The 139198-nt window shown below is 52.9% G+C and overlaps 5 protein-coding genes and 1 long non-coding RNA gene across 15 annotated transcripts; 5 read left to right on the forward strand and 1 right to left on the reverse strand.

The window, feature by feature from the left end:
• The first annotated feature begins 858 nt into the window (after nt 1-858).
• SLC27A4 (solute carrier family 27 member 4) lies at nt 859-15433 on the forward strand. Of its 2 annotated transcripts, XM_081103725.1 has the most exons (13): nt 908-1040; nt 2339-2505; nt 4257-4651; nt 5859-6017; nt 8065-8134; nt 8240-8331; nt 9410-9519; nt 9766-9975; nt 11037-11163; nt 11779-11916; nt 12109-12273; nt 12372-12518; nt 14408-15247. In XM_081103725.1, the coding sequence occupies exons 2-13, from the start codon at nt 2345-2347 to the stop codon at nt 14563-14565; spliced, it is 1932 nt and encodes a 643-aa protein (XP_080959851.1). In that variant the 5' UTR covers nt 908-1040; nt 2339-2344; the 3' UTR covers nt 14566-15247. The 2 variants fall into 2 exon arrangements, with proteins under 2 accessions (XP_080959852.1, XP_080959851.1); XM_081103726.1 differs by lacking the exon at nt 12109-12273 and having other exon boundaries at nt 859-1040; nt 14408-15433.
• A 6086-nt stretch (nt 15434-21519) lies between these two features.
• On the reverse strand, nt 21520-23139 carry LOC308528251. Its single transcript, XR_013996684.1, has 3 exons — nt 23009-23139; nt 22714-22894; nt 21520-21929 (listed from the first exon to the last, which is right to left on the reverse strand). It is a non-coding gene; the product is annotated as an uncharacterized lncRNA (long non-coding RNA).
• Nucleotides 23140-23231: 92 nt separating this feature from the next.
• On the forward strand, nt 23232-41249 carry URM1 (ubiquitin related modifier 1). 2 transcript variants are annotated; one of them, XM_081104178.1, is made up of 5 exons: nt 23232-23328; nt 27608-27678; nt 37802-37883; nt 39305-39353; nt 39719-41249. In XM_081104178.1, exons 1-5 carry the CDS (start codon nt 23294-23296, stop codon nt 39785-39787), a joined length of 306 nt encoding a protein of 101 aa, XP_080960304.1. In that variant the 5' UTR covers nt 23232-23293; the 3' UTR covers nt 39788-41249. The 2 variants fall into 2 exon arrangements, with proteins under 2 accessions (XP_080960304.1, XP_080960303.1); XM_081104177.1 differs by lacking the exon at nt 39305-39353.
• Nucleotides 41250-61181: 19932 nt separating this feature from the next.
• CERCAM (cerebral endothelial cell adhesion molecule) lies at nt 61182-70673 on the forward strand (the record flags this gene model as incomplete). Of its 2 annotated transcripts, none has more annotated exons than XM_081104176.1 (13): nt 61182-61375; nt 62732-62842; nt 63012-63129; nt 64006-64140; nt 64297-64501; nt 65832-65951; nt 66275-66351; nt 66468-66574; nt 67342-67474; nt 68754-68881; nt 69049-69252; nt 69596-69848; nt 70196-70673. In XM_081104176.1, 12 exons carry the CDS (start codon nt 61182-61184, stop codon nt 69846-69848), a joined length of 1785 nt encoding a protein of 594 aa, XP_080960302.1. In that variant the 3' UTR covers nt 70196-70673. The 2 variants fall into 2 exon arrangements, with proteins under 2 accessions (XP_080960302.1, XP_080960301.1); XM_081104175.1 differs by lacking the exon at nt 61182-61375 and adding an exon at nt 62232-62504.
• An 8065-nt stretch (nt 70674-78738) lies between these two features.
• On the forward strand, nt 78739-115100 carry ODF2 (outer dense fiber of sperm tails 2; the record flags this gene model as incomplete). 7 transcript variants are annotated; one of them, XM_081104129.1, is made up of 21 exons in its annotated part: nt 79270-79433; nt 82231-82321; nt 83195-83311; nt 83596-83721; nt 89925-90095; nt 90901-91061; nt 91643-91772; nt 92330-92461; nt 98349-98420; nt 100886-100957; nt 101076-101192; nt 101843-102028; nt 102528-102637; nt 104776-104911; nt 108584-108694; nt 108853-108957; nt 109832-109990; nt 111277-111377; nt 112773-112935; nt 113368-113493; nt 113937-115100. In XM_081104129.1, the coding sequence occupies 21 exons, from the start codon at nt 79270-79272 to the stop codon at nt 114123-114125; spliced, it is 2739 nt and encodes a 912-aa protein (XP_080960255.1). In that variant the 3' UTR covers nt 114126-115100. The 7 variants fall into 7 exon arrangements, with proteins under 7 accessions (XP_080960260.1, XP_080960255.1, XP_080960256.1 ...); XM_081104130.1 differs by having other exon boundaries at nt 83596-83664; XM_081104132.1 differs by lacking the exon at nt 79270-79433 and adding an exon at nt 80618-80649.
• A 2083-nt stretch (nt 115101-117183) lies between these two features.
• GLE1 (GLE1 RNA export mediator) lies at nt 117184-137280 on the forward strand. Its single transcript, XM_081103865.1, has 16 exons — nt 117184-117374; nt 118549-118779; nt 121511-121621; nt 122194-122342; nt 122464-122524; nt 122765-123016; nt 125445-125661; nt 126151-126263; nt 126409-126478; nt 129583-129725; nt 129822-130012; nt 130533-130662; nt 132523-132627; nt 133888-133970; nt 135186-135249; nt 136189-137280. The coding sequence occupies exons 1-16, from the start codon at nt 117276-117278 to the stop codon at nt 136255-136257; spliced, it is 2088 nt and encodes a 695-aa protein (XP_080959991.1). The 5' UTR covers nt 117184-117275; the 3' UTR covers nt 136258-137280.
• The last annotated feature ends 1918 nt before the right edge of the window (nt 137281-139198 follow it).

Consider the following 139198-nt stretch of genomic DNA (forward strand, 5'->3'; position numbering starts at 1 on the left):
AAAGGATTCCTACTCAGTAATCCGGGCACCAAGTTTACTGCCCCAGAAGCGGAGGTGAGAGGTGCTCAAATCTGCAGGTCTTCTGAACCTTCTAAAGGTACTATGTTCATAAAAAATATACCCAGGGAGAGATCAACCAAAGGACTTGTATGCATGCATATAAGCATAACCAATGGACACAGACACTAGGGGGCTGAGGGCACGAGGTGGGGGAGGGGGGGTAAGGGGGGGGATAAGGACACATATGTAATACCTTAATCAATAAAGAAAAAATAATTATAGAACATAAAAAAATGGAATTGAGGGAGGACCTCGAACCCAAAACTTTAGAATAACCATGCCAAATTCCAATAAAAGTCCAATGCGCTAGCCATTTTGCCACAGAACCAGTTACTGAACTTAATCCTTGCTAACCTTTCTGTCTGAAACCACACTTCTAGCTCTCTCCTAGGGTGTGGTGCTGGGCCTTTGCCGAATGGTGCCGGGTCTAAAGGCGGACTCCGATTCTCCGCCAATGTGGCAGGTGGGGGGTGCTCTCCCATAGAACCGAATGCCGGAGGATTGGGAGTTCGGGGCCCCGGCAGAGCCCGCCAGTCTCTTACCGGTCCTGGGGGCGGGGGTGGGGTTGGGGGGGGGGTTGGAGAGAGAAGACAGCACGGGTCTCTGCGGCACGGACTACAACTCCCAGAATGCCACGGGAGGCGTCACTTCGGACCGTCGCGCGCGCAGGGCGGGCTGGGCCAGGTGGCGTGGAGCGCGCTGGGACTGCCCTGCGCCTCTCGCTCTGCGGCTCGCGTTGTTGCCGGCCGGCGCAGCCGGTTTGGGCTGCTGGAGGCAGGACGGGGGAGGAGCGCCGCGGGCGGGCGGTGCTGAGCGGCGGGAGGGACTGTCCGGGCCATGCAGGGCGCAGAGCTGGCGAAGGGATCTTGAGACCCGGCTCTGCGCGCTCAGGGGCGGCTGACGCCCCCCCGCGCTCCCCACTCCGCTGCCGCTGCCGGGCCGCATCTGGACGGGGCGCCGCGCGGCGGGGCCGACGCTGGGTGAGCATAGACCAGGCGAGTGGGTCCCTGGGCGGGGGAATGTGCCCTGCCCGTCGGAGGCAGGTGTGACGGTGCCGGCCTCGGGTGAGGGGCGCGCCCTGCTGCTGTCTCCTTGCCGGCCGCTCTGCTGCTACCCTGGCTTTTAAGGGCCAGGGCTGTATGCAGTGACCGACCTGGGATAGGGGCCCGAGGCACTGGGCATCCCCTTCTCTCCACATTCCATCTCCAGCCTTCCGGGACGGGCTCCTACCCTTGGCTCCGGCGGCTCTGGAAGGCCAGAGTCTGAGGACCTTGGAGATAGATCCTGGCTTTGGAGTTGGGGTCGCTAGTTCGGTACTACCGGCTTTTTCTTTCCGCGTGAAGGAGCGGGAGGTGGTCTGTAAGAGCTCCCTGTGGTCCAGACCATGTCCTCATTCCGGCTCGGAGGCTCTCCGGCTACATTACAGCCTTGACCTTCACCCCCTCCCCAGGAATAGGACCTGAAGGAAAACTCAGCCCTACCTGCCGCGCTCTTGAGCAGATCCGTGAAGAGCCAGGAATAGAACCCCAGCGCGCTAATCTCAGCCCAGCCAGGTTTCCCCCTTCCCCTGAGCCCAGTCCCGCAGTATTCATCCGAGTGGCTTGCTGAGTGTGTGTGTGTGGCGGTGCCTTCAAGGCCCTCTTCCTCTCAATCATCTTTTCCTTTTGGGCGATCACCTCTCAGGCACCTCCGGACTCTACCCCGTTTGCTCTGTCGCCCCCTATGGGCCAGCAGAGGCAAGGCGCTGCCTGAGCCTCTGGGCAGGGACGGGGCTAGGGCCCCTTCCCAGGAAGCTGCCCCTCTGGGTGTCGTGGCTTGGCCTGGTCATCCACACACCTGCCCAGGTCTTTGGGTATGGAGTCGAGCCAGAGGTGTTTACGTTAGTACCCCTCTCCAAGCCATTTTGGTTAGGGACCCTAGGTGGAGAGTGGACTGTCCTATTTTGGCGGGAAAGGTTTTTGAGGGCAGGTCCCACTACACCCATTGCACAGAGGGGGAAACTAAGTCCTAAAGTAGGAAAGGGACTTGCCCAAGGTCTCTCGGAGAATTATGGGCAGAGATGGGACAAGGGCGCTAGCACCTGGCCTCCTGCCTGTCTCTTCTGGAACGCCTCACCTCTCCTCCAGTGCCTCTAGCCTGCCCCTTCCAGGCAGCCCTCTCACTCGGTATTGCCAAGACACACTACAGGTTGACCCACGGGATCATAGTGGCCTGGCTGACCGGGCCAGGAGGTGGAGAACTTGGACATTTGAATCCACTGACTACCCTGTGCTCACAGGCCACAATGCTGCTCGGGGCGTCTCTCCTGGGAGTGTTGCTATTCTCCAAGCTGGTGCTGAAGCTGCCCTGGACGCAGGTGGCGTTTTCCCTGCTGCTCCTCTATCTGGGGTCTGGCGGCTGGCGCTTCGTCCGGATCTTCATCAAGACCATCAGGCGCGATGTTTTGTGAGTACCCGGTTTAGCCCTTCCTGGAGTCTCCCACGCCTCTCTGGGCTCCTCGTCCACAAAATTTCCGCAGAACAGACCCGGAGCCTCTACCAGCACAGGGTAGCTGGGCCCCAAAGCAGCAGCCTCTTCTCCACACTCTTTCCCTGGCACTAGTACCTCCATCTCCAAGGTCACAGTCTCCTCCTGGGGCATCTCCATAACTTGGTGCTCCTTAGCCTGGGGCCACCTTGGGGGCCCGGGGCATAGCATGGAACACTGTTAGGGAGAGGTGTTGAGGAGACGTCTGAAAGGGGTCTGTCGTTTGTAACAGGAACCCGGTGGGAAAGGTCCTGTCCTTGGGTTGGCATGAGTCTGAGAGGGCCCCGCGTCAGATATCGGGGAAAACCTGCCCCCCTGAGAATGTCCTCCATAGGGATGGACTCCATAGGGATGTCCTGGCCCAGAAACACCTGCTGTTGCCTCCTCTGTGCCAGGTGCGAGGCTCTGGAGCCCAGAGAGGAGCAAGGCAGACCCAGTCCCGGGCCACGCTTGGACTGATCTGAGAGAGAGGGGACACAGTAAATCCCTAAGCTGGCAGAGACCCTGGCAGTCTTGCTCACAGTAGTGTCCCAGTGCCCAACACAGTGACTCACACCCAGAACAGGCAGCTCAGCATTTGTCAGTCTGAGTTGATTTCAAAAGGAAATATAGAGTGGCCACTGCAGCAAGGGTGGTAGCAATGGAGAGCTGTGGGAGCCGGGCCGAGAGAGATGGCTTAGGCCAGGGCTCAGGGAATCAGAGAAGGCCTTCCGGAGGCAAAGTAGTTCTTTCCTTTTTGGAAAAATTTATTTTTACTGATTTCAGAGAGGCAGGGAGAGGAAGAGGGAGATAGAAACATCAATGAGGAAAGAGAATCATTGATTGACTGCTTCCAGCATGCCCCCCACTGGGAATCCAGGCATGTACCCTTGACCGGAATCAAACCTGGGACCCTTCAGTCCGCAGGCTGATGCTCTATCCACTGAGCCAAACTGGCTAGGGCCAAAGTAGTTGTTCTTGAGAGATACCTTAAGGTGGTGGGATCAAGGGATTCCAGCCAGAGGGTAGAGCATCAGCAAGGGCATAGAGGCTGGGAAGCTGGGACAGATCAGGGGCAGAGGTGGCAGGGCCAGGGCAGGAGAGTGGGGTGTGGCCAGTGATTCCACAAACACCTGCTGAACATCTCTGTGTAGGGCCCTGAGCAGGACCCAGGGGACAAGGTGGTGACTAGGCTGGAGCCCTCCCCTTGCTGGGCTCACAGAGAGGAAGACTGGACAGATCGCAAACTCATCCTATATTGGGCAATGTGGGGGGAGGTAGGGTATGGCCTTGTGGGAAGCCCCGAAAGAGATCTTCGCTTGGGCCCTGGAGCCCAGAATGCGCTGACGGAGCAGCAGACTCAGAGTAGACGGGGATGGCAGTAGGGGCTGAACTCTGTAGCCAGAGAGACTGGGCTTCAAATCTCCACCTCTGAAGCCAGGGCCAGCCATCTGCTGGCAGAGCCTCAGTTCCCCCTCCGTACAGGGGCGGGAGTAATTGCCCTGGTCCCTGTACGACATAAGCAGGCTGGTGTGTGTAACGGTGCCCAGCATACAGGGGCTGGACAAGGGGAGTGTGGCAAGTGATGGGGCTCAGGAGCCTTGGGCCCATGGGGCAGCACGCTGGGGCGGGGGGCAGGGACCCCCACTCCCAGCTCAGCAGTCACAGCTCCCTCGCTGGCTCCCACACAGTGGCGGCCTGGTGCTGCTGAAGGTGAAGGCGAAGGTGCGGCGGTACCTGCGGCAGCGGCGGACAGTGCCCATCTTGTTTGCCTCTACGGTGCAGCGCCACCCTGACAAGACAGCCCTGATCTTTGAGGGCACAGACACACACTGGACCTTCCGCCAGCTGGATGACTACTCGAGCAGTGTGGCCAACTTCCTGCAAGCCCGGGGCCTGGCCTCCGGCGACGTGGCTGCCCTCTTCATGGAGAACCGCAATGAGTTCGTGGGCCTGTGGCTGGGCATGGCCAAGCTGGGCGTGGAGGCCGCCCTGATCAACACCAACCTGCGGCGGGACGCCCTGCGCCACTGCCTGACCACCTCCCGGGCCCGGGCCCTCATCTTTGGCAGCGAGATGGCCCCAGGTGAGCCCCAAAGAGGCAGGGACAGGCAGGGAGTCTCATGGGACTTGCACAGACCTCTTCCAGCCCTGGGGGAAGCTGTGTAGCTCAGAGGTTAAGAGCATGAGCCTTAGAATCAGACGGCCTGGGCTCTGCCCCTGGTAAGCTGGTGATCCTGAGTAAGAGACCAGAATTCTCTGTGCCTCCGTTTCCTCACTGTAGTACCTACTCATACTGTTTTCAAGGTAATACTTCACCTGAAGCACTAACAAAGTGATTGGTGGTAGGTGAGTCCTCAGATTTAATTGGTAACCATTCTTGTGACTAATTAGGCCTCATTTCTTCATCTGTAAAATGGGAACAAGAGTCCATTCTCTGCTGTCCGGCAGAGCTTACCTGGTATGTTCACTGGGTGCTGAGCATGGCACTGTATAAGAGCAGCTCTAATCTTCACAAAGCCTGCTGAGGAAGGGACTGCATCAGCTTGGTAGATGAGGAGGCTGAGGTTCATAGTGGTGTGAGGAACTCATGCAGCTGGTAAGTGGTGGGACCCAGATTTGGTCTGGGCTTGGCCACACTGTTCCTGTTCTTCCCCCCACGCTGCTGTGGTTTGTGGAGTAATGGACAGGGAAGGTTACTGAGAAGTTGAAAGGGGAAGAGGACACATTCAGCAGGGAGAGTGGAGATGTTTGGACAAAAAAAGAGGAAGCCAGAGGAAATGGGGCCAAGTGGGCCAGACCTGATCCATGCCTAGGGCGGGTGGACATCTGTAATGCCTGGGGGAGCCTGAGAGAAGGCTGTCTGAGAGGCTGGAGGGCTACTAGCCTCTGAGCCCCACTCCTCCCTTCTAACCAGACCCCCACGGACTAGTAAACCTTCATGTGAGATAGAACTGGCTTCGATTCCCAGCTTCAGCATATTCTAGCTGTGAGCAAGTCCCTCATTCTCAGAGCCTCAATTTCCTCATCTATAAAATGGGCTGATATTGGTACCTATGTCCTAGGTTGTCTGAGCAGGAGAATGCATACAAAGAGCCCACTGTGTACTTAGCCAGCAGCTAGTAGGAGCTGTTGCTCCTATCAGCATCTCTCTTATTATGAGGTCCTGGGTGCTTCTCTCTCCGCCTACCCAGCCAGCCTCCCTGGACAACATGCCCAGCCCTGACATGAGCACAGTTCCTGGGAACACGGTTTCCTGGCCAGCCTGCTGATCTGCCCTGTCTCCTCCACAGCTGTCTTTGAGATCCATGCCAGCTTGGACCCTTCCGTCAGCCTCTTCTGCTCTGGTCCGTGGGATCCCAGCCTAGTGCCTGCCAGCACGGAGCACCTGGACCCCTTGCTGGAAGATGCCCCCAAGCACCTGCCCAGTCGCCCTGACAAGGGCTTCACAGGTGAGTCCCCCACTCCCCACAGAGGGACCCTAAGGTGGCCAAGGACAGATCGCTGGCCTCATGGTCAGAGCCTGTGTTCTGCATACTTGCTGTGTGACCTGGAGTGAGTGTGTCACCTCCCTTTTCCGTCTGGGAAAATGGGCACAGTAACTCGGGTTACTGTGCAGGTTCAGTGAGCTGGTATGTAGGAAAGTGCTAGGCGTGGTGTTGAGTACACAGGAGCTCACAAAATCTGATTCTGATTTGTCGAACAAGCCTTCTTGGATGCCTAACATGTGCAGAGTCATGCGGAGCCCAGGATCCTGCTGTTTCTGAGTTTTGTTTGGAGTTGGGCCCGGGGCCCTTTAAATATTCATCCAGCACCTGTTCAGTGCAGGCCCCTGTTGAGCTGTGATCCTCCCCTGTACTGGGCTGCCTGTCTCTACCTCCCCTCCGCCAGGTAGCCCCCCAGACCCTCTTGCCTCTCTTCTTCTAGACTGCCTTGTGGAGCCCAGAGCTTGCTGTATCTCCTGGTGGCTCAGAGCTTGGACTAGTTCATATTCTGGCTCTGTTGCTTCCCTTGTGTGACCCTGAACACCTGAGCTGCCCTCTGAGCCTTGGGTTCCTACAGCCATAAAATTGGGGGCGGTAACAGCATCTATTTTGTGTAGTGACTAAGGATTGACAGAGATGCACTGGGAGGCTAGGGTGTGACAGGAAGGGCTCAGTAACAGGTCATTGTCCTCATTATAGTCATGTAAGCTGCCGTACACAGATCTTATCTCCTGGTGCTTTTGTAAGCCACTTGAAGGCAGGGACTCAGACTGGTTGGGCCTGTTGCCCTCATACAGCAATTGGCTGGCACTCAGCAGGCACACACGAGCAGGAGATGGTCAACAAGGAACAGGCAGTCACCCCCTGTTGTTCCAGACCTGGAGCCTCCAGCCTGGGGGGCTGAGCCTCATACAGAAACCGTAATGTGGCAGTCCCTGGACTGGGCTGCAGGGTGGGAGAAAGAAATGGCCAGTGGTGCAGGAGCGACCTCAGCACCCTGCTTCCTGCAGCTCATGCCTCCCCGCGCCCTAAGACCTCCCCGCGCCCTAAGACCTCCCCGCGCCCTAAGACCTCCCCGCGCCCTCAGACCTCCCCGCGCCCTAAGACCTCCCCGCGCCCTAAGACCTCCCCGCGCCCTAAGACCTCCCCGCGCCCTCAGACCTCCCCGCGCCCTCAGACCTCCCCGCGCCCTCAGACCTCCCCGCGCCCTCAGACCTCCCCGCGCCCTCAGACCTCCCCGCGCTCTCAGACCTCCCCGCGCCCTAAGACCTCCCCGCGCCCTCAGACCTCCCCGCGCCCTAAGACCTCCCCGCGCCCTAAGACCTCCCCGCGCTCTCAGACCTCCCCGCGCCCTAAGACCTCCCCGCGCTCTCAGACCTCCCCGCGCTCTCAGACCTCCCCGCGCCCTCAGACCTCCCCGCGCCCTAAGACCTCCCCGCGCCCTCAGACCTCCCCGCGCCCTCAGACCTCCCCGCGCCCTAAGACCTCCCCGCGCCCTCAGACCTCCCCGCGCCCTCAGACCTCCCCGCGCCCTAAGACCTCCCCGCGCCCTAAGACCTCCCCGCGCTCTCAGACCTCCCCACGCTCTGAGGTGGGCATCACCTCCTTTGGGAAGCCCTCCCTGTTGCCACCTCCCCTCCCTGAAGCCTGGGTCAGGTGCTGCCACTGGGCTTCGACAGGCCCTGTGCTTCCCTTTGTGCTCAGTGTTGGAATGCCTGTCTGCACCTGCCTGTCTCACATGGCTGCAACCTCCACCAGGGCAGAGCCCGTACTCTTCTTGGTCACTGCTGTCTCCCTGGGCCTGGCACAGAATGAGGGCCCAGAAAACGTTTGTCGATGGAACAGATGCAGGCATTAGAGCAGAGAGTGGTGCCTGGGGTCATCAGAGCCGCCTTCTGGAGGAGGTGTGATGGGAGCGGGCACTGAATGATCACACACACGGGTGTCCGTCTGACTCCGCACTCAGCCCTGTGCTACCTCCTCTTACAGATGCTTATGTGTCTGTTTTCTTCAGATAAGCTCTTCTACATCTACACATCGGGCACCACGGGGCTGCCCAAAGCTGCCATCGTGGTGCACAGCAGGTAAGGGGCAGGTGCCTGGGGGGAGAGCCGGGGTGACGGGGCCCAGGAGTCTCCCCTTCTGCCTTCCCAGGGGCCCACTGAGCTCTCCGCCCTCTGCCCTCCCAGGTATTACCGCATGGCTGCCCTAGTGTACTACGGATTTCGCATGCGGCCCGATGACATTGTCTACGACTGCCTCCCACTCTACCACTCCGCAGGTAACGTGGGCCTCTCCCCCGTCCCAGAACCCCTAGGGCAGTGATGGCCAACCTTTTGAGCTCGGCGTGTCAGCATTTTGAAAAACCCTAACTTAACTCTGGTGCCGTGTCACATATAGAAATTTTTTTATATTTGCAACCATAGTAAAACAAAGACTTATATTTTTGATATTTATTTCATATATTTAAATGCCATTTAACAAAGAAAAATCAAAATCAACCAAAAAAATGAGTTCGCGTGTCACCTCTAACACGCGTGTCATAGGTTCACCATCACTGCCCTAGGGCCTCAGGAACACTCCCTCTCGGCAGGCAGCATGTTGCAGTTGAAACACATGAGCTTTCAAGTGAAATCAGGGTTCAAATCCAGGTGTGGCCATCGACTGGAGCTCTGAACAAGGATGGCCAAAAACGAAAATAAAAAACAGCAACAATAACAAAAACGAGATGGCCACACCAGTCTGATTGCTTGTATGGCCTTGTCCGCAGGGCACCTGGGCTGATCTGACTGTTCAGTTTGTTGCCGTGGATATACATGGCCTTGCTGCTTGGTCTTAAGAGCTTAAGGGAAGGCAGAGATGGGATAAATATAGTTCCTGTCCTCAAGGTGCTTAGAGTTGGGTGTGTGTTTGGGGCAGGATGAATGATGGGAGCACACCTTCTATGATACAAGAAATAGCGTGGTGAGTACGGGAGGGCCAGGGAACAGGAGCTCAGCTCAAGGGAAGAGCTTGGTCTGGCCAGGAAGGCTTCTTGGAAGAGGTGTACTCAATGCAGGCAGATGTGAGGTGCAGAAGCCAGGCGGGCTAGCTTGGCCCCCCACCCCCACCCCCAGTTGAAGGGCATCATTACGGTTATAGGAACGGGAACTTAGGGCCAGCTCTGCAGGCTCTGGGGGATGTGTAATTGACCCAGTAGGCACAGGGAAGCCATGGAAGATGTCTGACTAGGGGAGTGATTGTCATTAGTGTTGGAGGGAGAGGACAGGAAAGAGAGAGACCAAAGGTCTGGGTAAGACGAGGCTCTGGAGGGAAGGGTGTCCCCCCTCACTGACCTCCAGGGCTCACTCTGCCTTCAGGAAACATCGTGGGAATCGGGCAGTGCCTGCTCCATGGCATGACAGTGGTTATCCGGAAGAAATTCTCAGCCTCTCGGTTCTGGGATGATTGTATCAAGTACAACTGCACAGTGAGTGAGAGGGAAGGAGATGAGCCATCCCCGTCCCCTCGTGACCCTCCCACCAGCCCCACTCGGGGACCCCTGTCTCACAGCTGAGGCAGCCAGTTGTCCGTTGGCAGATGCAGAGATTGAGGCCCAGAGGGGAAGGATTGCCGGGGGGAGGGACAGAGCTAGTGGGGTAGGGGCCTGAGGGGCTGGGAGGCGGGGAGTGAGAGCAACCTCAGAGACCCAGACTCACCCCAAGTCCACCTCCAGATTGTGCAGTACATCGGCGAGCTGTGCCGCTACCTCCTGAACCAGCCGCCGCGGGAGGTGGAGAAGCCGCACCAGGTGCGCATGGCGCTGGGCAACGGCCTCCGACAGTCCATATGGACCGAATTTTCTGGTCGCTTCAACATCCCCCAGGTGGCCGAGTTCTACGGGGCCACTGAGTGCAACTGCAGCCTGGGCAACTTCGACAGCCAGGTACCCCTCAGGCTGGGGGCGCGGGCAACTTCGACAGCCAGGTACCCCTCAGGCTGGGGGCGTGGGCAACTTCGACAGCCAGGTACCCCTCAGGCTGGGGGCGTGGGCAACTTCGACAGCCAGGTACCCCTCAGGCTGGGGCGTGGGCAACTTCGACAGCCAGGTACCCCTCAGGCTGGGGGCGCGGGCAACTTCGACAGCCAGGTACCCCTCAGGCTGGGGCGTGGGCAACTTCGACAGCCAGGTACCCCTCAGGCTGGGGGCGCGGGCAACTTCGACAGCCAGGTACCCCTCAGGCTGGGGCGTGGGCAACTTCGACAGCCAGGTACCCCTCAGGCTGGGGCGTGGGTGGGTCACCGAGGCACCAGGTACCCCTCAGGCTGGGGGCGTGGGCAACTTCGACAGCCAGGTACCCCTCAGGCTGGGGGCGTGGGCAACTTCGACAGCCAGGTACCCCTCAGGCTGGGGCGTGGGTGGGTCACCGAGGCACCAGGTACCCCTCAGGCTGGGGGCGTGGGCAACTTCAACAGCCAGGTACCCCTCAGGCTGGGGGCGTGGGCAACTTCGACAGCCAGGTACCCCTCAGGCTGGGGGCGCGGGCAACTTCGACAGCCAGGTACCCCTCAGGCTGGGGGCGTGGGCAACTTCGACAGCCAGGTACCCCTCAGGCTGGGGGCGTGGGCAACTTCGACAGCCAGGTACCCCTCAGGCTGGGGCGTGGGCAACTTCGACAGCCAGGTACCCCTCAGGCTGGGGCATGGGCAACTTCGACAGCCAGGTACCCCTCAGGCTGGGGGCGCGGGCAACTTCCACAGCCAGGTACCCCTCAGGCTGGGGGCGTGGGCAACTTCGACAGCCAGGTACCCCTCAGGCTGGGGGCGTGGGCAACTTCGACAGCCAGGTACCCCTCAGGCTGGGGGCGTGGGTGGATCACGGAGGCACTGGCAGCAGAAGGGAGGGCGGAGTTCCAGCGAGGGAGTGGGTGCTGGAGTGTCCCACACCCACATGGCCCAGTTTTGGGCGCATGGGGAGAGCCCAGGCCCAAGTCTTGGCCTTTGCAGGTGGGAGCCTGTGGCTTCAACAGCCGCATCCTGTCCTTCGTGTACCCCATCCGGCTGGTACGTGTCAACGAGGACACCATGGAGCTGATCCGGGGGCCCAATGGTGTCTGCCTTCCCTGCCAGCCAGGTCTGCCCTGGGGTTGGAATTGGGGGTCCGAGGGGAGGGATTGGCCCAGGAGGAAGACAGGACAGGTGGGTGGGCGGTAACCCTGTTCTGACCAGTGGCCGTCAGTCAGTTCTCTTAGTCGTTTATTCCCTCAGTTCATCTGTTCTCTTTAGTGTTGAGGACCCTGGGTCCAGGCCGCCTGGAATGATCCTAGCTCAGCCCCTTAGCTCTGGGCCCGAGTCCCCCCACCTTGGAATGGGCCTGATGGCAGCACTGCCTCATGGGGTGGCCTGGAGGATCGTGTGGTGCAGAACATGCAGCTCTTTGAGCTGAGCCAGGAGCCCAGGGAAGGCTGCTTTGGCCAGACTGTCTGTGTAGGGTTCAGCCACCCTTTCATCTTTTGTTCATGTTTCCATTGGCTCAGGTGACCAGACATCACCGAGTGCCTACATGTGTCAGGCCTGCCAAGAGAAGCTCCCTGCCCTGGGGGGATAGACTGGGGGGGGTGGGGGGATGGAATTTCTTTGGGAAGCAGTGTGACCAGAGGTCAGATCAGCATGTAGGGTGCATTTGGGGGTGGGGGAGCCCAGTGGAAGAGGCCACCATGGCAAATCTGGCCCCGCCTTCCCGCCCCAGGTGAGCCAGGCCAGCTGGTGGGCCGCATCATCCAGCAGGACCCCCTGCGGCGCTTCGATGGCTACCTCAACCAGGGTGCCAACAATAAGAAGATCGCCAAAGATGTCTTCAGCAAGGGGGACCAGGCTTACCTCACCGGTGAGTGGCCCCTCTCCCTAGCCCTTCACAGCCCCATCAGAGGGTAGGGATGGAGAGAGATGAAGGGGTCTTTCCCACCTTCAGAGGACACCTCCCCAGGACTCCCCCAATCCCATCCCCTACAGCCAAGCAAATCCTTGGGATCCAGCGAGGACTCCCTGGCCTAAGCCCTATCTCACACCCCCTTCCTAGGTGATGTACTGGTGATGGATGAGCTGGGCTACCTGTATTTCCGAGACCGCACGGGGGACACGTTCCGCTGGAAAGGCGAGAATGTGTCCACCACGGAGGTGGAGGGCACACTTAGCCGCCTGCTAGACATGGCCGATGTGGCAGTATATGGGGTCGAGGTGCCAGGTATCTTTGTATGGGCTGGTGGGAGATACCAGGTATGTGTGGGGAGGTGCCACCAGGGGGCACTGCCAGCCGCTCACGGTTGACTCCACTACCCCCAGGAACCGAGGGCCGAGCCGGAATGGCTGCTGTGGCTAACCCCACTGGCAGCTGCGACCTGGAGCACTTTGCACAGCTGCTGGAGAAAGAGCTGCCCCTCTATGCCCGTCCCATCTTCCTGCGCCTCATGCCCGAGCTTCACAAAACAGGTCTGTCTCCTCCCCTGTCCGACGTGCAGTTAGCAGGCCTGGGCTCCTTCTGGTTCCTTCTTGAGAGACCTGGGTGGCTGTCACTTGAACTTCACCCATAGCTTAGCCAGGTAGTTGATAAACTGACCTCCCTGTGTACAGGTGAGCAGATGGAGTCTTCAGAGAGAGAAGGTTCATTCATTCACTAATGGAAGAAATGTTAATTGAGCACCAACTATGTGCCAGGCACTGTGCTAGGCCTTGGGGGGATAGGTAGTGATTTCTGACAGGACCTGTGCCTTCTTGGAGCTTCTAGGGCAGCCGTGGGCAAACTACGGCCCGCGGGCTGGATCCGGCCCTGTTTGAAATGAATAAAACTAAAAAAAAAAAAAAAAGACCGTACCCTTATATGTAATGATGTTTACTTTGAATTTATATTAGTTCACACAAACACTCCATCCATGCTTTTGTTCCGGCCCTCCGGTCCAGTTTAAGAACCCATTGTGGCCCTCGAGTCTAAAAGTTTGCCCACCCCTGTTCTAGGGCAATAACGGAGACAGCCTTAGGATGAGGAATTCCAAGATTAAGAATGGAATTCAGATCAAACTGACAGAAAAGTGAATGAAGGGGTTTCGGAGGACTAGGAAGCTTCCCTGAGGAGGCGACGTTTAAGCTGAGACCTGATTGAGTGAGAGGACTGTATGAGTGTGGGAGGCATTCTGGGCTCTGGGAACAGCAAGTGTGAAGCCTGAGGCAGGAAGACCTTGGACACTAGCGGAGTAAAAGGAGGCCCCCAAAGTTGGAGTCAGTGAGAGGGGTGGGCAGTGGCATGAGGCGGGGAAGAGAGGCTAGCAGGGCTGGGGTGGGGGTAGGAGGGAGCCACAGAATTGGTTGAGCAGGGTAGTAGCTGGTCAGATTCGTGTTCTTCAAAGCCCTCTTGCTGCTGCATGGAGAGTGGGAGGGTAGCAGGCAGCCAGGGTGGGGCGTGGGGAAATGAGTGCATGGTCATCATCCAGGGAAGAGATGAGTGTGGGTCTACCATCACGTGACAAGGTGGTGCCATTCTTCTGTCGTTGGTACCCTGACGACTCAGGAGTTACCTGGTGGGCAGGAAGTCCATGGCCAGACCCCCACCCTGCTCTCCTCGGTCCCTGCTGCCCTGACTCTCCCCACTTCTCGGCCCTTCCCTGGCTGCTCAGCCTCCGGTCTCACTTGCCTGGTCACCTCCCACGTAATCATCATGTCAACCCTGCTTGATACTCGTAAAAAGGCTGCTGCCACTTCCACTATTTCAGAGATGTTACAATCTGAAACGTGCATCTTAGAATCCACAGACTTCGGATGGACACTCGGGTTGATGAGCAGATTAAATGCCATTGCACTGTACCTGGGAGGTGCTCAGCTCAAAGGAGCCATCACAGAGACCCAAGTTCTGCTCCCTCTCCGTCACTCAGTATGTGGCTGTAGACAGATAGCTTCCCTATTTGGGTCTCAGTTTCCCCTTTTGTAAAAAGGGGGTGGGTGATGCAGGGCTGCTCTGAGAAACGGAGTGGATGGAGCCTTCTCTGCAAACTCTGGCCTGGGTATAACTCCAGCGATGGGGCCAAGGGCATTGCTGACTCCGTAGCCCCAGTAAGACTGCTCCGGGGAGCTTTCCTGAACTCTGCTAGAGCTGGTTAGGCAACCCTGCTCTGCCTGGGCAGGGCCTGCAAACCCCTGGGGAAACGCACCCCAGGAAAAGGGAACCGAATGAGCAAAGGTCTCGAGGTGGGACCCTTTCCTATGTGCCCTTTCCTATGTCTCCGGTCTTCCTCTGTGCATCTTCAACTCTGGTGGGTGGGTTCCCGGGAGCTCAGCCCCTGCCTGCACCCCTTCATCTGACTCTCCTTCCCCGTCATCTGCTCCCTCAGGGACGTTTAAGTTACAGAAGACGGAGCTGCGGAAGGAGGGCTTTGACCCTGCCACCGTGAAAGACCCGCTGTTCTACCTGGATGCCCGGAAGGGCCGCTACCTACCGCTGGACCAAGAGGCCTACACCCGAATCCAGGCTGGCGTGGAGAAGCTGTGATTTGCCCTGAGTCCCTCTCAGGGCCAGCAGATACTGGATCCAGAGCCCCAGCTCACACCCCAGAGGGGTCCTGGGTTACGCCAGACCAAAGCAAGCAGGGCCCAGCACCTCAACTGTGAGGTGCTGGCCGCCTCCCCCTTCAAACTGCCAAGTGACTCACTGCCGCCTCCCCCTCCCCCAGGCTTTCTGTGAAAGCCTCATGCCCCTGTATGTCTTCGAGGCCGGGCAGGGCTCCAGGCTGAGACTGACGGCCCCTCAGGATGATGTCTTGGTCAGGTCAGGGGGAGGGGAGGGTCGCCAAGTGCTCCTCAGAGAGCCAGGGAGTTTGTCAGTGGGACCAGGGCATAAGCCCCCCAGACTCAGGAAGCCAGTAGAGTGGGCAGAGGCAGAAGTGCCCGTCGATCAGCTGGTTGCAGAGGATCCTGCCCCGCTGCGGCTCTAGTGTGAGACTCCGCTCTGCCTGTGCCTCCAGGAGGACGGGAGAGGACCCCAACCTGCAGCAGGCCGCCCGACTGCACATCCTCCCTCCCACCCTCTCCCTGGTGGGTGGCTGCCTGGCTGTCCCTCAGGCAGCGCCTTTCTGTCTGGGTCTGTCCATGTCACCTCCATCTCAGTCCGGACCGGCTTTGAGAGGAGGGATGGGGGCGCTCAAGGGCCAATAAACTCTGCCTTGACTCCCCCCAGCCTGTGTGCATGCCACCTGAGCTCACCCCAGCCTACTCAGGCCCCACCTGCTGCCCCTCTGGCCCCTTCTCTCACTCACCCATCTATTCACGCATTTGGACTTAGGGCAGGTGAGATGCTACAGCCCCACATTTCAGGGCCCACCTGAGTCTTGGGCAAGTGACTCAGTCTTATCAGTGAAATGGAAAAAGGAGGATTCAGAGAACTGAAGGTACCCATTATGAGGCAACGGCTGCTCAGAGCCTTGGAAAGAGAAACCCTGACCCAGAGCAGGGTCCCACCTCCAGGCCTTTGCTCATTCTGTTCCCTTTTCCTGGGGTGCGTTTCCCCAGGGGTTTGCAGGCCCTGCCCAGGCAGAGCAGGGTTGCCTAACCAGCTCTAGCAGAGTTCAGGAAAGCTCCCCGGAGCAGTCTTACTGGGGCTAGGAGTCAGCAATGCCCTTGGCCCCATCGCTGGAGTTACACCCAGGCTAGAAACGCAAGGCCTGATGGGAAAGAAGTCCGACCCAGCCCAGGGCATTAGGCACCGCATCCCTGGTTTTTGTCTTCACTGTGTCACTTGGCTGAGGTCACATAGCCAGTAGTGGGGGCTGGAATGTAAACCACAGGCCAGGGGGCCCTTCCCACTGCTCCACCCACCTCCGGGTGCAGAAGACAACAGGGAAGCCAGAGCACTCCCATTCCACACATGCCTGCGGAGCCGGCTGTGGGCCACACCCTCGGCCAGCAGCTGACAGTGCAGGGGAGGGGGCCAGGAGAATATGGGTTGCCTCCTGAGGAAGTGACCTTTGAAGAGGAGTCTGGTGCTTCTCTTGGGGGCAAATGTTGGGGGCCGTGTGGCAGTTGGCCCCTTGGAAAGCGATGCTAAGTGGTGTTGGGCAGGGGGAGGGGGCGTGCGGGCTGTGGCAGGCATGGCTGCAGTGCCCTAGTGTGACCAGCAGGGGGCGTGCAGAGACTGCAGAATCCCTCCAGGCCCTCAGCCCAGACAAGTAGGAAGCAGGGATTGAGTCCTCTCCTCATCCCACCCCCCAACCCAACCCCCCCCCCCCCATCCCGGCAAGTACCCATCCCAGAAGCCCCTGCGGTGGGCTTTTGAGGCTTCTAAGGGGCTGGGCTTGCCTGAGAGCACGGCCTTGTATCTTCTTTTCATATATATGTATATTTATTTATTTTTTTAATATATATTTTATTGATTTTTTATAGAGAGGAAGGGAAAGGGAGAGGGATAGAGTGTTTGAAACATCATTGAGAGGAACATCAATCAGCTGCCTTTTGCACATCCCCCACTGGGGATGTGCCGCAACCAAGGTACATGACATGCCCTTGACCAGAATCGAACCTGGGACCCTTCAGTCCCCAGGTTGACGCTCTATCCACTGAGCCAAACCGGTTAGGGCTGTATATTTATTTTTTTTATTGATGTGAGAGAAACATCCATTGGTTGCCTCTCATACGTACCCCAATCGGGTCAAACCCACAACCTGGTATATGCCCTGATGGGGAATCGAACCCAAAACCTTTCAGTGTACAGGACTATATGGCCTTGTAGCTTTAACCCTCAGCAATGCGTGCTCTCCAGTGGGAAGGAGCTTAAGCCTTTCTCCAGATTGAACACAGCCACCAAAGGCAGCTCCAGCTCGGAGGTCAGACAGGCCTACGTTCAAGTCCAGTCCGTTAGTCAGGCTCAGCCTGTTTCCTCTCCTGTAGGAATCTACATTGCTGTCTTTGTGAACATGCACGGAAATCTCTTAGCACGGGGTCTGGTGCTGATAGCTGCTCAGTATATGACAGTTACAAAGGGATATACACTGAGTGGCCAGATTATTATGACCACCTGACATTTGCAGGTAAATTAGCTATAATTTTGTGCTGAAGTTGCTAGAGGGCCAGACCATTATAAATAGGGAAGCAGGTTGTTTACCACGATAGTAGAAGTGATTTTTTTCTGAATATATGGGTAAATAACGTGATTTAACAGCCTTTGAATGTAGGATATATATATATCCCCATCAGCACTTTGTTGGGCCACCTTTTTCCTTCAACACTGCGGCGATTCTTCTTAGCGTTGACTCCATGAGATGTTGAAAGGTGATGCGAGGAATCTGACACCATGCCTGATGAATAGCACTGTCCGGTTCTGTGAGATTTGATGGTTGTGGAACCAGCTGCCTGATGGCTCTTTTAACTTCGTCCCACAAGTGCTCCATTGGATTGAGATCTGGTGACTGTGGGGGCCACCTAAGCAAGGTAAAGTCTCCCTCGTGTTCTTGAACCCACTCCTGCACAATACAGCACCGTGGCATGGCGCATTGTCTTGTTGGAAGAAGCCGTCTCCATTGGGATACGCCATCAACATGATAGGATGAACTTGATCAGCAACAATACTCAGGTATGTTGTGCTATTCAGAGGTTGTTCCACACGAATTAAAGGGCCCAAATCATGCCAGGAAAACATGCCCCAAACCATAACACTGCCCCCACCAGCTTGAAGGGTTGTACTCATGCATGTGAGGTGCATGCTTTCATGCTGTTTCTGCCAAATTCTCACTCTGCCATGTGCATGATGCAACTGGAAACGTGATTCATCGGACCACATTCATCGCTCGACTGTCCAATCCTTGTGTTCCTGTGCGAATTGGAGACGTTTTATCTTGGTAACTGCAGACAGCAAAGGTGTTCGAACAGGCCTTCGGCTTCCGTATCCCATACGATGCAGTGTACGACTAATTTGCCTACAAACGTCAGGTGGTCACAATAATCTGGCCACTCAGTGTGTATGTATATATATATCTATATATCTATATATACCTATATATATAGATATATAGATATATAGATATATATATACCCCACATTCAAAGGCTATTAAGTCACATGGTTTACCCATATCTTCAGAAAAAAATCACTTCTGTTGTGGCCAACAACCTGCTTCCCTATTTATAATGGTCTGGCCCTCTAGCAATTTCAGCGCGAAATTATAGCTAATTTGCCTACAAACGTCAGGTGGTCATAATAATCTGGCCACTTAGTGTATGATCAGGTGTTAAGACCCCAGACTAGGCCTAAATTTCCCACTTCCATATCAGCCCCTCCATGAAGGGGTGGGACTGGTGGGCCTCTGGGCCTTGCAGCCTCATGCACACCTGGCTGTGTGAGATGTCTCTGTGCACACAGTATGTGCTTGTGAAGTTAATGATAGTGTCTATTGGGCATTTCCTGACATTTATATAGTGCTTCACAGTTTACAGAGCACCAAGTAATTTCATCTATGGAGCAGATTCTAAAGGAGTTTGTGCAGAGGGTGGGGTGGGGGTGAGGGAGCCCAGGGTGAGCAAGATAAGAGACCCAGGCCCAGGCAAGGCAGAGGAGGCTGGCAGTAAAGCAGCAAAGGGTATGTGCTTAGCTGGGGGGGGGGGGGGGGGGGGTAGGCGGGGGCGTGTTTCCAGGTCAGGGAGAGTTTTCAAAAAAGAGCTCCATGCCGTAACCGGTTTGGCTCAGTGGATAGAGCGTCAGCCTGTGGACTGAAAGGTCCCAGGTTCGATTCCGGTCAAGGGCATGTACCTGGGTTGCGGGCACATCCCCAGTAGGAGATGTGCAGGAGGCAGCTGATCGATGTTTCTCTCTCATCGATGTTTCTAACTCCCTATCCCTCTCCCTTCCTCTCTGTAAAAAATCAATAAAATATATTAAAAAAAAAAAAAAGAGCTCCAAGAATCAGAGGGGAAGTGTGTTCTGAACAGAAGGAGCAGCAAAATGTAAAGGCCTGGAGTGAAGTGCAGTTTGGCTACGGGGGATGAAGGGGGTAAAGTTGAGGCAAGATCTGAAAATGAGTGCCTTGTGGGCACGAGTAATGGCACACCTCCAGCGCCTGGGAGCCCGCGGGAGGTGCTGGCAGCAGTCAAACCCCTTCCTTAGGCTGATAGCCACCGCATGGGGAACTCTCCCTGTGTGCCAGGGATTGTGCAAAGCGCTCCCTGCGCGTTACTTCATGAAACCCATTACAAAGCAGCTGCTATTTTGATGCTCAGAGACTCCAAGTCTCTCCATTAACTACGGAGCCTGTGAAGGGTGGCGCCGGGAGGCAAGGCCCCATTCTGGGGGGCTTCAGTGTCCCCATCTGCAGCCTGCGCCCGGGAGGCCTGCCTCCAGCGACCCCGGAGGTCCTACCGCCCTCGGGACAGGCAAGTGGCCGCCCAAGCCAGTGCGTGGCCTCTCACTTTCAATCCCTGGGAAGAAGGTTAAATACCTCCGAGGGGCCCATTGAAGCGGCGGCAAAGGAGGGGCGACCGAGTGACTCTCAAAGGGATCTGAATGAGCGGCCGGCCCTCACCCCGGGGAGGGGCCCTGCTTCCTCCCCGACTAATGATATTCTGGGCTCAGCCCGGGTCTTTGGCGGCAGTTTAACCCGAGCCGGGGTGGATTTCTTTCTCACTGATCTCAGCTTGACACCCAATTAGCACAAGAATGGGAGGAGGAAGCCGGCGAGAGGCGCCTCCCAGCCTCCGCGGTCGCACGAGGGGAGCAGGCGGAAAGACAAAGGGCAGCGGGCAGGGGGGCACCCGCGCCCTCGCCTCCCCCGCAGACCCCGCCATTGTCTCCCTAGCAGCTTCTGAAGGGATGGAGGCCGACGCCCGGGCTGGCCGGCTTGCTGGAGAGGCCTGGGGATGGGGCCCTGGGGGAGCTGGGCCCCACCAGAGAGAGGTTCAGGGAGGAGGGGCAGGGATCCTGAAGCACAGCAGCCTGGGGTGAGGCCTGACATTTAGGGGTCCCAGGGGCAAGCCACTGGTTCTGAGCCTCAGCTTTTCTCATTTGAAAAAGGGGGATTGCCCTGGCCAGACAGCTCAGTTAGAGCATCGTCCGGACACGCCAGGGGTTTGGGTTTGATCTCCCATCAGGGCACATGCAGGAATCAAACTAACGAAGGCATCAGTAAGTGGAACAACAAATCAGCGTTTGTTTCCTCCTTCCTCTCTTTAAAATCAATACTTTTTTTTTTTCCAGAAAATGGGGGTAATAGTCCCTGTGAGGAATCAACCTGGTAATTCATGCCCCTGGCAGGTGCAAAGGGCACAGAGTGGAGTCCGCTCAGGAGCAGAGTGAGTCCCAGGCGTTCACAGAATGGCTGCTTTACCCAGAAGGTGGCTCCCAGTCTCTCTGCGAGGAGAAACTGGTGGACCCCTGCCTCCTGCGGGGGCGGGGGGGGGGGGGGGGGAAGGATTCCCACTCCTCCAGGAGGGAGGGAATGCCTCTGGCTTTCCCATGCACCTTCTCCCTCCCCACCCCCAACCCCACCTCCCACAACTCCTTTGGATTTGGGTTTAGAAGTGACCTCCAGGGCTGGATTAGGGGCCTCCTCCTGCTCCTACAGTGTCCCCCCTACCTCGTGTTTCCCCTTCATAACACTGATTGCACTGTGTGGTCCATTTCTGGTTTTTAAAAATATATTTTTATTGACTTCAGAGAGGAAGGGAAAGGAGAGAGAAATAGAAACATCAATGATGAGAATCATTGATCAACTGCCTCCTGTATGTCCCCCACTGGGAATCGAGCCTGCAACCCAGGCATGTTCCCCAATGACCAGAATCGAACCGTGACCTCCTGGTTCATAGGTTGATGCTCAACCACTGAGTCTGATTTTTTTTTTTTTTTAAATCCTCACCTGAGGATATTTTTTCCATTGATTTTGAATCTAGATAGAGTGGAAGGGAGGGAGGAGTGGGAGAAAGAGAAACATCGAAGTGAGAGTGACAAATCAATTGGTTGCCTCCTGCACATGTCCATACGGGGGCTGGGGAACCTGTAACTGAAGTACATGTCCTTGACCCTTTGGTCCCTGGGCCGGTGCTCTAACCACTGAGCAACCAGCCAGGGCCGTTTTATATGTTTTTCCATCCGTGTCTCCTAGAACAGTGGTTGCCAACCTTTCAGACCTCACGAACCATGAGTAGTCTGCGGACCACTGATTGGCAACCACTGTCCTAGAACATCAGCCCTTGAAGGCAGGGACCCCATTGGTTTTGTTCACCATTGTATTCCCAGCACCAGCACTGGGCCTGGCACTTAATAGGTGCTCAGTGAATATTTGTGAAATGGATGAAGCTCTTCAAATGCTCCTCAGCTCTCCGGTGCAGGAGGTGGGAGTTCCCAGGGTCAGAGGATATTCAAGTCAGAGGTAGGCTGGGATCAGAGGGCTCTTGAATGATTTCTGGGAAGGCCCTTGTCTTGTTAGTAAAGAGAAGCCCATTAAATGATTTTGAGCAGGGGAGTGATATGTGTTCATTCATTCATTTATTCATTCAGCAAGCACTTACCAGACCCCAACAATGCGCAGTATCAATACCATGAGCTAGGGATCAAAGATAAATCAGGCAAGGTTTGTACCCTGGGGCAGCTGGATCCAGTGAAATAATCTTAGAAGAATATTTTTGTTGAAGGGACCTTAAGATCCTTTGGCCCTAAACCTTTTTTACAGATTAGGGAAACTGAGTTCCAGAGAGGAGAAGTGACCTATCCAGCATGATGAATGTGGGGCCTCTCCATTTACCACAGGATTCCTTTGCACTGTTTGAGAACCAGGGCTGTGTCTCATTTGTCCAGATTTGGTGACTGGGTGTAGGAGAGGATTAAGAACAATGTCCAAGGTTTCTTGTTTGAGTGTTTCAGTGGGTCGCAGTGGTATACCTGAGATGGGGAACACAAGCGAGAGCCTTTTTAGGGAAAGAGGCACTGTGCCAAAAACTCGTTTAGTCCTCACTAAAGCCCTATGAAGAAGGGGCTCTTATTATCTCCATTTTACAGACTAGGAAACTGAGGCACAAAGATGTGTAGGGACTTTCCCAGAGATACAGCTAGGAAGTGGTGGGACCTAGATAGTAAGCTGGTAGTTGAACTCAACCTTTTAACCATTACATCATTCTGCCCTTAACCAGCAGACTACGCCATCCTACTCTACCAGTGCTGAGTAGACATCCCCTTCACTCCATTTGTGCCCGGAGCTGTTGTAACAGGCTCCAGTGGTCTCCTATCTTCTTCCTTGTTCCTCTCCAAACCACTCCACACTGCAGCCAGAAAGGATATTTTGAAACAGTTCTAATAATGTCGCCCCCTCCTAAAACTCTTCAAAGGCCGCCCATTGTTCTTAGAATAGAGACTGAAATTCCTACCTGGCTGACAAGGCATGATTTGGTCCCTGCCCATTTTTCTAGCCCCATCTCTTATCAGGTTCTCTGTTCCCCAATTTGCACCTTCCTGTCCTGCTGATCCAGCATGCTCTCCCACCCACAGCCTTTGCACCTTCTGATCACACTGGAATGTTCCCGGAGCTTTCTCTCCCCTGACATCCACCTCGATAATTCTCCCCAGGCTTTAAAGCTCAGCTCAAACTCTGAGTCACTTCTTTGAGGTTTTACATTTACTAGGAAGGCTGATGTGTTTATATGATCAGCGTTAGTTTCCCCCACTCAACTGTGAGTGCCCCATTGCAGGCATCTTGTCCAGCCGGTTCACCACGGCGCCCACAGCACCCACCAAGATGCCTGGTCCACAGAGGACGTGCAGTAAATATCTGTAGAATGGGTAAAATCCAACTCGACAGCGAAGGGGGTGGTTGGATGGCGAGCGGAGAGCTCAGGAGGGAGATTTCTGGGCTGTAAATAAAGATTGGAGGGGTCACTTATTCAGAAGGGTGGACGGGCTCGCACAAGCGGTGTGCGGACAAGATATTTGTAACTAATCCCAAGATAAACAGTAACGTGGCTCACAGTCGCTGCGCCAAGAAGCGGCGGGCTCTCCTCCGCCTGGGTGTGGCTTACAGGTCGCTGTCCACCTTGGGGTCTGAGCTTCTTCCCTAAAAGACAGTGAGGGACCAACTCAAAGGACCACCCCCTGCCCCGGCCCCCGTGACCTTCCCCGCCCACTCCGGGCCTTTGTCCAATAGCTGAGGACAACGGCTCCCTGGGCACCGCCTCTTCCGTCCGCGGAGACCGGAAGTGGGGCGGGAGCGCCGGAAGTTGAAGGGAGTTTCCTGCGACCTCGGCTTCCTCAACATGGCAGCGCCCTTATCAGTGGAGGTGGAGTTCGGGTGAGTCGCAGAGTTGGGGGCGCCGTGGGGATGGATTGAAGTCTTCAGGCCCAGAACTCCTCTACCTCTGCTTTGGGGCCTGTCATGACAGAATCTCCGAGGCCTCTGGCGCGTTCTTTGAGCTACGCCATCCGCCTCGGAGGGTCTGAAAGGCTCGGTCTCCTTTGGCGACGAGGCCGTAAGTCCGGGAATAGAGGCGCACGGCCGGGCGGGGAGGTGCGCTCCGGACACTCTTCAGTGCCCTCTACCCTGCCGGACTCAAACGGCGTGATGGTTGGCAGGCGGGCTCCCCGCCTTCTTTGCCGATCCCGTTTTGGACCAAGCCCATGTGTCTGGCACCTGATCTAGAGCCCAGAAGGGCTCCCGTATACTCCTGCATGCTTTTTTCCTGGCAGCAAGTCCACTTACAGGGTTCTTGAAGGCTTGATTCTCGTGGGATGTGTGGCCAAGACGAGACTCCTTTCTTCTCTTTCTCAGGTTAAACATACCGGAGCCCCTTTTAGGACGTTCAGTACATTGACTGAGCCTGTCTGCAGGCAGGTGGAGATAGAGGGATAAGGTAGCGCAGTGGGGAAGACTAACCCTGACAGTACAGTGTGCACAGATGAAAAGTACAGGAATCGGAGTATGCATAACAGTAGCTGAAGAAACACTGATCAGGGAGGGTGTCTCCTCAAACCACTACTTTCTGTCCTCTATATATGATTTCAGAGCTGAGAGAAACTGCTGAGCGTAGAAGGCAAAGGAACTGACACCCTAAGTCTTAGGGCCTAAGAGATGGGTGGTGTAATTTCCAGTCATATGGAAGCTTGAGTGTGTGTGTGGGGGGGGGCGGGGGGGGGGAAGGGAAACAAGCCAAGGCTTATGTGAAAGGGAAAGTCTGAAAATATAAAACCTCTGTCCCCAAATGCCTTTTCTTATATTGGATGCCCCCTGTTTCTTTCATGCTTTCCCTTCATTGGGTAGTTTATTCACTAGTCATTTATTGAGTGCCTACCATGTGCCAGGCAGTGAGCCAGACACGGAGGATACAAAGATAAATGGAACTCTGTGCATGTTCTCCAGTGTTCAGCATTTCTGTCCCTTAGGGGGAGGTAGCCTCATGAATGTTAAATGCGTTTTAATTGATGATATTGTCTAGCTCCTTGGATCCAGTTAGAACCATACTGGTTTGGACTCCTGACTGTTTTTGCTTCACTGACCCTTGGCCCAGCCATGGCCCCCATAGCGTAGAGGTTCCAGGAGATCCCTGCTGCTTTGACAGGCCTTAGCAGAGCTGAAAATGGGGAAGCTGCCGACTACCAGTGTTAAGGTTTATCTACAGCCAACCTCACCTTTCAGTCTCACTGAGTCAGACATGGTATTTGTTGATCAAAAATATCTTCTGTCTGTCAGCAATAGGGAATTCCTGTGAAGAAGATATGGTCCTTGCCTCCAGAGCTTATAGACCAGCTTAATTACCCCTTTTCTGGCCAGACTGTCTAGCCTCAGCCTCCCTTATCCCCAAGAGCAACAGTGAGCCCCAACAGGGCAGGACAGCATTTCTGCACCCATTTACCCACCTCCTAACACCTCCATCCACCACAGTGTCCCATGAGAATCACAGCTCCTCAGGAAAGCATGAATGCCCAAGGTGCGTACCAAACCCAGAAACCTTCTCTCTTTGTTCTTTTCTCAGTGCCTGGTTTTGTCCCTGGCCTTCCGTTAATTTCCTACATTTCTTAGCAGACTCCCTTCACCCTTCACTCTGAACCGTAGCAGATTTGCATAGAAGTGGCCACTGTGGTCCTTGAAGAGTCTGGGTGAGGACTTGGCCTCTCCCCCTTGAGCAGATGTCCTCCCAGCCCCTCCCAGAGGACCACTCAGACCTTTCTCACTCTTATCAGTTCTGCTCTCCTTCCCCTCCTGAACTGCCCTTAGCACACCATTTTCTTAGGTCACACAGGATTCAAATCTGTAGTATAGGTGTGTTTTGTTCCTGTGGTGCAGATATGAGAGTCCCTCCTCCTCTTCTCTTTTCCTTCTTCCTGAGCCTGGAGGTATTGACAAAGGGAGGTAATAAGTTAGAGAAGTGGGAGAAATGGGCATTTGCACTCGTGGCAAACTGAGTGCCTGCTATGTGTCAGTCCTTGTTTTAGGCAGAGCTTGCCTTCCAACCGGTAGAGGGGAAATAAACAAAAATTAAAAAATATATAAGATAAGCCCAGCTGGTGTGGCTCAGTAGTTGAGCATCAGCCTATGAACCAAGAGGTCACGGTTCGGTTACGGTTCGATTCCTGGTCAGGGCACATGCCCAGGTTGCGGGCTCAATCCCTAGTAGGGGGGTGCAGGAAGCAGCCGATCAATAATTCTCATTGATGTTTCTATCTCTCTCCCTCTCCCTTCCTCTCTGAAATCAAAAAAATATATTTTATATACGTATGTTTGTGTGTGTGTGTGTGTGTGTGTGTGTGTGTGAGAGAGAGAGAGAGAGAGAGAGAGATAGATAAGAAGATGATAAGCTAGAAAAAGTGAAGGCAATTTTGGGAATGTCTATACCGGTCACTGGTACCAAGAAACACTCCCACCAAGAATTGGGGACTGGAAGAAAGATGAAGTATCTTAAGATACAATTCCTTAATTGACCTTGAAGAGCAAACTATGCCGACATAAAAGAGTCTGGCTTTGGTTCTCCAATGGGGCCAAAACAGGACCCTGGCCTGCCTCCCTGTATCACTCGAGAGTCTGGGCAGACACCTCATCCCCCTCCAGGTGTGCTGACAGCGCACACCCCTCTCGGTGAGCTAGTGAACCCAGCGGTGACAGGTCACTCTCTGAGCGAGGTCACTCCCTGGCTCTCTCTTCATCTGCTCGCAAAGGGAAAAACAGACTCGGCCTCTGAGCCTGGCACCACCAGGTTTGGCCATTCTTGGTTGTTTGCCTGGGTCCCAATGTCTCCAGCTCCCACCCCTTTTCTCTGACCCCCCAATTTCTGAGCTCCTTGCCTGTGGCCCTCCCCCACCCCAGCTGCTGCATGTGCCAGCCCCCACCCAGGAGAGAACGAGGCTCTTGGAAGGGGATAAATGGAGGCTCTGTGCAGGCTTGCAGCTGAAATGGCCCTGTGCGCGGCCACAGATGGGCCTCCTCTCCCCCTCCACATTTCTGCATCAACAAAGCATAACCTTGTTTGGATGACAGTCGCCCCATGTTTCCCCCATGACAATGCTTGCCTTGCCTTTGCCTCCCAGTGGCATGTCTCAGGACATCTCTGTCCTCTGAAATTGGGAAAGAGTGGTAGGGTGGGAGACCTCGCATCTTGTCAAAGGCCTTTTAAGGCCTTCTCAGTTAAGATCCACATGAAGTCTGCAATGGGATCAGGAGACCCAGGGGTGAAGCAGTGTGGGGCCCCGAAAGAGTCCTGGTGTCCACATCATAAGCCCAGGCTTCTGGAGTTGTCTCTGAGCATCTCTGCTGAACCGGCCTTCCCTTGCTGGTGTTGGCACACAGAAGTGAACCAGAGTCTACCCTCAAGGGGCTTTCTGACCTTTGGGGGGGGGGGGGGTCTTGTTTTTTTTTTCTGCTAAGGCTGCCAGGGCTGCAGAAACCAGTTAGACTTCAAAGCCTAGTTCAGCCACTGCCTCTGTGACTTTAGACAAGTCACTTCACTTCTTCAGGCTCTGCTTCTCCATTGGATAGCGTTAATAACGTCTGCCTCCCTTCTTCCTTCCCTGGGATGCCCTGAGGATGAAATGAGATGAAGAATGGTCTTGTAAATTGCTAAGCCTGGTGAAATCTCTTACCCTCCGGCACTGTGGTGTGCCACCAGGCCAGCAGTGGTTGGCACAGCAGGGACATTTCAAACCCTCACCTGGCCAGAGGAAACCCCTCAACACATACAGGGTCTGCAGTGTGACTCATGGTGGCTTCTCAACATTTTTGTAGATGGAAAGGCTAAGGCTTGAGAACATGGAGTCACATGCCCGGGGTCCCGGTGTCAGGCAGGGGTGGAGGCTGGTCTCCATCTCGAGGCGGAAAGCACCCAACCTGAACCTGTGTGCTAAGCTGCCTCTCGAGAAAGCAGAGGAGTGAAAACAAGAGTCTGCAAATTGAATTCTTGGTTATTGGTAAAAATGATTTCTCCTATTGACCACATCAGGAGTCAGTCACTGGCACCCAAGGTGTTCCTGAACCTTGGATCTCGGCATCTCGTGTGCTCTGGTGCCAGCCCCCTCGCAGATTTCATTCTCAGCGAGGTGTGTGCAGGACTGACCGGGCTGTCTTTCTCTGCCTTCCTTTGCAGAGGTGGCGCGGAGCTCCTGTTCGACGGTGTGAAAAAACATCAGGTCACCTTGCCTGGACAGGAGGAGCCCTGTGAGTATGGGCGTCTGAGCCCCTCTCTGGGTACACTGGGCGGGAGTCTACAGGGTCATTCAACCCCGTTCAAGTGGGAATAGGTCAGATTTCCTGGCCAGAGGGAAGGAGGAAGAGAGATCGCCATCCTCTCTCAGACCAGCCAGCTTTGCAGGAGGGTGGTGGCGTGGGTTATGAATGTGGGTTAAGTGTGCACCCCCTTAGGCCCTTAGGCCAGTGCCCTCGCCTCTCTTAGATTGAGTGTTCTTATCTGTGAAGTAGGCATGGTAATCTCCAGCTCTCAGGGTTGCTAAAGGGAGCATCTCTATTAATTTAATTTTTAAAATATTTTCCTTTATTGATTTTAGAGAGAAAGGAAGGAAGGGAGAAACATCAATTTGTTGTTCCACTTATTTATGCATTCATTTGTTGCTTCTTGTATGTGCCCCGACCGGGAATTAAACCCGCAATCTTGGTGTATCAGGATAATGCTTTAACCAGCCAAGCTACTTGGCCAGGGCTAAGGGAGCATCTTTATTATTATTATATGGCAGCAGAGAGATGGTTTCACGAAGGTGGGTAATCCTCACCGCGGATGGGAAAAGGCAGATGGGCTCACATTATGGTAAGAGGATTCAGATGAGAAGAAGATACCCAGCCAGAAAGGAGGCTGGAGGAGGGAGGATGACTGAGAGAGACAATGGGCTTTTTTCATTTGTCCATTTAAATACTGGTTCATCTTTCTTTAACAAACATATACTGAGCACTTCCTGTGTGGCAGACCATGTACCAGGCACTGGGGAGACAGCCATGAATGAGAGCCAGTCCCTGCCTTCTAACTCTGGAGGGGCAGGGGGTGGGAAGCCCATTTTAGGGCCTCCTTTGTGCCAGGCATAGAACTAGTGACTGGGGATTTGGTGCTAGTGAAACAGATACGGTTCTTGCCCTAATGGGGTTGAAGAGGTCCAGCTGGGTAAATATCAGTGTAGCCTAGAGGCAGGGGTGGCATCACTGTGGAGCTGCACCACAGTCCTAGCAGTGGGTCCTCGTCAGAGAAGAATGCTCAGGACCCTCAGGACTGAGAGCCATTTTCCCTAGGGCCCAGACACTTCAGGGGAGAAGAGGAATCAGTCGTTAGGAGGCAGGGGAATGAGGTTCCTGGAGGCAGGCAGAAGAAAAGGTCAGGGCGGTTTGACAGGGTTCTTTCTGGAACTGGACACTCATCTGCCAGGAATCAAACAATTATTCCCCAAATTCACTGGCTGCCAAGGTTATCTCTGCTCCTCCTCCGGGTCTGAGAGCAGTGGCACAAGGTAGGTCTACGTGCCACATTCAGAGGTTGGGGGACACTCACCAAGGACCAGGGCACTGCCCCCTTTCAGCTGGTGGTGGGTATGAGGCTGGGGTTAAATGTCAGGGTTGTGGGATTGTGTGTGTCCTCGGGAGGGAAGGAGCCAGGGTGATGCAGGTGACTGTTTCTTAGTTTGACTGATGGCCATGCGACTTTGGGAGGGAACAAGAGGCTCTCAGAAGAAGCCTTAAAGACCTGGCTGGGCAGTGATTAAAATACCACAAATTAGGATTGATTTTCCCTTGCATTTGCATGGCACGAATGTCCCCACGTTTCATAATTCCAACCCTTTTATTCATTCATTGGCCAAATGCTCACTGAATACTAGTACTTTATTCTTTTTTTTTCTTCTCATTATTACAGTAGTTATGTTTAACTTAGCTTTTTTTTTTTCTTCTAAATTATATGCAGTTCATTCCAATTAGTACTTTATTCTTTCCTGTAGTTGGAATATATTAATTTGAGCGCCTCCTTTTTGCCAGGCATAGTACTAGTTACTGGGTATTCAGTGCTAGTGAAACAGATATGGTTCTTTTCTTTTTTTTTTTAATATATTTTATTGATTTTTTACAGAGAGGAAGGGAGAGGGATAGAGAGTTAGAAACATCGATGAGAGAGAAACATCGATCAGCTGCCTCCCTGCACACTCCCTACTGGAGATGTGCCCGCAACCAAGGTACATGCCCTTGACCGGAATTGAACCTGGAACCTTTCAGTCCACAGGCCGACGCTCTATCTGCTGAGCCAAACTGGTTATGGCCAGATATGGTTCTTGCCCTAATAATGGAGCTTACGGAAGTGGTGCCAGGCAATAGATAAGTAGATACATACATGTATAACTGTACAAGTGGTTGTCACGGGCATGAGAGCAAAGGGGTGCTTTCAATTAGACAACAGGTGGTCAGGGAAGGCCTCTTTGAAGAGGTGACCTGGAGGCTAAGTCAGCCCGGTAAATGGGAAGGACAGCAGAGGGTGTGGGGCCTGCTTCAAGCAAAGCAGGTAGCCCTTGGGAAGACCCCCTGGTGAAAGGCCTCAGAATGTCAGGGCACTGAAAGAAGTCCAGTGTCATGAGAGGCACGTGCTGAGTTTGGCGTGGTTGGCAAAGCCCCAATTGGTTGTGCAAATAATTGTCACAGATTCCTAGGCGGTAGCTATCATTCCATTTTTATTTTATTTTATTTTTGTTTATTTATTTTTAAATATATATTTTATTGATTTTTTACAGAGAAGAAGGGAGAGGAATAGAGAGTTAGAAACATCGATGAGAGAGAAACATTGATCAGCTGCCTCCTGCACACCTCCTACTGGGGATGTGCCCGCAACCAAGGTACATGCCCTTGACCAGAATCGAACCTGGTACCTTTCAGTCCACAGGCCGATGCTCTATCCACTGAGCCAAACCGGTTAGGGCATGTCATTCCATTTTTAAAAGTGGCCACCCAAACTCGGGTGTCATGTGTCTTACTCCAGTCATACAGTTGTTTACATGGCAGAGCTGGAATTCAGAACCAGATTTCAGGGTCTAACCCAGGGGTGGGCAAACTTTTTGACTCGAGAGCCACAATGGGTTCTTAAACTGGACTGGAGGGCCGGAACAAAAGCATGGATGGAGTGTTTGTGTGAACTAATATAAATTCAAAGTAAACATCATTACATAAAAGGGTACGGTCTTTTTTTTTTTTAGTTTTATTCATTTCAAATGGGCCGGATCCGGCCCGCAGGCCGTAGTTTGCCCACGGCTGGTCTAACCCATCATCATTTACCCTAAGGGGCTCCCTGAGTCACATAACATCTTACACCTGCAGTGTACTTGCCAGTTTTTACACTTTCATTTATATTCATGCTTTCAACAGCTACTTATTTTTATTCTCATAATGACTCCAGCAAATATTATCTATCATCAAGGAAACCAAACCAAGAGAAAGGAGACTGTCCAGAGTTACTCAGGAAGGTGGGCTAACCAGGTTTGCGATCCCTCCTCCTCCATTTGCTGCTTACAGGGCAGGTGGGGCCTAGCCTCCCCTCTCTGGAATGAAAGAAAAGGAGACGAGAAGGAAGCGGAAATGGTCCCTTTGCTCAGTCTTGGGCCCTTGGCTGTTACTCTGCTTCTGGTTCCCATTTTTGCCCTGCTGTGCCCAGAGGCTTGGGTCACATCGCAGCCGCAGAGCTGGTTGGCAGCTGCCAGGCCTTACCCTGGCACATGGGAGCCCAACAGTTGCCACTGGGAGAGTCTTACTCTTCTCCCCGGCCCGTGCCCGGATCTGTTGTCTGGCAGCCTTCCCAGCCCAGGGACTGCCACTTGGCCAAGTAGGTCCTGGAGACTCCAGCAGAGAAAATAGCAGCCATAAGTTTATGGGTTGTGACAAGTCTCACAAACAAGGAAACTCCAGGGCCCTGGGTCTTGGGCCAGGGGACAGCTTCCAACCCGGCCAATTTGGGAGAAGAGGATGGGCAAAGCCTAAGTGGGTGAAACTGCAAGCAAGGAGCCTGGCTTTGCACAATAGCGAGTCACTTCTTTCTGTGAGCCTGTTCTCCCATCTGTACAATGGGAGGTTGGGCTAGATTTCATCTTCACTGATTTGGTTATCTATTTGACATCTACATTTTTGGAAACATTGCTTTCAAAGCAAGTATGCAATTTTGGGAAGCAGGGATGGGGAACATCTGGCTTGTGGGCCATATAAGGTCCAGGAAATCATTTAGTCTGGCCCTGCCAAGGCATTGGAGTGAGTTAATTAAATGTTTGACCAAATATAGTAGACTAATTTTTATTTTATTTTTTAAAAATATATTTTATTAATTTTTTACAGAGAGGAAGGGAGAGGGATAGAGAGAAACATCGATGAGAGAGAAACATCGATCAGCTGCCTCCTGCACATCCCGTATTGGGGATGTGCCCACAACCAAGGTACATGCCCTTGACCAGAATCGAACCTGGGACCCTTCAGTCTGCAGGCCAACGCTCTATCCACTGAGCCAAACCGGTTAGGGCATAGGCTAATTTTTAAGTTGATAAATTTGTATGGCCCACAAATAATGTAAATATACAAATGGCCTTTGGCCAAAAAAAAAAAAAAGGTTCTCCACCATGTTGTAGGGGGACATCTTAATAGCCATTTCCATGAAACAGGTCATCTGGGCACCCACCAGCTTTGGGCATTGTGGCTGCTGGGGGCTGGCTTTTTGCTTCAAGGATCCCTTTAACTCAAGGCTTGCAACCTTTGCATGGTGGTCAGTGGCCTGGAGCAAACCCAAAACATCGGTAGACAGACTGCCCCACCAGGGGCATTACCTGCCCTGACCCCCAGGAGGAGACGTGTTGGCCTCACCTTTCCCTGCCCCTCTTCCTCTGTCCTGCCATTGAGTTAAAGGGTGGCTGACTAGGGAGGGTAGGAGCTGGAGAGAGCTCCCGCGTGCTTTAAACTGCTTATTATGCATTTCACAGCCTCTCTGGGGCCAGCTGTTCTTTTCTTTGCTCTCGGCCTGTTTGCAGATCCCCTCCCCACTGCCATCCTCTCCCCTACAACCCCCCACCCCCACCCCAGTCCCTGTGCAAAATTGCTTTTGAAAAGATCCACTTTCTGCTTAATTAAACAATGAGGAGCGTCCCTTTGCACATCTGTAAACCTCCTTCTGAGGCCAGTTTAGCCCACAAACTGCTCCTTTCTTACCCCCATTCACTTGTAAATGGACCCTCTGATGTTCTCTCTACCCTCTCTTCTCTTTTATTCCCCCCATCTCAGCTCATTCTTTGCCCTTTTCAACTAAGGCCTGGGGTGGGCTCCCAGAAGAGCCTTGCTTGGAGCCTAGTAGACTTGGTGGGGACAGGAGTGGTTTAACCTACGGAAGAGAAGACTCGGGGGAGCCAGGATCCATCTCTCCCAAATCTGCAAGGCAGGCATGGGGATGAGGGGACACATTTGCTGGCATGGTCCCCAGGGACCAGCCAGGCTCAGTGGAGTGACAGGAAGATAGATTTCTGGTTGGGGGAAAACTCTCCCTGAAGCGTCAGAGAGAGGCTGGATGAGGGTCTGTTGCAGCCAGGATTCAATATCTGATAAGACCTTGAGGTTGTTCTCTTTCAGTCTGAGAATCTAGGCTTGACACTATGGGGTGTGTCGTGGGGGGGGGGGGGGGAGGGTGTCACAGTGGGTGGCCAGTGTTCCCAGGCAAGGACAAGTCCACCAGGGTGAGGGATTCTGGTGGGAGCCTTTTTAGATGCTCTCTAAGGGGCATCATGGTGCCCTATTGCCAGCAGCTTTTTTTAAAAGAAAAAAATATACAGTATTGATTTTTCACGGAGAGGAAGGGAGAGGGATGGAAAGTTAGAAACATCGATGAGAGAGAAACATCGATCAGCTGCCTCCTGCACATCTCCTACTGGGGATGTGCCCGCAACCAAGGTACATGCCCTTAGCCCCGTGGTCGGCAAACCGCGGCTCGCAAGCCACATGCGGCTCTTTGGCCCCTTCAGTGTGGCTCTTCCACAAAATACCACGTGTGGGGGCGCACGTACAGTGCGATTGAAACTTCGTGGCCCATGCGCAGAAGTCGGTATTTTGTGGAAGAGCCACACTGAAGGGGCCAAAGAGCCGCATGTGGCTCGCGAGCCGCAGTTTGCCGACCACTGCCTTAGCCGAATTGAACCTGAGACCTTTCAGTCCTCAGGCCAACGCTGTATCCACTGAGCCAAACCGGTTAGGGCTTGCCAGCAGCTTTTAGGAGGTTCTGGTAGCCCGTAGGGTAAAGACTCCTAACTCACTGGGCAAATGTACATTTGTCCTGTGTGTGTGATGCTGTGTTGGCCTGCTGCTAGCCTTATGCCTGAATCCTCACGGCAACTCTTTGGTGGTTGGATTATTGTCCCAAATTGTCAGAGGATGCCATTGAGACTTAGAGAGGTAAAGTGACTTCCTATCAAGGCCATCTGGCACACACGTCCCGGCTCCAGAACCCAAATCCTTAACCATTCTGCCACAGGCAGCAAGCAGCCCCCATCGCTTATCACTGACTTTTCCCCAATGGGCAGGCCGGGTCCCAGGCCTCCTGCACTGGAAACCTTGTGTTTGGGTGCTCCTCTCCTTCTGGGGCGGCGTGCCTAGGGGCAGTCTGGCCTCTAGCACCCAGGGCCTCGGGATGTGGTTCCTTCTAGCTGGGTTGTCCTGGCAGCATCTTTGGGATCTGAACATCTAAAACAGAGAGAAGGCCAGTGTCTGGGGCTCCGTCACCACTCTCCAAGTTAGTGAATCTCCCGGACGGGGGTGAGGGGTTCAGTTGGTTGGAGTATTGTCCCATACACCAACAGGTTGTGGGTTCGATTCCTGGTCAGGGCACATACCTAGGTTGCACATACCAGTGGAGGCATGTACGGTAGGCAACCAACTGATGTTTCTCTTTCCCTTCCTCTCTCTCTAAAATCAATAAAAGCATATCCTTGGGTGAGGATTGAAAAAAATAAAGAGAGTGAATCCCACACAAAAAATCCCAGCTAGTCCCAGCACTGTCTGATTAATGGTTGGCTGACTGTACTCCACTCTCCAAAGTGGTCTGAACATATCCCCAGGATCCTAGACCCCCGGGCAGAGTATGGAAGCCCAGGGCATCAAGAGAGGGCAAAAGGTACTGGTTCTTCTGAATCGTAGAAGAATTACAGCATTGATATGCCAGGCACAGGGCCAAGAGCTTTATATGAATCATCTCATTCGATCCTCACAACAGCCCTATGAGACTCTTACATTCCCATTTTTGCAAAGAAGGAAGCTGAGGCTCATGAAATCTTTACCCAAGGTCACACAACTAGGAAGTGATGGAGTCCAGGGCTGTGTGCAAGGTTCTGTGCTGTGTGCTATGGCCAGTGCTGCGTCCTCAGAACACTCTAGTACTGGTGACTGTACATTTGAGCTGAATCTTGATACGTGTGTCAAGGCAGAGAAACACAGAGCACAGTTCCAGGCAGGGTGGGTTCTGTGCCCTCGGAGCACAGATTTGGTGAATAACCCTGGGCTTCACAGGGAGAGTGAAGTCTCTTCCAGATCTGGCCCCTAAAACTGCTCATGCCAACCTTCTTGCCTTCTCCGTTCTGTTACCTTGAACCTGCCAATTCCCTTCTGCCTCAGGTCTTCCCATATGTTCTTCCTTCTGCTCCCCCATCCTACCCTATTCATTCTCCAGGCCTCAGCTTCAATGTTAACATCCTCAGAAAAGTTTTTCCCAACCCTACACAAAGGAGCATTTATCATAACTCATTAAATAAGTAATGTCTGGCTTCCCTGCTGGCCTGTCAGCTCCATGAGGGTAGGCCGTATCTGTCTTGCTCACCGCCATCTCCCTAGCACCTGGCACTACTAGTTGCTCAGTAAATATTTATCTTGAGAATGATTGCATGGGATCCCAGCAGGAAAAACACCCTCTGTAGAAGTGGGAAGGCAGCAGGACTCAGCAGGAAGGTAAAAGTGAGATTCCCCAGAGCCATCCTCAAGCCACCAGCCCCTGACTCTGCTTAACCCTTCCTCCTCCCCTGGGTGCCTTTGGAAGCCGACCATCTGGCTTGGAGGCCATTTGCATATTGTCTGGGCCTCAGCAAGCCTAGCAAGATGTCCCTGGGGGGCGGGGGGGGGGGGGGGTGTGTTTGAGGCCAGGCCTAGTGGCCCTTGCAGCCTGCTCTGAGTCCCATCTCTCCCCACCCCCAAATCCAGGCATGGGGGAACAATAAGAATGGTGATGTGGTGGCCTCACCATGGTAACAGGTTATCAAGAATGTGGGCAGGCCTGAGGGGTGCAGTGGAGGGAGGGAATGACCTCAGCAAAGAGGAGCATCATGATAAATGAGCCGGCACCGGCAGCAGACTCACCCCGAGCCCACCCCTCTGGGACTCCAGGATGGTGCTATCACTCTGATGACCCCGACATGACTACTAGCCACCACCACCCCCCACACCCCCAGCATCTCCAGAGTGAAATAGAAGCCTCTTCCTTTTACACAGCTGGGTCTGTTTCTATACAGGATGGCCAGGTTGTGGAGGTGCAGCTGGTGGCCCTCAGGCCAGGCACTGCCCAGTCCCTCTCAGTGCCTCTGCACACACAGGCAGAACCCTGCCGCCAGGGCTGGCTGATGGATGTGTCAGACTCTGGCGGTTCTATCGAGCGGCCACAAGATGTATGGGCTGGCGGCCCACCAGACAGTGCCAAGATGGAGGCCAAGGGGAAACCTCTGAAGCTCAGGCCTCAGGGGAGCACAGCCAGGCGGCCAAATGGACTGCAGCTCGTTGGAGGCAACGCTCCCCGTCCCCTGCCCACTCCAGGGACCATGAGGACTCCTGTCTGCTTTGTTTAAAAGGAATTTTTAAGGTGGCAGTCTCAGTCCGTGGACGCTTTGCCCATGGTCCCGTGCTCTTCTGACATATGATCCAGGGAAGTTGGCATGGAGCAGTGAGCCAGCCGGACCAGTGTGTAGCCTGCCTGCCTCCAGGGAGGGTGGTATGCAGGCCATTGAGAGTGTCTTACAACCCCGAGCAGCGCTGGTCCTGTGTGTGTGTGACATGCTGCTGGACCTGCCTTGCCCCAGCAGCCTTTCCCTCACCAACGTGCCAGGACTGGCTCTAGGCGCAGAAACCAAGGCATTGCCTAGGCCAGGGGTGGGCAAACTTTTTGACTTGAGGGCCACAATGGGTTCTTAAACTGGACCGGAGGGCCAGAACAAAAGCATGGATGGAGTGTTTGTGTGAACTAATATAAATTCAAAGTAAACATCATTACATAAAAGGGTACGGTCTTTTTTTTCAATAGTTTTATTCATTTCAAACGGGCCGGATCCGGCCCGCGGGCCGTAGTTTGCCCACGGCTGGCCTAGGCCCTTCTCCAGCTTGGCCTGAGACATGGACTCAGGGTGGGGGTGACTAGCTAGCCCCAAGCCCTCCACTGGCTTCTCCAACACTAGGTGTCTCTGGGAGAGAAGGAACTTCTGCAGCCTCGGGAGACAGACTGTTGAGGAGTGGTAGCTGAGAGCCATGGCATCAGAGGAGCTTAGAGAGCCAGGTGTCCCTGTGCCTAGGAAAGGAGAGGTGACCCTGGGGACAGTGGCCCCGAGCCTCCGCATAATGTGCAAAGAGCTAGGTGGCCGTCCCACAGCAACACAGCGGCAGGTGTCAGCGTCCAGAGGAGCAGGAGAGGCCCATTCGGCCCTGAATCTCTTGCCTCTTCAGGGTGCTGCCCAAGCCCAGGGAGGGGGGCGCTCTGTGAAGGGGAGCTGGGGCGCAGTGATTTGTCAGCTCTCTGCTGGTGAAGGATCCTTCTCTCCTTCTGCTGGAGGAAATTAACTGATGGTATCAGCTCAGCAATTGTTTTTCTCCCCTCACAAAGGGAAATATATGCAGACCCCTCCAGGAGCAAAGCGGAATCCTCCCCCCTGGGACTGGCTGGGCAGAGGAAGGTGGAGGGGGCTCTTCAGGGCCCTCGCAGAAGCCGGTCTGTGGCAGCTTCAGACCAGTTTCCCGGACTCGTGGATGGGGGCCTGTCTCCCAACCCTGCAGCTGTGACAGTTCCTCCTGCTGCCTGCCTTGAGTCCCCCTTGCCTCTTCAAGCCTTCAATAAGCGAGGTGACCCTTTCTCTGCAGACTTCCAGGCAGGTCACTGCCTCTGCTAACCCACTTCCTCCCCTTGGGAATCCACGAGTTCAGGGGCATGACAGCCTGCTCTAAAAAAGCCCGCGTTCCCTTCCTTCTGGTGCAGGCAAGGCACTGGGCAGCAGGAATCATTTGGGTTTGACAGTAGTTTGTTCTGTGCCTTCCTCTCCAGGGGACATCCGGAACCTCCTTGTCTGGATCAAGAAGAATTTGCTAAAAGAGCGGCCAGAGCTGTTCATCCAGGGAGACAGTGTGTGAGTCCCTTTCTCCCTTCCCTGAGGAGGGCGGGCAGAGGGAAGGAGGTCTGAGCCCCTCGCTGCGTGTCCAGCCACCGCCTTCTCCATTCCTGTTGTCTCCTTTGCCATCCCCTGACCCTCTGAGGAAAGCGCCTGCATGGTTACCACACGATCATTGGGGACTTTTTAACACCCAGGTCAGGAGACTGGTCAACTTCTCCCGGTCACCACAGACCTCCTTCTGGTTGCCACAAACTTGCTGTGGAACCTTAGGCAAGTTACTTCACTGCTCTAGGCCTTGGCTACGCTCTCTGTTCAAAAGTACTGAGGAAAAGAAGCTGCCCAGGGTCCCTTTCCTTCCTTGACAGTCTAGAACTTTCTGTGATGATGGACATGTTCTGTATCTGTGCTGTCCAGTGTGGTAGCTGCTGGGCACGTGAGCCTATTGAGCCCTGGAAATGTGGCTAGTGTGACTGAGGAACTAAATATTCATTTATTTCATGGTCATTTAAATTTGAACGTGGCTGATAGGAACCATATTGGACGGCAGAGGCCTAGGATTCTAGGGGGTCACTCAGTGCATGCGCGCGCATACACACACACGCACACACACACACACACACGCACACACACACACACTTGTGCCCACTGAAGACACCCCTGCTCTCAGCCCACAGCCCCTCTACCTGTGCCAGGCCCCGCTCAGCCTCCTAGGCAAGGAGCCAGGTTCCAAGTGCACAGAAGTCTCTTCTGCAACAGGCCAGCCTCGGGTGGAAGCGGTGGGACTCGTTCATCTGCCCTGAAGCAGAGGTCACCAGCAGGTCCTGGGGCGTCCGGCCCCTGGCTCAGATCATGGGTCGGGAGTCATGGAGGCCACCCCCAAGGCCAGCAGTACTCCTTGGGCCACTGCCAGCAGGAGCCAGGCAAGGTACCTGTTCAAGCATCAGCCTACCCTGCCTTACACCAGGCAGGGCTGCCGTAGGCTTTCGGGTGCCCGGAGCACTGTTGGCCTCCCTGGCTTGGAAGACTGAGACAGACCCTTGGAAAAACATGCAGCTGCCAGTGGGCACCACCCCAGACGCAGGCGAGAAGCACCTCACACATCACCCCTGTCCATCCTCGCACAGGCCTCGTGGGGGAGGCACTGTAATTTGCCCCACGTTCCGCAGAGGAAACGGACACTCCGAGAAACAGTGACCTGCTGAGACCTGGGCGGCGGTGCTGGGATTTCCATGTGGCCCCAAGGCTGTGACCGTCTGACCCTGTTTCCATTAGATTCAGACTGTCACCTCTACTTCCTGGGAGATGTTTAACAGGAACATCAGGAGGAAAGGCTCCCACCACACTCTCCTCAGCCCCAGCGTCTAAGCCTCTCTGTCCTTGCTACTGACTGCCCCCTGCCCTTCCCTCCCTGCTATTCACCACCATCTTTCCCACAGGCGGCCAGGGATTCTGGTGCTGATTAACGATGCAGATTGGGAACTGCTGGTCAGTACCTCGGGGACATCCCTCCCCCACCCCTTCCCCTCACTGCTTTAGTGGGCAAGCTGAGGGCCTTTCATGAGGCCCAAATAGGGTGATTGAAGAATCCTCTGTCCCATTCTGGCCTCCAAACTGAGGCTACTCCAGTCTCCCACCCCGAGAGAGGAAGAAAAGGGTAGCTGGGGGAAGTGGTGAGCTGTCCTCCATCCTGGACATTTGCAAGTTAAAGTACAGGGTACCTGGTTTTCTGGTACATTCTCTTTCCCAAAACAACCAGGTGCACACACATCCCCTCCCCCTGGCCCTCCCGACACCTGGGGAGAAACTGGGAAAGTGGCCCTGATGGTCTCCTCATTTCTCTCCTGGACCAGGGTGAGCTGGACTACCAGCTTCAGGACCAGGACAGCGTCCTCTTCATATCCACTCTGCACGGTGGCTAAGGACCCCTCTCTCTGCCTGGGCCCCGGAGTGGGGAGAAGAGAACAATCAGACATGCCCTTGGACCCTGCTTCCAGATCTCCCTGTCCCTCTTCGTTGCTTTCTTCCCTGATCTGTCCCCTGGGTTTCCTCCATGCAGGGAAAAGAGGCCAGGTGCTAAAATGAGCCTTTCGCAGGCAGGCACGTGAGCAGGGGCAGGCAGGCAGGCAGGTGCCTGAGCCCAGCACTCCCTCTCCCAGCAGCTGAGGTGGGGGAGGGTGCCCCTCTGGTTTGACAAGAGTAGAGCGGGGCTCTGGGGCCAGGTGACCCAGCCACCTTCCACTCCTATGTCTCAGTCTAAACACCGAGTGACCACTGACAAGGCACTCCAGCTCCAGGTCACAGTGTCTTCATGGGGAAGATGAATGGCCTTGAATAGCTGATGGGAGGCCCCTCCCTTCTCAAACATTGAAGGAGTCCCCGCCTCAGTTTCCCCATCTGGACAGCAGAGGGCTCTGCCTGTCCCCCACCGATATCATTATGGGACCCCAGCTGGGGTCCCCTATTCAGAGCTAACCCTCCTCCCCCCACCCAGCAGCTGCTCTTCCAACCACACCCCTCCTTCTGCTCCCCCCCATCCACAGCCCTTGACCCTGGCTGGCCTTCCCCCCCCTCCTCACAGGCCACCAGATGGGCTCCTGAGACCCTCCCCCAGCAAAAGGCTGCCTGCAACTCATTCTGGGGAGGAGGGAGTAGGCTTAACCTTGGACTAGCAAATAGAGGCCTGAAAGGGTCAGCGTGCCTCAGTTTCCTCCTCAACAACAACTGAATAATTACAGTATCAGAAAACAGGGCTGATACTGATGCCACAAATGTAGACTTTATCTCCCTTCCCACCGCCTGCAAGAAGCAGGATGGGGGCAGGCAGCACCTGGTAGGCAGGGTGGCTCACCCCTCCTCCCTCCATCCCTCTGGAAGTCTTGGGGCCTCGGTGCCTGCAACAGCTGGCCTTGGGCAAATAAAAGACTAAGTTGTTTACTAGCCTTGCCTGGAGCTTTATCCGTAGAAACCAATGGCACCCCACAACCACTCAGCCATAGTCTCTGGTCCAACCTCTCTGCCCCCACCCAGGGCTTTCAGAACTGCCCTTCACCCGAAAAGGGGGCAGGGGTTAAAACCCAGACTACCCAGCCTGTCTTGCAGGGGGCGACCTGACAGGCCATCTGGAGAAGGGGTGGCAGAGCCAGTCCATGCTGACCAGTCTGGGCCCCAGGAAACACGCTTCCTCACATGTCTGTCTGAGGCCAGGCTTTGTCCCACCAGCTGCAGCCAGCAGCCCCAGAACCCAGAATGGGGGGTGGCACAGATAAGACTGCTGAGCCCCTCCTTCACAAGACCTGGAGAAAAGCTTTGGTTGCTGGAGGGAGATCTTAAATAAATAAATAAATATTAGAGCAGTAACATCATCCTGCCCAAAACATTAAATGCAATGATTTATGGTGAACTTTCTTTCACTCTATGGGGATGAAGTGCCAATTGGTTGTCCCAGCAGTGTGCTGGAATTGTGGGGGATGTGCTTGCATCATTCTCAAGGCATAAGGGACCCACGCCCCCCTCCACTCTGCAGGTGGGGGGCCTCTGGACCTGTGTGGGTGGAGGCAGCCATATTGGGGTTATTGGTAGGAGCTGGTCTGGGTGCACATGAAGGCCAGTGTTGGGGTCCAAAGTGCTGTCTAGAGAGGCTGTTCGACAGCCCACACTAGGTGCTGATGTCAGGGTCTCCATGGTAGGGAACAGGGCAAGGGACTTGAAATGGCCCCTCACAGCCTCAACTTTAGAGGATCAGCCTGCCCCCTGACCCCTGTAACCTGGACGTCTTTCCCTGCCTCCAGCCCCACTGGAGTGGCCGTTGTCCCACCCAAGATTCCAAGTCCTGGAAGCTGGGTGAGGATTCCTCTCACCTTTATTGGCTGAGGGGGGTCGATATGGGATATCCCTTCCTCCACTGCACCCCAGTGAGTGGTGAGGAAGAGGAGTAAGGCAGAAGGACCCCTCGGAGGGAGGCAGGGAGGGATGCCAGCTCCGAGCCAGGGTCCACAGCATTTTGGGTCATTTTCAGCCCTGCCTCTGAGGGGTCAGGTTACCTGACCTCAGCCCCAGCCGTGCCCAACTGCCCCTTTCCCCAGGCGTCTCCTGACTCCCACTTGTGAGGAAATAAACGAATAAGCCCCACTATCTCCGAAGATTTGTCTTTAATGAAAAGGATTCGTTTACCCAAGTTCCGTTTCCAAAGCCCAGGCAATTGCCCGGCTGGGACGCGTCACTCCCCACACTTCACTCCGCAGCGGCTGGAGGAGCTCAGCCCACCGGTCCCTCTGGAGGGCCTGGCGGGAGGGGTCGGTTTATTGGGGATTTAGGGATCGGTTGAGACTTTTTTGTATTGGGGTATTGGTGGGGGGTAGGTGAGAACCAGTTCAAAACGAGTTATCGCATTCTGCCGGCATCAGCATCTTCTTTCGCTCCGACTTCCTGCGGCCGGCCCGCCAACAGCGGGCTCCCGGGACCACATTCGTCCCACTGCCGCGTGCCAGCTTCATTCCGGCCGGAATTTGAAAAAGGGGAAACGACGCGATCGGTTGGAGGACCCCCTCAGCCAGGACTGGTCACCCGCAGAGGAGAAGGAGGACGACAAGGATGAGGATGGCGGCGCCGGCGGCAGGGACCGGCATCCCTCCTGGGCGGCGGGGTGGCCGCGATCCCGGCGCTGGGGCCAGCCAGCCGCCGCTCGAGCGAGGGTCTCGCCCTCTCGAGCTCGATCCCTGCGGCTCCCGCCCCTGTTGCGCCCGGAGCTCAGCCACAGATGTCCAGCCACAATTCTCGGTTGGCCGCAGACTCGTACAAGAATTGCGTTTGGACAATCAGTGGCGAAGCCCCTGAGTTCAGGGCCCGCGTCCCCGGCGGGGCTCCGCTTCGCTCCTTAACAAGGAACAGACCAGGAGGTCTCCGCGCTGCGCATCCGGCCACCTCGCAGACGCCGGCGGTCTCGGCCCACGCCGCGGTAAGGTGGACAGCAGACACGCGGATCCCGGCCCTGCGTGGGGAATCCCCTTCGCCCCGGGCGTGTGTCTCCTTCGATCGCGGCCCGGGGTCCCTAGAGTGGCCCTTGTTGGGTCTCGGCGCTGCCCCAGGTTGGGGGAATCTCCTCCGTCAGGCCCGGGGAACCCCGACTCCCCTCTCCCCGCCCCCAGCCTGGGCTTCCCGGGATCGCCAGGAATCCGGAGAGCGGGAGCGGGGGCCGAGGCCGGGTGGCGTTTCCGAGCCGGGGTCGGACTGCTGGACTCGTGGGGCCCCCGCCCCCGCCATCCCCGCGCACGCACCGGCTTGGGTGCTCTCCGCTTCCCTGTGGCTGAGTCGCGGCCGGGGCGCCGGTGGCGGTGGCGGTGGCCGGGGCGGCAGGGAGCGCTGGAATGCGCCGCCGGGTCACCTGTCTTGCCCGGTGAGCCGGGCCGGGAGCCGGCGGGCTGGCGAGGCGCAGGGCTGAGCCCGAGCGGGCGCCTCTGGCGGCTCGGGGCCGGGGCGGGCTTTTAGTGGGCCGCTCCAACAATACGGCCTGGCGCGGAGAAAGGGGCTCGGCTGCAATTGGTACTGGATTTGAATAACGCCACGGGGCCATCAATGGTCATTGTGTCGGCGGGTAATGAATCTCCGCTGTCTCTCGGGCTGGCCAGGCAGCTGCAACCTGCGCTCAGGCAGCTCTTAAAGACATAGCGTGCCCCTCCCCGGGGCGCCCCCCCTGCGCTGGCCGGACCCCTCGCCCTCCCACCCCCACCCTGTGTCCTAGACTCTCAGTGCCCCGCCTGCTCCCTCCGCTGAACCCTTTGCCCACCCCCCTCCCTCCTCCTGGCTAGGCACCCGCATCTCTGCCCTGCGCTCCCATGGACCTGACAAGGCTCCTGGCCTTGACTGAGCCTGCCTCACGGGCCCAGGGGGCTCTAGAGTCTTTCAAGGCCCAGCCAACCCTGGCCTCCTCTCTGCATCTACACTGAGGCCTCCGGAGCCCTCCTTCTTAAACTCCTGCCCCAAGGGCTTCTAGCTGGAGGGTGAGGGGGAACAGTCTGGAGGTCAGAGGGTCACCCCTTGAAAGGCTCTGCTGAAGCTTAAGGGAGGGGACGCAGCCCTGACCCCCAGGCTGAAGGTGCCGGCTCCAGTGACCACACCCCCCCCTAAGAATCGCAGACTGCAGGGACCCAGGCTTGATTCCCAAGACACCTCCCGCAGGCACCTAGGTACCTCAGCTCTCAGAGGGGCTGGGGGTGGAGCAGGGGAGGAAGAGGGGCGTGGAATCTAGCATTGCTGTCCTGTCTCTTCCACTGGACATCCCACCCGTCCAGGAGGGCAGGGGCTGTGTCTGGCTCGGAGGCGCTCTCCACCCCATCTCTGCCAGGAGACGGTTCTCGGTCTCCAGGGGATACATACCCAGTTTGTGTTCCGCAGAGCTCAGCCTCGCTTTCCCAGGGAATTCACGCCCAGGAGGGGAGTGTGTGGCCATCCTTCCCATAGCTCCTGCCCTCCATCCACCCCAGGGTTCCCCAAGACCCCAAAGCACCCCTGTCCTACAATCCTCTTTCCTCACAGTCTGTGGGCTGCCTGAACACGTGCCCTCGCTGAATTGTCATTATCGGTGTGTCTGTTCTCACTCAGACAGGAAATGGGTCCTACTGATCCTTGTGTCCCCAGAGCCCAGTATGGTGCCCTCCCTTCGATCAATCATTGAATATCCATTGGTAACTTAAAAATGAACTATGTGAACCTCTGGAAGTTTATTACAAAAGTGGAAGAAATATGACTTCTGGGGAGTAACACTTACAGTGAGGACTTTTAGAGAGGGCGCACTGCTAGCTGGGTCCTCACCTTGGGAACGATCCGTATGCTGATAACAACAATACCCACAATGCTTTATGCAGGGTGCTTGGAAGGTATGGCAGCCTGCTGAGTCCCACAACTCTGGGAAGTGGGTGCTATTATCAGCCCAGCTTTGCAGCTGAAGAAACGGAGATTGGTGGCAGTTACGTTCCTAGTCCGTGCAACTGGCAGGTGATGATGGAGCCAGAGTTGGAACCCGGGGCTCTGGAACCTGCTGCCCACTACAGTTTGCCAGCCTTTACTCCACAGTTACGGAGGGGACTGATGTGAATTCATACTCAAAACTCCAGAACCGATCCCACCCTCCCCCCCAAAAGAGAAAAGAAAAACAGAAGGGGGGGGGGTGCAGAGCTCCAGACCCAGGAGAACACCCAGGGTCTCCTTATAAATTAGTCTTGCCCTGGCCTGGCAGCAGCACACCTTGTCAGAGTGGCTAGGGTGGTCTCTGCACAACCTGGGAACCCTCAGACCCCATTGGTCAGCTTCATCTCAGAAGGAGGGCTCCTCAGCCTCCGGGGAATGTCAGGGCTCTTTAAAGCCATCAGTCCTGGGCAGAAAAGGGCTCATTCACCTCACTCTCACCCTCGGAAACTGAGGAGACAAAAGGGGTCCTATTGCTAGTCATTGAACAAATATGTATAGAATACCTACTGTGTGCTAGTAGTGAGGGACTCAGCAGAGGTCCCCAAAGGAGATGCACGGGGGAAGCAGGACACGTGGTGGAGGGAGCCACCCTGAGCGGTGGGGAGTTAGGTGAAGGGGGGCGGGGCGCTGGCACTGGTACTGTTGTAGGCAGAGGGAACAGCCCGCTAAAAGCTAATGAGCAAAAAGAACTTGGTGAGTTCTGAGAAAGAAAAATCTGGTGGGCCTAGGGCACAGAGAGGAAGGGAAGTTTCAGATAAAGTGACCCTGCTGACCTTATAGGACACTGGGAGGCTTTGTGATTTTATCCTAACCCAGTGGGGATCCTAAAAGGTCTGGCACGTTCAGATTTACATTTTTTAAAAATATGTTTTTATTGATTTCAGAGAGGGGAAGGGAGAGGGAGAGAGAGAAATATCGATCAGCTGCCTCCTGCAAGCCCCCTCCTGGGGATCGAGCCCACAACCCAGGCATGTGCCCTGACCAGGGATCGAACTGTGATCTCCTGGTTCATAAGTTGCCACTCAGCCACTGAGCCACGCTGGTGGGACCAGATTTACATTTTTAAAGGTTTGCTAGGGATAATGTATAAAGGATTGGCGAGGGGGGTTGGGCAAGCTGGACTATAGGAGTCCTAAAAATGGGGACTACTGGTTTGCAGGTGAGAGCTGATGGTGGCCTGGGTTTAGGTGATGGCAGAGCAGGGTTCAAAGCTGTTCTTTTGTTAATCTTCACCTGAGGATATTTTCCCATTGATTTTTAGAGAGAGTGGATGGGAGGGGGAGAGACAGAGAGAGAAACATCGATATGAGAGAGACACATCAATTGGTTGCCTCCTGCACATGTCCTGACCCAGGCCAGGGATCAAGCCTGCAACCACGGTACATGCCCTTGACTGGAATCAAACCCAGGACTCTTCAGTCCACAGGCCAACACTCTTATCCACTGAGCCAAACCAGCTAGGGCCAAAACTGCTCTAAACAGTCCTGGTGGCCTTAGGCAGGCCACTTGGCAATGAGTAACATTTAGTGAGCAGCTGAGATGCACTGTGTGTATGTTGGAGGCTGAGGGGAGAGGGAGGGGGAAGGAAAGATGAACAGAGTCTGATATTGCCTCTCTAGAAGTATCCACCCAGTGGGCAAGCAGACACACAAATACACAGCCAGCGCCAGTGAAAGAAGCAGAGCCACCGGAAAACACTAACTGAAGTACTAGCGGCGTCCTCTGGGATTGCAGGAGTCAGTGATCTGTCCCAACAGGCGCACTGTGGGAAACCTTCTGGAAGAGGCAGCATTCATTGCCTGGGCTTCCAGGGCAGGTGAACTCCAATAGACTGAGCCTTAGTTACTGCCTCTGTGAAATGGGGTCATTATGCCCATCCTGCCTCCCTAGAGATGGCTGTGGTATTAGGAGGATCCAAACACACCTTGCATTGGCTTGCAGTAAAGTTGTGTCATTATCTTCACGCCCATGCAGATACATGTTCAGACTCATGCATGCGCTCAGCATTCCTAGCCTCTGCTCTCCATTATCCCTTTTTTAAAAAAAATGTATTTTATTGATTTTTTACAGAGAGGAAGGGAGAGGGATAGAGAGTTAGAAACATCAATGAGAGAGAAACATCGATCAGCTGCCTCCTGCACACCCCCTACTGGGGATGTGCCCGCAACCAAGGTACATGCCCTTGACCGGAACCGAACCTGGGACCCTTCAGACCCCAGGCCAACGCTCTATCCAGTGAGCCAAACCAGCCAGGGCTCCATTATCCCTTCTGAACACCAAGTCTCAGGAAGAAGGTAGCAAAGTTGTCCACGCTGCCCGTTAAGCATGTTCTTCCTCCCAGAACTGGCTTTTTAAAAAAATTATTGTTGAAGGTATTACAGATGTCCCCCGTTGCCCTCTCTGTGCCTCCCTCCACCCAGCCCCCTGGAGCTGGCATTTGACCAAACACGGTGCCCAGCACAAAGGACATGATCAGTAAACATTTGTTGAATGAATGAATGAATGAATGCCTTATTGGAGTAGTAACTAAGTGAGTGGGTGGATGGACAGACAGATAGATGGTTGAAAAAACAGACGTAGAGAAACTTGAGTGAAAGATGAATGAATAAAGAATTGACTGGGTACATGAGTGCAGCCAGTCAGCTGAGGTTCTAGGTGTGGAACTAGAGCAGTGGTTCTCAACCTTCCTAACGCCGCGACCCTTTAATACAGCTCCTCATGTTGTGGTGACCCCCAATTTCATTGTTACAAATTGAACATAATTAAAGCATAGTGATTAATCACAAAAACAATATGTAATTATATATGTGTTTTCCGATGGTTTTAGGTGACCCCTGTGAAAGGGTCGTTCGCCCCCAAAGGGGTCGCGACCCACAGGTTGAGAACCGCTGGACTAGAGGCATTGCTATGGGTGGGATCATTGAAGGGGCGAAAAAGGGAGCTTCCTTCTTGCTGTGGCTTCAATTCTGTGCTTCAAAGGCAGGCCCAAGGCCCAAAGCATGGCAGACAGGTGCCCAGGGAGCAGCTGTGGCCACCGGTCGGTCAGGTTGTGCCAGATGTTTCCAACCTCGGAGTCCTGTCCCAAATGTTCCCATCAATCCAGGTTCTCTGAAGCTTTCAGTAAAGTTGTATCATGATCTACACACCCACAGCTGTGGTAGCAGAAAGACTCTGCCACCACTCAGTATGCCCCAGGCCAGGCCTTCCCTGCTCCGGCCTCCAATCGCCCAATTGTACTAAGTTCCCTAAGAGTAGCCACTGCTCTTACATGGTGACCAGCTGCATGGCCTCCCTTCAGAGGTGAATGGACAATCTGACACGTCCCCAGTCTCAGAAGATGACAAAGCCAGGCCATTGTCTTCACGCAGAGGAGATCCTACTAGTAAAACCCTCTGCCCTGCATAACGTGTTTCAGTTTATAAAAGATGGTCCTCTCCATGAGATAGGGGAGGCAGGGGCGGGCAGCTTCCAAACCACAGCAGCCACCTCCACCCACCTGGGCGGCTTCATCCCTTGATGCTGTGCTATGGTCTCCACTGCACGCATCAGTCCTCGAAAGCTTCTGACCGCCTGTCGTACTTGTCTCTCCATCAGAATGTCAGCCCTGCATGGCCAGGGATCTCGTCCTGTCCATTGCTGTATCCCCAGCACCAAGAGCAATGCCTGACCCTTAGAAAGGGGCTAACTTTTACCAAGTGCCTGGGCGAAGCGACAAGCAGACAGGCAGCTACGTGGAGCACTGTGACCCGGTTAACAATACCGCCCAGGCCCTGGGCACTGGCTAGCACTTGCGTGGATCACTACAGCTTTGTGAGAAATGCCTTCACCTCCTGATCCTGCAGACCAGGGACCTGAGGCTCAGGGAGAGAACAGAGCTACTGAGTGACAGCCAGGGTTAGGCAGCAAAGCCCTCGTCCTTAACCAGGCCACCGGCTGACACCTCACTAGGTTACCCAGCACCCAGTGAGGCCGGCGCCATGGGAAGTTAGGAGTTGGGACTCAGACATATTGTCAGGTTCCATTTGTAGCAATATCCAGAAGAGGAAAATCTATAGAGACGGGAAAGCAGATTAGTGGTTGCCAGGGGCCGGAGGGAGGGGAAGTGGGAGAAATGAGTGAAGGCGAATGAGTACAGGCTTTCTTCGGGGGGTGATGAAAATGTCCTAAAACTGATTATGGCGATGGTCGCACAACTCTGTGAATGCACTAAAAACCATTAGATTGTCCATTTTATTTTTAAATGTCTTATTTTAGCTCCACTTTTTTTGTTGTTGTTATTAATCCTTACCTGACGATATTTTTTCATTGATTTTTAGAGAGAGTGTTAAGGGAGGGAGGGAAACAGAGAGAGAGAAACAGTGATGTGAGAGGGACACATCAATTCCTGACCCCAGGCTGGGGATCGAGCCTGCAACCAATGTACATGCCCTTGACTGGAATCGAACCCAGGACCCTTCAGTCCATGGGCTGACACTCTATCCGCTAAGGCAAACCAGCTAGGGCTTAAATTGTCCATTTTAAGTGGGCAAATTGTATGGTATGTGAGTTACATTTCAGTAAAGCTGATATTAAAAAAGTTCTTGCCAAACCGGTTTGGCTCAGTGGACAGAGCATCGGCCTGTGAACTGGGGGGGTCCTGGGTTCGATTCCAGTCAGGGGCACATGCCCAGAGTGCGGGCTCAATCCCTAGTGGGGTACGTGCAGGAGGCAGCCAATCAATGATCCTTTCTCATCGTTGATGTTTCTCTCTCTCCCTCTCTCTCCCTTCCTCTCTGAACTCAATAAAAATACATTAAAAAAAAGAGTTCAGGTTCAAGGCTCTCTCTGCCACTTCCCTGCTAGACGCATTACTTCACATCTCCCAGACTCAGCTTTCTAACCAGCTTTGAAATGGGAAAAATAAATGCCTCCTGGGGTTCATGTGAACATTAAATGAGATAATACATGCCATGCTCCCCATTTTATCAAGCAGGAAACTTGGGCCCAGAGGAGGGAAGTGACTTGGCCCAGAATGCACAGCAGGTGGGTGACAGGTGAGGGCCTGGAGCCTGGTCTCTGGGCACTGCTTCTCCTTTTAGCATTAGGTGGATGGTCAGTGTCTGTGCACCTCCCCTCCCATCACCATCACCACTCTGCCCCATCTCCTGCCTTCCCTGGGGCTCTGAGGCCCTGTCTTCCCACTGCCCATGCCCGGGCACACTGAGGTATCAGGTTCCCCCAGAGCACAAGATGCCCTGTCCCCCAGCCCCCACCCTGCTCTCCTCCTGGGGCCATGATGCTGTCTTGCTTTTGCTTGTAATAAAGAAAATATTTCAGCTACCCTTCCACAGTTGCTTGGCAACCCCAAAGGAGGGTGGGGGGAGCAAAGGGGAGGAGGGAAGGGGGAGGACTCTGGAGCCAATCTGGAGACAAAGAGTAGGATTTGGGTGACATGGAGCCTGTTCTTAGTGCTAACCTGGCCTGGCTGGGATGGTGGGTGGGGGCGGGGGCTTCCTTCCACCCCAGTGTCTCACACCAATAAATATGGATTAGGGAAATGGGCAGAGTTTTTCCCACGGGCCTGAAAGGCCGCATCTGACCTTTCTACCCCCTTTATGTACCAACCTGACAGTCAGAGAGAGCAAAGAGCAGGACCCCTTGAGATGCCTCCCCCATGGCCTTCTGACTTGGGGAAACTTTTCACCCGCCTCCTCCCCCTGGCCCCAGCCCAGGTCACAGCCCTGCCTGGACCCTGTGAGGGGCGAGGAGGAGGAGGCTGGTTCTCAGATGGGAGTCAGTAGCCCCAGCCTCAGGGTCCACCTCAGGCCCTGCCTGCTTTGATGGCACAGAACCAGGCTGGGGCCCCGGGTCAGCCTGGAAAGGCGCTCCCTGCCTCCTGTGCCCGCCTCTGTGCCCGGCTGCCCTGCCCACCCTCTACCTGGAGCCTCCTCCATTAGGAGGCCTGTCTCCACCAGCCCCTTCTACATCCTGTGTCTCCTTGCCCCTCACTTCATGTTCCTCTTCCCCCACCACCCTCTTCTCCATTTGGTCTCCCTCTTTCTCCTCCTCTGGGGTGGGCCCCCCGCTGCCCCAGTCCTCCTACTTCTGTGTACCCCCCCAGAACACACACACACACACCAACTAGGAAGCCCTTGAAGCTAATAGGAGGGGTTGTGAAGGGGGAGGGTGGGGGTGGTGATCTCTCTCCCTGGTGCCCTGGCTCACTGGCTACCGGCTGGGGGTGGAGAAAGGCTGCTCTGAATGGAGTCAGTGTAGAGACAGGAAAAGCAAACACCGCAGCCTGGGCCACGCTGGCCTTTTGGGGCGGGGTGGGGGTTGGGGGGACAGGATGGGGCAGAGGCCTGGCTCATCTCAGCCTCCCTGGATCACCCCTCTCCTGGGCCCTGAGGGCTCATGGCTTCCTGGACTTGTGCCCCACAGAGTCCAGAAAGGGAGTGGGTTCAAGGGCTGGGGGCAAGTTCTAAGAGACACCTTCACCCGTTCCCTGCCCCACTGCCCCACCCCCAGCCTTCTTGCCCACCAGATGCCAGGAAAGTCTGTGCCCAGGAAGGGCTGTCTGGCACCTGAGGGCCTGCCTGACAGCCCTTCTTAGCAGCAGGAACTAGGTGGGGAAGTCACCTTGTGCCAGAGACGGGTCCAGCAGTGCCATCCGCCTCCCCGGGACAAGGGGGACCCCAAGGTGCTCTGCCCAGGTGAGTGCTATACTGGCCCCACAGGCAGGCAGGGAGGGAGGGCGAGGCTGTCCTTATTGGGGCTCCCAGGGACCCCCGCACCCTCTTTGAGTCCCAGAGAATCTGGGACATTTTCCACCGGACTGTCTTGCCGTCTGTCTGGGGTACACGTGACTCTTGCAGTTTGATGAGGGAGCCAAAGAGATGGCTCGAGAAACTGGAGGTAAAGTCGGGATGAGGGGAGGCAGGAGGGACTGGAGTGTGGGGAGCAGGACTCCTGGATTCCAAGCCAACCTTTATTTATTTATTTTTTTTAAAAATATATTTTATTGATTTTTTACAGAGAGGAAGGGAGAGAGATAGAGAGTTAGAAACATCGATGGGAGAGAAACATCGATCAGCCGCCTCCTGCACATCCCCCACTGGGGATGTGCCCGCAGCCCAGGTACATGCCCTTGACCGGAATCGAACCCGGGACCCCTCAGTCCGCAGGCTGACGCTCTATCCACTGAGCCAAACCGGTTTCGGCCCAAGCCAACCTTTAGACTAGACTTGTGGAACCCCAGAGTCCCGTGATGGTCTCCTTTGAGCACTTCAGCTTCTAGAAGACTTTTGGAATGAGCTCAAGGGGGTTAGCATCTCATCCTGGGTGACCCAGCCAGTCGGCAGAGCTGGGACTTGAACCCACCAGGCCCCCTTAAGACGCGGAGGACAGCACAGTGTGTGCAAGGGATGCCATGCTCGGCCCCCTCTCCTCCCCTCTCCACGGACAGCTTGGTCCCTCTGGATTTAAGGGACAGGCAGGCTCTGGACAGCACCTCCCAGGGCCTCCTCCTCTGTCCGTCCTCCCTCCAGGCCCCATGTGCAGGGCCAAGCGTTCCTGCTCAGGCTCCAGGGAAGCCATGAGAATCCACGGGTGGCTTCTGCCTTCAGATCCCAAAGGACAGGGCCCCCTTTGCCCTCAGGGTCTAACCATAGTCCCTCATGCTGTAATCAAAGCCCCAGCCCTTCCTGGGAAGCAAGGTCAACAGCTGGCTGTATGCACGGCGTCCCCTGTGCCCACCGTGAGCTGTCCTGGCGGTGGGCCCGGGCTGGGAGGGCCTTGCAGGATAACACCAGGCCACCCTCACCAAGGCAGGTGCTGTTCTAAGGCCTTCCAGGTACCTCACTGACGGTCACCACCCCCTATAAGGTGGTTCGGTCGTACAGATTGGAAAACAGGCCCAGAATGTTGCGATAACTTGTCCAGGACACACTCCCAAGAAAAATCGAGTTGGCTTTCGAACCCAGAGCCTGGCTCCGGCGCCCTGAGTCCTTAACTGTTGTCTGTCCTGGCTCTGATGCCTCAGAGGTCCCAGTAGAGGTCACTGTGTGGTGTCCCCTGCATCTGGGTGTCTGCGCAGGCCCACCTCTGCTCACAAAGAATCAATCTCGTTTTTAAAGGCACCTGCTCCGAGCGTGGATTCCCCCTGGGGGTCATCAGACATTTATGTATTCATAGCCTGCTGGCTGGGGGAAGAGGCCCTCCCACCCAGAACTCAGCAGCGTCCAGCTGCCGCCTTACCTCTCGCCCCTCCCCACTGCGGTGTCATCAGAAGTGAACCAGCCCTGCCTGTGCCTCGGCTCCACACCCTCCGGCTGTGTGGGCCTGGGTAGGTGACTCAACTTCTCTGAGCCTCGGTTATCAACTGTGAACTGGGGTTCAGGATGCACCAGCTTTGTGAGGCTGATGAGGACTGAATGTTAAAAGGGGGTGAAAAGACTATATCGCCCTGGCTGGTTTGGCTCAGTGGATAGGGAGTCAGCCTGAGGACTGAAGGGTCCTGGGTTCGATTCTGGTCAAGGGCACGTACTTTAGTTGCAGGCTTGACCCCTGGCCCTGGTTGGGGCACGTGCAGGAGGCAACCAGTCGATGTTTCTCTCTGCGTGTCTCTCCCCATCCCTTCCACTCTCTAAATATCAATGGAAAAAAAGAATCCTTGGGTGAGGATTAACAAAAAAGAAAAAAGAAAGAAAAGACTGTATAGCTTGTTACTGGAGAAGTTTCTCTGAACGTTTAGAGCGCCGGGAATCGGGAGGAGGAGGCACAGTGCTCTCGCCTGAGTGTGAAGCTGGCTCTTGGCTCCTTCTGCCCCTGTCGTGTGCCATGGATAGTTCATCGTTCTCTCCCTGTGGGAGAGGACCAGGGGAAGATGCCATCTGAGTGGTCTCCATCGTAGTTTAGAAAGGATGAAGGCCAGAGAAGGGTTGGTGACCACAGTGGCTGGTACCTGTGACATGCTCCGAATGAAGCAGTGAATACTCCTCTCCATCATCCGTCTCCATCATCATCATCATCGACCCACTTCTGCCTGCAAGGTCGGAGCCTGCAGCTTTTGGCCTTATAGTTTAGCCTCCTGATTACAGATAGGGAAACTGAGGACCAGAATGGGAACTTGCAAATTGGTGGTGGAGTAGGAAGCAGCTCTCCCCGCTCCCTGCCCCCCAGGTCCCACTTGGATCCCCATCTCTTCTCCTTCGCTCCTTTCCCACCTTGGTCCTCCTCTGGGGTGCCCAGGGTCAGGCCTTGGCACCCATCCACCAGGCAGAGCCCTGCCCGGGAGAGCAGGGAGAGAGGAGCCGAGCTGGGAGCAGTGGGCTAGAGTCCCGGCTGCCTGCTCAGCCCTGGCTCTTTGTCTGTGGCTTTGTGATGGTAAGTGCTGCTCCTAAATCAGGTCTGTGACACTGTTATTGTTGCCCAAGGCGCAAAGAGTCTAAACTTTTCCCCTGAGGTCAAGAATGTGGCCAGTCCCCAAGCCGCCCCAAGCAGGGGCCTGGGTGGCTGGGGGTGGGGCTGGGGCCTCACCCTGCGCTAGGTCGAGATGTGGCAGGGAGGGGGTCAGTGGGAACAAAACGCTTTGAAATGCCTCCTCTCCATCACTGCCAACATTGTCCGCTGCCCACGGGGGGCCTGGCACCGCCTCGCCGGGGCTCCGGCCCCCAGCCCTGGCCAGACCCGGCCCCGGCATCTGAAAATGGACAGAAGGTTATTGTCCCTCCCTGCAGCCCTTTGTCTGCCCCAGTTCCAGATGTCTAGGCTGGGACCAGGGAGCTGACCCATGGTGGGCAGGGGGAGGGGACAAAGGAGAGGAGCACGGGTCACTGCATCCTGAGGGGTCATTCCCAGACCCTGAGATCCCACCCAGCCTCGGCCAGTCACCTTCTGGGCTGTCTGAGTCCTGGGATTGTCCCAGGTCCCTCATCCCTCCTCCCTTCCCCCAGGCCAGGGTCCAGCCTCAGGAAGGAAGGCCCTGTGGGTGCAGGAGTTAGGAGCAGGGCGCCTTGGGATCCCCATTTGTCCACCTGGTAGCTATGCTCTTGGGCAAGCTGTGCCCCTCTCCCAGCCTGCTGTCCCATGTAGGTGCCATTGTGCCAGGATTCATTCATTCACAAGGTAACCACAGAGCCCTCCTGGACGCCAGCTCCGTGCTGGGCTCAGGTGGGTGGGCCACTCTGATCCTTGCCCATTGTGGTTAACGGACGTAATAGTAAGGGGTTAACACTCCCACCCACTTTCTCCACGTTGGGTCCCGTGCTGGCAGCCACTGGACCTGCGTTACCTCATTCTTTTCACAACAAAATTGAGGAGGCAGTAGGTACGGTTCTTGGTTCTTATATCTGTTTTCCAGCTTTGGACACTGAGAGGTGAAGTCTCTTGCCCAAAGTCAGGCTGCCAGGAAGCAGCAGAGCCGGGATCCGAGCCCAGGCTGACCGCCGCCACGAGAGGAATGATCCGCTAATAAATACTTGGAAGGTGTTGAAGGCAGAGCCTGGCAAAGCTGCAGGCTCAGCCTGTGCGAGCTGCGGACGGTGTCCATGCCATCGCTCAGCGATCCCATTCCACAGATGGTGCTACTGAGGCCCAGGCCGGGGAAAATAGTCTGGCGTGAGGAGCCTGGGGAAACTTAAATGGCAACACCGGCAGGGATTCTGCCACCGCCAGGGGCAGCCAGAGAGAGGCGGGCAGCCTGGCTTCAAGCCCCAGCTCTGTGTGGGCTTGGCTCACTGACGCGAGGCCCACACTTCGGCATCCTCATCCGCAAAATGAAAACATCCCCTACTCCTCGGGGTGGTGAAAATTCCATCAGGTGATACATTTAAATACTTAGCACCGTGCCTGGCACACGCAGTCACTTAATGGTGGCTGTTCCTACTGTTGTTCCAAACGGGGTAACATTTATCCTTCTGAACCTTCCTCTCACCTGGGGTCACCTGAGGACAAGGCTCTGTTGGGGGGGGGGAGCTAGCGGTTGTTGATGGGGGTGGGGGGATAGCAATGCTTGGTTTTCTTGGGGTCTCTATAAGTCATGTGAGTAGATACTCCTGCAGGTCAGGGTGGGGGGGCGGGCAGAGGGATGGGCCGGGAGGGGAAGGGGCTGCCTGGGCCCAGAGGAGTTAACAGCTCCAGGCCCTGGCCCAGCCAGGCTGCCACGCTGCAGCCCGGCCACAGCAACGGTTTTAGCAGGAGCCAGGCCTGCTTCCTGATGGGCAAAACAGCTGGCGACCGGGGAAAACAGCTGGCCTGGCCCCAGCCCCCTGAGGACAGCTCCACATCTCGGGGCCTGGGAGAGGCAGGCCTGGCCAAGAGGGAGTCCTTTGGAGTGGGTGTGGGTGTTGGGTGGGACTAGGGGATGAGGGCGCGCAGGCAGATTCCTGGAGCAGAGGCCGAGGTATGCTAGGTCTAAGCCGGAGTGGACAGGGTGACTCCAGCAGGATTGGGAGCTCTGGTCTCCCCTCAAACAGGAAAGATGAGGGGCAGGGGAGCAGATGGGGGGCACGCCTGTGCTCAGCCCTGGGTCCTCTGGGAACCGAGCTTGGAACCTGAGTGGGAGGGAGCCCATGCGGGGCTCTGAGACTCCTGTCTGCTGAGCTGCACCCAGAACCAGAAGTGGGGTGTGGGCTCCTCCTCTGGCCACAAAGCAGGACAGGGGCCCAGAGAGCCCCCAACCCAGGCGGCATGAAGCTGGCAGCTGGTAAGAGAGAGCTCCATCCCAGCATCCCTCAGCTGTGCCCTATTCCCAGCCTGCTTGGGATCCCCAACCCTTGAGCTCTGGGCACTGGAGTACCTCCAGGCTGCCCCCACCCACGGGCAGGGAAGCGGCACCTGAGGCCTCACATGAGGTCGGGCAGGGTAGGCAGAGGGTTAATGGGAGTGTGGCCAGAGTCCACTGGACCGGAGTTGCCTGCCTGGGCTCTTGACCCCCGAGTCCCACAGACTAGACACCCCTAATTTATCTCTGACCAAGGGGTGTCCTCTAGCCCACCTTCCTAACCTCCAGGAAGAGGGGGTTGGTCCCCACTTGTGTGTGCCAACCTCTGCGCTCCTCTTCCTGTGAAGGCCAGCCTGCAGAGCCTGGGCCAGCGGGCAGGCCTGGGAGCAGAAGGCGGCCCTGGGGAGGGGGCAGCTCTGGGGTCTCTAGTTCCCGATGCCACAGTGACGCCTAAGGCTCTGGCGCCACCAGCTGGCCTTGGGCAGCACTGCAGTGGCTGAGGGATGGGAGTGAAGATGCCGTTGTGGGGAGAAACCCAGAGCTCAGCCAGGTGTTGGTCCAGGAGGGCCTCTGTCCTATTCAGACAGATGGGCCCAGTATTTCTCCCGGTGTGTATCCTGCCCGACCTGGAGAACGGGGCCTGAGGCCCCACAGAACAGCAGCCTCAAACATTAGCCGGCTTCAAAGCACCAGGAAGCTCATTGGTTAAACCTCCACTCCCCGAGCTTGTGATCCAGTAGGTATGGGGAGGGACTTAGGAATTTGCATTTCTAGCAGTTTCCAGGTGAGGCTGCTGCTGGCTGATCCGGGGACCATAGATTGAGAACCGCTGCTTTAGTAACGCCGTGAATTTGGCCCAATGCTACCTTTCTAGAGTGTGTCTTATTATTCTGTTCCGGAGGGCGGGGAGAGAAGATTGGGAGTGGGATTACAGGTGCTCGATCAGCTACCGACACGGTGTCCTCATCCTCTTTCTATTGCCCCGGGGGGGGGGGGGCTTGCCCTGGGGCTGGGGATAAAATGGTGCTGAAGGCGGACAGGTCCTGCCTCAGAACTCACAGCCAGGCGGGTCTGGTGTTGGATCTTTCCACCCGCAAGTCTAAAAGCCCGTTCAAAACAAGACCTCAAACAGAACCTAATATATATTCCCCCTTCTCGGGTCTTCCCCTTTCAGGAACTAGTCCAGCCCAATCGCAAACCCTGCGGCTCATCCTGATTCCTCGCTCCATCACATCTGATCCGGTTACACACCTCAGCCCCGCCCGCCCACCGCAGCTCTCCCTGTGCCAGGGTCTCCCGGCTTCCATCCCTGCCCCCATTGGCCACCCTCTGAGCTGCAGCCAGAGCAATCTTTTGTTTTCTTCTTCCTTAATCCTCACCCGAGGATACTTTTTCCATTGATTTTTTTTAGAGAGAGTGAAGGGGAGGGAGGAGGGAGAAAGAGAGAAAGAAAAACACTGATGTGAGAGAGACACATCGATTGGTTGCCTCCCACATGCACCCCAGCCAGGAAGGGATGAGCCTGCAACTGAGGTCCATGCCCTTGACAGGGAATTGACGCTCTGACCACTGAGCAGCTGGCCAGGGTGAGGACAATCTTTTAAAAGACAAGTCATCTCACTCCTCTGGTTTTCCCCTCCAATGTCTTTTCATTGCACTTTTTTTTTTTTTTTGCGCTTTTTTTAAAAAGGCCCTGGGTGGTCCACTCCTCTCACCACACTCCCCTGGCTCACTGCTCTCCAACCACCCCTGCCTCCTGGCTTGTTCCCACCACAGGACAATGACCCCACCTGCTCCCTCCACATGGAACACTGTCCCCCCAGAACCCCTAGCTCCCCTTATGCTCTGCGATGTCTTCACTGACACCTCGACTCAGCGTTACCTCCCAGCCCAGCTGCTCTCTGTTCTTAGCAACCTGTCTCACTTTGTTCACAGCATCACTGTTCTTTGAAACGATCCACTAATTTATCAGCTGTTTCCTGTCTATCTCCTCTCAGCAGAATGCCTTGCGTGCCCCAGTACCTCTGCTTGCACCTAGCATGGGTTCCACAAATACTTGCTGAATGCATGGGGTTATATAGGATGCCATGCAGGCTATGTCCCTCAGACATGACCTGGGGGAAGACTTTCCGGAGGAGGGGAGTTTAAGCTGAGGCTGGAGGGCCTGTAGGAGTTGGCCAGAAAGACCAGTTCAAGCAGAGGAACAACCAAAAAGGATGTGGGAAGGTCCTAAAGCATGGAGTGTTCTGGAGACTGCAGATGGGCCAGTGTGGCTGGAGCAGTTGGAGAAGTCAGGAGGCCATGCAGGGCCTCGTTGCCCCTTGAGGGGTTTGAGCTCTTTGCGGAGGGCAATGGGCAGCCCCCCTTCTCCATCAAGCATGTTAATGTCAGGCATTTCAGAAAGGGCTGTTGGGTGCAGAGTCGCTTCCAGGGAGAAAGCCAGGGGGTGGGGGGCGCTGGGAGGTGCAGGGGCCCAGGTGAGTGGTGCTGATGCCCTGCACCCGGCGAGTGGCCACGTGCAGGAGACGTTGAGGAGGTGGTCTTCCCAGGATGAATGGGGTGAGGGATTGGGCTGAGAGAGGGGGGCTTGTGATCAGTGGCACCAGGGCTGCAGCTTGCGGGACTGGGTGGGTGGAGGTGCCATTCGCTAGCGTTGGGAGGCCACCAGAGAGGGAGCAGGTTTGGGGAAACGGCTGAGGTTCTGTTTTGGACAGATGGGATTTGGGTCTAAGTGAGCAGTTTTCCAGCAACAGGGAGTGAGTAGCTGTTCCATGTGATCAGCTGCTGAAGAGCGCCCTCTTGGGTGAGGAAGAAGGGCCCATTGGGGGCAGTGGCCAGGAGGATGCTGGACTCGGCAGGAGCCCTTTGGCTGGAGCAGCCTTGGCCTGTTCTGAATGGGGATGAGGAGGCAAGACAGGGAGCAAAGCAGCGATTCCCCTCCGAGAAGTTTGGAAGGAGAGAGAGGTAGGGCTGCAGCTGGGGGCCAGCAGGCAGCTTGGTGTTTTGTATTTTACGCTGGGGAAGATTGAAGTCCTTTGGAAAGTCGGAGGAAGGATCCAGAAGAGAGGGAGGTTCTCGATCCAGGAAGGGCAAGGGGGTGGCATTGGGAGCCCAGGGGTGGTTCTGTCATGAGGAAAGGGTGCCTATTCCATTGTACCAGGCGGTGAGAGCAGAGGCTGGCTTAGGGGCAGGAGGTGGAAGGTTTGGAGGCTGGAAATGAGAGTTCCCAGGTGATGGCTTCTCTTCTCTCCAAAAAGTAGGAGGAGGGAGAGGCCTTATGCCTTCCATTGCAGGGCCATTGGCTGGGAGTGGCCCCACCTGGAAGGAAGGTGAAGGCTTTGCAGCGAGGCTGAGACCTGGGCTCCAGGGTTCAGGGCCCCCACATCCTGCCCCATCACTAGGCAAGCCCATTCCTTGCCGGGCCCCCACCCCTTCGCCTCTGGGTGGACATAGTGTGCACAGGCTCAGCCCTCCTCCTTGACCCTGGGAAGCAGGCTTTCCTGGTGGGTGGGCAGGGTGGTGAATGGAAGGGAAACCTGGCTTCCAGCTCATCTTAAAAGAGCCTGGAGCCCTCGCTAGTTTGGCTCAGTGGTTAGAGCCTCAGCCTGTGGACTGAAGAGTCCCAGGTTCAATTCCGGTCAAGGGCACATGTCCGGGTTGCAGGTTCAATCCCCAGTAGGAGGCGTGCAGGAGGCAGCCGATCAATGATTCTCTCTCATCATTGATGTTTCTATCTCTCTCCCCCTCCCCCTTCCTCTCTGAAATCAATAAAAATATTTTTAAAAGAGAGAGAGAGCCTGGAGACCCCTTTCCATCTCAGCGGGGCCTGGACCCCCACTCTGCCCCCCCCCCCCCGAAGGCTGTATCCCCAGGGGCTATGTGGTGCCTCCTAGCTCTGCACTCAGCCTAAGAGTGGACTTTGCTCTCTTAAAGGATCGAAGCAGCGCCGGTGCCGCGACAGAGGCGAGGGCGATGACGCGCGGGAGACGCCAGGCTCCGACCGCCGCGGGACGGCGCGCCCAGGTCAGGAGGACCCTTGGCGCCGCCGGAGCCGGACTCGCCCCGGGCCCACGCGCCGCCTCGGGCTCCGCGGAGTTCCGCCTGCGCCCGCCAGAGGGCGCCCGGGCGCGCGGCGGGGCGGGGGCGGGGCCGGAGCCCGGGGGGGCCGCGAGGAGTTGGTCCTGTCCCGCGGGTGGGTGGCTGCGGTCCGTGGGTCGGACGTTGGGCCAAGGAATCCGGGTTCAGGGGCGTGGGGAACTCGGCGAAGCCGGATTCCGGGGGTTGCATCTCAGGGATTTGGAGAGGAGCGTTCGCAGACGCCGGGAAGGCTCGGATGCCGTCACCCCTGACCCGCCCCTCTCCCCCACCCCCTCGGGCGTCCAGCCGGGAGGGGGCTGCTCCCGGGGCGCGTCTGCGGCGGCTCTCCGGACCCTGGTCCTTCGTCCCCCTGGCCGAGGAGAGGACACTTGAAAATCCCCGCATAGGGGTGGGGAGTGGGACCCCACTTTGCGGTACGCCACCCCCATTCCCTTCTGGGCCGCCACGGCCCCTCCCCGGCCCCGGGCCCCGCCCCGGCCCAGCCGCGCCGCCCACTCCCCTCGGCCGGGCCCGGAGCCCTGGGGGCCGCCGCCGCCGCCGGAGCGCTCGCCATGCGCGCTGCCCGCGCCGCCCCGCTGCTCCCGCTGCTGCTCCTGCTGGGGCCGCGGCTCCAGGTCACGGGCCTCGCGGAGCCGCCGCCCGCCGTGGTCCTTGCCATCCTGGCCCGCAATGCCGAGCACTCGCTACCCCACTACCTGGGCGCGCTGGAGCGGCTGGACTACCCCCGGGCCCGGCTGACCCTCTGGTGAGAGACCCGGGCCTTGGCACCCACTGGCCATCGCCCCCCAGCTCCAGATGAGGCCATCGGCGCCCCGTCCGGACACCGCCCAGCCAGGCTCCTCCCCGGGCAGACGGGCCCTCTTCAGCCCCTAGCCCCAGGCGGGACCCCGACCCCCTGGCCCTGCAGACTGACCTCTGAGGCCGTGGGCGGGCCCCAGGACACCCGCCCTGGCCCCTGCTCCCCCCCTCGCCACCTCCTCCGGGTGTAAGTTGGGCCGGGCCCCTCTTGCTGTCAGTGCCCACTCAACCCCAGGGGACCTGTGGCTGCTTGACGTGGAGGGAGCAGCAGGAATAGCAGACATCCCCTGGGGCCCCGGGTGGCCGGCATCAGCAGGACTGGGGGTTCCTGGGGAGCAGTGGGGGTGCGGTCAGCCCTGGGCTCCAGACTGCTCTGCAGGGGAGTCAGACCTGCTCCCCCGCCCGCCGGGCTGGTCCTGCCGGCGGATGGCAGAGCCCCCTCTGCTATGCCACCCCCAGGTGTCCCCACACGGCACTGGGCTCAGAGGCCACGGCCTGTGGCAGCCAGAACAGGGAGGAGTCCCAAGCTGAGGTTGGGGATAAATGGAGGGAAGGACAAACTCCCCCTCACAACACACCACACTTGGGCTGGGGTGGAGCGTGGCCTGGGGAGGCCGCCCACAATTACCACATTTTGGGAGCTCAGAGTTCCCACCCCCTACGGGACTTGACACGTAGTTAGTCTTCATTTCGGGGGAATTGGCTTAAAGGGACAGTGTCACCTAAAACCTGGCTTTTCTCTGAGCCCCCTCCCCCGACTCGGTCATGGGGGCCCCTTCCACAGGAGAGGGGGAGCGTGTTCTGGGTCAGCCGAGCTCGGGCCCGTCCGCTCTTCTCAGGACACTCAGTGTGGTGGGAGCCTTATCCCAGCTTCCCAGCAGAGAGAAGCAGTGGCCCTCTGTCCAGCCCCGACTCGGGGGGCGGGGGGGTGGACTGTGGTCACACAGCAAGGAAGGAAGGTAACCAGGCGCGTGGCAGGTGTGTTCTTCAAGGCCGAGGTACTGTCCATCTTCCGGAATGCACTCCCGCTCTGCCCCTCGGCCTGCTGGGTCCTCGTAGAGTCAGAGAGGAAGCAGGTGAGGCCCCGAGAGGGCGGGACTTGCCCGAGGTTCCACCGTGGGTCACAGACCTGTGATGGGCACCTGGCTGCCTGCTTGCAGCCCCTCCTCTGCAGCATACCCACCGCCAAGCTCCTAGGAGAAGCCAGCCTCGCAGGTGTTGTTGCTGCGGGGGCAAGGCTGCCTCGGGGTTTGGTTCTTCTGTGGCTGCACCCCCCTCACCCTCCTTCCTCCTGTGTCCCCAGGTGTGCCACGGACCACAACGTGGACAACACCACGGAGATGCTGCAGGAGTGGCTGGCCGCTGTGGGCAACGACTATGCCGCCGTGGTCTGGAGGCCTGAGGGGGAGCCCAGGTGGTGAACTAGGGTTGGGGGGGGCGGGGGCGGGGGAGGCAAGAGTGCAGCCCAGAGAGAAAAAGGGACAGCCCACGCCACAGGCTCCCGGCTCCCGGCCGGCTCTGTCCACTGCCCTGCAGAGAGAAGGCACCTACCCCACGGGACATCTCATCTCTTTACCCCTCAGGCCCTACCCAGACGAAGAGTGTCCCAAGCACTGGACCAAAGAAAGGCACCAGTTTCTGATGGAGCTGAAGCAGGAAGCCCTCACCTTTGCCAGGGACTTGAGGGCAGACTATCTCCTGGTAAGAAAGCCTGGCCTACGATTGGGATCTGTTTCTGACAGAAGGTCTGGTGTGACAACTCCTGTAGGCTAGCAACCTGGGTCAGAATCAGGTATTGAGCTGGGATCCCTATGCTTGAACTCAGACTAGATATTAAGCCTGGATTCCTGAGACAGATTCAGGGATATACTGAGTCTAGTTCCCCGAACTAGGGCTCAGAATAGGTCTTTGGATCTACTCCCAAGTCAGATCTCTGATAAAGTTCTTAGATCAGCAACTCAGTTCTTTATTTTATACTAGAGGCCCAATGCACGAAATTTGTGCAAGCGTAGGCCCTCACAGCCCCAGCTGCCTTGCAGCCCTGCCCCCCTGCCCACTGATCATTCTGGAAGGTCATTCGGAAGGTCATTCCAGGTCATTCTGCCGTCTGGTCTAATTAGCATATTATCTCTTCATTATATAGGATTTGTATTATTTTCAGAGAGAGAAGGGAGGGAGGGATAGAAACATCAATGAGAGAGAATCATCAATTGGCTGCCTCCTGCACGCCCCCTACTGGGGAATCTAGCCGGCAACCCAGGTGTGTGCCCTGACCTGAAATGAAACTGTGACCTCTTGGTTCATGGGTGGACACTCAACCCACTGAGCAACACTGGCTGGCTGGGCGAGCAGCTCAGCTCTTATCTCTGGACCCAGACTCTGAGCCAGTGCTCCAGGCTAGATCCTTGGTCCCGAAAGAGATCTACTAGTTTGTAGGGTAGACCTCTCTACGGGAACCCCACTGGATTCTGAGAGCCCCTTCTGGGAGTCTGGCCATCGGGAGGGATCCCACTCAGTGAATCGCTGGGGGCTGCAGCCCAGGCGAGGCTGGGGTCTGTGACGTCCCCCTCCTCACAGTTTGCAGATACAGACAACATTCTGACCAACAACCAGACGCTGCGGCTTCTGATTGAGCAGGGGCTGCCCGTGGTGGCCCCAATGCTGGACTCGCAGACCTACTACTCCAATTTCTGGTGCGGGATTACGCCGCAGGTGAGGCAGGGGATGGACCTCGGGAAGCTGGAGGTTCTGGGAGGAGGGGCCCCGAGAGCAGAGGGCTTAAGGCCTCAGGGTCTGCGCGCCGTGGCGGGGAGCAGTATTCCTGGGATGGAGGGTCCCTCTCACTGCCCAGAGCACCCCCTTCCCCAGGGCTACTACCGCCGTACAGCCGAGTACTTCCCCACAAAGAACCGCCAGCGCCGGGGCTGCTTCCGGGTCCCCATGGTCCACTCCACCTTCCTGGTGTCCCTGCGGGCGGAGGGGGCAGCCCAGCTTGCCTTCTACCCCCCCCACCCCAACTACACCTGGCCCTTTGACGACATCATCGTCTTCGCCTACTCCTGCCAGGCTGCGGGTGAGGACAGCTCTCCTTGATCCTTCCTCGGAAGCCTCTGGGCCTTCGCACATGCTGTTCCCTCTGCTTTGCATGCCCTTTCCACTCCGCCATTCAGAGAGGGGAGCGTGGTCACGGGTTTTCGTGTGCAGGAGATATTGGCTGCGTCTGTGGTGCAGACACGCAGGAAGAAAAATAGTCACATGTAAAAAGTGAGAGACAGCCCTAACCAGTTTGGCTCAGTGGATAGAGCCTCAGCCTGCGGACTCAAGGGTCCCAGGTTCGATTCCGGTCAAGGGCATGTACCTTGGTTTCGGGCACATCCCCAGTAGGGGGTATGCAGGAGGCAGCTGATCGATGTTTCTCTCTCGCTGATGTTTCTAACTCTCTATTTCTCCCCCTTCCTCTCTGTAAAAAATCAATAAAATATAGTAAAAAAAAAAAAAAAAGTGAGAGACAACTGTATGGAGAAACAATGAGAAGCAGCAAATGTCTTTTTTCATCGCTGCTACTACTTTGATTATGAGCCACGGTTCATTGGCCAGCAGTTTGAAAGAGTTTAGTGAACAGTGGTTTTGTTTGTTTGTTTATTTTTATATATATATTTTTTTGACTTCAGAGAGGAAGGGAGAGGGAGAAAGAGATAGAAACATCAGTGATGAGAGAGAATCATTGATCGGCCGTCTCTTGGCTGCCCCATGCTGGGGATCGAGCCTGCAACCTAGGCATGTGCCCTTGACCAGGAATCAAACCGTGACCACCTGGTTCATGGGTTGATGCTCAACCACTGAGCCACAGGATACCGCGCACCTGCCCCTGACGGGTTCACGTCTGTAGAGGATAAAGAGTAAATAGTAATTGTAATAAAGGTGACAAATCTTGAAGAAATGAAAAGGTGCCAGTGGAGGACAGCTTGAAGGGAGCAAGAGAGGGTGTGGGTTTAAGTGCAGGGACCTGGGTCAAAGGTGATGGGTGGTGCTGGATCTGGGCTGGATCTGGCAGGGGCAGAGTTAGGGCATGAAGCCGTGGCTCCCCCACGTGGTCTCCCACGGCTATATCACTGGCTGTGGGCACGGAGTGGGCCTGCTCCTGGCCCCTGAAGGTACAGGCTCTGCCTTGCTCACCACCATTGCCCTGGGAACCAGCAGGTGGTCCAGAAACATCATTTAAATGAATAAACCACCTCAGCAGAAACCTCCCTCAGATTTTTTATTTTTTTATTTTTTGAGCCAAGCCCTTTCCAATCCCACAGGTGGGGACACTGAGTCCCAGGGAGGACGCACACTGGGACCCTGGCAGGACTGGGTTCTGAGAGCCCTGCCCCTGGCACTCACCCGGCCTCTCTCTGCAGGGGTCTCCGTCCACGTGTGCAACGAGCACCGCTATGGCTACATGAATGTCCCTGTGAAATCCCACCAGGGGCTGGAGGACGAGAGGGTCAACTTCGTCCACCTGATCCTGGAAGCGCTCGGTGAGGCTGGGAGCCGGGGGCCCGCCTGCTGCCACCACTCCCTGCCTCCCCTGTGCCCCTTCTCCTAGGCCCCAGACCTGACTGGGCACCGGGCTCGGGGTCCCAGCCTCACCCCTAACTTATTCCCTGACTCTGGGCAAGTCCCTTTCTCACTGGGCCTCAGTCTCCCCATCTGTACAATGGAGGCAGGTGGGTTCTGTGATCTCTGAGGGCCCTTTCTGCTGGGCGTTCTGCCGAAGGGGCAGGAATGGGGCGGGGGGAGGGGGGTAGGACTCCAGGGTCACCGCCAAAGGGGCTCATGATTAGGGTGCTTTCCTCTGCAGTGGACGGGCCCCCTATGTTGGCCTCGGCTCATGTGTCCCGGCCCCCAAAGAGTCCCACCAAGATGGGATTTGATGAGGTAAGTTCCCTCAGCTTGCAGGCCTGGGGCCAGGAGGTGGGTGGGCCCCTCCCCTGGGTGCGTCCTTCCCCTGTCCTGCACCCACTCCCCACTCCCCACTGCCCTGCCTCCTCCAGGTCTTTGTCATCAGCCTGGCCCGCAGGCCCGACAGGCGTGAGCGCATGCTGAGCTCGCTCTGGGAAATGGAGATCTCTGGGCGGGTGGTGGACGCTGTGGATGGCCGGTGAGGCTCCTGGGTGGGGCCCTGGGCAGCTGGGGGGCGGTGTGGGCCACTGGAGCTCCCTGGGGTGGGGAAAGCAGATGAATGAGTTGAGTGAGTTTCCTGTTCCAGGCGTTCAATAGGGCCTGAGGAACGCTGTCTCAGGGGGTCCTGGGCAGACAGAACCAGGAGGGGGATGTTCAATGGTTAAGGCCCAGGAGCTCCTGGGCTTGGGTTTGAGCTCTGCTACTTAGCAGCTGTGTGACTTGGCCCAGTCACCCCATCTCTCAGCCCTGGGGTGTAAATGGGGAGCATGGTGCCTTTCTCTCAGAGGCTTGCAAGGGTCTGGGGCCCGACCCCGACGGTGGTATCTTCATGGGTATTCCCAGCGTTGTTCTTCTCCAGCCTGGACTTGGACATGTGGGTGCGAGCAGGGGCCCGGGGTTGCCCAGCCCCACGTGCCCGCTGCTGTTTGTGCAGGTGCCCCAGCCCTTCTGATCACCCGATGTCCATCCTGTGCTTGGGCCTCTGCCATGTTCCCCCACATTCACCCTGGGGTGCACCCCCTCACGCCACCGCCCACCTCCCGTGCTGCCACCCCTGCCCTGTGGGTCACTTGGCCTGGGTGGCTAGTTTCCCCATCCGATCCCTGATGGCTTCAGGCCACACGGAGCAGGAGCAAGGCTGGGGCCTCCTTGAAGCCAGACGCCAGGGTGAACGACCCAGCCTGCACCAGGCGCCCGGACGAGTCCCTGGCGGCCACCCTCAGCCCTCACACCTGTCTTCCTCAGGACCCTCAACAGCAGCGTCATGAGGCGCCTCGGGGTGGACCTGCTCCCTGGCTACCGGGACCCCTACTCCGGCCGCACGCTGACCAAGGGCGAGGTGGGCTGCTTCCTGAGCCACTACGCCATCTGGGAGGAGGTGAGGACCCGCCCCTCGGCCCAACCTCAGGGACAGCAGGGCCTCCGGTTCCCTGCCCTCTGCCCAGCCTGGAGTGAATGGTGGGTGATTGAATACGTTAGCAAAGACGCCCAGCAGCTTTCACCCTGTGTCCAACCCTACGCCGTGGTCATTCTACAGTCTCTGCTGAGCACCTACTGTGCGCCAGGAGATACCCTCTCTGAGAATACGGAGAATGTGCAGCCCTGGCCCTCCTGGGGCTCCGGGACCAGAGGGGGCACTGAAATCAAGGGAAAATCCTCTGCCTCTGAAGGGAGGTACACAGGCTGCCCTAGTGTGCGGACTGGCCTGGGCTTCTGGCTCAGTATGGGGCCCGCCTGCGCCTCACCATTGACAGGCGAAGAGAAGAGCCTCCTTAGCAAAAAGCACACAGTAGGAGCAAAGGCCTAGGGGCAGGAAGGAGTTGGTTGTGTTCAGGGGTGGGAAGAAGAAGGGCCTCAATCCAGGGCCAGGGGTGCGAGTGACACCTAGGCCACTGCTGGGACACTGGCCCAAGGGGCGCCCCCTCCTGGGGGCAGTGCAGACTCACTCCTTGTTTTGATTCTTTGCTGTGGCCACAATGTATGTGTGAGCTTCGATGTCGTTGTTTCCCACTGTCTCTGAACGGATGGACACCTCATGCACATTTCACCATCTGCTGAGCTGATTCCATGTTCTTTTCACATTTCCAAAAGTTTCGGAAAGTGCTTTTTCTTAGAGCTGTTGGGGGCTAGGGTCTCCGCCCTCCCCCCCCCCGCCCCCCCAGCCCAGCCTCCTTTAGGAGAGAAAGCTCAGGAGGCCCAAGTGAGCACCTGGGCCCTGCGGTCCAGCAGGTGCAGCTTCAGATCCTGGCTCTGCCGTGCGGTCTGCGTGTCCTTGGGCGCGTGGCTTCACCTCCCTGTCTGTCTCCTGGCTGCAGTCCGGGGCCATCGTGCTGCTGCCGCTGCGGGTCCCTGGAGGCGGGCGGTGGCACCGTGGCCCCTGGGATGTGGCAGCACTCAGCGACTGCAGCATGGGTTCCGATCGCCAGCACGAGCCTACTTGGAGGGCTAGGAGGGGTGGGGGGGCTTGCAAGCCAGAGCGAGGCGTGGATTTCAGGCCCCTAGCAGCGCGAGCCTAGCGGGCCCTGGAGCAGCGGAGTGACGTGGCCAGGACTGAGCAGCTGGCATGTACATGAGGCCAGGGAGAGGGTGGGTGTCAGCCAGGTGGAAGGCGACAGCCCGAATCTAAAGAGCCCCCCCCCCGCCCCCGCTTACCACAGGTGGTTGCCAGGGGCCTGGCCCGGGTCGTGGTGTTCGAGGATGACGTGCGCTTTGAGAGCAACTTCAAGGGGCGTTTGGAGAGGCTGATGGAGGAGGTGGAGGCAGAGAAACTTCCCTGGGACCTGATGTAGGCAGTCTGCACCCCCAGGGCAAGGGAGAGGGGCGGGCCTGGGGGGGGGGGTCTGCCTCCTGCTTGGAGCCTTCCTTCCCCCAACCTGGTCCCGGAGGACGGGGGTGGGTCCTATGACACACCAGGTCCTACAATGACTCCTGGGACCCTAATGTCGCCTGCAGCTACCTCGGCCGGAAGCAGGTGAACCCTGAGGAGGAGGTGGCCGTGGAGGGGCTGCCGCGCCTGGTGGTGGCCGGGTACTCCTACTGGACGCTGGCGTACGTCCTGAGCCTGGCCGGCGCCCGCAAGCTGCTGGCCTCCCAGCCGCTGCGCCGGATGCTGCCGGTGGACGAGTTCTTGCCCATCATGTTTGATCGGCACCCCAAGTGAGTCTCGGGTGGGGGCAGGGCAGGCCCGCCTCCGCAAGCTGTACACCCCCCGCTGGGCAGGTGGGGAGACTGAGGCTGGCAAGGCTGAGGCACCAAGGAGTAGCAGAGGAGCCCGCCTCCCCCTGGAGGCAGGCTAACGAGGTGTGGACTCTGCTGGCCACGTGGCTTTTAGTGAAGCGACTTCCCAGTTCTCGGCCTCAGTTTCCTCATCTGGAAAGCGGTGCTAAGGGAAACCGTGCCTCTCCTGTCTGCGGTGAGGTCTAGCTGGGGAGGGAGGGGGGTGCGTGAGGCCTGCACGCAGGGGCTCACCTCCGCCCCCTACGCCATCTCCCACCCACAGCGAGCAGTACAAGGCACACTTCTGGCCTCGGGACCTGCAGGCCTTCTCCGCCCGACCCCTGCTCGCGGAGCCCACTCACTACGCGGGGGATGCGGAGTGGCTCAGCGACACGGAGACATCCTCACTCTGGGACGACGACAGCGGCCGCCTCATCAGCTGGAGCGGCTCTCACAAGACCCTTCGTGACCCCCGCCTGGACCTGGCTGGCAGCAGTGGGCACAGCCTCCATCCCCACCCCAGGGACGAGCTCTAGGTGAGGGCTGGGCCTGGAGCGTCCTCTCCCCTTCCACGGCCAACTCTGCGTCTGGGTCTGTGTCCCCCCTTCTCAGCCTGTCTCTCTCTCTCTCTCTCTCTCTCTCTCTCTCTCTCTCTCTCTCTCTCCCCCCGGCTGCGTTTCTGTCTCTGTGCCTTGGGCTGTCTCTGCATTTCTCCGTCCACCTCTAGCTCTCTCTCTGTGTCTGTCTCTGGCTCTCTTTGTTTCTCTGTATCCTGGTGTCTCTCTCTGCTCACCTCTGTGTCTCTGACTAGATCTGTCTCTGATTCTGTCTGCCTCTCACTGTCTGACTCCTGTTCTGTTTCTCTCCTCTTGCCTCCCACCAGGTCCCGATGGTGACTCCAGGGGGTGCCCAGGAGAGGCCAGAGCTGTCCAGGGAGCAGAGTTGGAGATTGCTGGCAGGAGCCGCCTCCGGGAACCACAGACCCAGTGGAAACCAGCAGCCATGGCCACTCTGCCCTCTGGCCCCATCTGACATCGGGAGAAATCAGAGATGCCCTTGCCCGAGGTCCCAGCGTGGAAGGGCAGGGCTCACAGGCCCTCTTACCCCGCCTGCCTGCCTCCCGGCCTGGGGTGGAGGGAAGTAGGGAGGCTCAAGCTGGGCAGACGCAGGGGCCCTGCCCTCCCTGAGGACCCAGCTGCTGGGGCCCCTCCACCCCTTCTACCTCCACCTCAGCTACCCCCACCCCCCAGCTCAAAGCCTGGGTCCCTAGCCCGTGGGAAGTGCAAGGTGGTGGGAGGAGGACCCAGTGACCAGGAGGCCCTCAATAAAACTCAGCTGGTGTTTGCACTTTACATTTTTTAACTCATGGCTGAGCCTCTGTGCTTGTCAGGAGGTCTAAAATCGATGGGTGAGCAGTTGGGACAGAGGGGAGTGCAGCCTGGAGGCGGAGTCAGGCCCCCCTGGCTTGTCTACTGGCTGGTAAAGTGGGGGTGGGAAGAGAAGCAGCCCAGCCCACAGTGAGTGCTCACCCAGTGGGACTGTCAAGGGCATCACAGGCCTCACCTTGCAGGTCAAGGTGGGCCTAGGCCAGACCCAGGGCTGTTAATGCCTCCTGCCTTTGGATCTTCAGTTGTGTGGCTGGGACCCTCTGGTGGAAGTGGCTGGGGAGAGCAGGGCTCCAGTGTGGCCGCCAGAGGGCGCTAGGTGACCGAGCCTGGACCTCGTGGGCCAGGGCGCCCTCTGCTGGTAGGGGAAGGGAGCCTGGAGCATTTGAAATCTGTCCCTGTGCTGCGGGTTGGCAGCAGCAGCAGCTGTGTTCTGCTCTTCTGCTTGGGAGCTGCGGCCTTCTTCCACCCGCCCCTCCCGTCACCCCCAGAGTCAGGTGTCTGGGCCCAGCAACTGTCTCCAGTGCCTGCACTCAGGCAGCGGGAGGGGGTGCGGAGGTGGCTGCCCCGGCCTCCACCAGCCCAGGACTGAGGCACAGGCAGCTCTAAGTTTCTTTCTTCGGAGGAGCCCCTCTCCCATGGCAGCCCCTTGCCTTGGTCTTGTAAGCACCTGGGCCCTGGCAGAGTCAGACAGGCACCCCCAGAGGCTGGGCTGTCCTTCCTTTTGTCCTGGCGATGAGGCCCAGCTGGTCCAGCTTTGGATCCAGGACTTGGCATGGCTGTGGGCTGTGAGAAGGACTTTGGGCCAGAGCTGTGGGATTGATGATTTGTTTGTTCTAAGAGTGAAAGCCATTGATTCTGGATGGCTATGACCTTGAGCTAGTCACTTCTCTCCAGGCTTCTTTTATACATATATCTATATATATATATGATTTGATTTCAGAGAGGAAGGGAGAGGGAGAGAGAAAGAGAAACATCAATGATGAGAGAGAACCATTGATTGGCTGCCTCCTGCACAGCCCACACTGGGGATCAAGCCCACAACTCAGGCATGTGCCCCAACTGGGAATCGAACCATGACCTCCTGAGCCACACCAGCCAGGCTCCCCTTCATTCTTTAAAATAAACATTTATTGAGCACCTCCCATGGGCCAGGTTTAGGCAGTAGAGATACAGCAGTAAATAAAACACACTAATGTCAGCTCCATGAGTTTGGGAACTGACAGTCTAGTGAGGGAGGCAGACAAAACAAGTAAATATTAGAGGGTAAGGTCTATAGGAAAAAATGAGGAAGGAGATGTCAAGATGATTAGAGAAGTTAACATCTGAACAAAGACTTGAAGGAGGTGAGGGGGCCAGTGATGGGGAAATCTGAAGGAAGACCATTCCAGGCTGAGGGAGCAGCATGTGCAAAGGTCCTGAGGCAGGAGGGGCAGGGCTGGCAGGTTCAAAAGACAGCAAGGCAGCCAGTGTGGCTGGAGCAGAGGGAGCAAGGAGGAGCCAAGGTCTGGAGATGATGGATCTAAGGTCAGGGCCATGGAGGCCACTTTAGCTTTTACTCTGAGATAAGGAGCCCCCAGAGGGTTTCAGACAGAGAAATGACTTATAACATCATCACTTTGGCTACTGTACTGAGAATGAACTGTAGGGCAGTGCAGGGCAGAAACAGGGACACAGGTTAGGAACCCATTCAAGTAATCTAGGCCGGACACAATGATGGTGCCTAACACCACACTGTTGCCAGGGTGGGGGCAGGGAGGTGATGAAAAGGTAAAGCCTACAGAATTTCAAGAGAAGACACTGCCCCAGGAGCCGCCCTAGCCCAGGCCAAGCCCACGGCGTTCTTCAACATTGCCAGCGAGCCCTTGGGCCTCATCTCCTTCAAGCTCTTTGCAGACAAAGTTCCAAAGACAGCAGAAAGCTTTCCTGCTCTGAGCACCGGGAGAAATAATGTGACTATGAAGATTCCTGCTTTCACAGAATTATTCTGGGATTTGTGTGCCAGGGCGGTGACTTCACACAACATAACGGCACAGGCGGCAAGTCCCTCACCGGGAGAAATGCATGAGAACGTCACCCCGAGTACATGCATCCTGGCATCCTCTCCATGGCAAAAGCTGGACCAACACAAACGGTTCCAGTTTTCCATGGGCGCTGCCAGGCCTGAGTGCGCGCTGGCAAGCAGGTGGCCTTGGGCGAGGTGAGAAAGGGCACGAGGACTGTGGCAGCCGTGGGGCACCCTGGGTCCAGGAATGACAAGACCAGGTCCCCCTGCCGCTGGCTGAGGACAGTGCCAACATGGCCTCGTGTTTCATCTTAACCAGGGGGCCATCCCTTCCGCAGCTCAGCCCACTGCTCGCGACGCCTGCTACCTTCCTGCTCTCGCTGCAGGTGTTGGGTTCCATGAGGTCCTTGTCCCCTTCCGAGTCCTGCAGGATGAAGAGTTACGTTTATAATCGTGATGTCAAAACTGAACATCATCATCAACAAGAGGGAGGGAGAAAGAGAAGGAGTCGAGGATGATGCCAACGGTTTGGCAGAATTACTGGGAGATGGAAGTGCCATGCGCTGCAATGGAGAAAACTACAGTGGGGCTGGTTGAGGCAGGTCGGGGGGTCACGGTTAGACGTGCTAAATTCGAGAGCCAGGTACAGATGCCAGGTGGGGGTTGGACACCTGAGCCTGGAGTTGAGGGTCCAGGTCTGGGCTAGAGCTGGAGCTTGAAATCCTGTCCTGAGCCAGAAGTCCTGGCCCCGAAACATACACTCCAGCACCGCTGACCCAGGGAGCTTGTTAAAATGCAGATTCCTGCCCCCCTGCCCCCTGCAGGTTCTGATCCAGTAGCTTCTGGGTGAGGTCTGACTAGTTATTTTTTTGTTTTTGTTTTTAAAGATCACTCCCCCACCCCTCCTGCCCATTTATTTGAGAGTGGGAGGGAGGGAAGAAGGGGGAGAGAGAGAGAAACATAGATGTGAGAAACACATCGATTGGTTGCCTCCCACACGAGCCCCGACCAGGGCCAGGGATCGAACCTGCAACCCACATACGTGCCCTTGACTGGGAATGGAATCCGAAACCCTTCCATCCACGGGCCGATGCTCTAACCACTGACCCACACTGGCCAGGGCACCTGACTGGTTTTGAACTGACCACTCCAGGTCATTCGGAGGAGCTGGCAGATTTGGGAACCACTGCTCAATCTACATACAGCTCAGCTTTGTATACTAATGTCTTTGATGATCTCTGACAATGTAAGCAGTCATGTCACCGCCACTACAATGCAGACACGGGATCTGTATCACTGTAAGATGCAGCTTCCCCCAGCTCCCTGTGCCCTTCTGCAGTCAGCTCTCCCCTCCGCTCCAGCCCCCGGAAACCGCTCAGCTGTTTTCCGTCCCTGTGGTTCTGCCTTTTCCAAACTGTCGTGTGGATGGAATCACACAGCAGGTGGCTTTGGTGCTGTCTTCCTTTTTACCCAGCATCATGTTTTATTATTTACTTATTTAAGCCTCACCGGAGGATATTTTTCCATTGATTTGCAGAGAGAGTGGGAGAGGGAAAGACAGAAATATCGATGTGAGAGAAACACATCGATTGGTTGCCTCCTGCACGCGCCCTGACCAGGGCCTGGGCTGGGGAGGAGCCTGCAACCAAGGTAGGTGTGCCCTTGACCGGAATTGAACCCAGGACCTTTCGGCCCACAGGCCGATGCTCTATCCACTGAGCCGAACCAACTAGGGCTTATGTGGAAGTTTTATACAAAACTGAGCTTTAATATCTTCCCTAATACTGATACTATAGCTTCTAATCTGCCTGAGCCAGAACAGAGAGAGGGGGTTCTGGAAACCGATGGCCTAGCTTCCAGTGCCACCGTAATGCCACTTAACCGTCTGTGCCACTCGAGCCAGGCCCTGTCCTCTCTGTAAAATGAAGGGGCACAAGATTTGCCCCCCAGGATGCCCCCCGATGGTCGGGGAAATGGTTCTCAAACTGAAGAACTTATTAAAACACAGATTGCTGGGCCCCACCCCCAGAGTTTGACTCAGTAGGTGGTGGTGTTGGTGGGGGGTCATGTCCAAAATTCGCATTTCTAACAAGTTCCTTGGTCCTGCTGGTGGTGGTGGTGCCAGGACCACAGCTGAGAAAACCCTGCCTTGGGTAATGGGAGAACGAGGACTCTCAGCTGAGCCCAGCACCCTCCCCACCTCAGAAGCAGGGCCAGAGCGCGGCAAGTCAGAGTCCAAGAGGCGCCAACCTCAGTGGGGCCCACGGGAATGTTCCCTTCCAGCTGCACCCGGGACCTGAGACTCTCAAGTCACTGGGAGAAAAGCCAGACCGCCCCGAGCAGATCCCTCTCCCAGGGCGGGGCTTGGTAGTTGCATCAGGTCCCTGGAGGAGGTGCTCCTGGATGGAAAGAACTGGTAATCAGGCCCCTGGGCGAATGGAAAGGCTGGAGGCTGGAGTGGGGGGGTGTGGGGGAGGCTCAGGGGCTGTGAGCTGCACAAGGGCTGGGCTCAGAGCTGGAGGTGAGCTCCTCCTTTGCTTCTCATTCATTGTTGAAGTTTAAAAAAACACAATGAGGTCCAGCTGGTGTGGCTCAGTGGCTGAGCACCAACCTAGGAACCAGGAGGTCAGGGCACATGCCCAGGTTGCGGACTCGGTCCCCAGTGGGGGGCATGCAGGAGGCAGCTGATCAGATCAGTGATTCTCATCACTGATGTTTCTCTCTCTTCCTCTCTGAAACCAATAAAAAAATATTTATTTTTATTTATTTTAAGTAAAAATAAACAGAATGAGGAAAGAAATTGCCAGTGTTAGCATTTTGAGATAGTGTCTTTTGGTTTTAAAAATGTTCCTCTCTTTATTTCCCCTCCTGCACGCCCCCTCCTGGGGGTGGAGCCAGAAACCCCCCAGCATGTGCCCTGACTGGGAACCGACCAGCCACCTCCTGGTGCATGGGTCAGTGCTCAACCACGGGACAGCACTGGCCAGGCTGTTTATTACACATCATCAAACTGAGTACCTGCACGGCGCTATGGGCTGAATTGTGCCCCCCACAGTTACAATGTTCAAGTCCCAACCCCCAGAACCTCAGAATGTGACCTTATTTGGAAATAGGGTGGTTGTACATGCAAGTAGGTAAGATGAGGTCATATTGGAATATCGGGGGTCCCTAATCCAGGATAACTGCTGTCCTTATAAAAGGGGAAATTTGGCGCTGGCCGGGTAGTTCGGTTGGTTAGAGCATTGTCTCAATACACTCAGGCCATGGTCGGCAAACTGCGGCTCGCGAGCCACATGCGGCTCTTTAGCCCCTTGAGTGTGGCTCTTCCACAAAATACCATGTGCGGGCGCACATGTACAGTGCGATTAAAACTTCGTGGCCCATGCGCAGAAGTCGGTATTTTGTGGAAGAGCCACACTCAAGGGGCCAAAGAGCCGCATGTGGCTCGCGAGCCGCAGTTTGCCGACCACTGCACTAAGGTAGTGGGTGCCATCTCCAGTCAGGGCACATACAAGAATCAACTAATGATTCTATAAATAAGTGGAACAATAAATCGATGTTTCTCTCTCTCTCAAAATCAATAAATAAAAAAAGAAAAAGGAGATTTGCACTCGGACGTGCACAGAGGGACAATACAATGTGTAAATGGAAAGTTCTGCTACCACGAAGCTGCTAGAAGCCAGGAGAGGCCTGGCACAGATGCTTCCCCAGCTCCTGCAGCGGGAGCAGAGGCCTGCTGGCACCTTGATCTCAGACGTTTAGCTTCCAGACCTGGAAGACAGTGCACTCCTGTTGTTTAGGCCACTCAGTTGTGGTACAGTGCTGTGTTATGGCAGCCCTAGCAAACTAAAACACACAACCTCTTCTGAATATTTACAGTAAAAGCATTTGTAAGGACCAAAATATAATATAGAAGAATAACAGAAGAAATGCTCATGTATCCTCCACCAAAATTCAGTCTTTTTCTCCATGAGTTTATATTTGCATGTCCCCCTGCCCCCAAGCTCCTACACAGGCCTACTGACCACCCCATTCTGCAACCTGTTCTCCAACCAATATGTCATGATTATTGCCCGGCCAGCATGGCTCAGTGGTTGAGCATCAACCCATGAACCAGGAGGTAAAGGTTCGATTCCTGGTAAGGCACATGCCTGGGTTGTGGGCTCAATCCCCAGTAGGGGGCGTGCAGGAGGCAGATCAATGATTCTCATCATTGATGTTTCTGTCTCTCTCTCCCTCTCCCTTCCTCTCTCTGAAAGCAATAAAAATATATTTAAAAAAAGAAAGGAGCCGTTGCTGGCCAGACTTAGAGTGGTTTGCATACAGAACATACAGTCTAGCAATCCAGAGTAATAGCAGAGTAACTCAAGTACGTACAATTCTCAAACTCCACAAAAGGGCCGATACCCAGACCACACCTGTACTTTTTTTTTTTTTAATATATTTTATTGAGTTTTTACAGAGAGGAAAGGAGAGAGATAGAGAGTTAGAAACATCGATGAGAGAGAAACATCGACCAGCTGCCTCCTGCACACTCCCCACTGGGGATGTGCCCGCAACCAAGGTACATGCCCTTGACCGGAATCGAACCTGGGACCTTTCAGTCCGCAGACCGACGCTCTATCCACAGAGCCAAACCGGTTTCGGCAACACACCTGTACTTTTAAAATTCCTCTTTTCTTCCCCATCCCACATCCTTTACACACTACAGGTGTCCCTGTGCCCTCTCTTCAGCACCCCTATCCCAACACCTCCTTGTTCCTGGTCTTTCCCTTCTCCTCGTCCTTCCTACCCAGCTCTAGTGTGTGTGTGTGTGTGTGTGTGTGTGTGTGTGTGTGTGTGTGTTTCTCTTAATCCTTCCTGTCTCAGATTCTCCATGACAAAAGCCCCAATGAACTGAATTGGCATGGAAGGATGCTTCTCAGATGGTGGGGAGGGGAAAAACCACGTAGGCAAAATCCTTCAGTGGGTGGGCAGGGAAAAGCTGTAATCATATTATCTAGTCCAGTGGTTCTCAACCTTCCTAATGCTGTGACCCTTTAATACAGTTCCTCATGTTGTGGTGACCCCCAATTTCATTGTTACAAATTGAACATAATTAAAGCATAGTGATTCATCACAAAAACAATATGTAATTATACATGTGTTTTCCGATGGTCTTAGGCGACCGCTGTGAAAGGGTCGTTCAACCCCCAAAGGGGTCGCAACCCACAGGTTGAGAACCGCTGATCTAGTCCCATTATAGTGGTCAGCTGTGGGCCCCTAGCAGACTGGTGGGCTGTGTTGGCCTAGTGTCCCTCGCATTGGGTTTAGCACATAGTAGGGACTTATTGCTTCAATGAAGGTGGGAGCATTGACAAACAAGTCTATCTTGAGGATAACAAGAGACATTTTGCAAAGGTGTTTGACCTGGGCCCGGAAGCAGGAAGCTTATCTTGGGCAGCAAGAAGGACATCTCTTCCTCTGAAGAGGGGGGACTTAAGAGTGAGCGGGGAAGACAAAGATGAGGGAGGGCGGGAGAAGGTGGAGGGCATCCCACTTGATGGCTGTGTCTTTCTCCATGAAAAAGAAGAGCTGGAGTATGAGATGGGGAAGAGGCAAAGGTTTGGAAAAGCCACCGTGGGGAAGGGCAAGGGTTTGGGAACATGTAGAACAATTGCTGGCCAGTGGTTTGTGGGTTTGATCTTTGCAGAGCCTCAGATGGTTGGGTACCTGGGATTGGGGACCCACCATGTATTCACCAGGGAGAAAATGAACCGATCAAAGGGACTGGAACGCTCCCTAACGCTGAAAAATGACGGTGAGAGCAAGGCAGAAAAGCGGGTCTGTTTGGAGAGGGGACAGTTGGGATTTAAAATTTCGGGTGGATAAGTTGTGGGACCCTGAAGGTGCCTGGCTGAGGTGCGGGGCAGGCCTTGGAGATGAGCACGTCAAGGAACTGGATGCCAGGCCGGCCCTGTGGATGGTAAAGTCTCCCAGAATCCAGGGCGGAACCGTGAGCCACGTGACAGCCCCTCAGGATTGGCTGACAGTGAAACATAGTTGAGAAGATGGCGGCTCAGCGAAAAGCTCATCACAGAAGGTCTGTACACACAGTGGCATTCAGTGTACAGGACAGCCGTGAGGAGCAAGGGGGACTCGGACCCTCCCTCCTGTCTGGACACAGACCGAGGCGATGTGGAGGGGGAGAGAGGGCGGTGTGCAGAGGCCGGCTCCATCTCTGGACGGGCAGCCGGGTAGAGACAGGGCTGGACTCCCGGGAGCAGGGCGCCGCTCCGGCCACTAACGTATCAAATGGAGCAGGTTGGCGTTCTGGCGCCCCTCTGAGTTCGGGGACTCGAGGAGGACCGCCGGCAGGGTCCAAAAGGCGGCGGAGGGGGACGGCGGGGCCAGAATCCTGGGGCCGGCCCGGCAGGGCCCGCCGGTGGCGTCGCGCGTCCCCATGGCGACGGGCAGCGTGGCCCGGAAGTAGGCGGTGCCTAAGACGGGCGGGGCATCTCTGTGACGCCAGGGTCCGGGCGTAAATGGCGAAACCCGAGAGGCCCACCGGGGGGTTTGAACTGGCCAATGGGCGAGCTCCCGACCGGGTGTCGGAAAAGGAGGCGGAAGCGGGGAGGAGCCGCCGTTGCAGCTGGACTACATCCGCCGCGGCGTCTCCATGGCACGACCCTGGCCTCCAACTTCAACGACTTCTTAAGGAGGCGTTTCTGGGCGCAGCCGTGTCGCTCCTGGTGAGAGGCCGCCGGCAGGTGGGACCCAGGGCGCTCAGGGGCGTCCCGCGGCCGCCGCCGGGGCCGGTCCCCACGGACCCGATGGTCCCGGCCGGGGTGGCCGCGTCCCGCCGCCCCCCGCCCCCGCGTCGCCCCCGCCGGCAGCCCGCTGGCGCGCTGGGCCCGCTCCCGTCGGAACCCGCCCCGCCCCGCCCCCCGGCGCGGGCCTTCTCCTCCCGCTAACTGGCCGGCGGGCCGCCCTCCGCACCTGGCGACCGGCGGGGCTCGGCGCGCTCCTCTGCTGCCCCGGCAGGGCGTCGCCTTCTCTCTATGGGCAGAAACTGGTCCCCTTCTGCCCGCTGGTGGGTGGTCACCCCTCCGCTGGCGGAGCCCGGCCCCCGCCCCCTGGCCCGCCGATGGGCGTCGCCGGGTTCGCCCTTCGCTCCCGGGGGCCGCGCACGGCAGTTATCGCCCGGTCTTCGGCCGCAGCGCCGTCCCCCCGGCCCCCCGCCCGCTCGGGGTCCCGCTCCGCTTCCCTGCACAGCCCGGCGTCTAACCGGCCCTCGCTCGGACCCTCGATCCCCGCGGCCGCTGCTGCGACCGAGGGGGTCCCCCCTCCCGCGCCGGCGGTACCCACTCGCGGCCGAGCGCCCCGTCCCGCCGCCCCGTTCTTCCCTCGTCGAAGACTATTGGTCCCTCCGGCGGCGATTCAGCCGGGAACGCCCCTTCTCCTAGGAGACTGTTGCCCCGGCCCCGCCGCGGACCTCCCCACACACCCCAGCTCGCTGCGCTGGTTGCGGCCCTTTCGGGCCCACTTGGGGCCTAGCGGTTCTCTCCCGCCAGCACCTCAGGTTTTCTTCCTGATGCCCCCGCCCCCCTCCTGGGTGGGGCCTGGGCGCGGTGGGCCTTTCCCCCGAGGTTCCGCCCCCCGCGCTCCCCGGCGCCCGCCCGCCGCCCCGCAGGTCGCTCAGCCTCTCCTCTCTCCCCCCCACTTTGGCAGGACAGTTGCTGTGCGACTTGGACAGTAGAGAGGAGCGCCTCCCAAGTTTTCATCCAACTGCCACCCCCAAAGCTTCCACCCTCCTCCCCTCAGAGAGGACGTTTGATGCCCGGCCCCTGAGATTCTCATTGACAAGCCCCTCTGAGTCCCCTTGAGCAGAGCCTGCTGACCCCATTGCCCACCTTTGCGGCTTTGATGCCTAGTCATGTCTGCCTCATCCTCAGGCGGCTCCCCCAGGTACTGCCAACGTGGGGGGCGCCTCCGCCCAAGGGCAGGGAAAGGTGGTCAGGGCCCCGCCCCTCCCCGGGCCAGGCTTGCAGGAAGGCGGCTTCTGTTTTCAGCTTCTCTGTGCGGTGTGTTGGAAGTCTGGACCAAAATATGTGGAAATCAGTTTTTTAAAGGGAAGGAGGGAAAAAAAATGCATGCACACATTCTCTGCTCTGCCCGGCTCCCTCCCTCTCTTCCCAGGTGTCCCAGCTCCTGGTAGCGGGATAGGGCCGCTCTTGTCTCAGTGGAGTGCAGGGCTCATCCTTTTTGAAAGAGGGCCCGGTGTAAATGCAGACAGTGATGCAGGAGGTGGATGTGGCCGCTAGCAAGGTGCTCGTGGATTCCGAGCGGTTTGATGGGAAGGCTGCTCAGGCGGGGAGATGACCCAAGTAGAGAGAGATGTTCTCAGTGCGGAAGGAAAAAAACAACTGTCTATTAGATTTTGGTATTTCTTGGTTAAATGATTAGTACATACATTTTTAATCAAGGTATAATATACTACAGCAAAATGCATGTTAAAAGGCTCAAGATTTTTTAAAAAATATATATTTTATTGATTTTTCACAGAGAAGGAGAGAGAGGGATAGAGAGTTAGAAACATCGATGAGAGAGAAACATTGATCAGCTGCCTCCTGCACACCTCCTACTGGGGATGTGCCCGCAACCCAGGTACATGCCCTTGGCCGGAATCGAACCTGGAACCTTTCAGTCCGCAGGCCGACGTTCTATCTATTGAGCCAAACCGGTCAGGGCTCAAGATTTTTTTATATTGCATTTTATGTTGCATTATTTTCCCAGGTATTTGTGGGGAAGGCAAAGTCATATTTTGGGGCTGTCGGAGGCTGTCAAATGAATGGATCAAATGAACTTTTCAGGTCCCTTCCCATCCTGGAATTCTTGGATGTAGTACTACCAAATTGGGGGGATTAAATGTTTGCTACATTTGCAAATCTGGCGGTAGGGCTGTTTGTGTGTAAGCACGATGAATTACACATGGTATTTAAAAATAACAACCCAAAACAAAAATAACGCTGCTTCTTAGGAGCGCAAAAGTATCAAGTGGGGTATTTTGGGAACTAGTAATTTTTCATTCCGTTGAATATTTGACTGTTAATTCTATGAATTTGAGTCACAGGGACTTTGTTCCTGAGCTTATTGCTCTGTCTTTTGATGTGAGCCCTTCCCTGAGCTACCTCTGCTCCAGGCACTGTCCTGGGCCCTTTCACCTTACCCCAGCTGTTGCTAATGTGCTGCCTGTTCCTTGTCACCTGGCAGGATGACAGCTGGGCTTCCCAGCAAAAGGTCACAATACATGTGATGCGATGGCAGGTTAAAAGGCCAGCCTGCGAATGCCACCCCTGCTCTTTCCATCCCAATGCCAGGCACACCATGCACGTTTGGTGCTCATGTCAAGGGAGCCAAGTGATTCCAGACCAGCTCTGCTAGCCGCCAACTTGTTACCTGCCATATGTAGTGTATAATTTTGGGAGATCTAAGCAATAGAAGAACCTAATTTTCTGGTAATAACCTGGTTCTTATACCTGGGTGCAGGTTTCCATCGTGTGGGAAGAACGGAGTAACAAGTCTCACGCAGAAAAAGGTCTTGAGGACAGCTTGTGGCGCACCCAGTGTGACCGTGACGGTAGGTGATGCGCACACGGAGCAGCCCTCCAGTCTGCAGCCCTGCCAGGAGCGCTTCTGCACATCTTTTCCAGGAGCTGCCTTACCGGCTGGCACCGCTGTAGCCGGGCACTTTGCTAGGGGCCTGCATGCATATTCTGCTGATCGCTTGGGGGTGGTTTTGCTTGTGGTAAGGCTGCCGGGTTGAGGAGGTTGTTTTACACCTGGACAAATTCCAGAAGTCTTTGGAACAGATTTAAATAATAATAATAATAATGAAGAAGAAGAAGAAAGTAAAATTGGGGAGGGGATAGGAGCTGATGGTGAGTGAGGGGCATGTAGCTGGGGTTTTGCCTTGTTTATACTTTTTTTAGAATCAATACAACCTTCTCACCTTGGCATTTCCTCCAGCTCTCTCTTTTCACCGTCTCGTACCTGCCTGCTGCCTGGTTTATTGTGCCCCGCCATCATTTTGTGTGTTTGCTGTGCTAACACGCATGCCCAGTAGAGATCATGACGTAGAAGGATTCGTCTGCTTCCCAGCTGTGCTGCACTGAGTCCAAGGCAGAGCTCTGCATTCCCGCAGGCTGGGACGGAGACCCAGCTCGGAGCACCTGGGGCCTGGGTTTGGGCTCTTTTGTAGAACCTGCGGGTCTCGCAGACCCTCCTCTCACTTGGACCTGGGTGTGTCTGGTGGCCTTCCGCGGGAATCTCTGCAGGAGCCTGCTGAACGGCACTGCGCCTTGGTCCCTGCCTGCATGCCAGTAGTTAGCTGTCCTGCTCGCTTGGTGGCGAGGCTTTCAGCGGCCCTCAGAGGCTGCGAGTTCTGTGTTTTATGCCCAGTTTACTGATCCACAGATCAACCTTTTTTGTGTTGTCTCCCTCGGCCTGCCAGAAGCGAACTATGAAGGACCGCTCTTCAACTCCCCCCTTACACGTTCATGTGGATGAGAACACCCCTGTCCACGTCCACATAAAAAAACTCCCGAAACCAGCAGCGACCAGCAGCCAGGTAGGAGCATGCCAGTGGGGCGAGGTGAAGGCTATGGAGCAGGGTGACACGGCTCCGCTCAGCCTCCTCGCGCTCCTAACTCCAAAGGTTTGACGGACGAACGCACTTGCTTTCAGAGGTCAGTCGCCTGGTTAGAAGGTAGGCAGGACTGTCATCTAGAAGTGGCGGCGGCAGCCGTCGTCAGAAGAGGCTCCCTGGCAGAGTTGGAGATGGATGCCGTCCATCAGAGTGACTCCACAGCCGGCTGTGTGAGAAAGTGACCTCGGGTTTGTCCTTCTCCACAGAAATCTCATAAGCGCGGAATGAAAGGGGACACCGTGAATGTGCGGCGGAGTGTCCGAGTGAAAACCAAGGTACCTTGGATGCCCCCCGGAAAATCATCTGCCCGGCATGTGGGATGCAAGTGGGAGGTAGGCTCACGCTTGTTCAGGCTTTTCTCCTGGGACTAGGCAGGGTCTATCTAGCAGGCCTCAAACTCGGTATGATTCAGGGTCGGCTGTAGCTGTTAGAGACATGCAGTAGGTCCCGTTTACTGAGAGCCTTGCTGAACCCTGAAAGTGAGTCTTCTTGAGTCCTCACAACAGTGAGATGTGGTGGGTCCTGCTCTGCTCATGTACAGATGAGGAAATGAAGGCCCGGACCGGTGAGGGCTCACAGAGAAGGTAGCAGAGCTGGAATGAGTACTTGAGGGAATCTCATTCTAGGGCAGGGGTCCTCAAACTTTTTAAACAGGGGGTCAGTTCACTGTCCCTCAGACCGTTGGAGGGCCAGACTATAGTTCAAAAAGAAAAACTATGAACAAATTCCTATGCACACTGCACATATCTTATTTTGAAGTAAACAAATGTTTTTGGTGGGCTGCATGTGGCCCGCGGGCCGTAGTTTGAGGACCCCTGTTCTAGGAGCCGTACTCTTGACCTCTCTGATTTATATGTGAGGAGCCACATGTCTTTTCCCACGTGACTGATAGTTTTGGAGCATAACTGAATATACATTTATATACATATACACCAGAATGTACATACCCAGAAAGCATCGCCTCTTTTGAGGTAGTCATTGTTAAGACCAGGCACAGATTCCACAGTGTCATCAAAGCCACTCTTGGAATGAACTGATGCATAAGTGCCTTCAGACTTAGTTGTCAAGATAACAAGAGAACTGTTGTCATTTTTTAGTCACACCCCAACATGCCTGTCCATCCGTCTCTGCAGTAGTTCATGCTGCGTATGTTTATTGAGACTTATGCCAGACTGCGGGCGCTGGGTACACCTGCAGCATACAGATGTGCCCATTCTTGTCAATTGCAGTGAAAAACCTCAAATGATAACACAAGGCCTTTTGGTCATGTTTTAGACAGAGATCTCATTATTGGGACAAATAAAAAACTCCAGGCTACTTTAAGATGATGATACCTGATCTATTTTGGAAGATTCAGTTTTCTGAAAGCTTATTCCTTCTATAATTAACAATAAATAAAAGTAATTATTCTAAAGTTTCTAATCATACTTATGGTTTTGACTCCCTGATTTACCTGTTTGTCCCTAAGAGATTACTGGAGTGTGGGGGGTTCTAGGGAATAAGTGAAAAGTGTTCTGACAGTTTTGAGAGGATCATGAAACCGATTCAGCTGTTCTGGAGATAGCTTGGCAGCATCTATTTAAACATTGCTTCTAGTTTTACATTTAGGAATTTATCTTTATTTCATATATTTTTATTAATTTCAGAGAGGAAGGGAGAGGGAGAGAGATACAGAAACAAAAATGATGAGAGAGAATCATTGATCGGCTGCCTCCTGCATGCCCCCCACTGGGGATGGAGCCTGCAACCCTGGCATGTGCCCTTGACCAGAATCAAACCCGGGACCCTTCAATCTGCCCACTGAACCAAACCAGCTAGGGCATAGGAATTTATCTTTTAAAAGTCACAGAAGAGTCCTAGCTGGTTTTGCTCAGTGGATAGAGCATCGGCTTGCAAACTAAAGGGTCCTGGGTTTGATTCTGGTTAAGGGCATGTACCTTGGTTGCAGGCTCCTCCCCGGCCCAGGTCCTGGTCAGGGCTCATGCAGGAGGCAACCAATTGATGTGTTTCTCTCACATCGATGTTTCTCTGTCTTTCCCTCTCTTTCCCACTCTCCCTAAAAATCAATGGAAAAATACCCCCGGGTGAGGATTAACAATAAATAAAAAAAGAATAAGATATGCACTTATCCATGCCAACCACATTTTAAAAAAAAGTCACAGAAGAATACAGGGACTGTGTACAAATGCTGTTTTTGCTACAGCATTGTTTGTAATAGAGAACAATCAGAAGCAACCTAAATGCCAGTCAGGAGGATATCGCTTAAATTATGATACGTCCATACAATGGGATACCATGTAACCATTACCAGGATTGAGGTAGTAGTTATACATGATAATGTGTCACAGAGCCACATAGCATAGAGAGTGCGGCCCAGTTTGTCCAGAAAGGGGAGTCTGTGTGTCCCTGTGTGGACATGTTTGTATGCACGTAGCATTTTCTGGGAGGGTATACAGAAGTGTTAAGCAGTGCTCACTTACCCTGGGAGTATGGGAGGCTTTAATGGTTTATTTTTAATGGCATGCTTGAATTTCTTCATAAGCATACTATATTTTATTATCTAAAATGCTTTGCAAAACAATGGTAGTTTTCAGAGTCTACAACAAAGATATGCCACTATGGAAATTGGCGTCCTTTTGACATGAGTTGCTAGAACTCTGATCTCCTCCAGAAAGCTCAGTGTCTGTTTCAGTCCTGGGCCCCAGAACCCAGAAATGGAGGGGCCCGGAGAGGTGACTTGTCATCTCTCAAACAGTGGTTGTCTTTCATGCTACTTGGCTAGCCCTTTCCACTTCCCAGGGGCCTTTTTGTGCCTGGGAGGCCCCCGCCTGGCCTTTTCCGTTCTGGACAAGAGAGAAAAGACTCTAGGAGGTGGAAGTTTGTGGTGGAGCGGAACATGGACCAGAGCTGCTGTGTGCATGTAGGGATTCTAGTTTTTTAAAAACCCTTCCTGATACATAAGGTTAGCTTTGGGAAAAAGAAGGTCTGGCTTTTTTCTCTATTATTAAATGAAGGGATCGATTTCTGTTATGGAAAACTGAAAATACAGAAAAATAGGAAGTTGCCTGTAATTCTTCTCTAGTCTGGCTCCTATTAAGCTTTAAAATATTAAGTGGTAATAGAGAAAAATCAGAAGCAACCTAAATGTCAGTCAGGAGGGTCTTGCTTAAATTATGATACATCCATACAATGGAATACCATGCAACCATTACCGAGATTGAGGTAGTGGTTATACTACCATGCACAGATCAGCCAGCTTCCCCAGAATCGCCCCTCTGGCCCTTTCCTGTCACTTCCTCCCCAAGGGTAATCACTGTCCCAAAACTAATATTTTAGTGCTTTTACCATACCCATGCAAGTATGTGGTTTTTTTAAATTGATTTTAGAGAAAGGAAGGGAGAGAGGGAGAAACATCGATGTGAAAGAAGCATTGATTTGTTGCCTCTCGTATGCACCCCAACCGGGGATCGACCCCACCACCCAGGTATGTGCCCTGACCGGAAACCCCTTGGTGTATGGGACGACACTCCAACCGACTGACTACCCAGTCAGGGTGCAGAGTTGTTGTTTTGTTTTTTTTACTTCAATTGTAATGATGCTATCTGTATATTTTCCGATTTTCTTTTAAATATTAAAAATTATTTTTTCTTATAAAAGCAATGTATAGTCATTGTTGATAAATTAGAAAACCCATATTAAGGAGGAAACTAAAAATCACCTATGATCCCACCACCCTAAAATGACCTATGTCACTTGCAACTTCCTGATCTTGTCTTATGAACTAACTCATTTTTAATTTTTGTAACAATGGGATTATATTTTAATTATTGTACAACATCCTTTTTAAAACAATATATTTATATTTATTTTAGAGAGAGAGAAGAAGGGAGAGGGGGAGAGAGAGAGAAACATCCATCGGCTGCCCTCTGCACACCCCCTGTTGGGGGTGGAGCCCAAACCCGGGCCTGTGCCCTGACCAGGAATCAAACCAGCAACCTCTTGGTGTATAGGGTGACGCTCACTCCCTTGAGCCACACCTGCCGGGCACAACATCCTTTTTTAAAAATATACTTTAACTATGTTTCCATTACATGTTATTATTATTTTAGTGGTTTTTATTTTTAATTTTTATGTTTTTATTGATCTGAGATAGAGAGGATGGGAGAAAGAGAAAAACATTTATTGGCTGCCTCTAGCAATTGGGAACCAAACCTGCAACCTGGGTATGTGCCCTGACCAGGAATTGAATCAGTGACCTTTTGGTACATGGGGCAACGTTCAAACAACTGAGCCACGCCGGCCAGAGCGCGTGTTAATTTTTTTTTTTTTTTAAATTATATTTTATTGATTTTTTACAGAGAGGAAGGGAGAAAGAGAGAGAGTCAGAAACATCGATGAGAGAGAAACATCGATCAGCTGCCTCCTGCACACCCCCCACTGGGGATGTGCCCACAACCAAGGTACATGCCCTTGACTGGAATCGAACCTGGGACCCTTCAGTCCGCAGGCCGACGCTCTATCCACTGAGCCAAACCGGTCAGGGCAATTTTTTTTTTTTTAATATATTTTATTGATTTTTTTACAGAGAGGAAGGGAGAGAGATAGAGAGTTAGAAACATCGATGAGCTGCCTCCTGCATACCTCCTACTGGGGATGTGCCCGCAACCCAGGTACATGCCCTTGACCGGAATCGAACCTGGGACCTTTCAGTCTGCAGGCCGACGCTCTATCCACTGAGCCAAACCGGTTTCGGCGCATGTTAATTTTTTAAGGCAATATTCTATTATTTGTATGTTTGTACCGTTATGTATTTAAACAATACTATATTGTCATATATTTATCTGTATCCTTGCCTTGAATTTAAATACTGATTCATTTTCTTGATAAATCTCTAGAAATAGAATTGCTGGAACCAAAGGCACATACATTTTTTTAAAAATATATTTTATTGATTTTTTACAGAGAGGAAGGGAGAGGGATAGAGAGTTAGAAACATCGATGAGAGAAACATCGATCAGCTGCCTCCTGCACGCCCCCTACTGGGATGTGCCGCTACCAAGGTACATACCCTTGACCGGAATCGAACCTGGGACCCTTGAGTCCGCAGGCCGGCGCTCTATTCATTGAGCCAAACCAGTCAGGGCGGCACATACGTTTTTTAAATTGTACTCAATGAGTCCTACTTGTTTAATATAACAGTTACACTCTTATTGTATACCACCTTTTACTCCTGATAGCCATCCTCTTTTCCTGGACATTGGCACAGGAGGTCAGCCAACAGTGGTTTAAGAGGAGCAAAGAGCCCTAGCCAATTTGGCTCAGTGGATAGAGCGTCGGTCTGCGGACTGAAGAGTCCCAGGTTCAATTCCGGTCAAGGGCACATGCCTGGGTTGTGGGCTCCATCCCCATTGGGGGTGTGCAGGAGGTAGCCGATCAATGATTCTCTCTCATCATTGATGTTTCTATCTCTCCCTCTCCCTTCCTCTCTGAATTTTTAAATAAAAATATATTTTTAAAAAAGAGGAGCAAAGAACTACATAAATAATGAGAAACAGCAGCTACTTAATGCATCAGAATAAATTTGTAGAATGAGTCAAGTTCAATTTATCAAAAACCCATGCAAATCCTGGACCCGCAGATTACAATATTCTTTTTTGAAGTCTTAATAGCAAAGCATTATACAGCTTTGCATAAACTCTTCTGAGGGGCATATGCATTTAAAATATTTTATGCTGATGTATTTAAGTATTTTCCAAACAGCATACCATATTAATTATTCTGTATGTATTTCTAGTAACATTTTTTCTATATAACCAAAATAACAATTATTACTCCTAAAAACTTTATGTCTTCATATCATATATCATATCTGGTGAATATTCAAATTCCCTTACTTAAAATATCTTTTATAAAAGATTTCTTACCTTTACAACTATCTACTATTAGGCATTCATATTCATTTAAAAAACTTTTGACATACTTCACTTCTACTCTAGGTATATGAAAACATTTCTTGCCCCAAACATTTGCCAACTTTAGAAATTACTGTTTTTGGCACTTCATATTCTTTTTTTTTTTTCTTTTTTTAAATATATTTTATTGATTTTTTACAGAGAGGAAGGGAGAGAGACAGAGAGTTAGAAACATCGATGAGAGAGAAACATCGATCAGCTGCCTCCTGCACATCTCCCACTGGGGATATGCCCTCAACCCAGGCACATGCCCCCAACCGGAATCGAACCCGGGACCCCTCAGTCCGCAGGCCAGAGCTCTATCCACTGAGCCAAACCGGTTTCGGCGGCACTTTATATTCTTTATTTTAAATACTATCTCTGTGTTAGAAAATATTCAAAAACATTTATACAGGGATAGGTGGCATTCCATCAAGTAGGTGTGGCAGATTTTGGCTCCTGGGGCCCCTGTGGCTGGCCCGTTAGCATTTTGGTTCTTCCTGCCTGTGGACAACCAGGTGTGGTGGAGCTGATGGCTGTGGGTTTGCCTCATGAGTTCCTGTGCTCTCCCTCCTCCACGTCAGAATCCACCTCACTGCCTGGAGATTACGCCGCCGTCCTCAGAGAAGCTGGTCTCAGTAATGCGATTAAGCGACCTCTCTACAGAGGATGACGACTCGGGTCACTGTAAAATGAACCATTATGATAAGAAGATTGACAGTCTAATGAACGCAGTCGGTTGTCTCAAATCTGAGGTGAGGGGTGTGGGAGGCTGGGACAGCTAGAACCCTGAGGTGGTGTGGGACTTTTGAGGTGTGTCCCTGGTGGGCACTTCCTTCTGGCTGCCTCTCTGCAGGCCACCCACGCAGCTCTGCCCAGAACTTCGGGTGCCCCTGGCATTCAAATCGGGGACCTGGGGTCCCTCTCCATCGAACACTTAGCCCCCTTAGCCCGGCCGCCCTGACCGGCCTGCTGCTCTGTGTGGATGGCGGCCCCTGATGCCACCGAGGAACCTGGAGTAGCCGTGTCCCTGTTTGGGAAATGAAGTGCAGGGAGATTGTCCTCAGCTGCTGGACGGTGTCTGGGTGGAATGCGGCAGTGGGAACGGAAACAGCCTGGAAGACCACGCCCCAGCTAGGAAGTTGGCGTTGCTGGTGTGAAACCCAGGCCTGCACTGCTACTGTGGCCTGTGCCTCTGAGCCCCCCGGCCCCCCGCACTCGGGGCCCTGGGCCCTCCGAGAGGACCTGGGCGGGCGGCCTGGCAACAGTCCCTCCTTCCGCCGTAGCCACAGCACAGGGGCCTCTGTCACACCTCCCTCCGCGGAACCACGGCTTGTAGCCTGGCTCTTTCCCCACCCAGCAGGCCACTCGGGCTGACTGTACTCGGTCTCCTCAGTAATGAGGGAATGAGAGGAACAGTGTCTTCCCTGAGTCTTTGTGACAACGAGCTAAGATTTCACCAGATGCACTGAGCACCATGTAGCTGTCACTAGGTGGGCCTCACATGTGGCAGGAAGGAGGGGCGGTCCCTCAGTGGCCCCACCTGCTGCCCATGGACAGGTCAAGATGCAGAAGGGTGAGCGTCAGATGGCTAAGAGGTTCCTGGAGGAGCGGAAGGAGGAGCTGGAGGAGGTGGCCCACGAGCTGGCTGAGACCGAGCATGAGAACACAGTGCTGAGGCACAACATCGAGCGCATCAAGGAGGAGAAGGACTTCACCATGTAAGGCCCGCCCTGGACTCAGCCTCCTCAGGAAGAGGGACCCTCTGGTAGAGGGACATTGAAGGGGAGGCCTGTAGGTGGCGAGGAGTTAGGCAGGTGGATGCTGGGGAACATCTGTGACTGAGAGAGGGAAAGCAGGCCAGAGTGAGGAAGGTGGGTGGGCCGAGGGCAAGGGGTGCCATGGAGTTCGTCAGGGGCTGGCTCTTAGCAGCCACTTGGAGGAGTTTGCATTGAGGGCAATAGGGAGCCGTGGAAGGGTTTTCAAAGCAGGAAATGGTGTAAGCAGATTTGACTCCAGTGTGGAGAGTGGATGGGAGGGCTCCAAAGCTGATCTGAAGATGGTTACGAGGCCAGAGCAGTGACCAGGGGCAGGACAAGTAGGTGGCACATGTGACCTGATGTGGAAGCCCTGCTTTGGTGCCCAGGTGTTTTTCTAGGCCACTTGGACCAGAGGGCTACCCCTTCCCCCTCCCCCACCGTTCCTTGACTAGGAGATGAGGCTCACAGGGCATTGTGAGGCGAGCCTCAGAGCTCGGGGGGCTGGGGCTTGAGAGGCTCAGAGTCCTCCTTTCTGGCCCCAGGCTTCAGAAGAAACACCTCCAGCAGGAGAAGGAGTGCCTCATGTCCAAGCTGGTGGAGGCGGAAATGGATGGGGCTGCCGCAGCCAAGCAAGTCATGGCCCTGAAGGATACCATCGGGAAGCTGAAGACGGTGGGTGGTAGGCAGAGCCACCTAGCCCTGCGACTGGGCCCCGAGAGGGGGCAGCCACAAGCGAGGGTGGGGGCTTTACGCAGTCATCAGGCTGACTTTATGACATCTCCAGGCGGGGGAAGGGCACACTGAACTCCTCAGTTCCCATCCCCCACCCTCAGGTCCAGGGCCAGACCCTTAAGGATGACCTCTGATGGCCAGGGCCTCTGAGGAGACCTCGTCATGGGTCTCTTGGGATCACCCCACCATCTGATTCCTGCAAGTACAGTATCAGCCACCAGGTGGTGTCGTCTGCTTCCTCTAAGAAGCTTGCCTTGACTGCACTCACCCACACCGAGTTTCCCTGCTATCGCTGTCGGCAGGCTCAGATCCTGCCCATCCTTCCAGGTCCAAGACTTCCAGAAATCCTGTCCTTGCCATCCTGACCCTGTACACAGCCCAAGTCTTTGCTGGGCTTCCAGGCACCAACCAGTACCTCTTAAGTCCTGGTATGACCTGCCTCTGCCAGCTCCTCCCTTCTCTCCCTGCACCATGTAAGGCTTCTTGCTGTCTTCCAGGAAAAACAAATGACCTGTACGGACATCAACACCCTGACGAGGCAGAAGGAACTTCTCCTGCAGAAGCTGAGCACATTTGAGGAAACCAACCGCACCCTCCGAGACCTACTGAAGGATCAGCACTGCAAAGAGGTGAGCTCCCGGCTCACATCCACCCCTAGCACCACATGCCCACCCTCTCTGAGCCTGTCTCATCTTCTGTGAACAAATAATAGTCTTGGTGACTGACCTGAGAGGGCTGTCGAAAGATTTGACAAAATCATTCACATTGAGTGTTGGCCCCTGGTGGACGTGGAAGCTGGACTGGGCTGCACAGAAAGGACCTTGGGAGTCAAGAGAAGGGCAGTGGGGAGTCGGGGAGGAGTTCAGCCCGTTCCAGAGCTCGTGCAGCAATACAGGGAGAGTATTAGAGCTGAGTTTGGGGGAGTAGAAGAAAGACGAACTGCCGGCGGACACAGATTGTGTGGTATCACTTCATCTTCTTAAAAGATGGTCAGTGAAATATGATTTATGTTAGAAAATGATTCTGAAAAGACTGACAACTATAAACATCCATCTTCCTGCTTGGTTCAAAGCAAAGGGTTACCAAAGATCTCAAAGTCCCTGTGCTGTTGAAATGATGACACTTTTCTTAGTTGAGTGTCTTTTTGTCCCGGTATTGTCAACTTTTCTTGTTTTTTTTAAAATTAATGTTTAAAATGAGTAATAATATGTGGTGTTCAGCATTCCAAACAAAACCTTGTCCACATGGTTAAATCTCTCTTGTGTCTTCTTTGGCAATAACCCCTCATCTCCCTTCCTTCAGGGACCTTTATCTCAAATCTGATAGTTTTATCATTTATGTATATATCTTTAAGCAACATTTGGTATTGTTGAGCATGTTTTCAAACTTTACATAAATGGTATTATTCCACATATGTTCTATTGAGCTTGCTTTTTTTCACTCAATATTTTTATGAGATTGATCCTTTTTTTTCCTTGTGGCTTAAGGTAATTAATTTTCACTGCTATGTCCTATCTTATGACAATACCACAATTTGTGTGTCCATTCTTCTGTTGGTGGAGACCTACTTTCAGATCTTTGCTATCACAGGTGGTGTTATTTGAGCATCAGTGTACACTATCCCAGTGGGCTTGAGAGTTTCTAGACTATATTTCTATGAATTGTACTAGTTACAGAGAAGTTATTTCCTTAAAATTGTAATAACTTTTATTTCTAGCTCAGTGTTCTCAGATGGGTGGTTTTTACCTCTCTGATTTGTGGCAGCTAAAATGCCCTGCAGAAAGCCTCCTCTTGGTACATGCCCAGTGGTGTCTATTTTAGTTGCAAAACCTGGGACCAACCTTATTACCCAGAGGTTATGGGGAGAGTTTAAAAATAATGCAGTGGCACGTTAGAGACAGAAAGCAGAGGAGAGGTGGCCGGGGAGGGGAATGGAGGCTGGCTGCTTAACAGGTCATGGTGAGGACTGCCTCCGAATGTTCTGTATGCCACAGAATTTTATATCAGTAGTTAAAATGGCACAGTTTATGTTTTAAGTATTTTACCGCGTAAAAAAAATTAATAATGAAATGTACCAAAAACCATTGAATTGTACATTTTAAATGGGTGACTTGTATGGTATCTGAATTTATATCTTAATAAAACTATTTTAAAAAATCAAGGTGTAGCACAAAAGCAGTATAATAACATTTTGGTAAAATTACACATGAATTAGAGTGGAAGGGGAGGTAAAGGTAGGGAGAGAGAAACATCGATGTGTGAGAGACACGTTGATTGATTAGCTTCCGTAGGCACCCTGATTGGGGCCTGGGTTCAAACCTGTAACCCAGTTTCATGCCCTTGATGGGGAATTAAACCTGTGACCCTTCAGTGCACAGGCTGATGCTCTAACCACTGAGCAACCAGCCACGGCAAAAGAAAATTTTTTTAAATTGATTTTGAGAAAGAGGGAGGGGCAGGAAAGGAGAGAGAGAAACATCAATTTGTCCCACTTATTTATGCATTCATTGGTTGATGATTGCATTTACCCTGACCTGGGATAGAACCTACAACCTTGACGTATAGGGAATTGAAATTATGGCTAAACTAGTGGCCTGGTGCATGAAATTTGTGCACATTAAAAGGGAATTCATTAGAGGAAATCCTCCTATCTAATAAAAGAGTAATATGCAAATTGACCATCACACCAACACACAAGATGACCACCCCATGTGGTCAAAGATGGCTGCTCGGGAGAAACCAAGATGGTGGCATAGGTAAACACCGGAAATTGCTGCCTCCCACAACAACTTCAAAAATACAACTAAAAGACAAAGTGGACATCATCCAGAACTACAGGAAGGCTGGCTGAGTGGAAATTCTACAACTAGAAGGAAAGAGAAAAGCATACTGAGACTCAGAGGAGGTGCGGAAGTAAAGTGCAGAGGTACAGAGGCGCACGTGGCAAGGGCTGACAACTGAGGACGCGGATGTCTTATCAAATCGGGAGGGAGTCACAAGCCCCCGACTGCTCTGAACTCCAGTTCCCGGTGAGTCTCTGGGGACCCAGACTCATACGGGGAGAAACTGGACTGTCTGGCAGCAGGCAGAACTCGGAACTTGACGGCGGTTTTCTCTCAGAGATGCTTGCAATGATTACTGGGACACTGAGACGCGCGGCCCCTTAGGGCAGGACTGAGGATCAGCCATAGCTGTTTGCTCCGCCCTGTTGATTCCCTGAGACCCCACCCCACCCAAGCTGCGGCAGAGGCTTTTGCATATGAATGCCCTGGGCCTTTGCAATCTGAAAATTACCTAACAAACTGCAGCTGGGCCAGACAGACTCAGAACTTCCAAGAAAAGGCCCAAGGCCCCACAGCAGCTTACATTGCTTCACAGCTGGGCCTCATCTGGGCACCTCCAAACCCCAAACAAGGAAGGGGAATCTGCAGATCTCTTCGTAGCTCCTGCTGGGTAGCCTCAGGCAGAGGCTAAATTAGCACCTCCTTAGATCCAAGAGCCAGTGTACCCAGTGGTCAGAGTGGGACCATCCAGATTACAACTCCTCAGATCCATAAGGGAAACACTCAGGGGGCAGACTCAGTGAGCACCAAAGCCCCACTGAAGCAAGTCTTGCCCCATAAGGGTGTCTTCAGCACAGAAGTTCTCCCACAGTAGACACAGCTGATTCTCACAGCCAATTGGCCTGGAGGTCAATTCTTCCCAGTGATACCTACAACAATCAAGGCTTAACTACAACAAGACTGTGCACAAAGCCCACAAGGGGGTGCACCAAGAGTGTCCACCTCAGGTAATTGGGGAGGCTGAGCCACTGGGCCCTATAGGACACCTAGCACACAAAGACACTCTATCGACACAGGGAAGCATAAAAAAATGCGGAGACAAAGAAACAGGACACAAATGACAGAAATGGAGGAAAGCAAACTACTGGATATAGAGTTCAAAACCACACTTTTAAGGTTTTTCAAGAATTTTCTAGAAACCACAGATAAACTTAATGAGACCCTCAAGAAATCTAGTGAGACCCTCAAGGTTGTGATAAAGGATCAACTAGAAATTAAGCATACACTGACTGAAATAAAGAATATTATACACGCCGAAACCGGTTTGGCTCAGTGGATAGAGCGTCAGCCTGCGGACCGAAAGGTCCCGGGTTCGATTCCGGTCAAGGGCATGTACCTGGGTTGCGGGCACATCCCCAGTGGGGGATGTGCAGGAGGCAGCTGATCGATGTTTCTCTCTCATCAATGTTTCTAACTATCTATCTCTCTCCCTTCCTCTCTGTAAAAAAATCAATAAAATATATTAAAAAAAAAAAAAAAAAAAGAATATTATACAGACTCCCAACAGCAGACTAGAGGATCCCAAGAATCAAGTCAAAGATTTGAAATAGGAAGAAGCAAAAACACCCAACCGGAAAAGTAAAATGAAAAAAGAATCCAAAAATATGAAGATAGTGTAAGGAGCCTCTGGGACAGCTTCAAGCGCACCAACATCCGAATTATAGGGGTGCCAGAAGAAGAGAGCAAGATATTGAAAACCTATTTGAAGAAATAATGACAGAAAACTTCCCCTACCTGGTGAAAGAAATAGACTTACAAGTCCAGGAAGCGCAGAGAACCCCAAACAAAAGGAATCCAAAGAGGACCACACCAAGACACATCATAATTAAAATGCCAAGGGCAAAAGACAAAGATAATCTTAAAAGCAGCAACAGAAAAACAGTCAGTTACCTACAAGGGAGTACCCATATGACTGTCAGCTGATTTCTCAACAGAAACTATGCAGGCCAGAAGGGAGTGGCAAGAAATATTCAAAGTGATGAATAGCAAGAACCTACAACCAAGATTACTTTATCCAGCAAAGCTATCATTCAGAATTGAAGGTCAGATAAAGAGCTTCACAGATAAGAAAAAGCTAAAGGAGTTCATCACCACCAAACCAGTATTATATGAAATGCTGAAAGGTATTTTTTAAGAAGAGGAAGAAGAAAAAGGTAAAGATAAATATTATGAACAGCAAATACATATCTATCAACAAGTGAATCTAAAAATCAAGTGAATAAAAAATCTGATGAACAGAGTAAACTGGGGAATATAATAGAACCAGGGACATAGAAAGGGAGTGGACTGACAGTTTTTTGGGGGGAAGGGGTGTGGTGGTGCAGGAAGAGACTGGACAAAAATCGTACACCTATGGATAAGGACAGTGGGAAGGGTAAGGGCAGAGGGTGGGGTGGGAACTGGGTGGAGGAGAGCTATGGGGGGAAAAAAGAGGAACAACTGTAATAATCTGAACAATAAAGATTTAATTAAAAAAAATCTAAAAAAAAAAAAAAAGATGGCTGCCTCCATGTGGACACAAGATGGCCAGCAGCGGGGGGCATCTGGCCTGCAGGGGAGGCCAGACCTGCAGGGGAGGGCAGTTGGGGGGGACCAGGCCTGCAGGGGAGAGCAGTTGGGGGGGACCAGGCCTGCAGGGGAGGGCAGTTAGGGGGGGACCAGGCCAGCAGGGGAGAGCAGTTGGGGGGGACCAGGCCTGCAGGGGAGGGCAGTTAGGGGGGGACCAGGCCAGCAGGGGAGGGTAGTTGGGGGGGACCAGGCATGCAGGGGAGGGCAGTTGGGGGCAATTGGGCCAGCAGGGGAGCAGTTAGGTGTCAATCAGGCTGGCTGGGGAGTGTTTAGGGCAGCCGTGGGCAAACTACGGTCCGCGGGCCGGATCCGGCCCGTTTGAAATGAATAAAACTAAAAAAAAAAAAAAAAGACCGTACCCTTTTATGTAATGATGTTTACTTTGAATTTATATTAGTTCACATAAACACTCCATCCATGCTTTTGTTCCGGCCCTCCGGTCCAGTTTAAGAACCCATTGTGGCCCTCGAGTCAAAAAGTTTGCCCACCCCTGGTTTAGGGGCTGATCAGGCTGACAGGTGGAAGCGGTTAGGGGCAGTCAGGCAGGCAGGCAGGCAGGCGAGTGGTTGGAAGCCTGCAGTCCTGAATTGTGAGAGGGATGTCTGACTGCCTATTTAGGCCCGATCCCACACTGGGCAGTCGGACATCCCTTGAGGGGTCCCAGATTGGAGAGGGTGCAGGCTGGGCTGAGGGACAGACCCTCCCCGCCTCCCCTGTGCACGAATTTTGTGCACTGAGCCTCTAGTATTTTAATGTTGCTGTTTGCCCTTCATAATGGAAGTGTCAGAGATGAAAGAAAATTAGTAAAATGTATATGAAAATTTTAAAAAAAATTGCACATGGATCTCTTTCTATTCCCCAAAAGATAATATATCTCTGTCCTTAAGTAAATGCATAGAGGAAGGATGGGCAAGACACTCGTCAGACTAATAACAGAACGGGGGTGAGGAGGACGAGCTTTATCCTCTCACTAATATTTCATAGTGAGAATATAATTTATTACCTTAATAACTAGAAGTGTAATTTTGGAAAAGAGAACCAATAGAATGTAGCCATCTGGGTTTATTGCTTAATGACTCTGCTTTCCCTTTGCCTTCCTTGGAAGGATTCCGGAAGGCTGATGGAGCAACAAGGAACACTTCTGAAACGGCTGGCAGAGGCAGACTCTGAGAAAGCGGTACGTCAAGCGCCCCTGCCTGCTCTAGTGGTCGCCTCGACAAAGCTGCCAGTGCTGAATGGAGGCAGGAAGACTGCAGCCCCGCTCTGAGCTTCCTCTGGGTCTTAGTTTCATGATCTGTATAATGGGCTGATGTCCCCTGTCCTAGCTGCTCCACTGGGCTTATCTAGTTGATCAGTTGAGAGTTTGAGCCACCAAGCTGGACACCAACCTGAGAGCTGGTGGTGATGATGGAATTACCAATCATGACCATCTGTCACCTAAATTTTCGTATTTGTATTATGGATTAAAAGCCATCAAAGGGGATGGGCTCTGTCTGGATCACACCCACGCCTTTCTTCCCTCTCCGGTGTGCATCTTACTTTTCTCTCCTAAAACTCTAAGAGCCACCAAAGGAGGAACCAAGGGAGCAACGAGCAGCAGCAGCTCATCCTGCGTTTCCCACCTGAACCTGCCTCCGAGACCCCTTTTCTCTGCCTTCAGGAGCTACCAGCAGCCCCACCGTAGCTCACTTCTTTCACTGCGACTTTGCCTTCTCAGGGATTCCACACTCCCAGCGTGGCCCACTTCTTCCCCAGAGGGCCAGAGCCGCTCCGCGTCGTCCCTCTCATTTTGCTGCTCTGTCCTAGATCTTCAGGGAGCCCTAGCAGTCCCACCTTGGCTCGCGTCTCTCCTGTAACATTTCTAGGGAGCCAGAGCAGACCACTGCCTAGGCTTCTGCTCCTTCCACCCTAAGCCCTGCCTTTGTTTCACTGGGGAAAAAAGCCATCAAAAGGTATAGACCTTTTTTTCCCCAAACATGTCTTTATTGATTTTTAGAGAGAGGGGCAGGGAGAGGGAAAAGGGAGAAATAGAAACATGGATTACAGGAAAACATTGATCAGCTGCCTCCTGCACGCCCACTACTGGGGATGGAGCCCACCAACTGGGCATGTGCCCTGACCGGGAATTGAACCGTGACCCCCTGGTTCATAGGTAGACGCTCGACCACTGAGCCTCTCTGGCTGGGCAGGTGTAGACCTTTTGACTCAACAATTCCCATTCTAGGAATGCCTCCCAAGGCAGCGTGTTCCAGAATTCACTCCATGGAACCCTCAGTTCCTCAGGATGTTAAATGGGTGAATTTTACTAGTGACAGTGAAATTGTTCTCTGTGGAATTACTGAAATAACTTTTATTTACAAAACAAAGTGGGGAGTGACTCATAACCAAGTTTATTTGAGAAACTGCCAACTGGCCTAAACAGAAGGTACGTGCAGCAGGTTTCTTAACTCGAGGACCTTTTGGAGCCTTTGATATGTTAGTGCCCAACATGCTTCCCAAGGCCCTCAATGCCTCATGAGCATCTCTGAGTTCAGCAGTGATGTTGAGGCCTAAACCTGCATTCCCAGCCTGAGAAACCTGGTCAAATTGTGATACATTAGTAACTTGCTGTTTCAGAAGCTGTGGAAGATTTAATTACATTATGGCAAATGTGGGCGTGTAATTTACTGAACAAAAGAAGCATATGGCTTTTTTGTTGTTGTTAATCCTCATCTGACGATATTTATTCCACTGATTTTTAGAGAGTGTAGAAGGGAGAAAGGTGGGGGTGGGGAGAGAAACATTGATGTAAGAGAGACACATCGATTGGTTACCTCCCGCATGCACCCCACTGGGAGCCAGGGATTGAACCTGCAACCCAGGTATGCGCCCTTGACGGGGAATCGAACCTGGGATCTTTCAGTATGTGGGGTAATGCTCTACCACTGACTTACACCAGCCAGGGCAAAGCATCTAACTTCTTTTTTGTTATTGTTTTGTTTTGTATTTTGGTAACGAGATACAGGACCATATAACTTTTTCTTCCTCTTCCTCCTCCTCCTCTTCTTTTTCTTCTCCTTAGAGAGAGAGAGAGAGAGGGAGAGAAACATCAATGATGAGAGAGAATCATTGGTTGGCTGCCTCCTGCACGCCCCCCTACTGGGGGAGATCGAGCCTGCAACCCGGGCATATGCCCTTGGCCGGAATTGAACCTGGAACCCTATAGTCCAGCCGTCTCCAAACTTTCGGACCTCATGGACCATCAGTGGTCCACGAACCACCGGTTGGCGACTGCTGCTTTAGTCCGCAGGCTGATGCCCTATCCACTGAACCAAACTGGCTCGGGCGCATATAACTTATTTAATGTCTGTTAACAGTGTTCTCTGGGTTGGGGACTATCGGGGTTCTTTAGCATTTTTGTGTGTTTTTTAGTGTTTTCCACAATTAATGTTACTTAATTTTAAATTACAAAATAAATACATGTTTATTGTCCTAAATGTTTAATGCAGATGGTAGGTGCTTCCCACCAGGGTCTCTGACATGGGCCAGTATATTTGGGACCTTGGGCCCTGGTGGCCAGGCACACAGCGGAGTGTGCCTCCTCTCGGGGCTGGGCCTCCTCGCCCTTTCCAGGGAGCCGCTGACTGTGTGTGTTCTCTCCAGCGGCTGCTGTTACTGCTGCAAGATAAGGACAAGGAGGTGGAAGAGCTCCTCCAGGAAATACAGTGTGAGAAGGTACCGTCCCCACCGCTGCTCCCCCTGACTGGCTCGTAGAGCCCAGTGGCTACAGTGCGCCCCAGGATGGGAGACCTGGGTTCAAATTCTGGCTCTATCTTTCTCCGTCTGTCCGAAGGCTCAAGCAAAGACAGCATCCGAACTCTCCAAGTCCATGGAGTCCATGCGTGGGCATTTGCAGGCACAGCTTCGGAGCAAAGAGGCAGAGAACAGTCGCCTGTGTATGCAGATCAAGGTACCTGCTAGCCCCGCCAGGGGTGGGGAGGGAAGTGGGGGCAGGTTCCTGGCAGTCCAAGGGCGGTTGCCTGGCCAAGCCTGTCACACTCAGGAAGGTTTTGCCCCAAAGGATTATGGGGTAGCTGCTACCGAAGCACGTGTGCTTCAGGGAGCCTCTGGGACAGTGGCAAGAGCAATGGACCTGGAGGTCCTGAGTGCCCTTCACAGCAGTGACGGGGTTGATTTTCAGGCCTCCATGCCGATGACGTCATCCCTAGGCCCTCAGTTCTCCTAACTGCCCATGGGGAGGGAGGATGGCCTCAGTGCTGGTTGCGTCTGTGACCGGGGGACTCGCTAAAGTCACAGACCCGCTGAGTGTCAGGGAGAACCCCGACTGCTGTGCTGGGAGTTCAAGGAAAGACTCCAGAGGCGTTCTGACCTCAGACCTGAGGGCTCAGTGACCCAGGGCGGTGCTGTGGCGAGCCTGCGACGGGCCCTGCTCTCCGGGCTGTGTTAGGGGAGCCCGAACCCCCTGCAGTTTGTGACTCCTTCTTACTCCCTCTCCCCCATTCCCTCTCTTCACTGGCCCCCTTTTCTCCCTCTCTCCCTTTGACTCTTGCTCACCTCGTCCCTCTCCTTTCAATCTGCTCCCTGGCCCTCCCCTCCCAGAACCTGGAACGCAGTGGGAACCAGCACAAGGCGGAGGTGGAGGCCATCATGGAGCAGCTGAAGGAACTGAAGCAAAAGGGAGATCGAGACAAAGAGTCTTTAAAGAAGGCCATCCGAGCCCAGAAGGAACGAGCTGAGAAGAGCGAGGAATATGCCGAGCAGCTGCACGTGCAACTTGCTGACAAGGTACAGGCCTTCGCTGTGGAGGGCTGCCGGAGATGGGGGGGGGGGGGGGTTAGACAGGTGGGTACTGGGTGGTGGCTGAATGCAGGTGGTTTGGGTGGATGGAGGAGGAAAAGCTGGATAGAGGAGGCTGGGTGAGTGAATGGAGGGAAAATGGCACTGAGTGGGTGAATGAGCTGATAGGATGGATAGCTGGGTGGAGAGGGAGGTAGAGGGAGGATTAAATGGGTAAAAGGGTAATAAAGAGGTTGGAAGGATGACTGGACAGTTTAGCCACTTGGATGTTGTGGGTAGGAATGATGACTAAGGAAGGATTAGCAAACAGGGTGCATGTGATTGTTGGAAATCTAAAAGCAACAGCTGGCCTCCCGTCACTCTCGGTGCTCTCTGGAGAGGGATTGCAGGAGGGAGGGTTCGGGGTCGGCCAGGGTGACCCAGCCCCCAGCTCCCTCGGCCTGAGCACTCACACCAGGCTGATGGGCCCTGCTGTCCCGTGTTCCAGGATCTTTATGTTGCCGAAGCTTTATCCACTCTGGAGTCATGGAGGACCCGCTACAACCAAGTTGTGAAGGACAAGGGGGACCTCGAGCTGGAAATTATCGTCCTGAATGAGTACGTCCGTGTTGGGAGAGGGAGCCCAGGCCGACTGAGGGAGGTGGGTGTGCGGGTGGGAGGAGCCTGCGACCCGAGGCGGTCACATCGCTCACAGGGCTGGCACTTGGGCTCCTCCGGTCAAGGGCTGCATTGGACCGAGATGTGGGCAGCCCTGAGGTGGGCTTTCTGGTTGGACCCCAGGTCCTGGTTCCAGCCCCAGTACCCGCGGTCCTGCCCCCCAAGCAGTCCTGGGGCCAGGCTTCTCTGCTGACAGAGGCTTGGGCCTGACTGCAGCCCCTGGGCCTGGGGTGGGTCCTGATCTGTACACCACAGGAAGTGGGCACGGGCCCCCTGGTCACCTCATTCCTGTTCTTGGGGATGGGATGGCCGGTAATCCCTGCGTCTCTGCTATTTTGCCAGCCAGTCAGTATGTCAGCATTATGGCCTCAGTGTGTACTCTCCAATGATTATTCAATCATTCTCAGTCTCAGCTATATTCATGTGTTCACTCAGTTAAAAATATTGAGCATCTCCTATATCCCAGGCTGTGTGCTGGCCTTTAGGGTTACAGCAGTAGAAACAACAGATGCATTCTCTGCTCTCATGGAGGTTCCACTCAGATGGAGGCAATGGGGCTCCAGAGACCTGGACTATCTAGGCCAGCCGTGGGCAAACTACGGCCCGCGGGCCAGATCCGGCCCGTTTGAAATGAATAAAACTAAAAAAAAAAAAGACCATACCCTTTTATGTAATGATGTTTACTTTGAATTTATATTAGTTCACACAAACACTCCATCCATGCTTTTGTTCCGGCCCTCCGTTCCAGTTTAAGAACCCATTGTGGCCCTCGAGTCAAAAAGTTTGCTCACCCCTGATCTAGGCTGAGAACAGGCCACAGGGGACTGAGTCTCCAGGTCAGGAAAGTCTTCCCTGAGGAAGTGTCTTTTGTTGTATTCAACTCAAGTTAGCAAACATTTCTTAAGAACCTGCTATGTGCCAGGCCCTATGCCAACTGCTACCCTCAGAAAGTTCTCCCTCTAATGGGAGGAAACAGATCATTACGATAGAAGGATGTGCCGTAACCGGTTTGGCTCAGTGGATAGAGCGTCGGCCTGCGGACTGAACGGTCCCAGGTTCGATTCTGGTCAAGGGCATGTACCTTGGTTGCGGGCACATCCCCACTAGGGGGTGTGCAGGAGGCAGCAGATCGATGTTTCTCTCTCATCCATGTTTCTAACTCTCTATCCCTCTCCCTTCCTCTCTGTAAAAAATCAATTAAAAAAAAAAAAGATAGAAGGACGTATGGTACAGAGTGAGATGCCCTGAGGAAGGAGATCTGAACTGGGTTCTTAAGGGTGAGTAGGAGTTTGCCAGGGAAAACATGATGTGTTTGCTTGGGCCTAGTCAGTGCTGACTGAACCATAATTGATCGATATTGAGAACATACAGCATAGAAAGGTTCTGTATTGGGTCTGTGGTCAAGATGGACGAGGAACATCTGTGAGCGCCAGTGCTGCTCTGAGGCTTGGATGATTGCCCTGCTCAGTGACTGAGGGGAAGGCGAAGGGCTCGAGCGCAGGTGGGCAGCTGCCTGCCGAGTGGACTGCTTTCCCTGTTTCATATCCATTCATTGCCATTCTTGCCTGAGCTGGGTGAGTGCTCACACGTGAATAAGCCAATCATGACACCTGTCCTTGCCCGGGAGCCTGAACCCCAGTGTGATGTGTGCCTGAGGGACAGGCCTGCCTAGGGTGTGGTATCCCTGACCACCCCGCAGGAGTTCTGTCCTAACTTTAAGGCCTGATTGCCTGAGAGATGCAGGGGAGGCTGTGGGAGCTGGGAAGGGATCAAGTCTCTGGTCCTTGTCTTCAGGAAGTGTCTCGGCCTCATGGGAAGTCAGAATGGAGAAGGCTTTTGGAGGGGTTGGTGTGGGAGACAAATCTCAAAGGTGGTTATCAGAAGTGGGATACAGGGGAATGCCACAGGCAGCAATGCCAGGGCACGACATACAGCTGCTTCTCAGAGTGGAGATTGGGGGAGCAGGCAGGGGGCCATGGCCTGAGTAGGAACACTTGACCCCTCTCCTCACAAAGACTGGGCTCCTCAGAACCTGTGTAATCGATTCTCCTGTCTGCTTTCACTTTGTGACCTTCCAGCCGAGTGACAGATCTCGTGAACCAACAGCAAACCTTGGAGGAGAAGATGCGGGAAGACCGGGACAGCCTGGTGGAGAGACTACACCGGCAGACTGCCGAGTATTCTGCATTTAAACTAGAGAATGAGAGGCTGAAGGTCTGTATTGGGAGCTGGGGGCTGGGACAGATAGGGAACAGCAGAGAGACTGATGGCTGGTCGGACTGGAGGGAGCAGAGGGATTAAGGCGCTCTGGAGTCGGAGCGTGTATGAATGGCCACACGAGGGTTTTACTCTCTATTACTTTTATTTATTTATTTATTTATTTTTAAAAATACATTTTATTGATTTTTTACAGAAAAGGGAGAGGGATAGAGAGTTAGAAACCAGTTAGGGCAGAAATAAATTATTTTTAACTGAGTTAGTAATTTAGGTTGGGGTGACCTCGGAATATAAAACAACTTTCTGCCCTAACCAGTTTGGCTCAGTGGATAGAGCGTCGGACTGCAGACTAAAGGCTGCCCCATTCGATTCCAGTCGAGGGCACATGTCTGTGTTAGGGCTCGATCCCCAGTAGGGGGTGTGCAGGAGGCAGCCAATCAATGATTCTCTCTCATCATTGATGTTTATATCTCTCTCTCTTCCTCTCTGAAATCAATTTTTTTAAAAATTAAAAAAGTAAAAGCAATGTCTGAGAGATTTAAATTAAGACCTACTACCCAGATTCAAGTCCTGCCTCTGCCTCTTACCAGCTATGGGATCTGGGTGGGAGATCTCATCCTCGGTTGCTGCAAGAAATGAGGTGCTAGCCCTGACTGGTTTGGCTCAGTAGATAGAGCGTCAGCCTGTGGACTGAAGGGTCCCAGGTTCGATTCCGGTCAAGGGCATGTACCTTGGTTTCGGGCACATCCCCAGTAGGGACTGTGCTGGAAGCAGCTGAATCGATGTTTCTCTCTCATGGATGTTTCTAACTCTCTATCCCTCTCCCTTCCTCTCTGTGAAAAATCAATAAAATATATTTTTAAAAAAAAGAAGAAGAAATGAGGTGCTTGTGAGAATGCGATGATGCATGTAAAATGCCTAACATGACACACTCAGCCAATCACATGCAGTAGGCTTGACTTTGAGGTTAATTAACACTGACTCTCCTAGGGGACTCTTCCACATGAATTCATTTGCACTTTAATCTTCCAATAATGTGATTACTGTCTCTATAGAATAAGGAAATTGAGGCTTAGAGAAAGGTCAAGTTTCTTGCCAAGATTTTACCCTTGGGGGAAAAAAAAAAAAGATTTTACCCTTGGAAGTGTTGGAGTTGGGATTTGAACCTGAGTCTGGGTCTGGAGCTGTCGCTCATAACAACTTGCCATATATCCTCCTCTCATGCCAGGGGCAAGAGGCACCTGAATAGAGGTTGACATTTCAGAGCCAGGTTTGGTTTCCATTGATCTGGACAGTAGTATCTAGGTTTATTTATTTTAAAATATTTTTCTTGATTTCAGAGAGAGAGGAGAGAGAGATAGAAACATCAATGATGAGAGATAACATTGATCAGCTGCCTCCTGCATGCCCACTACTGGGGATCGAACCCACAACTGGGCATATGCCCTGACTGGGAATTGAACCGTGACCTCCTGGTTCATAGGTCAATGCTCAACCACTGAGCCACACCAGTTGGGCTAGGTTTATTATTTTAGTCATGTTTTCTGTTTGTTAAGAATGATTTGCCGAAACCGGTTTGGCTCAGTGGATAGAGCGTCGGCCTGCGGACTCAAGGGTCCCAGGTTCGATTCCGGTCAAGGGCATGTACCTGGGTTGCGGGCACATCCCCAGTAGGAGATGTGCAGGAGGCAGCTGATCGGTGTATCTCTCACATCGATGTTTCTGACTCTCTATCTCTCTCCCTTCCTCTCTGTAAAAAATCAATAAAATATATTAAAAAAAAAAAAAAAGAAAGAAAGAAAAAAAAGAATGATTTTAAGTAAGTACACCATACCAAAATGAACACACTATGTCCATCAGTCACCCTGATTGGACCTTATTAGCACCCCTATGACATTGTCTGGTTACAAACTCCCCCTCAAAAGGTGACCATTATCTTGATTTCTGTCATCACAAATTAGTTTGCCTGTTTTCAAACTTGGTGCCTAGCTTTGTGAAAGTTATCCATGTTGTGTGTGGCATTTTATTCATTCTCAATGCTATACAGTATGGCTGCACTGTAATTTATTCATCCTACTGGGGATGGACATTTGGGTTATAGAACATCTTTTTATGTGCATATTTCATGCATTTTTACAGGTTGTTTTTTTAAAATATATTTTTATTGATTTCAGAGAGGAAGGAAAAGGGAGAGACAGATAGAAACATCAATGATAAGAGAGAACCATTGCAAGCCCCCTACTGGGGATCAAGCCCACATCCTGGGCATGTGCCCCTGACCAGAATCGAACCCGGGACCCTTCAGTCCGCAGGTCGACGCTCTATCCACTGAGCCAAATCAGCCAGGGCTATTTTTACAGGTTTTATACCTTGAAATAGAATTGCCAGGTCATCTGGTGGTGTGCATAAGTTTGGCTTTGGTAGGTATTACTATACAAGAAACTAATTGTGCAAATTTACACTCCCATCAGGGACATGTGAGAACCAGTTGCTCCATGTCTCCTCATCAACCCAACACATCAGACTTTGTTGGAGTACAGGTATTGCAATGCAAATTGAAGACAGCCTCGCCCTACCTGGTTTGGCTCAGTGGAATAGTGTGTCAGCCTGCGGACCAAAGGGTCCCAGGTTCGATTCCATTCAGTGGCTCGTACCTTGGTTGCAGGATCCTCCCCGGCCCAGGCCGTGGTTCATGCAGGAGGTAACTCATTGATGTGTTTCTCTCTCATCAATGTTTCTGTCTTTCCCTCTCTTTTCCACTCTCCCTAAAAATCAATGGAAAAATATCTCGGGTGAGGATTAACAACAACAACAAAAAGACAGCCGCCAAGTCTAACAATTAGTTGAGTTACTTACAGGATGATATATCTGTGTAAGGTAATGTATGTAGTGTGGCCATTCAGTGAAATTTGTAGAAGTGTATTTTCTTAGATATTGTAATTACAAAGGTAAAATGTGCTCATAGTAAAAATGTAAAACATTACAGAAATGTGATATAGAAGTAAAGGTCTCTGTTAACTGTGGATTGTATTTTTCCAGGGCCCCTCCCCCACATACTAACATACATATTCAAACACATACACGCATTCATCCATTCTTCTGCAGCTTGCTTTCCTCATTCAACAATATCTCATGGAGGTCTTTTTTTTTTAAAGCTTTATCTCTTCTAATGACTGCTTATTATTTTATCATATCGAGATACATGATTTATTTTGTCCCATCTGCTAAGGTGAGTATTTGGGTTGCAGGAGGACATTTATTGACCTCAGAAGTAGTTCATAACATAATTGTTGAAAAAACATGTTGCAAAGCAATAAGTGTGGTATAGCTCCATTCTTGTTGAAAATTCAAACTGCTACCCAACTGTTAATATATAGCCATAAACCAAGGTATCATGCATCCTGATTCATTTTTTCTTGGCCTTATCTCCATTTTCTTTACTGCTTATTACTGCTTTTGTAATGAGAACAAGAAAACACGTGTCCCTTATTTGTATCTATATTCACTCGAGCACCGTAGGACTCTTGCCCTGGTGCCTGAGGAGAACCCCTGGTGTGGGTTTGAACAGAGGGGCTTCCCTTTGCTGGCCCCTGGGAGTAGGAACTGAGGGTGGGATGATCACCGGCTCGGAACCTTCTTGTTGGTGACTTACGGGGCCACCTCTTCTAGGCTAGCTTCGCTCCAATGGAGGACAAACTCAATCAGGCACACCTCGAGGTCCAGCAGCTGAAGGCATCGGCTAAGAATTATGAGGGGATGATTGACAACTATAAGAGTCAGGTAGGTCTCTCTCAAGTGCCCCTGCCCTGTAAGGGCAGCACCTCTCAGCTGCTGGAAGATTGACCAGGAGGCCTTTCCTGGGAGGGGTTTGGTGTGGAAGGTTTTTTCACCAAAACTTGGCCCTGCCCAAGACCTCCTGATGCTTTGTTGGTCCCTAGGTGTTGAAGACCAGATTAGAGGCCGATGAAGTAGCTGCCCAGCTGGAACGCTGCGACAAAGAGAACAAGATCCTTAAAGATGAGATGAACAAAGAGATTGAAGCGGTACTGCTCCCCTTCCTTGCTTTCTTCCTCCACCCAATTCTGTGTCCATCAATCTGTCTCTCATTTGCCTTTGATCTTCCCTGGTGTGGACAACAAAGATGAGCTAATTTTCTTATTGCTGGGCTGGTCTTCTCTACATTCTCTCATCTCTTCTCGCTTATACTTCTTTTTCTCCTTTTCCCTCCTGATTTTTTCGTTCTTCCAACTTCCTTAAAAAAAAATCTCTCCTGCTTGGAGCATCCAAGTGGATTCAAATCCAGAGATATGCCATGTGTTAGGCATGCCTATTTCGTTCTGCGCGTTGTCTTTATTTTGTGCCATCCAAAAATTGTGCCTCCTGTCCTGTTCCCCAAAGAGCCTTATTCGTCTGGAGTTGGCTTGGCTGTCTAGAAGCAAACAATCATTTTAGTAATAACCTCGGCGATGGGCTGAGTCCAGGCTCAGCCACTGACTTGTTGCGTAACCGTGGGCACGTCACTGCCCTTCTCTAGTCCTCAGTCTCCTTGTTAATTTGTACAAGGGGGGATTGAGATCAGGTAGTTCTTACCCTTCCCTCTGACCTACAGCTTTGTGGTTGCCTTTCTAGGGGCTTGGGAGTTAAACTAGGCTCTGATCTTTGCTCTAGCTCAATGGCCATTGGCAAATGAGCCTTTGATCCTTAAGGTCCATATATGGGGAAAACAACACCTACTTTACAGGTTGTATGAATTAAACGAGTTAATTCATAGAGCCTTTGGGACAATGCCTGGGTGCCGGTGGTGGTATTTGATGATGACTGGACACGCTCAGTGGCCTGCAGGAGGGCAGGCTGCACTTCTTGACCCTTCAGCAGCTGGGCCCTTCCCTACAGTGGGCTTTTCCTCCCCCACCCCAGGCACGTAGGCAATTCCAGTCCCAGCTGGCTGACCTGCAGCAGCTGCCTGACATCCTCAAGATCACCGAGTCTAAGCTTGCAGAGTGCCAAGACCAGCTGCAGGGCTACGAGAGGAAGAACATCGACCTCTCAGCCATCATATCAGATCTGCGCAGCCGGGTAAGGGACTGGCAGAAAGGGTCCCACGAACTGGCCCGAGCAGGGTCCCGCTTACCAAGATGAGCTGCACGCCCCCCAAGGGAGGACCACTTCTTTTTTCTTGGCTGCCGTTTCTGAAAGGAGTGAGCTATCATCAGTGCTGTGAAATAAAAGTCTGGTGTGCCAAATGCCTCGTGTTCGCACCAAGTGATTATAGTTATAGGAGCCGTCACTCACTGGAGTCGCTGGGCCCTCCTGTTGTTACCCCTCCCCCAGGGCTGCAAGTCTCCGCCTGCCTCTGCCCTTCCTGCTCCGCTGCTGTCCTCAGCCTCGCACCCACAGGCAGCAAGCCACGGGCGTTCTTTTTTTCCATTTTCTTGCTTTAGCTGCCTCCCCTACTCAGCAGAGCCATTGCCTGAGATTCTGTCCTGAAAGAGGGCTCCCTTCCTCCCAGAAGCAGCCTGCCTCTGGGTAACGGGCGCCATGCCTACGATGCCTCAGAAATTACATGCCTCTCATCTGCAGGGTGACCTTGGGCAGGGCCCTTTCCCTCTTTGGACCTGCTTCACTAATAATAATAAAAGTAGCTACCGTCTCTAGAGCACAAGCCCTGTGCTCCACCATCCTCCATTCTTTTAGGAACTTTGTAAGGTTTATTGCCCATTTTATAGCAAGCAGCCCAGGGCATAGAGGGAGAAGGAATTTCCTGAGGTCACCGAGCTGATACTTAATCAACAGGGATTGGGACCCAGCCAGCTCTGTCTGGTTCCCAAGCCCGTGTCCCCGGTATCTTCAATTACCTTGTGCTCTTGAACCTGAGCATCTCGGCCTTGCAAGCCCAGATACCTGAGGTCTCTGTAGAGCATCCCTCTGGATAACTTCTCGCACTTGCCAGCCTGAACGAACTGGTAGCTTTCCTCTTGCCTTGCCCGCACTTGTCCCCAGTTAAGGGGAGAAGGAGATCAGCACGACGACAAAGGAATTGGTAAAGAGCTCCCCGGTGTGTCCTGTGGGCCTGCCATCTGCTTCTGCTTCTCCTGTCGGCCCCGGATCCCACTGAGTGGCCTCTCCTGAAAGAAAGCGTCGGTGTGGTTCTGCGGATCCAACCTGGCTCTGGGTGTGGGCAAGCCCAGCCGGGGAGCCGGCCCTAACCTGTCCCTGCTCTCCTCTCTCCTGCAGGCTGTGTGTGGAGACTTGGATGCCTGCTGAGGGCAGCATGCCTCTCCTGGGTGTGGATTACAGGTCAGGGAGAAGGGAGGGCCGCACCGGAAGTTCCTTCGTAAACCAGTCTGTTCCTGTCATTTTAGATCGAGCATCAGGGGGACAAGCTGGAGATGGCGAGAGAGAAACACCAGGCTTCCCAGAAGGAAAATAAACAGCTGAGTCTGAAGGTGGATGAACTGGAGAGGTTAGAGGCACTTGGTTCCAACTCTGTCCTCTTCCTAGGACCTGAGACTTTCAGCCGCTTAGCTGCTTTGGGCTTAGTGTGCTAGAAGGTGCTAGGCAGACCTCGGAGGAAAAGCTGCTGTCAGCGCAGTGGTAAGCATTGTGGGCGAGGAAGGTGGTCTCCTGCCAGGGTGATGCTCCAGAAGACAGTGGTCAACATCAGACCACCCATAGGACCGCCTGTCAGGCACACTTTGTCCAAGCAAACCCGCAGGGCCTGCAGGCTGCTGTGGGGGCATTTCCTCCCCACTCTGCTCTGTGTCCCCCATCACCCTTCCCAAAAGCATTCTGATTCTTCTCCCATGGACACAGGAGGCAGTCAGGGGTGAATACTCCGCCTTTAGGAATCAGAAGCCCTGGCCTGGGGTCCGGTTATGTAATCCTTTTGAACCTCTGATTACTAATCTTGAGAAAGGGACCAAGGCAGGGAAAATAGTGTAGCACGTGGGGTTATTGTGAGTCTTCAGTGAGATGAGCTTCGAAGGGCTCAGCACGTTACCTGGCAGACAAAAATGTACAGTATAGGTGGTGTGTATTGGTATTATCCCCATTTAAATGAGGACACAGCTCCGGGAGAGTTCAGTGACTTGCCCAAGGTCACTCAGCTGGTACCTGGCAAAGCTGCAGTTTAGCCTCCTGTCTTCCTCCAGAGCTTCTAGCATCTGGGAAATGAGGGCTTGAGGTCCTGGGAGGCTGTACCTGCTCATGCAGCCTACAGGGAGAAACTTGAACCAGTTGGTCTCTTGGGCCCCCCCCCCCTTCTACTCTGCGTTGCTGGCCTCAAACATGCAGCTGGACGCGGCAGGACTTGCAGAGCTCCTTAAAGTGGAGCATTTCCACAAGTGCAGTGGCGTCTGCCTTTGCACGTCGGGATGGTCCCTGCTGCCCATGGCTGGTCACGCGAGGTGCTGAGTGGTCCGGCTGAAGTCCCTTTGCTGAAGGAGGCAGCAGTGAACAGAAGTGAGGGCATGAGTTTTGGTGACAGCCGATCAGCTGTGTGACACTGGGCCAGTGACGTCACATCTCTGAGGCTGAGTTTCTTCATCTGAAATGGGGGGAATAAGGGAACCCACCTTCCCGAGCTGCCCGTGGCTGTGTTACGTGAAGATGTGCACACTTAGCACAACAGCGCTCAATCTGCTTCCTTTTCCTGCCTTCACACCGTTCTCCAACCAGCTGCTCCAGTTGCAATTCCTTACCGCCTGGCTGATCAGCAGGTTCCTTTGGTTTATTCCTGTGGCTCCTTGGAGGTTCCCTGCGTGACGAGAGCCCTGGTCCAGGGTGGCTGCAGCCCCCTGGCAGGGTGAACAGGGCAGGTATGGAAATGAACAGGATCTGATTGAGTGCTTTCACCTAGGAAACTGGAGGCGACCAGTGCCCAGAATATCGAGTTCCTACAGGTGATTGCCAAGAGGGAGGAGGCAATCCACCAGTCCCAGCTGCGGCTGGAGGAGAAAACACGGGAATGTGGGTCCCTGGCAAGGCAGCTGGAGAGCGCCATTGAAGATGCTAGGAGGCAGGTCAGTGTCAATTCCATTACTAATTCTGTGACCTTGGCCCAATCACATAACGTCTCTGAGCGTATTTTCCCACCTAAAAAATGGGCCTAGAGTAGTACCTGCCTCGTGAATTCACCATAAGGATCAAATGAGCAATTATTGTGAAGGACCTGACCCCTGACTCATGATTGCTCATTTAATTGTTGCCTGCATGGGATCAGACAGGCTTGTCACATCTTAGGTGACGATGACTCATGGGGTGTTGGGAAAGGGCCGGTGGAGATGGTTGCTGAGGTAGTCCCCATAGTCAGCTCCCACCCTGAGGCCCCAAACAACTCGCCATGGTGATGTGCAAGTGTGGTCCTTGGGACCGGACAGCGGAGTGGCCCAGGCTTCTCCTCGCTAGCTGTTCACCGTCAGGTGGGCACCTCCAGCTCTGTTCCTTCCGGGCAGGTGGAGCAGACCAAGGAGCACGCGGTCTCCAAGGAACGAGCAGCCCAGAACAAAATCCTGGATCTTGAGACCCAGCTGAGCAGGACCAAAACGGAACTCACCCAGCTGCGGCGGAGCCGTGACGATGTGAGTCGGGCTGTAGGGCGGAGGGCAGAAGAGATGGGAGTGGATTGAACTTTGGGCTTCCTGGGACCTGCAGGGCAAGGTGTTTTGTTGTTTTATGAAAAGGACATGGTTTAATTTTTCTCTATCCCCAAAGGATACCCCTGGCAGATCCTTTGTATTTTTTTATTAACGGCTTTAAGATATCATTTTATATACCATGAAAATCACGTTTATGCAAATTTAAACTGCTTCATTCAGTGGTTTTTAGTATATTCAGAGTTGTACAAGTATCATCACAATATGAGTTTAAGATATTTTTAAAAAGAGACTCTGTACCCATTAGCAGTCACTCCCCAATCCTCTCCCCGTCAGCCCCTGGGAACCCTAATAAAGTCTGTGTCGCTGTGGCCTTGTCTGTGCTGGGCATCTCACACACACTTGACCCAACTCTGCTCCTCTCGTAGGCTGACCGCCGCTACCAGAGCCGGCTGCAAGACCTGAAAGATCGCCTGGAGCAGTCGGAGAGCACCAACCGCAGCATGCAGAACTATGTCCAGTTCCTCAAGTCCTCCTACGCCAACGTGTTTGGGGATAGCCCTTACACGACCTACCTGACCAGCTCTCCCATCCGCTCCAGGTCTCCTCCTGTCTGAGGCCCGCCTGTCTTGGGCCAGGAGCCCAGACTGATGCCATGGGAACTGACAAGTTGCCAAGCCATACCTGGAAAGCCTGTTGCTTTTCCTCTCTTCCGGTGACGAAGTGTGTGTTTAGGATCTTGTGCTTAGCTACTGGCTCCATGACAGTCCCTGCAGCAGCAGGGCATGAAGCAGCAGGAGCCACTCAGTTCTCCTCTCTGCTGGAGTTGCCTGAAGGAAGTTTTTAAGTATCTTGCCAGGCCTTAAATCTACTACTATGAGGGAACCAGATTTTAACTCACTGTGACCTAGCACATTCCTTTCCTGAGAGAATGTGTGGACTGGACTTTTCCTCCAGTCCCCTACAGCCCTCTTTCTAGAAATATATTTAATTCTTGGACCTGAGCCAGCAGAGGTCCTCACCACCCCTCCTGGGTTGTGAGCACATTTACTTCCGCTTTTCCTTATGTCCTGGGTGCGGTGTTTTCCCACGCCCGATGGAAACCTCTCGTATCCGAGTTTCCTTAAGGCCACTTGCCCCACGCACTTCACAACAGACACTCCAGGGCTCGTGTCCAGTTGGCCTTTTAAAAGTGTGATCCCAAGATAATTAATTTTTGTTTCTCTTTGCCAGGTTTATATCTATGGAATGCATTTATCCTTGGAATATTTGTGTTGCTTTACAAAAAGCTTTTATAATCAATATTTAAGACTCCGTGGATGATTTCCTTTACCCACCCCCATCCCTCTTCTAAAAATGATTAAGTATAATGCTTAATGGGAGCCAGTAACTATTTTTAAAGTACTTGGTGCATGGAACATTAGATCTTTCATTTCATTGTGGCCCAGCTAGATTCTCCTGTGGGCGCTTTTTGTGAGATGACTGGAGGCATTGTTCATTGTTGGGGTGCAGACCACGTTAGCTGTTAGGAGAAAGAAAATGAGATGTGTATATATATGACTGTTTTTAAAATGTTAATTGGTTTCTGAATGATGTGTTGCCTATTTTTGTTCTCTTCACGTTTTTCCTGTATTTAAAAGAAAGAACAACAGCCCTAGCCAGTTTGGCTCAGTGGTTAGCGTGTCGGCCCTCGGACTGGAGGGTCTCGGGTTCGATTCCAGTCAAGGGCACGTACCGTGGTTGCAGGCTCATCCCGGACCCCAGTCAGGGCATGTGCAGGAGGCAAACAATTGATGTGTCTCTCTCACATCGATGTTTTTCTCGTCTTTCCCCCTCCCTTCCACTCTTTCTAAATATCAATGGAAAAATACCCTCGGGTGAGGATTAACAACAACAGCAAAAAGATTTTTAAATTGATTTGAGAGAGAGAGACAGCAAACATTGGTCAGTTGCCTCCCACACCACCCTGACCCAGGATTGAACCCACAACCCAGGTATGTGTTCCCTGAAGATGCTCCAACCTACTGAGCCACACCAGCCAGGGCAACAAATTCTTTAGAGAGAACACATTCGGTACGGTGCTGAAACTTAACCTTTCCACGTAGCTGGTATTAAGCCTTCTGGCTGACCCAGTCTTATTCTCTCTCAGCCACTATAACCCAAGTCCAAAACTCCAGAGAATTCCCCTATGTCCTCAAAGGCAGTGGCCACACCCAGGCGTCAGGATTTCATGACCAGAAAACTCCCTTCCCCCCACCCGCAAATTTTGGTGACATCTGTCGTTTCCAGCTGTTAATTTTGCCAAGGAAATTCTGACAAAACAACTACTAGCCACCATTGCCACAAAGCCAAGCCTGTTTTCACACCCTTAACAAATGGACTTGAACTTACATGGACAATATATGAAAGACCTTCCCTAGAAAGAACAGTTGGCACTCACACCAATGTACATACCTATTTATATAGTTCATTCTTATTTTCATCAAACCAATGAACACCTCAGTGCAGGGCACGGGTATTTATAATGCTGGTGTGGGAAACACCTCTCCCAGTAATGTTCTGTTTGGGTTTGCTTCCCGGTCAATGCACCAAATAACAATAATAATGTTCTGTTTTTCTTTGTCCAGAGTTTGTAAAAAACCAACAAAAAAAAGAAAAATGTTTATATTGCTTCAAACTCCAGAGAGAAGCCTTCTATCTCAAACTAATCCCATAAGACAGAAAAAAGAAGAGTCTAAACTTTCGACTCTAAAGTGAAAGGATCGGGTCTGGCCAGTGCTGTTCAGTGGTTGAGGGTCAATCCGAGTCAGGAGGTAACGGAAGCCAGTCAGGGCATATACCCCATCCCACCTTGCGATCTCAGTGGGGGGCGTGCAGGAGGCAGACAATGATTCTCATCATTGATGTTTCTATCTCTCCCTCTCCCTTCCTCTCTCTGAAATCAAAACATTTTTAAAAAGTTAAAGGGTCCGAATCAAAGCTGGCTCTGGGTAATAAAGTGTATAATTTAGTGTTTTTTAAGTGTATTCACAAAGTCGTGCAATCATCACAATGATCTAATTTTACATTTTCATCTCCCCCAAAAGAAAGCTTCATGCATGAGTAGCCACTCCCCTCCCCATTGCCCTACAGCCCCAGCCTCTGGCAGCCACTAATAAGTCTTCATGTCTCGTTGGGTTTGTCACTCTGGACATTTCACATAAGTGGAATTATGTAATATGTAACTTTGTCACCGGCTTCTGTCACCTGATATAACGTATTCAAGGTTCATCCCTGTTGTGTAGCACATACCTGTTCATGTACATCTGGGTTTAGACTTTTTGGCTACTCTCGGTAACGCTATTATGAACATTCAACAAGTCTTCGTATGGACGCACATTTAATTTCTCTTGGGTGTATAGTAACTCTAACCTTTCTGAAGAAATGCCTGACTTCCACAGCAGCGGCCACCGTTTAGGGTCCCGCCAGCAGTGTGGGGGTGAATCCAATTTCTTCACATCCTCATCAATACTACGTATTCCACTTTCTACCACAAGGAGGCTCCAGGCTTCTGAAGTTCCCCGCAGGGCCCCTCCGGATACGCAGGCGCGCTGGAGATCCGGCCCGGCACCGGAAGTGGGGCGTACTGCCTTCCGGAGGCGGTGTTGCCGTGTACAACTGAGTGCACGCCCCGGAAGCGGAAGCGAGCGCTCGTTAACCGGGCGGCGGATTCGAGGGGTTTGTTTTTCCACCCGCGGCATTTTGGAAGAGCGGGTGCAGCACGGGCCATGCCGTCCGAGAGTCGCTGCTGGGAGACCCTGCAGGCGCTGCGCAGCTCCGACAAAGGTCGCCTCTGCTACCACCGCGACTGGCTCCTGCGGGGCGAGGTGAGCAATGGATGCAGAGGCGGCCGTAGCGCTTCTGGCTGCTACGCCGCACCCCGTGCGTCCTTTCTAACGACCGCACTTGTTTCTCGACTCCTGTACGTGCACCACGCTGCCCTAGGGTTTCTGCTCTCCCCAGCCTATTCCAGCCGCTGGGGACCCCTTCAGAGGCCCTCTTCTTTCCGAGGGCTCCGTGCTCCCCGCAGCCAGAGTAGGCGCCTGCGTCTATGTTGTCGAAGCAACCCTGGCCTCAGCGTCAGTGAAGTTACTGCATGTGCTAGGAGGGGCAGATTTTGCAGTGAACGATTAATATGACGTATTGCTGCAAGTGAAGAATCACACACAAACTTTTAAAATATTTTATTTTTTAATATATTTTTATTGATCAGAGAGGAAGGAAGAGGGAGAGAAACATCAATGATGAGAGAGAATCATGGATCGACTGCCTCCTGCACGCCCCCCACTGGGGATCGAGGCCGCAAACCCGGCATGTGCCCCTGATCAGAATCGAACCTGGGACCGTTCAGTCCTCAAGCCGGCGCTCTATGCACCGGGCCAAAAGTTTGATCACACAGAGTTTTAGATGGCATTGGACGGACCTGTGAAGTTTAATGGGGGCGTGATCACTGTATTTGCATTGTTCTGTACTAGACCGCCAGGTGGAGGGGGCATGTAGGAACAGTTAAGGCATACCTCCTGTTCTGGAGTGTCTGGTAATCTAACTACTGCCCTGTCTCTTTAGACTTTTACGTAAAACAATTCTAAAGCGTCCCCCTGTCTTTTATATCTTTGACAATTTTAAAAAATACCTTACATTCTAGAGCAGGGGTGGGCAAACTTTTTGACTCGAGGGCCACAATGGGTTCTTAAACTGGACCGGAGGGCCGGAACAAAAGCATGGATGGAGTGTTTGTGTGAACTAATATGAATTCAAAGTAAACATCATTACATAAAAGGGTACGGTCTTTTTTTTTTTAAAGTTTTATTCATTTCAAACGGGCCGTAGTTTGCCCACGGCTGTTCTAGAGGCTGAGTCCCAGGATTGGTCTGTCTGGTGTATACTCAGGTTATACATCCTTAACAGGAATACCGCAGAAATGAGGCTGCGTTCTCAGGACGTGCTTCAGTCCATCTCAGTTGACATGCAAGTTGAGCTTCACATCTTCTTCTTCTCTAGGATGTTTTAGAAGAATGTGTATCCACTCCCCAGCTATCTTCTTATGCTGGATGGGTGGTAGATCATGTCCTACCCCACACACAAGAGAACCTGTCTCCCTCTGAGACTTCAACATCCTCTAGATCCACTTCAGGCCTGGACCAACCTTCATTTGTTCCCAAGTCTCCCATCAGAAGCCTCGCCTTCTCACCAGCATCCCCAAGAACACCAGCAACACCAGGTGGGACCAAGGTAAGGTTTTCCATCAGCTGAGGACAGACGACAGGGGTGGTTGCAAAGTTGAGTTGTGTAATGTCATCATGTGACAATGCCTTTGCCCTGCATAAAGTCGTGGTTGTTTCTTGGTAGCTGTTTGTAGGGACAGTGTTGCCCGCATCACCCTGTGTTCGCCTTATGAAGACCTAGAGAGAGAGATTCCCCTCTGTTCTTAGTGCCGAGAGTAGTAGCTAATGTCATGAGCAATTGGATTGTTTTCCACATGAACCTTGCATCTGTTTAACTGGCAGCTTGCATCTGTTTAACTGGTAAAGTTTCCCTTTTTGTGCATGTGTTTAGGATTTACATATCTTATCGTTAGTTCTCTCTTGAGTTTTTACCTATTTTTCGCTCTATTTTGTCACTGCCTTTGTTTGTTTCTCTCACTTACAAAGTAAATTGTTATCCTAGCCAGTTTGCCTCAGTGGCTAGAGCGTCGTCGGCCTATGGACTGAAGGGTCCCAGGTTCCATTCCAGTCAAGGGCACATCCCCAGTAGAGGGCATGCAGAAGGCAACCCATGAATAATTCTTGCCCATCATTGCTGTTTCTATCTCTCCCTCCCTCTCTGAAATCAATAAAAATACTTTAAGAAAACCCAGTAAATTGTTATTGGTGGTGGTCTTTTTTTGTGTTTTTGTTTTGTTTTGTTTTGGTTTTTTTAGTGGTATATTTTCAGAGTAGTTTGCCTGTATACAGTAGTTCTCCCTTATCTGAGGTTTCGCTTTCCATGGTTTCAGTTACTGCGGTCAACTACAGTCCGAAAATATTAAATGGAAAAGTCCTGAAATAAACAGTTCATATGATATTTTTAAAAATATATTTTATTGATTTTTTACAGAGTGGAAGGGGGAGAGATAGAGAGCTAGAAACATCGATGAGAGCTGCCTCCTGCATATCTCCCACTGGGAATGTGCCCGCAACCCAGGTACATGCCCTTGACTGGAATCGAACCTGGGACCTTTCAGTCCGCAGGCCGATGCTCTATCCACTGAGCCAAACCAGTTTCGGCAATTCATACGATTTTAAATTGTGCACCATTCTGAGTTACGTGATGAATGCTGTGCCTCCCGATCTGTCCTGCCTGGGACAGGAATCGTCCCGTTGTCCAGCATCTCCGTGCTGTGTCCACTACCCGCCCATTAGTCACTTAGGAACCGTCTTGGGTCAGATCTACTGTTGCGGTATTGTAGTGCTTATGTTCAAGTAACTCTTGTAATTGTAATGTTCAAGTAACTTAACAATGTCCCCAAAGTGCAGGAATAGGGATGTTGGCAATCTGGATGTGCCAATGAGAAGCCATAAAGTGCCTCCTTTAGGTCAAAAGGTGAAAGTTCTCAGCTTAATAAGGAGAAGGGGAAAAAATTGTATGTTGACATTTCTAAGACCTATGATCACAATGAATCTTCCACCTATTAAATTGTGAAGAAGAAAAAAGGAATTTGTGCAAGATTGGCCTGTTGCATCTGAAACGGCAAAAGTTAATGACCACAGTGCATGACACGTGTTCAGCTAATTGGAAAAGGCATATAATTTGTGGGTGGATAACATGACCAGAAAGCTTGTTTGATGGATAGCAATGTGTTTTTATGCCAGGAAGTATTGAGTCTATATGAAGACAACAGATAGTAAGCAAGGGATCCCCTAAAATGAGTGACACCGGGCTATTTACTGCATGTGAGGGACGGTTACACAAATTTAGGAATAGGTTTGGACCGAATAAGGGGGACTATAGGTATACATGATTTATTTATCTATCTTTTTTTTTTTAATGTTTTATTGATTTGAGAAGGAGAGAAACATTGATTTCTTGTTCTACTTACTTATGGATTCATTGGTTGATTCCTGTATGTGCCCTGACCAGGGATCAGACCTTCAGCCTTGGTGTATCAGGATGTCGCTCCAAACAACTGAGCTACGCAGCCAGAGCTACCATTTGACAGTCTTTTGTTTGTTTTGTGTATTTTTTTAAATTGATTTTTAGAGAGCAAGGATGGGAGAGGGGACGGGAGCCACACTGGCCTGGGCAATGATGGTCTGTTTTCTGTATGTCTCTGCTTGACATTATTTCCGACTTGATCCAGCTCTCAAACACACAGGGCTTTGCCTTTCCATCCCTCGATTCTGCCCAACGCTTTTGGGTTCGCTTTTCAGGAAGACTCAGTGTGGCAAGGTGGCTGTTGGTAGCACTAGACACACACCTTCTCAGGTTAGAGAAGGCCTCCTAGATCGCTTCATCAGAGAAATTCAGAGATGACCTCTGGCCTCGCTCGGCTCTGAGCCTTGTTGCTGAGGTGGATACTGGCTACAGGAGGCAGAGGACTTTGCTAGCTGGTCCCCTGCTTGCCCCTGAGGCCAGGAAGGTGAAAGAATTGAGGATGTGGATTGTGTTGCTCCATCCAAACCATCCTGGCACGAATGGACACTATCAGAAAAAAGGGGGGAAATTTGCTGGGCAGATCAAAGCAAGCAGAAAAGAAGTAGTTGTTCCTTGTGTGTGTGTGTGTGGTGTGTGTGTGTGTGTGTGTGTGTGTGTGTTTAAGGAAAACAAAGAGAACAAGGTCAGTGTCACGGAAAGCTCGCTAGTTCTAACCTCCTTTGTTTTGTTGTCATTGTTGTTTGTAAGTAGGAATGTGGGTTTTGTCTTGAAGGGATAACAGCAACTATACCATCTTAAAAGCTTAATTTTCCCATTTTCTGTCTGTCAGGGCAAACGTGAGCCCCAGCACACGGAACCCATGTTACTTCAGTCCTCCAGGGGCATCGAGGTGGAAGGCTGCATCCGGATGTACGAGCTGGTGCACAGAATGAAAGGAGCGGTAAGGGACCCGCAGTTAGGTGCCGTTCCTCAGGGTGTATGAACGGCCGCTGTATGATCATCGCGCCCTGCTGAGTGCTAGCAGCTGCTGACCTGTTTGTGGAGGAAGTGTAAGGGAGCAGTCAAGAGTAAGCTCTCAAGTCAGATCCAGTTTCAAATCCTCTTCTGTTTTACATGTGACTTCAGGAAAACTGCATAGGCTTTCCTGGATTCCATTTACTTCTCCAAAATTGGAAGAGGACCTGGGGTGTTAAGATAAGGTTATACTGAGAAGATGGACCTTAGACACAAGTGGATGTGGGGGGAAATCTAGGCAGAGATAAGGACACGAGGAAAGGATTGAGGTGGAAATGTACCCAGCAAGTTTAGGGTATTGGGATAAGGGTTTTGATAGATGGCTGCTGAGTTTAAAGATCAGCCCAAGGAGAGAGGTGACTGAGTAGAGGTTCGGAGACGTACGCAGGTGATTGCGTGGGACATCTGCTGGAGTTAAGGACTGATGGGAGGGTCTTCCACAGGGCAAGGGAGCGAGGTGGGAGTGCAGCTCCGGCGAGCAGGGCTGATCTTTTGCAGGAGGGCCTGAGGCTGTGGCAGGAGGAGCAGGAGAGGAAGGTGCGCGCGCTCTCTGAGATGGCATCTGAACAGCTGAAGCGTTTTGATGAACGGAAGGAACTGAAGCATCATAAAGAATTCCAGGACTTGAGGGAAATGATGGAGAAGAGGTGAGTCCTGAAGTAGGACTGGAAATGTCGGGAGGGTCAGCTGGAACTGACAGTTGTAGGAAGAGAGAAGGCGGTTTTAGGCAGCATCCCTGACTGGTTCTCCCTGCCTTTCCTCACGCAGCTCCAGAGAAGCCCTGGGGCAGCAAGAGAAGCTGAAAGCTGAGCATCGCCACAGAGCGAAGGTCAGAGCCTGGGAGAACCCGTGGGGGGTTTCGGGGTCTGGCTGTGACCTCCCGAAGAGTCAGTTCTGGCAGACAGTCGTGGAGGACCTGGCCCCTTTCTTGCCTCTGTGCGACTGACCCTGGGCAGCCCTTTCCTGCCCTGGGTCCGTCTGTGAAAATAGTGGCCCGCATAGAGCTTGAGGATGTAGAAGAGAAGGCCAGGAGCCCCTCAGAGAGGTAACTCGGCAGCCCTTTCTATAGATTCTCAACCTGAAGCTGTGGGAGGCAGAGCAGCAGCGCCTGAAGCAGGTGGAGCAGGAGCGGCTGCGGAGGGAGGAAGGCCAGGTCCGCCTGCGGAGCCTCTATGCCCTGCAGGAGGAGCTGCTGCACCTCAACCAGCAGCTGGACTCCGTGGGCCAGCACAGAGACCTGAAGGTGGACCTGCTGGCCTTGCGGAGCCGAGGCAACCAGCTGTGCGGCCTCATCTCAGGGATCATTCGGACCACTTCAGAGGTGAGGGGGCTGCAGGGGACTCTGTTCTGTCTGCAGAGTGTGTGCGTGTGCGTCAGCCCTGTCCCACATGGGCTCATAGATAGAGTCTCTCATCTTAGGTTTAAAAAGTGTGTGTTTTCTGATTGCAAAATACTTTACCTCGTTCATTCAGGAATGTATGTTGAATGCCTGCTAGCTTATGATCAATATTAAAAACTTACAGAAATTTTTATTGCTTTTTTTCAGTTAATGTAAAACATGCCAGTATTGCCCTGGCCGGTTTGGCTCAGTGGATAGAGCGTCGGCCTGCGGACTCAAGGGTCCCAGGTTCGATTCCGGTCAAGGGCATGTACCTTGGTTCGGGCACATCCCCAGTGGGGAGTGTGCAGGAGGCGGCTGATCGATGTTTCTCTCTCATCGATGTTTCTAACACTCTATCCCTCTCCCTTTCTCTCTGTAAAAAATCAATAAATGTATATTTTAAAAAAAGAAAATGCCAGTATTGCCTTAACACGTAGTATGTAGTTAATAAGTATTTGATGGATAGATGAAATTGGATGTTTCCAACATGTAACCAGACCAAAATGTATTGAGAAAAGCATGTCTGTACTTACCTGGCAGGGGAGATACCTGCTCACGAAGGTGGTTTTCCCAGGGCGAGGCTTATCCATTGCATTCCGGATGTGCTGGCCCCTGTGATTCCCCCCCCACCCCCCACCCCCAAAAAAAGAATAAAGCCATGTCTATTGGTGGACATTTAAGTTTCTATATTTACACTATTGTTCATAACACTGCAGTGACACCATTTTATTTATTATTTTTTAAAATATATTTTTATTGACTTCAGAGAGGAAGGGAGAGGGAGAAAGTGATAGAAACATCAGTGATGGGAGAGAATCATTGATCGGCTGCCTCCTGCATTCCCCATACTGGGGATCGAGTCTGCAACCCAGGCATGTGCCCTGACTAGAATCCAACCATGACTTCCTGGTTCATAAGTTAATGCTCAGCCAGAGTGACACCAGCCGGGCCTGAGAGTTGTATTTTATTTAATTAAATTATTTATTTACATATTTTTATTGATTTCAGAGAGGAAGGGAGAGGGAGAGAGATAGAAACATCTATGATGAGAATCATTGATCGGCTGCCTTCTGCACGCCCCCTACTGGGGATCGAGCCTACAACATGTGGTCTTTACTGGAATCAAACCTGGGACCCCTCATCTGCAGGCCAAAGCTCTATCCACTGAGCCAAACCAGCAAGGGCCTGAGAGTTGTATTGTAATGTAAAACACTTTTAAAATTAATTTAAACCTAAATAGCAACATATGGCTACCTTATTGGACAGCACAGATCTAGGAGCTTGCTCAGATTTGTGTTTGATTGTTTTGGGCACATGACAACTTCATAGGGGGTAGTGTGTATGTACCTGTTTCTGCACCGTGCCAAAGGTGCAAAAGGCTGTCTGATGGCCTCTCCACTTGTGATACTCAGGTCAGCCCGTGGCTTCAGATACTGTCAGCCTTATCTTCCGCTGTGAAGATCCCCGCGGGCCTTTAGCTAGTGCAGCAGTTCTCAACCTTCTGGCCCTTTAAATACAGTTCCTCATGTTGTGACCCAACCATAACATTATTTTTGTTGCTACTTCATAACTGTCATGTTGCTACTGTTATGAATCGTCATGTAAATATCTGACATGCAGGATGGTCTTAGGTGACCCCTGTGAAAGGGTCGTTCGACCGCCAAAGGGGTCACGACCCACAGATTGGGAACCGCTGAGCTAGTGGCTCAGTGGCCATTGCTGACCATTTTCATTAGGGGTGGTATGTTTTACGTTTTTCTAAGTTTATCATTCTTTCTGGAATTCAGCTACAAGAAGAAACACTCCCCATAAACTATTATCTTGAGGTGCAGCCTATAGAGGAAGGAAAGAACAAATATTGGAGTCTTTCCCTCATCAGTTTCCAGCATAATAGTTGCTTTTCTAGTATTCTGCAGCGACTTAAGAAGGTTTTTCTTTTTTAAACTATCATTAGGAATTTAGGGGGAAAAGATAAATCACTCTACCTGCATCCCACTAATGGAAAGATGAGTAAAGGACAGGACAGTGTATAAAAGTACAAATATAATTGTCTAACAGATTTGAAAATAAATTCAAAATCGCCATTAATACATGGAATGCAAATGAAAACACCGTATCATTTTTGTGTAGACTATTGTCACAAATGCTTGAAAAGCTTTTCCGCCCAGTATTGGTGAGTGGAAGTTGATGGTAAATTGGTGTTACCTTTATGAGAACAGGAAAGCAGTAGGTATCGCCACGTTGATGAATGGTAAGACATTAATACAACCGTTGTAATTTTGGAAATACGTTGGCTTGTGTAAGGTATGACTCAGCCCCACAGGCTGCCTAGGCCACAACCACAGAGCTCTGCCTCTCACCCTGACAGAACGGCTTTCCCACGGCAGAGGACCAAGCCGTGGCCGAGAGCGCACTGCAAGAAATGCGGGACCTCCTGACGGACGCCAGGGCGTGTGAAGACAAGAGGAGGCAGGATGAAGAGGAGGCCCGGGCGAAGCGGCAAGAGGCACAGACGCAGCAGAGGCCAGAGGTCCGCAAAGAGTGCCCCGCTCCCAGCCAGGGCCCGGGAGGGACACGGAGTGAAGGTGAGTGTTGTGGGGTACGATCCTTGTAAGTTTCAGAATATGCGAAGGAGCAAGAAGGCATTTGAGTATCGGCTGATGTGGAGCCTGACTTCAGACTCCAGCACTTGCCCTGAGGACTTGAAATTCTGTATCGTTCTGATAGATACATTATTCCAAGTATTGCTGCTACTGAGTATTTTCAATAAATATGTACAAAATACATGCTTGTTAGAACATAAGAGAATCACTGTAGTGTGATGGTTGAGAATGCTGGCTTTGGAGCCAGATCAGTGGAATCTAGTTTTACTGCTTCCTAGCAATGTGACCTGGGCAAACTGGTTAACCTTTCCTCGTCTGTTTCTGTATGAAATGAAGGTAATAATAGTATCTGCTTCACGGATTAGACAGTAAAAGCCGTTGTGCGTGAGGTCATTAGAACAGTGTCTGGTTCGTGTTAAGTGTTCAGCAAATGCTACCTATTGTTAAGAGAGCTTGTCTTTTACTCCTCAGACCTCCAGGTGAAGGTACAAGACAGTACCATGCAGTGGTACCAGCAGCTGCAGGAGGCCTCCCGTCAGTGTGTGCTGGCCTTTGAGGGACTGACCAGCAGCAAAGACAGTCAGGTAGGAAGGGGTGGAAGCGGGGATTCTCTGGGCCGCAGAGTTCTCTGATCAGCCTTGTGCCCCAAAGGTACATAGCTAGCGTGTGACGTTCCCCAATGCAGCTCTTCAGAAAGCGACCTGTCTCCTCCCGGTTCTCTCCTGGCAGGTCAAAAAGATAAAGATGGACCTCCAGAAGGCAGCCACCATCCCCGTGAGCCAGATCTCCACCATCGCAGGTTGGTCACAGGAGTCAGGAACACGGTCTGTCACTTGGTTTTATTACTTTTTAAGACTCCAAATCCACTTATCTGTAAGGTGCCCACGGACAGCACGCTGACTACATGTTGACAGTCGGATCAGGCATATGGAAGGTGTATGCCTCCTGTTTTGCTCTCCTTTGGTTCCTCTTCAGCACATGGAAGGTGATAATGGCTAGAGCAGTGATGGCGAACCTTTTGAGCTCGGCATGTCAGCATTTTGAAAAACTCTAACCTAACTCTGGGGCCGTGTCACATATAGAAATTTTTTGATATTTGCAACCATAGTAAAACAAAGACTTATATTTTTGATATTTATTTTATATATTTAAATGCCATTTAACAAAAGTCAACCAAAAAAATGAGTTCGCGTGTCACCTCTGACACGCGTGTCATAGGTTCACCATCACTGGGCTAGAGCGATGGGTGATGGGCCAAAGGTCCCGGGTTTGATTCCGATGAACGGTAGATACCTTGATTGCAGGCCCTGGTCGGGGCACGTGCAGGAGGCAACCAATCAATGTGTTTCTCTTACATCGATGTTTCTCTCTCTTCCACTTCCCTAAAAATCAATGGAAGAATATCCTTAAATGAGGATTAACCAAAAATAAATAAATAATAAGCTGCATGTTAATAGTGAATTATTTAGAGTGGCTCTGACCTAAAATTGGACGTTGCTGCAGAAAATATTGCTAAGGGACCTAGGGCATGACTCAGATTCTTGGCTTTTGTCCTGCACCAGCTTTTCCAGACTCGAAGCCGGTCCTGCTAGCACTTTAGACTCCTTCCTTTTCTCTCTGGAGACTGAGATGAGAGAGTAGGAGCCAGACAGAGGAAAGACCGTCTTCCTTTCTCCTTTAGAAACAGGTTGATGTTTTATAGCAAGCGCTCTGGTTGTGGAGCCTCCAAATGACAGACCTGCTGCTGAGTGGCGGGGGCACATGGACAGCTGGGACTCCCAGGTCCCCTGATTGACCGGGTGCCTGCAAAGCGTAGGAAGGTTTCTGTTTCTGCCCTTGAGATGGTACATGATGGGACTTACCTATCACATCGCTGCCTGAAATTCTTTCTGGAACAGGGCAAGGTATAAATGAATAAATACGTATCACTTTCTGGAATTTAAAGTGCCTTGACCTTTGATACAAGCAGCGGGGAGAGGTGGCTCGACAGCCACCCCACACCTCCACCCCTCCCCGCTGGCTTATCCGCAGCCTTACTCCTAAGGCGACCGACGGCCTTGCCTCGTCTTTCATCAGGAAATCGAGACGACAGGTGTGAGAGCCTCCGGTGCCGCCTTCACCTGTGCACAGCTGTACTTACCTCTCAGGCTCCTGTTTCAGAGGAGGCGGCGTCCTGACCCATGCTGCCCCCTGCCTCTGCCTTCATTCCCCTCCCCTCCCATCGCCTCCAAGGCTTGGCAGCATCGTTCATGGCCCCCCTCCTGTTTGATGCGAAATTACTCCCCTGTCACAGGCTCCTTTTCTTTTAAACGTGCGTGAGTCCCTCACATCCTGAAATACGTTTCCTTTGATTCTACACCTTTGAGGATTTTCTGGTCTTCCTCGCGGTTCCGTTTGGCGCTGTTGATTTTCCCTTTGTGAAACGCGACTCCTTTGGCTGCCATGGAGCGTTAGTTTCCAGGCTCTCCTCCCGCCTCTCGCCTTCGGTTCCTTGGTCTCCTGCCCTCACCTCAGTGGTAGGTGTTCCCTAGGGGTCTGCTCTCACCCCTCACCTCTCCTAATCCCTCCCTGGCTTCCCCCATTACTCCCTGTGCTGACGAATGACTCCCAGTCTGCCTCCGACTCACCCAGTTCCTCTGAGCTTCAGATTCTCTAGGACCAGCTACTGCGGGACGTCTGTGCATGGCTGGCTCTCAGAGACCTCAGGTGCAATGTGGTGAGGTCTGAGCTTGTCATTTCCTTATGCCTGTTTTTCTCCTCTTTGTGCTGAGTAATCAATAGCACCATTGTCTATTCAGTCACCTTAGCTGGAACCTGGAAGCCACCCCTCTGACTGTCTTCTCTGTTTCATTCCCCACATCTAATAAGGGGAACATTCTTAAAGTAATTAGGACCATGGCAGGGTATATCTAAGCTGGTGATGCCGTGCTAATTTAATCCTCACCCGAGGATATTTTTCCATTGATATTTAGAGAGAGGAAAAGACAGAAATATCGATGTGAGAGAAAAAAACATCAATTGGTTGCCTCCTGCACGAGCCCCAACCAGGGTTCAGGCCGGGGAGGAGTCTGCAACCGAAGTACATGCCCTTAACTGGACTTGAACCCAGGACCTTTTAGTCCACAGGCCGACCCTTTATCCACTCAGCCAAACCAGCTAGGGCAATGCTGTGCTGATTTAAACTGCTTGCAAGTGTTGGAGGATCTCATGGCGGGAATGAAGCTAGGTCTCGGGCTAGAAACTTCAGGACCCTGTTCTCTCTCATCTCGTCTTCCTCTGTGCATCTCTATGCGTAGTTTGTAGACGGCTGTTCTTTGGTCCACATGGCAGTTGCAAGGTCCCACTGCTTAGGGTGTACGTGTTGCTGGGGCATGTCTCGGAATGGACTCTGTCAGTTGGCTGATCGGCTCAGCTAGACAACTCTTCCTGTAGCCCATGTCGGGGTTGGGGCACACCGGCTCTTTTATACGAACGCAGCTACTAGGAACCCACTTGGTGTCTGAGGATGGAGGAAGGCGGGTCTCGGAGAAGCGGGGGGATTATTGTGAGCTGGGGAGATGCTCTGGAAGGTTCTCCCTCGAGATGCAGTGGCTCCTGTAGGCACGTCAACCACAGGCGGTGGGATCTGTAACAGCTCAACACTTATCTCCACACTGTTTATCCCTCTATTTGATGTGTCAGTTTCAGAATTAGTCCATTCCCAAATGAGGGATTCCTATGAACAGTGTGTCCTGTGTCCTTTTTGCATTCCCCCACATGTGTTGTGATTGTCATGCATTTTTCTGCATCAGTATTTTGTCCGTAGGCTCTGAACGTCTGTAGGGCTGCACAGCTGGGTTTACTTACGTAGATTCCTTCTAAAAAATAGGTTGATTTAAGTCACTTTATCTCTTTCATACCCAGGCTCCAAGCTGAAGGAGATCTTTGACAAGATCCACAACCTGCTCTCTGGAAAACCTGTTCAATCTGGTGGGCGTTCTGTGTCCGTCACACTGAATCCACAGGGCCTGGACTTTGTCCAGTACAAACTGGCAGAGAAATTTGTGGTGAGAAACCTTATTGCCCGAGGTATGGGAAGATGAGGCAGGTGCGCAGCACGTAGCCATTCGCGATATTAACGCCGTCCTCATCTCTGTTGCCAGAAACAAGGAGAGGAGGAGGTGGCCTCTCATCATGAAGCTGCGTTCCCCATCGCCGTCGTGGCGTCCGGGATCTGGGAGCTGCACCCGAGGGTGGGGGACCTCATCCTGGCTCATCTGCACAAGAATTGTCCGTACTCTGTCCCTTTCTACCCAGCTTTCAGGGAGGGAATGGCTTTGGAAGACTATCAAAGGTGAGGCCAGTCTCCTGACTATCCCTGGGGCGATTCGTGAAGTAGAAACACATGTAGAATTTATATTCCTCCTCACAGCTTTTGTGTGTCTTGAATGTTATATCATAAAATACAATGTTTTTCATGCAAACTGGACAGTTATTGGAACTTGTGGATTTAGGTGCCAATAATCAATATAGTTTAGTGGAAAGAATAATGGATCTAGAGTCCAGGAGTTTTGGAATTTTATCCCTGCTTTGTCATTGAATAACTTTGCAAAATGGGTAAATAATTTTACCTCTTTGGGTGTCATTTTCCTTATTTGTAAACGATATGATGACCTGTGAGTTCACCTCACAGGACTTATATGATGCACAGATTTGATGTGGATGTGAGTGCTTTGTAAACAACGTCTTCTACAGATGCAGTAATGTGCAATAATGCATTAATAATATGTTGTTACTTTTAGCCATGAAACGCAATCTCTGCTCTGTCACTCTCGTTTTGACCTTGTCACACTGAATTTTTTCCTCCCACTTAGAATGCTTGGCTACCAAGTGAAGGATTCCAAGGTGGAGCAGCAGGACAACTTTCTGAAACGCATGTCCGGGATGATGCGTCTCTATGCTGCCATCATCCAGCTCCGGTGGCCGTATGGAACGCGACAAGAGGTAGGAGGAAAGGCTTACTGCCGAGAATGCGAGGTCGGCCCTTCGTCGGGGTTCTGTCTGCAGGAAATACTGGCCTCACAGGGGGCCTCCGGTCACGTGCTGAGTTCAGGTGTACCGCTGCTTCACGTGTCTTCAGAGAAGTTGGTGTTGATAATTAGGGAACAGTTCACGAAAGAGTCAACCAGCCCTGGCTGGCTGTGGCTCAGTTGGTTGGTGTCATTATTGAGTATTGTCACATGCACTGGAAAGTCACTGATTTGATTACCGGTCAGGGCACATACCCAGGTTGCAGGTTTAATCTCTGGTTGGGGTGTGTATTGGAGGCAACCAATCAATGTGTCTGTCTCTCCGTCTCCCCCCCCCCCTCCCCTTTCTCTCTCTCTCTCTCTCTCCCTCCCTCTCCCTCTCTACTCCTCCCCCTTTCCTTTCCTCTCTGTCTGAAATCAATAAAAACATATTTTTAAAAAAGAGTCGACCAGACAGTAGTCGGTTGTAAATGAAGCTTTATGGTTAGATTTAAATGGACAGATGGAGGCTTAGCAAGCCATGGTTACACACCTGACAACAGCAGAGCCACAGCTGGGGTCCAAGGTTTGACCTGCCAGCTCAGTCTTTTTTGTGTGTGTTTTAATTTTAGAGAGAGAGGACGGGAGAAAGAGAAAGAAACATCAGTTTGTTGCTCCATGCATTTATACAGTCATTGGTTGCTGCTTGCATGTGCCCTGACCAGGGATTAAACCTGCAGCCTTGATGTATCGGGACGACACTCAAGCCAGTTGAGCTGCCCAGCCAGTACCAGAGGCACGGATTGGCAACATGGAGAAGCCAATGGACTTGGGAACCTAAAGAGAAAAGGGTCTGAGTTGAACCCAAGAATTTTTTTGTTTTTTTTTAATATATTTTATTGATTTTTTTACAGAGAGGAAGGGAGAGGGATAGAGAGTTAGAGACATCGATGAGAGAGAAACATCGAACAGCTGCCTCCTGCACAACCCCTACTGGGGATGTGCCTGCAACCAAGGTATGTGCCCTTCACCGGAATCGAACCTGGGGCCCTTCAGTCCACAGGCCGACGCTCTTTCCACTGAGCCAAACCAGCTAGGGCAGTGATGGCGATCCTAGGACACGCGTGTCAGAGGTGACACGCGAACTCATTTTTTTGGTTGATTTTTTTCTTCGTTAAATGTCATTTAAATATATAAAATAAATATCAAAAATATAAATCTTTGTTTTACTGTGGTTGCAAATATCAAAAAATTTCTATATGTGACACGGCACCAGAGTTAAGTTAGGGTTTTTCAAAATGCTGACAAGCCGAGCTCAAAAGGTTCGCCATCATAAGTGTTGATTAGGGTAACTGTTGGTGTATGGAATTCCTGAAATTGAAGCTGACAGATGTGTATTAAAGGGATCCTGTAAAGAATGTGTGGGCTTCAGAGTGTTGGAACATTTGAAAACAGTTCAGCCCTAGCCGGCTTGGCTCAGTGGCTCAGTGGATAGAGCGTTGGCCTGCGGACTGAAGGGTCACGGGTTTGATTCCGGTCAAGGGCATATGCCTGGATTTCGGGCTCAATCCCCAGTAGGGGGCATGCAGGATGCAGCTGATCAATGATTCTCTCTCATCATTGATGTTTCTGTCTCTCTCTCCCGCTCCCTTCCTCTCTGAAATCAATATTAAAAAAAGCATATTAAACAAAACAAAACAGAGTTCATTTGGTTTTGGTGGTTTCTATCCTGCTGCATGTGCTTGGGTTAGAGATGTGGGGCTCATGTCCACTAGGTAATGGCTGGATGATAGCATTGGGAGTGTAGCTCTGAATAAAGTGAGATCAAATCATGACCAAGCTTCTCTCCTCCCAGGTTCACCCTCATGGCTTAAACCATGGCTGGCGCTGGTTGGCACAGATACTAAACATGGAGCCCCTGTCGGACGTGACGGCCACCCTCCTCTTTGACTTCTTGGAGGTACACAGTGCAGTTATCAGTGGTTGAAGCAGCCGTGGGCCTCTGCGTGACCCGAGTGGGGAAGCAGTACCGACATGGGGGGTGATGGTGGACAGCATGGGGTGTAGTGTCAGGCTTTCCTTGAGGCCTACGACAAGCCTAGCTTTTTCTTTTTCTTCCCACTGTACTTGTCTTCTCATTGTAGGGAATGGAAACTGTACATCCCAGCATAAGTGAAAGGGGAATCTGTTTTAGGGGTAGAAAAGTGACTACCAGGACCAAGGGCAGGATCCCAGTGGTCGGCAAACTGCGGCTGGCGAGCCACATGCGGCTCTTTGGCCCCTTCAGTGTGGCTCTTCCACAAAATACCACGTGCGGGCCCGCACGTACAGTGCGATTGAAACTTCGTGGCCCATGCGCAGAAGTCGGTATTTTGTGGAAGAGCCACACTCAAGGAGCCAAAGAGCCGCGTGTGGCTCGCGAGCCGCAGTTTGCCGACCACTGGGGTAGACAGTTGGAGCTCATGAGGGCCTTGAACCAGGAACTGGGATGTCACCAGGTACCGAGTTTTCACCGTGTGTCTTCCATATGAGCGCTTCCTGCCAGTTGCCTCGTCCTTGCTCTCCAGACCGGCCTTCCCTAGTTCTCCGTACACGGTGGAGGGCTCTATCCCTCAGTCTCGGTGTGGCCACCCGGTCTGGGGGGACTGGTGTCCCACCGTTGCGATTCATAATTCTCAGCACAGAGAATGTAACTAAACAGCCTGAGTCAGGTGTCTCCCTCATCCAGAAGGCGAAAGGGTGAGGGTTTCTGTTGAAAGGAGACACTGCTTAAAGAAAGAAGGCACGTGCCATAAACCTGGGGCCATTTGGCCTCCAAATGCCAATCGTTTCTAATCACCTTAAAGCTCCTGAAGTCACAGTACGTGAACAGTGACCCTGAATCATTGAGAACACGGTGGGATTCTGTATTCTCTGCTTACTACGGTTGGGGGTATGCCAGCCCTTTAGAAAGGCTTATTTTCAGTACAATAAATCAAAGAAGACTAGTTAGTTGAGTTTGGTTCATATTAATACCTCCAGGCTGGTTAAATGTAGGTATTGCCATATAGAGAGACATGCTTCAGGAGAAAGTTGTATTTTTCCATTTATTCCCTTGGTTGCTAGCCCAGTGCCATTCTGTGGCTGAAGTTCTGGACAGGAGAGAAAGGCCAGGGCTGATGGTGGTTCCCGATCTCTCGGGTGAGTGTGAGCTTTCATTCTCTGCCTGTCTTTCCCCTAGGTGTGTGGGAATGCCCTCATGAAGCAGTATCAGGCCCAGTTCTGGAAGATGATGCTTCTCATCAAAGAGGACTACTTCCCCAGGTATTAGCCTTGTTGAGCAGACCCCAGGGATTCGGAAGGTAGAACTGAGGACAGCAGATACCCTTGGGCGCTGTTACATGCTGGTTTGACTCGGTTAAAAACACCTGCATTAAGTGTGACATCCCTACTCCAATCCTCTTTGATATCTGAATAAACATTTTTTTTAAAAAAAGTATCTTTTTATTGATTTCAGAGAGGAAGGGAGAGGGAGGGAGAGATAGAAACATCAGTGATGAGAGCGAATCATTGATTGGCTGCCTCCTGCAGGCCCTCCACCCCCCCAATGGGGATCAAACCTGCAACCCTGGCATGTGTCCTGACTGGGAATCGAACCGTGACCTCCTGGTTCATAGGTCGATGCTCAACCACTGAGCCACACCAGCCGGGCTGAACTATTAATAAGAGCCTCTCTCGTTGCTAAATGAGAAAACGAATAGGAAGATCTTGGATTCAGATACCTGACATTGTTTTAAACTCTATTCTTTTCCACCATTTCCCACCCCCCCCACCCCTTCCAGGTAATCTGGGATGGTGATTACGTGCAGTTTTTATTTTATTTATTTATTTATTTATTTTTAATATATATTTTATTGATTTTTCACAGAGAGGAAGGGAGAGAGACAGAGAGTCAGAAACATCGATGAGAGAGAAACATCGATCAGCTGCCTCCTGCACATCTCCGACTGGGGATATGCCCGCAACCCAGGCACATGCCCTTGACCGGAATCGAACCTGGGACCCTTCAGTCCGCAGGCCGGCGCTCTATCCACTGAGCCAAACCGGTTTTGGCTACGTGCAGTTTTTAATTAAACCAAGGAGTCAAACCCTCTCAATAATTCAGTTGTCAGTTTGCTTGACTCTGGTGTGGAGATCTACTTTAGGTTCCCTTCTCATTCCTCTCACCTCATTGGCATTTCAGATGGGGGAAGGGCCCTGACAGCCCCATCCCACCCAATCACAACGGCCTTGGGAAGGAGGGGTGCTTTCTCTCTCTCCTTTACCCCCTTGTTTGAAAAGAAGGTTGAGACCATTTGGAAGAGCGACAGCATCCTTAGTCTAGAACAGCGGCCGCCAACCGGTGGTCCGCGAGGTCTGAAAGGTTGGCGACCGCTGGTCTAGAAGACATCTTCGTGAGTCATTTGATCGCGCCCTTCCCCTGGCTCCTTTCCAAGAAATGGGTGTCACTCACCACGTATCTTCTTTCTGTTCCTGCAGGATTGAAGCCATTACAAGCTCGGGACAGATGGGTTCCTTCATACGCCTCAAGCAGTTCTTGGAGGTGAGATGCCCTGAACCCACACATCCCAAACCATTGTTGGCCTTGAATGAGCCTATGCCTGACCGGTCTTGGGCCTCCAGGCTCTCTGATTGCAGTCTCTTCCTCTTGGTTTTTCCAGACTCTACTTGTTTGTCCATAATTTCCCCAGAGCCTTAAAGACTGCCATTTCTCCTTCCTACATGTCACTGTCCGTGCTGCCCATGGGGACGCTACCCTAAGAGATGAATAAAACCTGTCTAACAAGTCTTGTCTCACCAGTACATTTTGGCATGTTGGCCAAGGTTCTTTTCTTTAAAAATTTTTTATTTTATTTCAGAGAGGAAGAGAGAGAGAGAGAGAGAGAGAAACATCAATGATGAGAATCTTTGATTGGCTGCCTCCTGCACACCCCTGACTCCAGCCGAAACCTGGGCCTGTGCCCTGACCAGGAATTGAACCGTAACCTCCTGGTTCATAGGCCGATGCTCAACCACTGAGCCACACCAGTCGGGCCCAGATTCAGGTCGGGGGAGGTGGTGAGTGTGCTGCTCACTTTTCTCCACAAGAACAGACTGAACTTTCCGCCAGACTCCTCATGTTTCTAAGTGCCAACATTTCTAAGCAGATCATGTTGACAGATAACTTAGAACTCTGGTAGGTCTGCCAGCACGGCCTGCTACCTTCCAGTTTCCAGGAGCCCCGTTGGGAAACCAGCGATATCGAAAGATGGGCCCGGCCATGGGAGACGAGAGGGACAGGCAGAATAATCGCATAGCGTTTGTCCTGGGCGGCACTTCATTCAGAAGCGGAAGTCTACACAGCCGCAGTCCTGTGCCTTCTCCTTCTTTGAGCTCCATCCTGTGGGACCTGAGCTTCCTGTCCCTCAGATTCCTTCTAGTTACGTGTTGGGAGCAGTGTTATCAGAAAGTCATTCTGTTCTCTTCATCTTTCCCTGACCAGAAATGTTTGCAGCGCAAGGAGATTCCTGTCCCCAAGGGCTTTCTGACTTCCTCCTTCTGGCGTTCCTGATGTCACTCGTCACCCACCGTCACCGTTTTGGTGCAGAGGCGCAATAATAAAGCACTGAACACAGCTGTGTTTGAGAGAGCACTGTCAGATTTAGAAACCTACCAATATGTATTTCTATGTATTTATGCCTTGTGACTAGGAAAGGTTTTCATGGGCCACTGATGACTCCTCAAGGGATCCACATGACAGAAGAAATGGATTTGGCCTTCTCACTTTTGCAAACATTTTGAGGTGTTTAGCACTTGATGCGACTGTTTTATTACCTTTCTGTCTCGAATCTTTTCAGAAAGTAGGTAATACCTAAGCATTTCGCTCTGAGCTCAAGTGAGCCCACCACTTCCAAGAGTCCTGTAGTAGTTGAGGCCCGAATCCTTACATATGAGTCTGAGTTGTGGTTGCTTTGCCTTTCTCGGCTTGTGAAGTAATTAGAAATTCAGAGGAAATGCCTGATGTAGGGATGGACTTTGTCCTAAATGGCATCGCGGACAGCCTAGTGTCTAGGATTAGGCCCTGCCATGTGTTGTATTGAACCAAGAAGCACTGTTTGCCCTCTTGATTGGAATCCAGTGCCTGGGTGACAAGGGATGCATGAGCCAGGGCAGGTGCCTTCTTTGTGTGTCTGGTTTTCAGTTTGAAGATGTACCGAGATGGAGCTGGCCACAGTTTGCGTGAGCTGAGCATCCCCAAGCAATGACGGGGGTTAAACAGAGATGTTAGGAATTGAGAACTGCTTTATTATTATTATTATTATTATTATTGCTTGTTCTGACTAATGAATGATGATAACTTTGCCTGGCTAAACCCACTACAAAAATCCAAAGCCTGGCTTTTCAGATAAGAGTCGAGATTTGAAAGATTTACTGCCTTTCGTATTGAGAGGCAGTGGCCATGGTCTCTTCCTCCTTAAATGTTATGTGTGGGGGATGGGGTGTTTTGAGGAGGTGCCCTGGTACTGTTGAAGTGACCCGCTCTCAATTATTTACTGTGGTGCCAAAAAATAATAAAACTTGAATTTTAAAAATCCGTTGCTGGTATCTGGTTGGTTCAATATGATCACCTTCCTGTGCCTTGAGCTGTTCGGTCACTGGGACGTGGAAGTGCCAAGTCTGGGTACAGAGAAGCAGACATTTTTCCCTTCTTTGCCTTCTTGACCTTTACCTTGGGAAAATCCCCTTTTAAAAAATTATATAGCAGTACCTGATCCTGTTTTATCCAGCAGAAATGGGAAAATTATTAAAGATTTGCAACGTGGACACAATGGAATAAACAGGGGGAGCCTGGGGCTCCATTCACTTTTAGGTTTTGTGGCCTTGGGTAGGCCCCTCACCCTCTGAACCTCACGTCCCCCACCTGCAGAACACAAGTGGACTCGTCGGTACGTCAGTAGGTTTCAAACTGTGTCCCACAGCAGCGTCTCAGCAGTGCTTCCCAGCCTGTGTCAGGGCCACTGACCTCAGCCCGCCTGCAGCCCCAGGGCCAGGTGCCCTTTGCCCTTCCTCTCTTTACCTGAGCGTTACAATTGGCTGCATCTTCTAAGCAGCAGGGCAGGGAACAGGTGGGGAAGCACGGCCTTCGGGGTGTTGGGCGGATGGAGCTCGGCCCTGTAGTCAGCCAGCACATGGAGGCTTTTATGCAAAGTTTCAAAGGGCGTCCCTTTCTTTAAGATACCGCTGCCGTCTGCTGGAACACTGTCCTGTCCATACCTGGAAATCTGTGACGCTGGCCGGCGAACGTGCCAGCTGGAGTTCTTCATGCCGCTCACAGTTCGCGCCTCTTAGTGGGGCCCTAATGGAGCGCCGGGTTCCCCTCTGCCACAGCCTTTTTGCTTTCTGTGCTGGAGGTGTTGGGGGTTCTCTGCAAGGCTGTGTGTGGAAAAGTCCCTCTACCAAACATGAAATGTGAAAAAGCAGTGGACAAGCTGATTCCCAAGGCCTCTGCTACTTTGAATGTGCACCACTCCAGAGAGAGCACTTCCGATATTTGAGTGTTCTGCCTCTAGACGTGTCGAACGTGTTGCACGTGTCATTCAGTGCGTGGTATTCCTAATGGGTTCTTGATGGAAACCCAAGAAGAGGGCATTTGGAGGACAGGTTTTTGATCCTCCCTGATGGTGTCACCTTCAGAGATGGTGACTGCCCATAGATGCAACTCCTGATGGGGAGTAGCATCAGATTCCTTAGAGCAGGATACCAAGGGCTGCATTCTGCTGTTAAATTCAAGTACTCACTTGCCTGCTAGCTCCCTTGCAGGCTTGACCTCATTTCTCAGGCAGAGTGCCCATGTTGTTGGCATATCATTGTCCTACATCATTTTAAAGCAAATGTGATGATGAACTGAAAATTCAAAACCCTACACGTCCCTGAAATAGAGGAATGGAATTCTGGGGATTCTCACCCAGGCACTGAGAGCTTCCCCCCACTTCTCAAGCTTCCTCTGAAGATAGCGGTGACATAATGAAGTTTGGGTGTCTTCTATCTCAGTGCTGGGACACCCCAAAGAGCCCCAGAGCTTCACACGGGTGCCTTATCGGGCCTGCAAATGCATGCCCTTTTGTCTGTTCCACCTAATGAACTTCTGATACTGATTTCCTGTAGTCTTCAGGCCGTTGCTGAATTGACAAAAACACCAATTTTAAAGGAATTTCTCCTCTAGGTTACAGCCAGGCTTCCTTTCTAAAAACAATTACTTTATACAGATGACGTATTCAAGCAGCATTTTTTTCTTAGCTCCTTCAGAACAATTACACTAAATGTACTATGCGATTCTGGACCAGAAAAAGTATCTTCTTGTGTGTTTGTCCTATAAAGGACATTGGGACAATGGCAAAACTTGAATAAGGTCTATATATGTTAGGTAATAATATTGTGTCAACATGCACTTCCTGACTTCTATTATCGTTCTCTGCTTATAAAAATGAATGTTTTCTTCAGAAATAAACATG

The sequence above is a fragment of the Myotis nattereri genome (genome assembly GCF_964212035.1).
Source record: "Myotis nattereri genome assembly, chromosome: 12".
In the NCBI taxonomy this organism is placed as follows: domain Eukaryota; kingdom Metazoa; phylum Chordata; class Mammalia; order Chiroptera; family Vespertilionidae; genus Myotis; species Myotis nattereri.

What these genes read in the sequence shown, in the direction of transcription:
- URM1 (XM_081104177.1), top strand. Translation starts at nt 23,294, where the DNA reads ATGGCAGCGCCCTTATCAGTGGAGGTGGAGTTCGG. An exon ending in TCAGTGGAGGTGGAGTTCGG is followed by an intron (nt 23,329 to 27,607) that starts GTGAGTCGCAGA and finishes CTTCCTTTGCAG; the next exon opens with AGGTGGCGCGGAGCTCCTGT. An exon ending in GCCTGGACAGGAGGAGCCCT is followed by an intron (nt 27,679 to 37,801) that starts GTGAGTATGGGC and finishes CTTCCTCTCCAG; the next exon opens with GGGACATCCGGAACCTCCTT.
- GLE1 (XM_081103865.1), top strand. Translation starts at nt 117,276, where the DNA reads ATGCCGTCCGAGAGTCGCTGCTGGGAGACCCTGCAGGCGCTGCGCAGC. An exon ending in AGGGAAATGATGGAGAAGAG is followed by an intron (nt 122,343 to 122,463) that starts GTGAGTCCTGAA and finishes TTCCTCACGCAG; the next exon opens with CTCCAGAGAAGCCCTGGGGC. An exon ending in AACTGGCAGAGAAATTTGTG is followed by an intron (nt 129,726 to 129,821) that starts GTGAGAAACCTT and finishes CTCTGTTGCCAG; the next exon opens with AAACAAGGAGAGGAGGAGGT.
- SLC27A4 (XM_081103725.1), top strand. Translation starts at nt 2,345, where the DNA reads ATGCTGCTCGGGGCGTCTCTCCTGGGAGTGTTGCTATTCTCCAAGCTG. An exon ending in GCCATCGTGGTGCACAGCAG is followed by an intron (nt 8,135 to 8,239) that starts GTAAGGGGCAGG and finishes CTGCCCTCCCAG; the next exon opens with GTATTACCGCATGGCTGCCC. An exon ending in GTATCAAGTACAACTGCACA is followed by an intron (nt 9,520 to 9,765) that starts GTGAGTGAGAGG and finishes GTCCACCTCCAG; the next exon opens with ATTGTGCAGTACATCGGCGA.